This window comes from Oncorhynchus kisutch, linkage group LG24, assembly GCF_002021735.2.
Source record: "Oncorhynchus kisutch isolate 150728-3 linkage group LG24, Okis_V2, whole genome shotgun sequence".
Lineage (NCBI taxonomy): Eukaryota > Metazoa > Chordata > Actinopteri > Salmoniformes > Salmonidae > Oncorhynchus > Oncorhynchus kisutch.
In genome coordinates, this window is record NC_034197.2 from 13,752,211 (window position 1) to 13,896,389 (window position 144,179).

General features: G+C 43.4%; 2 protein-coding genes and 1 non-coding gene across 5 annotated transcripts; 1 reads left to right on the forward strand and 2 right to left on the reverse strand.

Moving 5' to 3' along the window:
* The first annotated feature begins 7,340 nt into the window (after positions 1-7,340).
* Positions 7,341-55,232, forward strand: rapgef3 (Rap guanine nucleotide exchange factor (GEF) 3). Of its 3 annotated transcripts, none has more exons than XM_020459301.2 (28): positions 7,341-7,442; positions 12,543-12,628; positions 24,851-24,895; positions 35,982-36,088; positions 36,207-36,328; positions 36,453-36,633; positions 36,837-36,921; positions 41,353-41,413; positions 41,911-41,987; positions 42,895-43,041; positions 44,234-44,337; positions 44,832-44,920; positions 46,587-46,665; positions 47,043-47,193; positions 48,093-48,175; positions 48,628-48,658; positions 48,936-49,014; positions 50,240-50,377; positions 50,694-50,791; positions 51,005-51,130; positions 52,103-52,284; positions 52,568-52,658; positions 52,795-52,845; positions 53,070-53,157; positions 53,279-53,343; positions 53,450-53,504; positions 53,598-53,669; positions 53,803-55,232. In XM_020459301.2, exons 1-28 carry the CDS (start codon positions 7,424-7,426, stop codon positions 53,919-53,921), a joined length of 2,631 nt encoding a protein of 876 aa, XP_020314890.1. In that variant the 5' UTR covers positions 7,341-7,423; the 3' UTR covers positions 53,922-55,232. The 3 variants fall into 3 exon arrangements, with proteins under 3 accessions (XP_020314890.1, XP_020314892.1, XP_020314891.1); XM_020459303.2 differs by having other exon boundaries at positions 52,199-52,284; XM_020459302.2 differs by lacking the exons at positions 7,341-7,442; positions 12,543-12,628 and adding an exon at positions 20,374-20,958.
* itga5 (integrin, alpha 5 (fibronectin receptor, alpha polypeptide)) lies at positions 55,178-106,815 on the reverse strand. The gene is made up of 30 exons (XM_020459501.2): positions 106,412-106,815; positions 88,657-88,787; positions 83,826-83,926; positions 83,325-83,448; positions 82,654-82,715; positions 82,523-82,568; positions 82,287-82,412; positions 81,939-81,983; positions 81,658-81,701; positions 81,376-81,432; positions 80,639-80,691; positions 80,036-80,241; positions 79,629-79,820; positions 75,691-75,736; positions 75,458-75,571; positions 73,907-73,962; positions 73,286-73,443; positions 73,058-73,195; positions 69,915-69,982; positions 67,760-67,910; positions 67,259-67,351; positions 65,825-65,904; positions 65,529-65,609; positions 65,269-65,374; positions 63,260-63,418; positions 62,218-62,325; positions 59,986-60,099; positions 58,978-59,079; positions 58,667-58,789; positions 55,178-58,410 (listed from the first exon to the last, which is right to left on the reverse strand). Exons 1-30 carry the CDS (start codon positions 106,606-106,608, stop codon positions 58,327-58,329), a joined length of 3,165 nt encoding a protein of 1,054 aa, XP_020315090.1. The 5' UTR covers positions 106,609-106,815; the 3' UTR covers positions 55,178-58,326.
* A 24,184-nt stretch (positions 106,816-130,999) lies between these two features.
* LOC116357039 (U7 small nuclear RNA) lies at positions 131,000-131,054 on the reverse strand. Its single transcript, XR_004205349.1, has one exon. It is a non-coding gene; the product is annotated as a U7 small nuclear RNA (small nuclear RNA).
* Between the last annotated feature and the right edge of the window lie 13,125 nt (positions 131,055-144,179).

Here is a 144,179-nt window from a genome sequence, read left to right on the forward strand (position 1 = left end):
CGGTTCCTACATTTTAATATAAAAATGGATTTTATCAAACAAAACTATGCTACATTTTATCTCTTGGACCCTCAGGATGACAAATCAGAGCAAGATTACTGAATGTAAGTACATTATTTACCTTCAGAGGTGAATGTATCAAACCAGTTGCCGTGATAAGTTTTTGTTGTTGTGCACTCTCCTCAAACAATAGCATGGTATTTTTTCACTGTAATAGCTACTGTAAATTGGACAGTGCAGTTAGATTAACGAGAATTAAAGTTGTCTGTCCATGTAAGACATGTCTATGTCCTAGAAAGTGTGCTGTTACTAACAACTGTCATGCTAATCACATTAGCGCACATTAGCTCAACGGTCCTGGTATAGGGACATCGATCCCGTAGAGGTTAAAACACATATATAGAGAGAGAGCCAGGGGCACATTCTAACACTCAGACATCCTCTACAAACAAAGCATTTGTGTTTGAGTGTCTGCCAGATCAAAGGCAGTAGGGGTGAGTGTGTGAATTTGACCATTTTCCTGTCCTGCTAAGCATTCAAAATGTAATGACTACTTTTGGGTATCAGAGAAAATGTATGGGAGTAAAAAGTACATATTTTCTTTCGGAATGTAGTGTAGTAAAAGTAAAAGTAGTCAAAAATAGAAATAGTAAAGTACAGACACCCCAAAAAACGACTTTAGTAGTACTTCAAAGTATTTTTTATTTTGTTACTTTACAACAACGATCACCGTAAATCAAATCATCAACATGCAGAAAAAAATCTATGGTATCATGGCAGTCCGCAAACGTTCATTGGAGATGCATGCCGGCACCTACTATACGGGTGGTAAACTAAAAACAAATAGCCATTGTATGAAAGGGCATCATGACATCATTAAAAAATAGAAACATAACAAACAGAACTCCCACTCTACAATTGCAGCATCTAACCTCTACTAGCGTTTGATACTCTTCCCGTCTGCATACACTTGACACAGGACCAAATATGTTGCATTGATTGCACTTAAGGGGCTTGTGCACGAAGGCTCTTACAGGGTATTTCACATAGCCCAACATGACATGAAAAGGGAGAGACCCCTTCATCAAAGAAGAAAATTATGAATCAAGTGAATGTCTTCACTCCATCTACCATACAGGTCAGCCTCAGGTACTACCTCTGCACACACTTTAAGTGCCACCCCAGTGATAACCCCCTTGATAGGTGCACTGTTTTGAAGATCCTACATTAAAGATTCCACAAATATATCTTCTTGAGGCACTTCCTGTCTTCGGACACACAAAAAAACTAAATAAGCACACTTCTTGTGACTTCCATTGACCCTACTTCACCCAATGCTTCCATTAGATTTATCAACACTTCAAACAGATCTCCCAGGTTTCATTGTTCCAAAACCCTCACTCCAACTAAAAATGAGTCCACCACAACTTTACTTCTCTTGTTTCCTTTCTTTTTCAACACTGTAAACCACTCCTTCTCACTCTCTGTGCTCTCATCTTCCCCCAACTCGCCAGCAGTTTAAAAAAAAACATCAGTTACTGCCATCTTCCCACTGCCAGACTCCTTCCGGACCCTGGCCCAGGAATGATCCAGACTGTGTGTTATGTTCTAGAGCCAATGCTGCAGTGTCTTTCCGTCTTCAGCCAAGAGTCAAATTCATTTTACTGGGCTTTCTAAAACAGGCTGTATTGTATGCATGGATATTGAAAAACATCCATCATGTCAAAACGTTTTTTTTGTCTGTATATACAAGTGAAGCAAATAAACAGATACATTTGAGAAGTTAACTATCTAGCAAACTATATTGGAAGATCTTTGCTTTGGCAGACCCAAACAGAGCCTCATGCAGCTTAGAGATAGGCTATATGCAGGCCTATAATTTTAAACAACACAAGGATATTGTGACTTGCTAGTGAAGCAGTATGTATGTAGTTACAGTATAATTGAAGCTTTCATGATGCTGGATGACTCAGATGAGTGCTGCTGCGGCTTGTTGGAGGAGGGCAGGAGCCGTACAGGTAGGCTAGCACAAGTAGAGCAGGATGCGGGAACGAGAATAGCCTGAAAGCTAAAACTTTGAATAACTTATATATGATGGCTAAGTAATAAAAACTAGTGTATTTCTGATAAATTTGATGTTATTTTAATGGACAAAAAAATGCTTTTCTTTCAAAAACAAGGACATTTTATTTCACCTAACTTTAATATTCTGTCATAAAGAGCACAGCTTCAACTTAATGAAAAACATGTTTTTCCCATCTCAAGAGGTTCAATATAAAAAAGGAATATAGTAAGTGCCTATTAAGTGCCAAATAAAGTTGACCGTAAGAGGGTTGGCTACTTCATCTTTAATCAGCCATAAATCTCCTTGTGACAGGGGGAATGGAAGCTTGTTGTGTGCAACCGGGAGGGGCAATTGCATGCGAGCTTCACAAAATAATGAAATTGTTCAAACATTTCTACTATGCCTGGTTAACAGGGTTGACGTGTTATACCCGACCCACTTCATTTCCCCCACAAAACACCAGAACATTTCCAAAAAAAGGCAAACCAGTCGACCTGCTTTTACACTGTAGTTTGGCTGTTAGACGTTAACAAAAAGAAGGGACTAGTTTCACCACCTTAAAATGAGACTTCAGTTCACATAAAAGGGTTGACCTTAAAAATGAGGGCAGACATACAGTATGTGAATCCCTAAATCACATGAAAGAAATAGTCATCTTCAGAAATGACTTAGTCAAGGCAAAAAAAATCAGAAATGTTGCTGTGGGTTAAACTCTTCCTAGAAGTCACAGAGGATGCACTTTAGCAAGTCTTTATTCACTTAAAAAATCGGATTTATTGAATTTTCCATGTGGTATATATTGGAGATGCACTACGCAGATATTATTCCGCCATTTTCTGGTTCCAAGAATTCGAATAGGCCGCTAAATTTCAGTTTATGTGACAAAACAAGCAAGTATAGTGTAAAAATCATTGCACCATCTAAACTGCTGTGAAATATATTTTCCATAACCAAAAATATTGTTTTCAGCTGATTGAAGATGGTGTACAAAAGTAAAAGAAGCAGAGCCCCACCTGTTTCGAGCCCCACATTTTTTGCAAATAAAAAAACAAGACAAAAAAAACATATTTTGTGGGGGGCTTGCCTGTTTTGCATGTTATTTTGGCATTAATACGTGTCACTTGTCAGTTTGCAAACAATGTAAAAAATATATATCATTGAGTTAATAAAGGCACATACAAACATGGTCTCTTTTCTGTTTTCTTTTTTAAGGCAGCTCCAAAGTGCAGGTGTTTTCAGCCTAGCTCAGTGCTTTCTGTGGTGGTGGGGAAAGCTAGCAGAAAATACGGAGTGTTGCGCCGTAATGGGCTCAGTGCTTTGTCACTCATGGGGACACTACATAACCGCAAAGTGTAAGGGGAAACCTCGAAAATTCTTGCCCTTTGGCTGCTGACGTAGAGTTACATTACATAGTCCATCTGTAAATAGCCCATCCAACTACCATCCAACTACCTCATCCTCATATCTCCATTTTTTGCTCCTATTTTTTGCTCCACATTCATCTTCTGCACATCTATCACTCCAGTGTTTAATTGCTCAATTGTAATTATTTCAACACTATGGACTATTTATTGCCTTTACCTCCCTTATCTTACCTCATTTGCACACACTGTATTTCAACTTTTTTTTCTCTATTGTGTTATTGACTGTATGTTTGTTTATTCCATATGTAACTCTGTTTTGTTGTTTGTGTCACACTGCTTTGCTTTATCTTGGCCAGGTCACAGTTGTAAATGAGAACTTGTTCTCAACTAGCCTACCTGAACAACAAATAAAAAAACGTTACAAGTGCCCAACAAACTTGTTAACAGAAATTGTTCTAACAATTGTTTACAGACAGATTATTCCACTTATAATTCACTGTATCACAATTCCTGTGGGTCAGAAGTTTACATACACTAAATTGACTGTGCCTTTAAACAACTTGGAAAATTACAGAAAATTATGTCATGGCTCCCAGAACAACAGCAAAGGACCTTGTGAAGATGCTGGAGGAAACAGGTACAAAAGTATCTATATCCACAGTAAAACGAGTCCTATATCGACATAACCCGAAAGGCCACTAAGCAAGGAAGAAGCCACTGCTCCAAAACCGCCATAAAAAAGCCAGACTACGGATTGCAACTGGGGACAAAGATCATACTTTTTGGAGAAATGTCCTCTGGTCTGATGAAACAACAATAGAACTGTTGGGTCATAATGACCATCGTTATGTTTGGAGGAAAAATGGGGAGGCTTGCAAGTCGAAGAACACCACCCCAACCGTGAAGAACGGGGGTGGCAGCATCATGTTGTGGGGGTGCTTTGCTGCAGGAGGGACTGGTGCACTTCACAAAATAGATGGCATAATGAGGAAGTAAAATTGTGTGGACATATTGAAGCAACATCTCAAGACATCAGTCAGGAAGGTCTTCCAAAATACAATGAGTTGGCTCAAGGACAACAATGGCTCAAGGACATCAATGGCTCAAGGACAACAAAGTCAAGGTATTGGAGTGGCCATCACAAAGCCCTGACCTCAATCATATAGAAAGTGTGGGCTGAACTGAAAAAGCGTGTGCGAGCAAGGAGGCTTACAAACCTGACTCAGTTACACCAGCTCTGTCAGGAGGAATGGGCCAAAATTCACCCAACTTATTGTGGGAAGCTTGTAGAAGGCTACCCGAAACGTTTGACCCAAGTTAAACAATTTAAAGGCAATGCTACCAAATACTAATTGAGTTTATGTAAACTTCTGACCCACTGGGAATGTGATAAAAGCTGAAATGAATCATTATCTCTACTATTATTCTGACATTTCACATTCTTAAAATAAAGTGGTGATCCTAACTGACCTAAGACAGGGAATTCTTACTAGGATTAAATGTCAGGAATTGTGAAAAACTGAGTTTAAATGGATTTGGCTAAGGTGTATGTAAACTTCTGACTTCAACTGTACATACTACCTCAATCAGCCTGACTAACCGGTGCCTGTATATAGCCCAGCTACTGTTATAGCCTCGCTACTGTATATAGCCTTGCTACTGTTATAGCCTCTCTACTGTATATAGCCCAGCTACTGTTATAACCTCGCTACTGTATATAGCCTCTCTACTGTTATTTTCCACAGTTTTTTTACTGTTGTTTTTATTTCTTTACTTATCTATTGTTCACCTAATACCTTTTTTTAACTTGAAAATTGTACTGTTGGTTAGGAAGCATTTCACTGTAAGATCTTACACCTGTTGTATTTTGGCGCACGTGACAAATAAACTTTGATTTGATTTGATCGTGTCAGACTGTGTAACCAATAGTTGGTATTACAGTCTGATGTAGAAGGTAGGGTAGAAGGTAGGGTAGAAGTTAGGGTAGCAGGTAGGGTAGAAGATAGGGTAAAATGTAGTCTAGCATGTAGAGTAGCAGGTAGGGTAGAAGGTAGGGTAGCAGGTAGGGTAGAAGGTAGAGTGGATGGTAGGGTAGAAGGTAGGGTAGCAGGTAGGGTAAAGGGTAGGGTAGCAGGTAGGGTAGCAGGTAGGGTTAAAATGTAGGGTTAGCATGTTAGGGTAGCAGGTAGGCTAAATGTAGGGTAGAAGGTAGGGTAGCAGGTGGGGTAACATAAATTAGATAGGGTAGCAGGTGGGTAGAAGGTAGGGTAGACGATCAGGTAGTGTAGAAGGTAGGGTGGCAGGTAGGGTAGAAAAATAGGGTAGAGGGGTATGCAGTGTAGGGAAGGTACGGGTAATGGTAGGGTAGCAGGTAGGGTTGAACAGTTGGGTAGGATTGGGTAGAAGAGTAGGGTACGCAGGTAGAAGTTAATGCAGGAGGGTGGAAGGTAGGGTAGAAGTAGGGCTTAAAGGTAGGGTTAAGTAGGGTAGAAGGTAGGTAAGGGTAGGGCTGAAGGTAGGGTTATGCAGGTAGGGTAGAAGGTAAGGTTAGATAGGTAGGGTAGAAGGTGGTAGAGGTAGGGTAGCAGGTAGGGTAGAAGGTAGGAGTAGAAGGTATAGAGTAGGAAGGTAGGGTAGAAAGTAGGGTAGCAGGTAGGGTAGAAGGTAGGGTAGCAGGTAGAGTAGAAGGCAGGGTAGAAGGTAGGGTGGCAGGGAGGGTAGCATGTAAGGTAGAAGGTAGGGTAGAAGGTAGGGTAGAGGGTTGGGTAGCAGGTAGGGTAGAAGTTTGGGTACGGGTTGGGTAGAAGGTAGGGTACAGGTAGCGTAGAAGGTATGGTAGAAGGTAGGGTAGCAGGTAGAGTAGAAGGTAGGGTAGATGTAGGGTAGAAAGTAAGGTAGCAGGTAGAGTAGAAGGTAGGGTAGAAGGTAGGGTAGAAGGTAGGGTACAGGTAGCGAAGAAAGTAGGGTAGAAGGTAGGGTAGCAGGTAGAGTAGAAGGTAGGGTAGAAGGTAGGGTAGAAGGTAAGGTAGCAGGTAGAGTAGAAGGTAGGGTAGAAGTGTGGGAACAAGTGTAGAGCACCTCAAACTAAAACAAACAACAACAACAAAATCATATATGTTAAAGTGATAAAGTCTAGTGCGGAACTGGATTATAACTAGGATTATATAGTTGAGAGAGTAAAATCATTTTTTTTAAATCCAAGTTGCAAACAGCAAGCAAACGAACAGTCATCTCTCGACCGTAAATCACGTTATATGTCATTGAATTTTAAATTGGTCCTGGCTAAATGAGAGCCGATAAATGTATCTTACTTCTACAGCATTCACAGCAAATGATGTGGTTTTATTAATTGACTATTACAAGTAGGATCGTGACAGACATAGCTTATCTTTCCAGGTTGGTTGTCATAGTGTGTACTCAACAGTCTTTCACAGAGGTAAACCACATCCTTGCTTTGCTTTAGCAATGACTGTTAGAATGCTGTAGAAGTGCAACATATTTTGGCTGCAGGGACACTGATTCATAGATGTATCTTGCCCCTGACTCATCACTATGGCCTCCATTCCAATGCATCATATCCAGGTGAGTACTACTGTAGTAAAGAAATATATAATAATATTAATAATATTGTCAAGTACACAGGATAGGTGCAGTGAAATGGGTAGTAGCCTACTTTGTTGGTGTAGCAGAGTAGGGGGCCATTATAGGACTGCCACAGCGTTGTCTACCTCCCCCTCTACCCGCCACTATGCTGACACCCCAAGCCCCTAGAGCACACTAGTCATATCCAATCAGACAGCCACAGGAAGCTGACACACACACACACACACACACACACACACACACACACACACACACACACACACACACACACACACACACACACACACACACACTGTGATGCACCATCAGTTGTCATATCAAAAGGACAGGAGAGGAGAGTGAAAGAGAAAGACAGATTTGGGCTCTCAGAACAGAACACGGAGGCTGAAACATGGCAGAAGAGGTATCAGGTAAAAAGATTTTAGTCTGTTATCACACATGTTAAAATTACAGAAATATCATGAGCTTTGGGCAAAATAAGTAATCATTTGTACTCATTGTGGTAATAATCGAGGATAAGTTAGTTTGGTACTTTTTTTGATGGGGGCACAATGTACTCAACATACACTTAAGGATGAATTTGATATTGATGTACATTTATGTGATACCAAACCAAGATTAAGATTATCAGGAGCAGATGGCCCCAATATCCCCATGTGCTGCTTCTCAGACACGGGACTTTCAAATGTTATCAGTCGTCTTTTAGAATGTGAAGGTGGACAACAGCAATAAGCATTTCAGTGAGGTATAAGGAGAGACCCAAATGAAAGAGAGACAAAGGGATACCCATGAAACAGGTAGCTATTAAACATTATAAACTGGGTGGTTTGAGCCATGAATGCTGATTGGCTGACAGACGTGGTAAATCAGACCATATACCACGGATATGACAAAACATTTATTTTTACTGCCCTAATTTTAATATCAATAAGTCACCTCGGGGGTTTGTGATATATGGCCAATATACCACGGCTAAGGCTGTTCTTAGGCACGATGCATATACCACAGCCCCTTGGGCCTTATTGCTTAATTGGCTGAAACAGCATTTCAGTCATGTGTATACCAGACAACATACCATGGCTCAAAAATACTTTACTGTTCTACTTATGTTGATAACGAGTTTATTATAGCAATAGGGCTCCTCTGGGTGTGTGGTATATGGCCGTACCATGGCTAAAGGCTGTATCCAGGCACTCCGCTTAGGCTTATTGCATATATGTCACTTTAACCATATCTACATGTACATACTACCTCAATCAGCCTGACTAACCGGTGTCTGTATGTAGCCTCGCTACTTTTATAGCCTCGCTACTGTATATAGCCTTTTTAGTCTGTATATAGCCTTTTTAGTCTGTATATAGCCTTTTTAGTCTGTATATAGCCTTTTAGTCTGTATATAGCCTTTTTAGTCTGTATATAGCCTTTTTAGTCTGTATATAGCCCCTCTACTGTATATAGCCTTTTTAGTCTGTATATAGCCTTTTTAGTCTGTATATAGCCTTTTTAGTCTGTATATAGCCCCTCTACTGTATATAGCCTGTCTTTTTACTGTTGTTTTATTTCTTTACTTACCTATTGTTCACCTAACACCTTTGTTGCACTATTGGTTAGAGCCTGTAAGTAAGCATTTCACTGTAAGGTCTACTACACCTGTTGTATTCGGTGCACGTGACAAATAAACTTAGATTGGATTTGATATTGCTTAATTATAGTCATCTCTCACATTACATCTGTTTCTAACACCTTCTCTCCATTTCTTATCACTATCACTTATCTACTCTATGAGCTTAGGGTTGGGTGAATAAATACTCTGCCATCCTCTCCCTACTTGCTAACTGGCCTAGGGAGACAATAGGAAGGAAAAGGTGAGAGGGAGGGTGGGAAAAGATCAAATAGCCTAAAACAGCAATACAATCGTACATACTATGTATGGTTCTGTAGGTACATGTTTCAAGGAAAAGGAAGAAGTCCCGTGGTATAAACATCTGGTGTTTTGCTCCCATGAGGTGCTTGTCCTCAAAAGTACTATACGTTTTTGTGTGTGTCTGTGCACATTTTAGAGACCGTTGTAACACTGACGCACAACAAAGACAGCATGCTAAGAGCACATTCCGAATGGGCGTAGATGCAGGAAATTCCACTCCCTTTCCCAAAGGAACTGCACACACACACACACACACACACACACACTTATCAATCTGATGAGCTGATGACAAGCTTGTTGTGGGGAAAGAACACCAGACCATGGGACTCTTTCTTTGTTAATTCAATCTGTAAATCAATGGTGATTAACAGTTTAGATACACAAGAAAAAAAAACTGTATTCCTAAATTGAAATTAACAAATGAACCTGTAATAAATGTGCAAATTGAATAACAAATGAGCAAATAATGTGTCTCCCCTCAAATATTTGTATTTTTAAAAAATCACTTGCTATAAATCCACAAGTAGATATGATTTGAGAAAGGTGACTCAGACCGTAGTGTGAGGGTGTATTCACTAGGTGGCAGCATTAAATTCCCAAAATGGAAGAAAGTCCAAATGAGGTAGGGGACATTTTGACAACATCCACAATGACTCAGACTGTGGCTGGTGGTGAAGTGGAGGGAAGGGACACACATTAACCCCAGAGGATGACAATATTTATTAAGGCAGTGCTTGATGATGCTCGCTGGTTACTGTTTGGCCATCTCTTAGGGCCTATACTATACAAGGCCCAGCGAGCAGTTCTGAGCTCACAATGTTTACTGGCTTTTGTTTCAATGTGTTGCAATCATTTGTTTAAAAGATTGAATTACCGTTATGCCCTCAGTCCTAACACGTGGTTTGAGATCAGCTGTGGGTCATTAAATAGGCGTGATGTATTTTTACCACACCAACCGTGTATCAGTAAAAGCCTTGTAAGTAGGCCTAAACCAGTCAACCAAAACTGTTGAACTACCGAGTTGAAACATAACAAACATTTGCAGCCCTCATGACACTGGACTGTGCACTGTGCAGTCGCTCTGTGAGATGCTATCTGATGGAGTCTAGCAGCTAGCTACAGCATGTGTTATTCCTTATCGAACAAACTGACGTGTTGACATTCCCCGAGGAGGTCATACAAATGAAAACTGGATTCCTTCTTCACGATGAGCATTCTTAAACTGGCATCTTGATGTCCCTGGAAGACAAACACTAGAGCCTCACTCAGCCTTCCTTAGCTTGTTCTGTGTATGTCTCTGCCAGAGACTCTACTTTTAGTTAATTTGTTTTTTATGTTTGGGAATTTTTGATCTTCTCTAATCAGGATCACAGATAGACAAAAAATTCTTCACAGTCCTCAGGAAGACATATTTGGTAAGAAATTGTTATTGCCTGCTTTTCAGGTGTATTGTTTTCGTCCGAACTACAGGGAGAGGTTTCTTAGCCCGCTTTGAAGGGTTGAGACATTTCACATAGACTACTGGTTTTTAATGGGTGCTATTTTAGGGTCAGATGTTTGTTGTACTAGGCAGCACACTGCGTTTTGTGACCACCCTAAATAACTTTCTCACCTACAGTCTAGGGAGAGGATGATGAGGAGAGGTGATATCAGAGAAATACAACAGAAAAACACTTTGAAGAAAAACAACAGGTGTCTGGGTCGAGATAAAGAAGCCGAGACACCCTGAGATATTCAGCCTTTCAGATAAACTCTATCTCTTCTCAAGGTCCAGGGTATATCTCCTCAGTGGCTATATAGAATGACACAAGACAGAGTAGTAACTAAAATCAAATAAAATCAAATGTATTTATATAGCCCTTCGTACATCAGCTGATATCTCAAAGTGCTGTACAGAAACCCAGCCTAAAACCCCAAACAGCAAGCAATGCAGGTGTAGAAGCACGGTGGCTAGGAAAAACTCCCTAGAAAGGCCAAAACCTAGGAAGAAACCTAGAGAGGAACCAGGCTATGTGTAACTGAGGCAGCTTAGTAACTAGAAAGGTGCGGAGAGCATGAGCTGTGACACCATCAGTGGGGTCAGCCCAGGAAGGGCATCTCTCTGCTGGAACAAGGGCTGGGATCTACTAACAAGCCTTATAATGTAACCATATCACAGATGAGAATCATGAAATGACCACATTACTTTGTGCTACTGTAGGTGGGATAGAGCAAGTGTGCATCTGAAATGGCACCCTATTTCCTGCATAGTGCCCTACTTTTGACCAGAGCCCTATGCCGGCCCTGGTCAAAAGTAGTGCACTGTATAAGGAATAGGGTGCCATTTAGGACGGAGACCAAGTCAAGGGTCTGTCCAGCCTGACATTATACTGATTTACACTTCCTTTCGAAAGTTTGGGGTCACTTAGAAATGTCGTTGTTTTCCATGAAAACATACACGAGATTAGTTGCAAAATGAATAGGAAATATAGTCAAGACGTTGACAAGTTTATAAATAATGATTTTTAATTGAAATAATAATTGTGTCCTTCAAACTCTGCTTTTGTCAAATAATTACAGCCTTGCAGACCTTTGTCATTCTAGTTGTCAATTTGTTGAGGTAATCTGAAGAGATTTCACTCCATAGTTCCAGCACCTCCCACAAGTTGGATTGGCTTGATGGGCACTTTTTACGTACCAATGGTCAAGCTTCTCCCACAACAGCTCAATAGGGTTGAGATCCGGTGACTGTGCTGGCCTTTCCTCTGTCCAGTGTCTGTGTATTTTTTGCGTGTCCTATTTAAGGAAGTTGCCAGTTGAGGACTTGTGAGGCGTCAGTTTCTCAAACTAGACACTCTAATGTATTTGTCCTCTTGCTCAGTTGTGCACCAGGGCCTCCCACTCCTCTTTCTATTCTGGTTAGCGACAGTTTGCGCTGTTTTGTGAAGGGAGTAGTACACAGTGTTGTACGAGATCTTCAGTTTCTTGGCAGTTTCTCGCATGGAATAGCCTTCATTTCTCAGAACAAGAATAGACTGACAAGTTTCAGAAGAAAGTTATTTGTTTCTGGCCATTTTGAGCCTGTAATCAAACCCACAAATGCTGATGCTCCAGATACTCAACTAGTCTAAGAAGGCCAGTTTTATTGTTTCTTTAATCAGAACAACAGTTTTCAGCTGTGCTAACATAATTACAAAAGGGTTTTCTAATGATCAATTAGCCTTTTAAAATTCTAAACTTGGATTAGCTAACACAACATGCCATTGGAACACAGGAGTGATGGTTGCTGATAATGGGCCTCTGTACGCCTATGTAGATATTCCATTAAAGATTCCATTTCCAGTAACAATAGTCATTTACAACATTAACAATGTCTACACTGTATTTCTGATCAATTTGAAGTTATTTATTAATTGACAAAGAAAAAAACAAGGAAATTGACCCCAAACTTTTGAACGGTACTGTACATCTCCTGAAACTGTCCCCCAGGCCAGGGCATGACAGAAAAACAGAACCAAACGTATTGTGTTTCCACAGAACATTACTCGAGGAAAATGTATAGGAAAATACATGAAATTATTTTTCCTCGCTCTTCTCTTTCACTTAGCAATGGCTTCAGCCATGTTCTCCATGGATACCTTCTTCAAATCTATCCTGTTGCCGTCCAGACGGATAACACCAGAGGAGGGGGAAGTAAGTTATCTGTTTATTACATCAGGTCACCAAGACAACCACGAGTTCTCCTTCTTCATAATACAAACATGAACATCTTTAAAAGAAGGATAGAGTGTTATCTGAATTGTGAGGAAAGAGTTGGAGTGTTGAATTCACTATAGCGAAATTTGCCACTTTTACAATTCAACTTTTTTGTTTGTTTAAATCAAGCATTAAATATCCAGAAAGAAACAGGACTTGGATACACTGTAATGTTTTACAGACACTGTATGATGACATGCATATTTGAATAGCATCACGCACTTAATAATTAGGCTACAGGTAATTCCGGTTCAACGGGTTGTGTGCTGGGTTTCAAGAAAGGTCTGTGAAACCCACATGACTAATCACATCAGACTTTGAAATAGTTCATAAGACTTCATAGCAGAGTTGTTCTATGTAGGGTGTATAGGGGGAGAATCACTCTTGCTGTCCGTCCTGTAACTATGTCATGCCTCCCCTGTTGTTTTTGTCTGTCCCTGGCCTGAGGCAGTTAATCTGTCTGTGTCCACGTGTCTGTGGCCTATTGCATGGTTAGACAGACAGCTGGGGCCACTCTGATAACTGTCCACACACCCCAATCCTACACACACGCGCAGGCAGACAGACACGCAGACATGCAGACACACACACACACACAGAAAGGGAGAGAGAGAGAGTGAGAAAGAGAGGGAGGGGGAGAGAGAGAGAGAAAGAGAGATAGATAGAGAGAGAGAGAGAGAGAGAGAGAGAGAGAGAGACTTGCCAGAGCAAATTTGTCAAAAATAACCCATAAATCAGTAGGAAACTACCACTATACACACACAAAAATGTGGGTTCCTCAAGGGTTCTTTGGGAAGGTGATGGATACTGACCCAAATAACCCTTTGAGCCCTTCAATGGTTCTTTGCAGTTAAAAAAAAAATTCTTTCCTCTTTTAGCGATAATTCAAATGTATGGCCGGTGGGTCATTCTAATATTTTGGGACGTGGTTTTCTCACAGCTCTTTTAGTGATAACTAAAATGTATGGCCGGTGGGTCATTCTAATATTTTGGGATGTGGTTTTCTCACAGCTCTTTTAGTGTAACCGGGAGTCATTCCAGTTGGTCTAATCTGTTGTGTTATGCTATTAGATGTTACATATGGCTATGGTCAGTGAAGGTGTCTTTTGAGAATGGTTAATTAAGTCAGTAGTTCTCAATTCTCTCCTCAGGAATCACCAGACGTACCAAAGCTAGCATTCCTGATAAAATTTGTTCATAAAAACAATAATAAAACCAATGGAATTATAACCATTTAATATGGCTATTAAACCAGAGTAAGAAACACTGTATGGTTCTAAAAAGAACCATTCATTTTTTTCCTATAATATAGCTCCGAAAAGGGTTCACTGTAAGACGTTTCTGTAATTTCAACAGTGAAATACGGTAGAATGCATAGTAGAATACCTTCAGTGTACCTTCATTGTATACCTTCATAACTAATTATGGTGCATTGTGGGAAGATGTTGTGGGCAAGGAAAGAGTTTCGGGCTCAAGAACATATTTGAAGGTGTGCCTTGTAAGAGGCTATATTTGCTGCACCCGTGAGAGGAAATGCTTTACCCTCACAGAATATAAACTCAGCAACAACAAAAAAACATCCCTTTTTCAGGACCCTGTCTTTCAAATATAATTTGAAAAATCCAAATAACTTCACAGATCTTCATTGTAAAGGGTTAAAACACAGTTTCCCATGCTTGTTCAATGAACCATAAACAATTAATGAACATGTACCTGTGGAACGGTCGTTAAGACACTAACAGCTTACAGATGGTAGGCGATTAAGGTCACAGTTATGAAAATGTAGGACACTAAAGAGGCCTTTTTACTGACTCTGAAAAACACACAAAAAAAGATGCCCAGGGTCCCTGCTCATCTGCATGAATGTGCCTTAGGTATGCTGCAAAGAGGCATGAGGACTGCAGATGTGGCCAGGGCAATAAATTCCAATGTCCTTATTGTGAGACGCCTAAGATAGAGCTACAGGGAGACAGGACGTACAGCTGGTCATCCACGCAGGGGTGTGTAACATGTGTAACGACACCTGCACAGGATCGGTAAATCCGAAAATCACCCCTAAGGGACAGGTATAGGATGGCAACAACAACTGCCCAAGTTACACCAGGAACGCACAATCCCTCCATCAGTGCTCAGACTTTCCGCAATAGGCTGAGAGAGGCTGGACTGAGGGCTTGTAGGCCTGTTGTAAGGCAGGTCCTCATCAGACATCCCCGACAACAACGTTGTCTATGGGCACAAACCCACCGTCGCTGGACCAGACAGAACTGGCAAAAAGTGCTCTTCACTGACGAGTCACGGTTTTGTCTCACCAGGAGTGATGGTCGGATTCGCGTTTATTGTGGAAGGAATGAACATTACACCGAGGCCTGTACTCTGGAGCGGGATCAATTTGGAGGTGGAGGATCAGTCATGGTCTGGGGTGCTGTGTCACAGCATCATCAAACTGAGCTTGTTGTCATTGCAGGCAATCTCAACGCTGTGCGTTACTGGGAAGACATCCTCCTCCCTCATGTGGTACCCTTCCTACAGGCTCATCCAGACATGACCCTCCAGCATGACAATGCTTGTTCTGTGCATGATTTCCTGCAATACAGGAATGTCCGTGTTCTGCCATGGCCAGCGAAGAGCCCGGATCTCAATCCCATTGAGCATGTCTGGGACCTGTTGGATCGGAGGGTGAGAGCTAGGGCCATTCCCCCCAGAAATGTCAGGGAACTTGGAGGGGCCTTGGTGGAAGAGTGGGGTAACATCTCACAGCAATAACTGGCAAATCTGGTGCAGTCCATGAGGAGGAGATGCACTGCAGTAATTAATGCAGCTGGTGGCCACACCAGATACTGACTGATACTTTTGATTTTGACCCCCTTTGTTCAGGGACACATTGTTCCATTTCTGTTAGTCACATGTCTGTGGAACTTGTTCAGATGTTGAATCTTGTTATGTTCATACAAATATTTACACGTTAAGTTTGCTGAAAATAAACGCAGTTGACAGTGCGAGGACGTTTATTTTTTTGCTAAGTTTAGTAATATACTATATTTTAAGAATTCTATAAACCTTATTCTGAAAATCTACAGTAATTTGCAGGCCAATTGCTGCCAGTAATTTACTCTAAATCAGTTCCATACTGCATTTTTGTAGTGCCAAAAACCTTTGCAAATCTAGTGGGTATGTGGTATTGCTGTTTCTGATTAACATATTTTGAGGTGTGTCTTGTAAGAGGCTATATTTGTTGCACCCGCTGTATGAATTTAACAGATATGTGGTAGTGGCTCCCTAACAATTGAATGTCTATAGAGGACAGATCAGAGTGACAGGAAGGTTTACACCTGTGTTGAGTGGCTAGCCATGTCTACAGAGGACAGATCAGAGTGACAGGAAGGTTTACACCTGTGTTGAGTGGCTAGCCATGTCTATAGAGGACAGATCAGTGACAGGAAGGTTTACACCTGTGTTGAGTGGCTAGCCATGTCTACAGAGGACAGATCAGAGTGACAGGAAGGTGTACACCTGTGTTGAGTGGCTAGCCATGTCTACAGAGGACAGATCAGAGTGACAGGAAGGTTTACACCTGTGTTGAGTGGCTAGCCATGTCTACAGAGGACAGATCAGAGTGACAGGAAGGTTTACACCTGTGTTGAGTGGCTAGCCATGTCTATAGAGGACAGATCAGAGTGACAGGAAGGTTTACACCTGTGTTGAGTGGCTAGCCATGTCTATAGAGGACAGATCAGAGTGACAGGAAGGTTTACACCTGTGTTGAGTGGCTAGCCATGTCTACAGAAGACAGATCAGAGTGACAGGAAGGTTTACACCTGTGTTGAGTGGCTAGCCATGTCTATAGAGGACAGATCAGAGTGACGGGAAGGTTTACACCTGTGTTGAGTGGCTAGCCATGTCTACAGAGGACAGATCAGAGTGACAGGAAGGTTTACACCTGTGTTGAGTGGCTAGCCATGTCTACAGAGGACAGATCAGAGTGACAGGAAGGTTTACACCTGTGTTGAGTGGCTAGCCATGTCTACAGAAGACAGATCAGAGTGACAGGAAGGTTTACACCTGTGTTGAGTGGCTAGCCATGTCTACAGAGGACAGATCAGAGTGACAGGAAGGTTTACACCTGTGTTGAGTGGCTAGCCATGTCTACAGAGGACAGATCAGAGTGACAGGAAGGTTTACACCTGTGTTGAGTGGCTAGCCATGTCTACAGAGGACAGATCAGAGTGACAGGAAGGTTTACACCTGTGTTGAGTGGCTAGCCATGTCTACAGAGGACAGATCAGAGTGACAGGAAGGTTTACACCTGTGTTGAGTGGCTAGCCATGTCTATAGAGGACAGATCAGTGACAGGAAGGTTTACACCTGTGTTGAGTGGCTAGCCATGTCTACAGAGGACAGATCAGAGTGACAGGAAGGTGTACACCTGTGTTGAGTGGCTAGCCATGTCTATAGAGGACAGATCAGAGTGACAGGAAGGTTTACACCTGTGTTGAGTGGCTAGCCATGTCTACAGAGGACAGATCAGAGTGACAGGAAGGTTAGCACCTGTGTTGAGTGGCTAGCCATGTCTATAGAGGACAGATCAGAGTGACAGGAAGGTTTACACCTGTGTTGAGTGGCTAGCCATGTCTACAGAGGACAGATCAGAGTGACAGGAAGGTTTACACCTGTGTTGAGTGGCTAGCCATGTCTACAGAGGACAGATCAGAGTGACAGGAAGGTTTACACCTGTGTTGAGTGGCTAGCCATGTCTATAGAGGACAGATAAGAGTGACAGGAAGGTTTACACCTGTGTTGAGTGGTTAGCCATGTCTACAGAGGACAGATCAGAGTGACAGGAAGGTTTACACCTGTGTTGAGTGGCTAGCCATGTCTACAGAGGACAGATCAGAGTGACAGGAAGGTTTACACCTGTGTTGAGTGGCTAGCCATGTCTATAGAGGACAGATAAGAGTGACAGGAAGGTTTACACCTGTGTTGAGTGGCTAGCCATGTCTACAGAGGACAGATCAGAGTGACAGGAAGGTTTACACCTGTGTTGAGTGGCTAGCCATGTCTATAGAGGACAGATCAGAGTGACAGGAAGGTTTAGACCTGTGTTGAGTGGCTAGCCATGTCTATAGAGGACAGATCAGTGACAGGAAGATTTACACCTGTGTTGAGTGGCTAGCCATGTCTATAGAGGACAGATCAGTGACAGGAAGGTTTACACCTGTGTTGAGTGGCTAGCCATGTCTATAGAGGACAGATCAGAGTGACAGGAAGGTTTACACCTGTGTTGAGTGGCTAGCCATGTCTATAGAGGACAGATCAGAGTGACAGGAAGGTTTACACCTGTGTTGAGTGGCTAGCCATGTCTATAGAGGACAGATCAGTGACAGGAAGATTTACACCTGTGTTGAGTGGCTAGCCATGTCTATAGAGGACAGATCAGTGACAGGAAGGTTTACACCTGTGTTGAGTGGCTAGCCATGTCTATAGAGGACAGATCAGTGACAGGAAGATTTACACCTGTGTTGAGTGGCTAGCCATGTCTACAGAGGACAGATCAGTGACAGGAAGGTTTACACCTGTGTTGAGTGGCTAGCCATGTCCTTTTGGTCTGTTTTTGCCCTCTAGTCACTGTTACTGTAGAAGCCTTTGTTAAGGCCTAAATTGCAAGTGATATAAAACACCAAATAGCAGTTGACATTCTGTCATATAGAAGGACTTATTCATTATTAGCAACTTCGTAAAAGTTTTTCAATACAATTCAACAATAAAGTGCTGTTTTGCTGTATATTTAATGCAGCGTACTGTAAATGATGGTGCATTGTGGAAAAATTTTCTGGGAGGGGAAGAATTTCAGGTGTGTCCTGTTCTATGTTTGTTGCACACGTTTGTGAGAGCCCTGTACCAATTTAAGTGATATGTGGTAGTAGTTCTCAACCAATGAAATGTCTATAGGGGACAAATGAGAGTGAAAGAGGGTCCTAAACCATTAATGGTTGACTATTTAATCATGTGCATTTGATCTGTTTTTCCCTGCAATCACGACCAGTTTTGAAGCCTTTGTTAAGGCCCCAAGAAGGGAAAGTGATATAAAACACCTAGTATTCAATAATATTCTGTAATATACAAATGCCTAGCAGCCAACCTGCATCCCTTGTAATTACAGTAAAATACTATAAAAATAACTTTCTTACATTTTATTAGTCATTACTTTGACGTTATAGTAATTTAGAGGAAGCAGATATCAAGGTACGGTGAATATCTCAGTAAGGTATTGTCACTATCAGAGCTAGTCAGAGCTATATCATAAGATACCTTGTTGTAATTACAATTATTTTGAAGACCAGTGTATCCTCAGGAGGCTGAAGAAATTTGGCTTGGCCCCTAAGACCCTCAGAAACTTTTACAGATGGACAATTTAGATCATCTTGTTGGGCTGTATCGTCGCCTGGTACGGAAACTGCACCGCCCGCAACCACAGGGCTCTCCAGAAGGTGGTACGGTCTGCCCAACGCATCACCGGGGGCATACTGCCTAACCTCCAGGACAACTACAGCATCCGATGTCACAGGAAGACCGAAAATGTGAAAATGAAAACTTGCAAAGAGCATTGGGTAATATGGGTAATTACAGTAATATGCTGTAATTGTCATTTGTACTGTAAATTAGATTACAGTAACTGACTTGGTACTGTAAATTAGATTTTGGTAACATTTGTGTAAAATGGATTACAGTGGGTGTACTGTAAATTAAATTACAGTAACTTACTGGCCAATTGCTGCTAGTAAGTTACTGTAAATTTTACAGGAGATGTTTTAGTGTTGTAACCATAGCGGAACCCTTTTTTTCTATTATATGTTGTAACCATAGCGGAACCCTTTTATCTATTATATAGAACCTTTGGATAGGGTTATTTTTAGCACCCTAGAGGTTCCATTTAGAACCTTTTGAGCATGACTCTTTATAGAACCTTAAAAAAAGGTTGCACACAGCACTAAAAAGGGTTCCGCTATGGTAGCAAGCCAAATAACCCTTATTTGGCACTATATAGAACCATTTGTTTTTAGTGTGTACCTCTACCCCTAATCAAAAGTGTTTTTGCACCAGTAACTCCTGATGTACAGGTGCTGCTATCTGGACAGGATCATTTTGTAGCCTGCCCACAGTACTGGCCTGGAACATTATGAACACTTATATTTGATATACTTATCGTTGACTCAATCTCTTCTACCAAACTCAGGCGAAATACAGAGTGCTGGGGCTGTTGGAGCTCCGATTCAACATCTTGTGGTGTGTTTTGGAATCAGATAGGCCTGCCCTACAAAATGTTAGAAAAATATATATATTTGTGACACATCCAACTGGGCACATATGTCAGTTCAACGTACATTTGGTTGTCAACTAACGTGAATTCAATGTGAAATCAACGCAAATGTTCTTCCTGTAATTGGATTTTGGTTAAAAGTTGGGTGGAAAAAAGACGAAATTCCGTTAAATATATGCATTTTTGCAAATCCCACAAAGTTTTCGGCGTTAATTCAATGTCATGTCATCACATTGTTTTGATTGAAATGACTTGGAAACAGACAGCGTTGATTCAACTACATAGTTGTTGTCCCGTGGGATAGGCCTACAGAAGTAGGATATACAAAAAGTTTAGAACAGCCATTGGAATGACTCCCAAAAGTGTCATCGCAACTGAATGTTGGGAACACGAACAAGAAACAGGCAATTTGCTGCAGTGAACAAGAGAATCAGATACTTCTGAAAAAGGCCGCCGATTTTAATGACTCCGAAATCACTTGGCAAGCAGCGGGGACTCATTTGAGAGCAAGTGTGCTTACGCAAAGCTACAATCATGCGCCTGTGCTGAGATAGAGCTGAGGCTGATTGAAAGTGGGTTGGAGTCTCGGTCGAGCAGAGGCAGCAGCCAGCAACGTCGTGCGAGGTGGCAGTGACAGCCGGGTTGAGTTTTGATGTAGGCACAGTAGCCTAACAGTCAGGTTGGAAACTTGGCTTTAGTGACACAAGAGCAACATGTGGCGATTCAGCTGGTCGTGCAATGTCCACTGTCGGTATGCTATGTTGTTGTAATGTGGGTCCGGTCTTTGTAACGGGTAGACAGACATGCTTGGTGCTCCCGTCTTCGACATGCGTAACCGTGAAAGTTGTTTTGTTTGACTTGAAAAAATATGCATCTGTTCCGGAGTTACAATTATCGAATTTTCCCGGATCATTATTCTGTGGAAACATCGACCATTCGAGGCATCAGTTGGGTATGTGATTATTCATGCCTATAATAGCATACCTTTATTTTTTATTTTATTTAACCTCTATTTAACTAGGCAAGTCAGTTAAGAACAAATTCTTATTTACAATGACGGCCTACAAAACCTACGGTTGCACAGGCTAATAGTATACTCATCTTGTAATGATGATAATCATCATCACTAGGCTACTTATCCTCATCATTATCTGTAACATCATTCCTTTTTTGTCCTTGCCTTGTGCTTATTGTTTAGCTTTGAGACGGTTTGATGATGATCTGACGATAGTGATGATGATTAATGATGATGATGATAATGATGGTAATGAGTGTTCACGGGTCATGATATAATTCTTCATAAAAACAACTTTTTTTCTTCAGAAAGTAAAGTATGACCTTGGCTGAAAATATTCTCAAAATAGTCACATCCATGGCAGTTTGAGACAGTGTTTTCGCAGCAAAAATAGGCCTTCAATAAATGATATAGCCCATCACGTGGACGTGTTTTGAGAGTGAGACTCACGTTCCAGGTAGAAATGAAGCACCACAGTACTTGATCAAAAAATAATGTGGTGGGAGGTAGAACATTCTCTACAGAAAGTCTGCCTTGTGGCTGCACGCATGTCACCGTCATGCTCTGTCTCTCTGCCTTTCGCACACACTGCACACTTCACCAATCAGTTACTATAGGCACTACAAGAGGAGGGAAGACAGGTCACACTTGAAAACACTGCAACACTTCAGCATAGAAGTTTACGTCATCGTATGTGATTGTGCCACTGCATTAGTGTCTGCGTGGTGAGATGTGTGGGTGGTGTTTCACTGCAGAGGTGGAGAGTGAATGGGGCTGGGGAGTCAGACAATGTGGTGATGGAAGAAGTGTGTGTGTGTGTGTGTGGGGGGGGGCAGAGGAGAGGAAGCTAATGGAGACCCAGACAGTTTACCTTTTTTTTTATTACTCTTGTTATTTATAGTGCATTGTTTATTGTTCACCTTGATCCCCCCCCATTCGGTTTACATGGTAGACAAGAATGTCTATTTTCTCCCAGCCACAGGAAGATTCCGAATAGTGCTCCTCGTGAAAGATCTACATTTGGCTTTTGACTTTGTTATTGAATTGCTCAGGATTATACAAATCTAGAGTTAATAACCTACAGACGTTGTGATTAGCTGAATCTGTGATGACCTGACTATAAAAAGGCATAGGTCTTATATATGATCAATAACAGCTTAACAAGCAAAGGTGTCGCCTGTCAGTGGACAGTCCATAATAAAATAAAAAATAAAAACATATATTTGGCAATGTCTATGGAGTAGCCGTAACATATTACTGTAGGTAGGACGTCAATGGAAATATTACTTAATAGCCTGATCTTGTGTTCACGAGTAACAACTGGATTGGCTGAGAACCAAAAAATTAAGATGGTTTAGGAAAGCTTCTAAATATCATATGCATAGTGAGTTTGTTTATTTGTTTATGTGTATATTGTTCTTCCTCAAGTAGCCTATAGGTGATTCATTAGGACACCCTATGGTGATGATGTTTTAGTCTAGCCCGTCTGCTTAATGTCCTTAAATCCACCTTGACCTAGTCCCTAGAGGTTCAACAACAACTACAACACCTCTAATAGATAAATAGATCAATGCTTGATCTTATTCATGTCAATAGCTGTGGGCGCATTGCAAAATATTAAAAGCCCTGTTTTTCGTTTGATATTCGTAAATACACTTATTACATTGATAATACAGTAGGATATGGAAATGTTAAATAATAGACTTAGACTGGAGATTGAGTTCAGTTGGCCTTATTTGAACCATGGTGCAGTGCTTCATGCCTTAGATGATAAGGCAAACATCATTATTCCTAAAGCATCTGCGGCTCCACCTCATCTTTGTGTCTGTTTGATGATGTGTCTGGAATGCAGAGGCGCCATGCAACAACATTAGACCCAATTAAACTGGCTTCACACTGGGCGCCAGCTAACTCTAGTTAATTAAGACACACATGGCACGCGTGGTCTGATACCACCACTAGTAGCAAATGCAGACAGAATCATTTTTCTAGAATGAATAGATGCAAATAAGGTCTGTAACCCAATGTCCATGCTTATTGCAATGCATACCAGTGCTGGGGTGGTGGTGATGACTCCTGGAGATAAACAGGACAAAATGACTCACATTGGTAGAGGTCCTCATAATAAGAGATACAGTGTCTTGCGAAAGTATTCGGCCCCCTTGAACTTTGCGACCTTTTGCCACATTTCAGGCTTTTAACATAAAGATATAAAACTGTAGTTTTTTGTGAAGAATCAACAACAAGTGGGACACAATCATGAAGTGGAACGACATTTATTGGATATTTCAAACTTTTTTAACAAATCAAAAACTGAAAAATTGGCCATGCAAAATTATTCAGCCCCCTTAAGTTAATACTTTGTAGCGCCACCTTTTGCTGCGATTACAGCTGTAAGTCGCTTGGGGTATGTCTCTATCAGTTTTGCACATCGAGAGACTGAAATTTCGCAAAGTTCAAGGGGGCCGAATACTTTCGCAAGGCACTGTACATAGCAAGAAGGGCACTTCTTGATAAGAGGGATGGGACATGGCATCTGGTATTTCCCACTGAATGCCCCATACTGCTGCCAGGCCTTCAACTTTGTTTCCTTGAGTTGTTTTCTAAGATGCAAGGGCTTCTCCAAGGGAACAAAAAAACTAAGTCACCATAGCCTACAGGTGTGTCTGTGCGGTGCTACACCAGGCAAGAAGTGACGCCTCTACAAGCATGGTTTTGCTGCTCTCAGCATGGCAGAGAGAGAGAGCAGAAGCGACAGAACACATGAGAGAGACTTAAGTCTATTTTATAGAGTTGGCTAACAGCTGAAAAGGGCAATGTGCAGTACCTCTGGTTGGGAGCATGTGACAGTGTTGGCAGTAGGACCGACCAGCACAGTTTACTCTGTCAACAGAAAGGAAGGGTGGAGAGGTCTCCACGCTAGGAGCCATTGAACACCCGACTTAAGAGAAGAAAAGCAATCTAGTACAAAAATAAGAAAAGGGGATAGAAGAAGAATACTGTATTATTAATTTTCTTGACTGCAAATGGAGCTGAGGGAAAAATGATGTGTTCAAACCATTTTCTTTTTTTAGCCTCATTTGATACCCAAGCCCAGCACAAGGCCATCAATAGCGCTCCCACACAAAGAGAGACGAGATGACAATAACTCGTCAGGTTCCATATTTCTATTTTTTATCATTTGAGCTGGCGATCCCACACCACGACACAGTGAAAACGTGAGGCCTGTGTCTTATATAATCCATTTTCTTGAGTGGCCCTCAAGGTAAGGCAGTAGCCAATCATGAGTTAACAAGACCTGGAAAGATAGAGGAGAGAATGACACCTCAGCCAGCGGAGTCCATCCATGTCACGCAACTTAGCAGCTGGCTTGAGAACACATTTAGAGAGGCTGTCAGTGGATCATAAAAGAAGAGTTATAGAACAACGAAAGAGGAAGTGGGAATTAGGCTACAGCATAGTGTTGATGAGTTGAGAGGAGGGTTTGCCCATATATCATCGGGTTTAGGACATATATTGCCTGAACCAGTAGACATATAGAAAACACTCACTGAAAACAAACTGAACACAACAGTATGTATCTCATTAGACATTAGAATATTTCACATTCAACCTATCTTTCTGGTCCCACCCAATGGTTTCTGAGAACAACCAGTTTAACCAGTTCTGTTGGAATGCCTATGAGTGGAAGCCATAATATATTATAGGCCTTATTATTCAGCAATGCCTTGATATTATAGCCTTTCTGGACTGGACGTGAACCTCTATGATGGAATAATTAAATGATGTAATAGTAGGTTATGTTTCTTTCTCTCCCACTTTCCCCTAGACCCCACTGCCAGAGGCCCTTGACACACAGGACACCATGAAGCAGGTACGTAGTATGCCAATCAGGGACAGTGCCACACACACACCAGGGTTGGGCTCAGTTTGAATTGAAGGCACATTGACTGCCTTCAATTCTAATTGATCCCAACCCCGACACACACAAACACACAGTGCAGTAGTACTTCACATCCCTACAGCTAGTCTTAGACCTTAATCAAACTGCTCTGGCTTCTGATTAATCTTTGATGAATCACAATCTTCATGAGAAGAGAACCAACAAGGTCATCGAGTTCACATGTAGGAACATTATTTATGTCGGACATTTTGACCTCACCCTCAAATCATCTGTTACACCATAGAAACACCACATCAGCATAGTAGAAATGGTGACTGGAAGCTCAAGTACAATAAATAGTAGTTCACCTCTTAAAGCTGTAGGTCCTTGGGGTTAAACATTTAGTGTTATTCACTTACGTCATATTACATCATATAATGCCCCACATTTTCTATAGTGTGCCATGTGAAATTCTAAGACTCGCAAGACCTTCAACATACACGTTGCCTCAATACGATGATCCAATGTATGAGCATAATGACATTCCTCAACGATTTTAGTCATCTCAATTAAATGTCAACCATTGTTGACATCGGACATTGGCCCGGCCTTCAGGCTGTAGCGAATTGTTTCTCCTGGGCCCTTTTAGCCACTGCGCCAGCCTTTGTTGTTGCAGCGTTGGCATCTTCTGTAACTGCTGAACCTGTTCTTTTTGAGTTCCTAATATCACTGCTTGAGCAGTGGAGGCTTTAAGAACACATTCCAATCCAGGCGAGCACTGCAGTCACAAGGAGTCTAAAGGACACTCCACGATCCCCCCCCCCCGCCTTCAGGCCCTCACTACCCGCCCTGCCTGACCAGAGCAGACCCAACCCTCTCTCTCCTTTATCTAACTGCTCCTTCAATAGCCCCCTCGCAGGAGAAATCAGCCTGATAACGGTGTTGAAATGGAAAGACAAACCTGGCTCCTGACTGGTATTATTTTACCCAATATACATAGACGCAGTCAGGCAGGCACACACACGCTCACACGTCTGAATACATACACACACACACACACACACACACACACACACACACACACACACACACACACACACACACACACACACACACACACAGCCGGTCTCACTTTGATGCATCCAGAATCTCCAGGAATAAAAACAGTGGAACAGTGTTCTCTTCTACTCCAGGAAGAATGAAAACACAGTAAAAGATCAATGCCAATAAATAGGCCTATACAACATTAAAGTTGAGTTCATGTCTATGTTTTTTTTCTGCACTGAACATATAGGGAGTATCTTTAATAAATATCCAGTCAGTCTTGGAATGTTCCTAACTTCCCAAGGGCTTTTTCTGTGTGAGTGCTGTGTGTATTTTGGAAAGGGGAGAGAGGATGCAGGTCTTATAGCTAATGGGAGAACAGTAGCGAGGCTACAGGGAGGTTTGCTTTGTTGGTGCTTTGTTTGGTAGTTGTTGTTCTTGTTTGTTATGTCTTTGGAGCATGTGTCAAACTCAAGGCCTGCGAGCCGATTCAATCTGACACAAGGGTGGTTTGAGTAAAAAAATAGTTTTTTAGTTTGACATTTTTTGGAAGGGGGAGGACGATTGTCAATTGACATTGAAATGACTAAAACCAAATAGAAACTGTAGAAATTATAATTGACCGAATGTTATAGTCTCTTTACTCTGTCCAGCTTGCTAACAGTAATCAAAACTTAAGATAGACAGTCAGGGAGCATTGAAAATTCAGAAAGTGATGGCTAGAGGTTAAACATTTTCATGGCAAGGAAATATACAGTGCAGTAGTATTCAGACCGCTTGACTTTTTCCACATTTTGTTATGTTACAGCCTATTCTAAAATGAATTCAATAACCCCCCCCCCCTCCCATCAATCTACACACAATGACAAAGCAAGAACAAGTTTTTAGAAATGTTTGCAAATGAAAAAGACAAAACATGAAATACCTTATTTACGTACATTAGTATTCAGATCCTTTGCTATGAGACTCGAAATTGAGCTCCGGTGCATCCTGTTCCCATTGATCATCCTTGAGATGTTTCTACAATTTGATTGGAGTCCACCTGTGGTAAATTCAATTGATTGGACATGATTTGGAAAGGCACACACCTGTCTATATAATGTCCCACAGTTGACAGTGCATGTCAGAGCAAAAACCAAGCCATCAGGTCAAAGGAATTGTCTGTAAGGCTCCGAGACAGGATTGTGTCGAGGTACAGATCTGGGGAAGGGTACCAAAACATTTCTGCAGCGTTGAAGGTCCCCAAGAACAAAGTGGCCTTCATCATTCTTAAATGGAAGAAGTTTGCAACCACCAAGACTCTTCCTAGAGCTGGCCACCTGGCCAAACTAAGCAATTGGGGGAGAATGGCCTTGGTCAGGGAGGTGACCAAGAACTCGAGGGTCACTCTGACAGAGCGCTAGAGTTTCACTGTGGAGATGGAGAACCTTCCAGAATGACAACCATCTCTGCAGCACTTTACCAATCAGGCCTTTATGGTAGAGTGGCCAGATGGAAGCCACTCCTCAGTAAAAGGTACATGACAGCCTGCTTGGAGTTCGCCAAAAGGCACCTAAAGGACTCCCAGACCATGAGAAACAGGATTCTTTGGTCTGGTGAAACCAACATTGAACTCTTTGGCCTGAATGCCAAGTATCACTTTTGGAGGAAACCTGGCACCATCCCTACGGTGATGCATGGTGATGGCAGCATCATGCTGTGGGGATGTTTTTCAGCAGCAAGGACTGGGAGACTAGTCAGGATCGAGAGAAAGATGAAAGGAGCAAAGTACAGAGAGATCCTTGATGAAAACCTGTTCCAGAGCGCTCAGGACCTCAGAATGGGGCGAAGGTTCCCCTTCCAACAGGACAACGACACTAAGCACACAACCAAGTCAACGCAGGAGTGGCTTCGGGACAAGTCTCTGGATGTCCTTGAATGGCCCAGCCAGAACCCGGACTTGAACCCGATCGAACATCTCTGGAGAGACCTGACTGTTAAAGGCCATCAGACTGTTAAATAGCCATCACTAGCCGGCTACCACCCGGTTACTCAACCGTGTACCTTAGAGGCTGCTGCCATATACATAGACTTGGAATCACTGGTCACTTTAATAACGAAACACTAGTCACTTTAATAATGTTTACATACGGCTTTACTCATTTCATATGTATATACTGTATTCTATTATACTGTATTTTAGTCAATGCCACTCTGACATTCCTCGTTCTAATGTTTATATATTTCTTAATTCCATCGTTTTACTTTCTATTTGTGTGTATTGTTGTGAATTGGTAGATATTACTGCACTGTTGGGGCTAGGAACACATGCATTTCGCTACATCTGCAATAACATCTGCTAAATATGTGTATGTGACCAATAGAATTTGATTTGATTTAATTTGAAAATAGCTGTGCAGCGACACTCCCCATCCAACCTGACAGAGCTTGAGAGGATCTGCAGAGAAGAATGGGAGAAGCTCCCCACATACAGGTGTGCCAAGCTTGTAGCGTCATATCCAAGAAGACTAGAGGCTATAATCACTGCAGGTTCTTCAACAAATTACTGACTAAAGGGTCTGAATACTTATGTAAATGTGATATTTCAGGTAAAAAATAAAAAAAAGATTAGCTAATATTTCAAAAAACTTGTTTTTGCTTTGTCATTATGGGTTGTTGTGTGTAGATTGATGAGGGAACAAAAACTATTTAATCCATTTTAGAATAAGGCTGTAAAAAAAATTTTTTAAGTCAAGTGGTCTGAATACTTTCCTACTGTAATTCATTTTAAGTTGGGCCCTCCGGACCTCTTTGAAGACTGAATTTTGCGAGCTGGGAAAATTAGTTTGAGACTCCTGGTTTAGAGATTTGAGATTGTTCTGTTAGTTATCTAATGATGATCAAGATGGTTATTGTGATTTGGGATTTGGTGCTACGTATATATTCACACAGGTATAAAAAAAAAACTTCTCATCAAGGCCTTTTTACCTAAATTGGCACTTCCTGTTTTGAATAAAGGAAGAAAAAAAATCCAGTGCTGTAGCTTGGTATTTCTGAAATGGGGGAAGAAGTGTACTTGTTGGAAACAATAACCCCTCAGAAGGTCTGAAGTGGTCTTATCTGTATAGAGAGTGGGATGTGAGATGCAGTTCCTACAGCTCCTCTGCCCACCGGCGTGGTGCTCCATCCCTCCCTCCAGGTACAGTCATGTTCCAGAGAGAACAGAGGAGAGAACAAAGCCCACCAAGGTCACAGCACAGAGGGAGACTGTAGACTCGCCCACAGAGGAAACTTCAGAACACTAGTAGAAATTTGACACTATTTAACACAGACTATGGGCACAAATATAGTAAGCCCACACACCACATTCAGTTATTGAAACAGTTACTGTCACTGAGCCAGAGAATGAAGGTAACAAAATGACTTTATTTACAGTGGGGAGAAGAAGTATTTGATACACTGCCGATTTTGAAGGTTTTCCCACTTACAAAGCATGTAGAGGTCTGTAATTTTTATCATAGGTACACTTCAACTGTGAGAGACAGAATCTAAAACAAAAATCCAGAAAATCACATTGTATATTTTAAAGTAATTAATTGGCATTTTATTGCATGACATAAGTATTTGATCACTTACCAACCAGTAAGAATTCCGGCTCTCACAGACCTGTTAGTTTTTCTTTAAGAAGCGCTCCTGTTCTCCACTCATTACCTGTATTAACTGCACCTGTTTGAACTCGTTACCTGTATAAAAGACACCTGTCCACACACTCAATCAAACAGACTCCAACCTCTCCACAATGGCCAAGACCAGAAAGCTGTGTAAGGACATCAGGGAGAAAATTGTAGACCTGCACAAGGCTGGGATGGGCCACAGGACAATAGGCAAGCAGCTTGGTGAGAAGGCAACAACTGTTGGCGCAATTATTAGAAAATGGAAGAAGTTCAAGTGACAGTCAATCACCCTCGGTCTGGGGCTCCATGCAAGATCTCACCTCGTGGGGCATCAATGATCATGAGGAAGGTGAGGGATCAGCCCAGAACTACACGGCAGGACCTGGTCAATGACCTCAAGAGAGCTGGGACCACAGTCTCAAAGAAAACCATTAGTAACACACTACGCCGTCATGGATTCAAATCCTGCAGCGCACGCAAGGTCCCCCCTGCTCAAGCCAACGCATGTCCAGAACCGTCTGAAGTTGCCAATGACCATCTGGATGATCCAGAGGAGGAATGGGAGAAGGTCATGTCGTCTGATGAGACAAAAATATAGCTTTTTGGTCTAAACTCCAATCGCCGTGTTTGGAGGAAGAAGAAGGATAAGTACAAACCCAAGAACACCATCCCAACCGTGAAGCATGGAGGTGGAAACATCATTCTTTGGGGATGCTTTTCTGCAAAGGGGACAGGACGACTGCACCGTATTGAGGGGAGGATGGATGGGGCCATGTATCGCGAGATCTTGGCCAACAACCTCCTTCCCTCAATAAGAGCATTGAATATGAGTTGTGGCTGGGTCTTCCAGCATGACAACGACCCGAAACACACAGCCAGGGCAACTAAGGAGCGGCTCCGTAAGAAGCATCTCAAGGTCCTGGAGTGGCCTAGCCAGTCTCCAGACCTGAACCCAATAGAAAATAATTGGAGGGAGCTGAAAGTCCGTATTGCCCAGCGACAGCCCCGAAACCTGAAGGATGTGGAGAAGGTCTATATGGAGTAGTGGGCCAAAATCCCTGCTGCAGTGTGTGCAAACCTGGTCAAGAACTACAGGAAACATATGATCTCTGTAATTGCAAACAAAGGTTTCTGTACCAAATATTAAGTTCTGTTTTTCTGATGTATCAAATACTTATGTCATGCAATAAAATGCAAATTAATTACTTAAAAATCATACAATGTGATTTTCTGGATTTTTGTTTTCCGTAGGTGAGGGCGGGATTCCGTCTCTCACAGTTGAAGTGTACCTATGATAAAAAATGACAGACCTCTGCATGCTTTGTAAGTAGGAAAAACCTGCAAAATCAGCAGTGTATCAAATACTTGTTCTCCCCACTGTAAGTGTTGTTATAAGAAGGGGGAAAAAAGTGTGGGTGGAAAGGCCATAACCACAGACCACATTAGCCATTATCAGACACAAACCAACCCACCCACAAATATAAAAAAACATTTTAACAGGCCCATGTTCCTTTTGTGATACTACACTATTCAAACACAGACATAACTTTCAAAGGCAGACTTTGACTTGGTCTCCATAAGAAAGTGTGTCATTAGTGTTTATCTAAAGCACATACTCAGCCTGTTCCGGACCTGAAACGTCAGAGAGAGCAGTGTGAGAGAGAAAGGGCCACTTCTACAGTACATACAGTATGCCATTCACCAGCACTGGCACACCTGAGGGAAAACGGTTTACTCTGCAACCTGATGCATAGGGGTCGGGAACAATCAGGGAGTTCCTCCTGCCTATACTACTAACACATGGGCTATAGTCCCTAAGATCAGTGCGTCCTTACCTTTTTTTGAACTACGGCACACCTTTACGGGATCCATTTTTAGCACCCCACCAAAAATGTCCCTGTTAATTTATTTAGTGGTAATGACCCCCATCTCATTTGATCCCAACTGCAAAATTCTCTATTTTCTGTGACAAACGTTTTTTAAAGATGAAATACAGTTTATTTAAACTATTTTCATAGTTCCTTACTCGTGGTGATTCATTTGTGTGTACCTCTGTAAGAGCGTCCCACGAATCCGTGCAATTTTTTTGTAAAAATAGGTCTTTGGTGTTTAACTGTTTGAACTAGAGACTTGTGGGTTTCTGCATTGTAAAGGTGCAACCACCGACACAAAGCCATACATGCTGTGTTTGTTGATATGGCAGAGGCTATCTCTAAATCTATAAAAGCCTATTTATTCTTCCTATGAAAATGTGGACGGAATGTGACGCATATTGCGGAGACTCTGGAGGCACGCAGAGGCCCAATTGAGCTCTCGACCATTTTTTAAATATAACTGAGCTCTGCATCGCTGTGCATCGCTCCATATTGCTCCCTCATTGACATTAATGGGTGACGGTAGGTGAGGGCGGGAGGTCCGGAATAAACACAAACTTACTTCCTTGACAGCAGCTCTGTGCTGCTAGGCGAAGTGTAAGAAGAATGAATGCCCTGACCTTGCCAATGCAGATTGACCATGTGGCGCCTTTAATCATATGTGCCTGTGCTAACTGTTCTCACAGGCGAAGTAAATTGATACAACCCACTGGGCAAAAACTTTTTGCATCAACGTTGTTTCCACATTATTTCAACCCAATAAATCATTGCGATGAGATTGGCTCAAATCAAATTGTGTTTGTCACATGCGCTGAATACAACAGGTGGAGACCTTACAGTTGTCACGGCCGTTAAAAGAACTGGACCAAGGCGCAGAGTGGTGAGCGTACATTTTCTCTTTTATTCTAAATGATGCCGACAAAACAATAAACAATACAAAACAAACTGTGAAGCTTAAGGCTATGTGCCATCAAGCAAAGTTAACTTCCCACAAACACAGGTGGGAAAAAGTGTACCTAAGTATGGTTCCCAATCAGAGACAATGATAGACAGCTGTCCCTGATTGAGAACCATACCCGGCCAAAACATAGAAATAGAAAATCATAGAAACACAAAACATAGAATGCCCTCCCCAACTCACGCCCTGACCAAACCAAAATAGAGACATGAAAAGGATCTCTAAGGTCAGGGCGTGACAACAGTGAAATGCTTACTTACAAGCCCTGAATCAAAACAATGCAGTTTAAAGAAAAATACCTAAAATAATTAAATAAAAGTAACAAATAATAATAAAATAACAATAACCAGGCTATATACAGGGGATACCGGTACAGAGTCAGTGTGCGGGGCACCGGCTAGTCGAGGTAATTGAGGTAATATGTATGTAGATAGAGTTATTAAAGTGACTATGCATAGATAATAACAGAGAGTAGCAGGAGCGTAAAGGGGGGGGGGGACAATGCAAATAGTCTGGGTAGCCATTTGATTAGATGTTCAGGGGTCTCATGGCTTGGAGGTAGAAGCTGTTTAGAAGCCTCTTGGACCTAGACTTGGCACTCCGGTATCACTTGCCGTGCGGTAGCAGAGAGAACCGTCTATGACTAGGGTGGCTGGGGTCTTTGACCATTTTTAGGGCCTTCCTCTGACACCGCCTGGTATAGAGGTCCTGGAGGGCAGGAAGCTTGGCACCGGTGATGAATCAACATAGAAAACTAAATGGATTTGCCAAAAAGTATCAACGTAACGCATTCCGTCTTTTTTTCACCTAACTTTGAACCTAAACCGAATGACATGGTGAAAGGTTTTGTTGACTTCACGTTGAATTCACAGTAGATGACAGCTCAACCAAATGTAAATCAAAACCAGACGTTGAACTGACGTCTGTGTCCAGTGCGAAAGGACTTTGCTCATGATGTGCGCCCCTCAACTGATAAAAATGCAACAACATGTCTGAGCAAACTGGATTTGTAGATACAGATGTGACCATGAGCTATTCAAGTTTCAATGTCAAATGCACAAGTACAGTGAAATGCCATTCTTGCCAGCGCTAAACCCAACAAAGCAGTAATCAATGTCAATGTAGTACTAAAAATAACACAAGGTAGAAGAAAAACACACAAGATATAAAAACAAGATAACTAAGAAGCTCTATACAGGGTCAGTTCCAATACCATATTTACAATGTGCAGTGATTCTGGAGTGATAGAGGTAGATATGTTTTAGGGTAAGGTGACTAGGCATCAGGATACAAGATAAACAATGTATTTATCTGTGTGGCAGTGGTGCTCCCAAGTCAAAATTGAATGTGCATTCCACAGGTCACATTTATAAGTGTGTTCAAAAAAAAGAATCAAGATTGGGGAAAGGTTTGCAGCACACCTGGACAGCTTCTCAAGGCACACCCGTTGAAAACCATTGCCCTAGAGTACATGCTTAGTAGATCTACATGTTCTCAAGTTGTTCATCACAGAGTTCACAGAGATTTAGAGCTTTTGTTCTTCCAGTATATACAGAACCGAACATATTGATGATGAGTGATTATGTCCTGTGTGTTTAGCTACTTAGTAGGTGGGGTGCTGTACCCAGGATGTGCTGTATGAAACATTCTGTTTTGGTCTGTTGTTATAAGAAAATGTGTTTAAGATTGCAAGCTGAACACAGTCACAGTAGAAATGCCAGCTTGTTTGCAATGATGAAGGGGGGATTTATGCATTTGGAGTTTATTATCTCAGTGTCAGAGGTCAGAGATGACCAGGCTGAGAACATGGTGGTAGCTAGTGGTCCCACGGGAACAGTCAGGGCACATGGGAATAGTGGTGACCTCCAGCCAGCACAGCCAGTAGAGCCAGTCTGCAGTCCCCTGGGACCGGTCTGGAGTCCCCTGGGAACAGTCTGCAGTCAGTGGAGAGGATGAAAGGTTCAGAATGATGCATACAGTCTGTAGACACTAGGTCTGGGAGCAGGACAGCCTGTGGGAAAACAGAGGTATGAAGAGGGGGGCTTGGGGGATGGGGAGCTTGGGGGACCCCTCAGTTAACTTCTCACACAGCAGGTGTGTCTCTTTGAACTTTAAAGTAGCATGCAGGTTTCCCCATTCTTTTGTACATGGTTCTGAAAAATGGATGAGAACCCCAGGTTCTGTCAGGTTGTGTTGTCTTTGACGAGGCCGGAGTCGGCAGATCAGTCACGGGTCAGGAGCCAATCATTTCATCCCGAGTGGCTTGGAGCCAGAGCCATTGGCCAGGGCAGGCTAGGAGCCTGGCTTTGGTGACAGGAAAGAGAGGGGAGAGGGCCTCACAGGCTGCCCCATCCACCACAACACCAGCCAGAGCAGGCTATGGGCTGAGGCCTGGCTAGGGGCCAGGTGTTTGGGAGAGGAGGCTAGGAAATCACCGTCCACCACAACACCACACCAAGTGGAGACAAAAGCTAAAGGAAATGGTCTTTGTTAAGTTCAATCTGAATCTCAAGACCACCACCTTGGACAAACAGAGCCCTGAAGGAAGCCCAATAACAAACAATCAACTGTGTGAGTCACTCGTGGAATCACAAGACTAGGACCAAGAACATATTGAGTGGAAGGGAGTGAAATGAAGACATTCTAGTTCATTAACAAACCAGTAAATGTTGATATTTAGCCATTTGTAATATTGGTTTTGTCATGGAGGTTGCGTATAAACAGGAAATGGTAGGAAATAGGCTGCACAGCAGCAGACCCAATGTGCTGTGAGTTACATAAGCTTTAGTCTGCATCAGTGGTTGATACAAATTTTACACTCGTTTTTTTCTTCTTCTCACATTCTGTTTGGGTGGTAGAGCATGGCAGAGAGGAGCGAGATAGGAGGGGGCAGGGAATGAAAAGAAAATGACTGGGAGGTGTATTAGAAATTATACTACTTAGAGAATCTGAGAGGAGGCAAAGTGAAAACTCTCAGAATGGCAAAGTTGTCAACGTAGCCAAGTGGCATCCACTCACTCTCTGACGAGGAGACAGTTATGTGTGTGGTGTGGGAGAGTTTAGCAGTGCAGTAACTCTCTCCAGAACACATTCTCACCAGCTCTCCTCCCACACGCGCACAATTAGGGACTCTAACACCCTGCAAAGCCAAACACTCCACTCACACCAGTGACGTATGTGACAACACACATGGTTCCTGTAATGCTTCTCACAGAATATATGCTTTCTGCCACTGCCACTTGCTTTTCACTTGTCATTCTAGCTCCTTGCATGTCTACACAGTGGGTCACTGTTGTCACTGTCTGTTGTCACAAGACCTTCTGTGTGACACTTCACATTTCCCGCTTCATTCATATGACCTCATGTCTTTATGACATCATGGAAATGACACAGAAGTAAAGGCATGTTGGTTGTGTGCATATGATACGCAGAGGAAGAGGTCCATTGTTCAATTACATTTTGATTTGCACATAGCCTACATTTGACTGTGTCATGTATTTGACCCAGTATTTCTCTCCCTCTCTCTCTCTTTCTCGCACACCTTGTAGTTTCTGTCGGATCGAATTCTGAAGGCAGCCAGGGTGGTGTACAGTGCCTTGATAGAGCGTAGCCCTGGCCTGATCAGAGACAGAAAGCATCACCTGAAGACCTACAGGTATGGGGCCTTGCTCCTGTCAATGATTGCAAATTCTACTATTACTTTGCCTGTTTGTCTTTCTGAAATGAAAATGCTAGATCGTTTCCTTGTAGAAATCTCACTCTTTCCCTTACAGACAATGTTGTTCGGGGAAAGAGCTTGTTGATTGGCTGATGAAGCTAAACGAATGCTTCCAATCAAGGAGCCAGGCAGTTGGCATGTGGCAAGTCCTGGTGGATGAAGGAATCATTGTTCATGGTAAGAGACTTTAATCAGAGTGAATGTATTATCATCATGTATTGTCAAATATGATCATTTGACAAGAATCAACCACTCCCTGCTGTGAGTGTAACCAAAGTCAATGTCTCCTATCACAATGTAGTGAAGCAGGAGTTAAACTTCCATGACAAAGACACTCAATTTTACCGCTTCCTGGATTTGGAGTTCGGACTGAACCACATGACCAATGAGAAGGACCAATTAGACAATGAGCTGCAGGAGGGTTTGTCGTTATTACTGCAGATTGGTCCAGATGCTCTTTTGACCATGATTTTACGTAAATGGTGAGTTCCATTTTATTATGTTGTGTGTTTGTATCAAGGTTGTTTTACTCTTCCAAGTCAAAGGGACATTTCCATCCTCAGATGGACAATAAACTTCTATTGTATTATATCTGCTCTCCTATCGTATCATATATCAATCATCCTATTCTAAGGCCTAACCTCTGACCCTATTGTAACCTGCGCGTATCCCGTCCTCTCTGCAGCCCCAGCCAGCGTAGTGCGGAGGACATGGAGGTGATCTATGAGGAGCTGCTTCATGTCAAGGCTGCTGCTCACCTCTCCACCTCAGTGAGTCTCAGCTTCCTGTCCTGTCTTTGGCCGCGTCCCAAGTGGAACCCTATTCCCTATGTATTGCATTACCATATGGCTCTGTCCAAAAGTAGTGAGCTGTCCAAAAGTAGTGAGCTCTACAGTGAATGTGGTGCTATTGAGGACACGTACAGCCTGAGTCTAGTCAGAAGATGTTCTGTAGAAACCGTGCTACACCGGTCCATGGCCCACATTCACAGTCTCAGAGTAGGACTACTAATAAAGCACCAGTTTTGCCGAGATCAGCGGTCTTCAACCTTTTCTTGCCCAGGGACCCCCTCCCAGGCAAACCGGCAACCCAGGGACCCCCATCATATGTTAGCTAAAACATTCAGGTGAATGATAATGGCAAGGATATATAGTCAAGAAAACTTACGAGGGGCCAGCAGCACTTGCCGCACTGGTAGCCTATTGGTGGGGGCTTTTTCAAAACCTATGAGTGTAATTGACTCTTAAGAGTGTAATTTGCTCAGTATTAGGATTTAAAAACTAAAGTTGTCATAATTTGAAATAAGATATTCTACTTTTTCTACTGTAAGTATGTAATTCAAAATGTGTTTATTCTGTCGTTGCTAGGGATATTCATAATAATCTTAATTTTTGTATCACTTTTATATATACAGTGCCTTCCGAAAGTATTCGGCCACCTTGAACTTTGTGACCTTTTGCCACATTTCAGGCTTCAAACATAAAGATATAAAACTGTATTTTTTTGTGAAGAATCAACAACAAGTGGGACACAATCATGAAGTGGAACGACATTTATTGGATATTTCAAACTTTTTTAACAAATCAAAAACTGAAAAATTGGGCGTGCAAAATTATTCAGCCCCCTTAAGTTAATACTTTGTAGCGCCACCTTTTGCTGCGATTACAGCTGTAAGTCGCTTGGGGTATGTCTCCATCAGTTTTTCACATCGAGAGACTGAATTTTTTCCCCATTCCTCCTTGCAAAACAGCTCGAGCTCAGTGAGGTTGGATGGAGAGCATTTGTGAACAGCAGTTTTCAGTTCTTTCCACAGATTCTCGATTGGATTCAGGTCTGGACTTTGACTTGGCCATTCTAACACCTGGATATGTTTATTTTTGAACCATTCCATTGTAGATTTTTCTTTATGTTTTGGATCATTGTCTTGTTGGAAGACAAATCTCCGTCCCAGTCTCAGGTCTTTTGCAGACTCCATCAGGTTTTCTTCCAAAATGGTCCTGTATTTGGCTCCATCCATCTTCCCATCAATTTTAACCATCTTCCCTGTCCCTGCTGAAGAAAAGCAGGCCCAAACCATGATGCTGCCACCACCATGTTTGACAGTGGGGATGGTGTGTTCAGGGTGATGAGCTGTGTTGCTTTTACGCCAAACATAACGTTTTGCATTGTTGCCAATAAGTTCAATTTTGGTTTCATCTGACCAGAGCACCTTCTTCCACATGTTTGGTGTGTCTCCCAGGTGGCTTGTGGCAAACTTTAAACAACACTTTTTATGGATATCTTTAAGAAATGGCTTTCTTCTTGCCACTCTTCCATGAAGGCCAGATTTGTGCAATATACGACTGATTGTTGTCCTATGGACAGAGTCTCCCACCTCAGCTGTAGATCTCTGCAGTTCATCCAGAGTGATCATGGGCCTCTTGGCTGCATCTCTGATCAGTCTTCTCCTTGTATGAGCTGAAAGTTTAGAGGGACGGCCAGGTCTTGGTAGATTTGCAGTGGTCTGATACTCCTTCCATTTCAATATTATCGCTTGCACAGTGCTCCTTGGGATGTTTAAAGCTTGGGAAATCTTTTCGTATCCAAATCCGGCTTTAACCTTCTTCACAACAGTATCTCGGACCTGCCTGGTGTGTTCCTTGTTCTTCATGATGCTCTCTGCGCTTTTAACGGACCTCTGAGACTATCACAGTGCAGGTGCATTTATACGGAGACTTGATTACACACAGGTGGATTGTATTTATCATCATTAGTCATTTAGGTCAACATTGGATCATTCAGAGATCCTCACTGAACATCTGGAGAGAGTTTGCTGCACTGAAAGTAAAGGGGCTGAATAATTTTGCACGCCCAATTTTTCAGTTTTTGATTTGTTAAAAAAGTTTGAAATATCCAATAATTGTCGTTCCACTTCATGATTGTGTCCCACTTGTTGTTGATTCTTCACAAAAAAATACAGTTTTATATCTTTATGTTTGAAGCCTGAAATGTGGCAAAAGGTCGCAAAGTTCAAGGGGGCCGAATACTTTCGCAAGGCACTGTATATAGAGTACCATTCAAACGTTTGGACACACCTACTCATTCAAGTGTTTTTCTTAATTTTTAACCATTTTCTACATTGTAGAATAATAGTGAAAACATCAAAACTATGAAATAGCACATAAGGGATCATGTAGTAACCAAAAAAGTGTTACAAATATTCTTCAAAGTAGCCACCCGTTGCCTTGATGACAGTTTTACAAACTTGGCATTCACTCAATCAGCTTCATGAGGTAGTCACCTGGAAGGCTTATCCAACAATCTTGAAGGAGTTCCCACATATGCTGAGCACTTGTTAGCTGATTTTCCTTCACTCTGCGGTCCAACTCATCCCAAACAATCTCAATTGGGTTGAGGTCGGGGGATTATGGAAGCCAGGTCATCTGATGCTGCACTCCATCACTCTCCTTGGTCAGATAGCCCTTACACAGCTTGGATGTGTGTTTTGGGTCATTGTCCTGTTGAAAAACAAATGATAATCCCACTGAGCGCAAACCAGATGGGATGGCGTATCGCTTCAGAATGCTGTGGTAGCCATGTGCCTTGAATTCTAAACAGTGTCAGACAGTGTCACCAGCAAAGCATCCCCACACCATCACACCTCCTCCTCCATGCTTCACGGTGGAAACCACACATGTGGAGACCATCCGTTCACCTACTCTGCATCTCACAAAGACACAGTGCTCGAAACCAAATATCTCAAATTTGGACTCATCAGACCAAAGGACAGATTTCCACCAGTCTAATGTCCATTGCTCGTGTTTCTTGACCAAGCAAGTCTCTTCTTATTATTGGTGTCCTTATGTAGTGGTTTATTTGCAGCAATTCGACAATGAAGGCCTGATTCACCCTGTCTCCTCTGAACAGTTGATTTTGAGATGTGTCTGTTACTTGAACTCTGTGAAGCATCTATTTGGGCTGAAATTTCTGAGGCTGGTAACTCTAATGAACTTATTCTCTTCAGCAGAGGTAACTCTGGGTCTTCTTTTTCTGTGGTGGTCCTCATGAGAGGCAGTTTCATCATAGCGCTTGATGGTTTTTGCAAATGTACTTGAAGAAAGTTTTTGACATTTTCCAGATTGACTGACCTTCATGTCTTAAAGTAATGATGAACTGTTCTTTCTCTTTGCTTATTTGAGCTGTTCTTGCCATAATATGGACTTGGTCTTTTGCCAAATAGGGCTATCTTCTGTATTTCACTCCTACCTTGTCACAACACAGCTGATTGGCTCAAATGCATTAAGAAGGAAAGAAATTCCACAAAGGCGCACCTGTTAATTGAAATTCATTCCAGGTGACTACCTCATGAAGCTGGTTGAGAGAACGCCAAGATTGTGCAAATTTGTCATCAAGGCAAAGGGTGGCTACTTTGAAGAATCTCAAATATAAAATATATTTTGATTTGTTTAACACTTTTTTGGTTGTTACATGATTCCATATGTGTTATTTCATAGTTTTGATGTCTTCACTATTATTCTACAATATAGAAAATAGTCAAAATAAAGAAAAACCCTGGAATGAGTAGGTGTGTCCAAACTTTTGATATATATATATTTACTCTCTCTATATATATATTTGTTTATTTATTTTTAAACATTGCTGAACCCCTGCAGTACCGCCGCGGACCCCCAGTTGAATACCCCTGGCCTAGATCATAGATCACAAAGAATGCGATTATGTGGATGTGGGGGACCTGATCCTACATCAGTACTCCTACTCTGAGATGCTTTGTGAATTGAAATTGGGGCCCAGTTCTTAGAAAGTGAATTTAATATGGGCCCAGTTCTTAGAAAGGGAATTGAATATGGGCCCAGTTCTTAGAGTATGAATTGAATATGGGCCCAGTTCTTAGAAAGGGAATTGAATATGGGGGCAAGTTCTTAGAAAGGGAATTGAGCCTCCAGTGGACTAGAAAATCTGCACACGATGAGCGGTTTTCCCAGACCCAGATGAAGTCAAACCTGGTCTGCAAAAGCAATGCTCAATCGAGTTTTGAAAGTGATTTGAAATGATTTTTAGTCCAGGAATAGGTTCAATCTGGGTCCAAGAGGAGAAAGCAGCCCTACTGTATGTCCTGTAGCGCTAAGGCTTTACACTGACCCTCCCTCTGACCTCTCCCTGTTTAATCCTGTCTCGTTCCCTTTCCTTGTTTCTTCCTGTAGGTCCGTAAGGAGTTGGCAGCAGTGCTGATGTTTGAGTCCCATGCCAAGGCAGGCACAGTCTGTGAGTGTCATAGTCCTCTGTGATGTTTTTTTTAAACTCTGGTGGGCGAGGGAGAGAAAGAGAGCCTCACCGGGCCCACATCACCACCACAGGTGCTAGAGATACTCTGTCTCTGTTACCATCCTCCCCCTCAGTGCAGTATACAACAAACCTGTCCATCAGTAGCAGAACAAATTATTTCTGCCACGGATGTAAAACCTACTGAAACCCACTTGAATATTTCAAAATCTTTATCTTGGACAATCAGTCCATTAGATTGTCAGAGAAATCTGTCTGTCGGCAAAGCTGACTGAAACACTGAAATGTCAACCCGAAAATGCCATGTGCACCTTTGTGAACATAGGAAAAAAATACAAATCATCAGCACTTTGCCTCCCGGCCTTTAGTTTTTATTGGACTTACCTGTGAAGCACTGTGCCTACATCCTTGTCTGGTAGAGCTGGCTGACTGTTGAGACTGATGTGAATCCTACATCTCGGTCTCTTTGTGTTTCTCAGTGTTCAGTCAGGGAGACAAAGGCACTTCCTGGTACATCATCTGGAAGGGCTCTGTCAATGTCATCACACATGGAAAGGTAAGGTCTTTAGCCCAGTTATCTAAATTGTGTACAATTCTTTAGGATACATACTATAGTTTGGATATAGAGAATTTGAATTGTATTCACACTGCTCTTACAGTTAATCAAATCAAGTTAATCAAATTGTTGGTCACATGTGCCAAATGCAACAGGTGTAGACTTTACAGTGAAATACTTACTTACGAGCCCATTCTCAACAGTGCAGAGTTAAAAAGTAAGACAAATATTTTCTAAATATAATTGGAAATAGTAACACAATAAAAATAGTAATGAGGCGGTATACAAGGAGTGCCAGTACTGATTCAATGTGCAGAGGTACGAGGTACTTCAGGTAATACAGTATGTACATGTGGGTGGGGTAAAAGTGACTTGGCAATCAGGATATATAATAAACAGAGTACCAGCAGGGTATTTTAAGTGTGAAAGTGTCTCTATTTGTGAGTGTGTGTGGCGTCAATATTCATGCATGTGTTTTGTGCGTGTGAGCGTATGCAGTCTCTGTGTTGGAGTGTCAATGTAGTATGTGTGAGTGTGTGGGTAGAGTCTAGTACATGTGCACATAGAGCCAGTGCAAGAGAGTTAGTGCAAAACAATAAAGAAAGAAATCATTGAGGGGGTCAATGTACATTTGTCCAGGTAGCCATTTCATTAACTGTTCAGCAGTCTTATGGCTTGGGGGTAGAAGTTGTTAAGGAGCCTTTTGGTCACACTTACATAGTTGTACTGTGTGTGTGTGTGTGTGTGTGTGTGTGTGTGTGTGTGTGTGTGTGTGTGTGTGTGTGTGTGTGTGTGTGTGTGTGTGTGTGTGTGTGTGTGTGTGTGTGTGTGTGTGTGTGTGTGTGTGTGTGTGTGTGTGTGTGTGTGTGTGTGTGTGTGTGTGTGTGTGTGTGTGTGTGTGATGCAGGGCCTGGTGACGACGTTACATGAGGGAGAAGACTTTGGGCAGCTGGCCCTGGTGAACGATGCTCCCAGAGCAGCCACCATCATCCTGAGAGAGGACAACTGCCACTTCCTACGAGTCGACAAACAGGACTTCATACGCATCCTCAAGGTAAGTTTGGTTACAAACTGAAGATGGGTGCATATCGTATTCATACTGATGTGTGTGTACTGTATGTAAAGTAGATACACGTTCTCTTTGATCACAACCTGCTTTTGTGTACAGTACATACTCTATTCAAATCAATAGGGGCGTGTGGGTAAAATCACTGGGGAAGCCAAGCCAGTAAAAAAGGTCATACTACAACCTATGTTGTGATAATTGCGTTGTTTGCTCTATACCCATTAGTTCATACACCACCGTGATATACAATAAGACAGTGACAACAAGAAGACAACAGTCACACAGTGGTGGAATAAATTCAACTACACATACGTTTGTTTCCTCACAAAACCCGAGAGCAACATCTGTCCGGTGAAGTCCACAAAGCAAATATTGCATGTAAAAAAAAATCAACTTAAACATGTAAACATCATCAAATCAACAAGGCTATAAATCAACTTAAACATGTAAACATCATCAAATCAACAAGGCTATAAATCAACTTAAACATGTAAACATCATCAAATCAACAAGGCTATAAATCAACTTAAACATGTAAACATCATCAAATCAACAAGGCTATATATGCTTAGTTTAATACACTGAAAGCAAACTTAAAAATACCAAAAACTATTTAGTCCAACCAATGCTGCTAAATATCATGTGGCTGTCCATGGCACAATTAGATTATCCTTAGAATGTTTATCCTTAGAATGTGATTTGATTGGTGTGAAGCCAAATCCAAAACTGGCCTCCCTTGGGGGAGCGTTTTGCTGCACCAGGACAACCCACAGTTGAGCTCAGCTCAACACTGATTGGCTCATTCTTTTTTCTTTTTCTTTTTTTTATCAAGACAGGCAAAATGCTTGCTGGCATTGATCAATCAAATGCTACAGCGGCAAAATGCAGCATCAGATACGTGTGCTACACATACTGAGACAGAGGGGCGCTGTTTCTTTCGCTCTGAAGATTTCTCCTGTGAGATTCAGCCACTTGCGAATTGACTCAAATGTCATATTTGACACAAAAATGTGTCAAATATTTTGGGAAGCCTGGCTTCCCTTGGCATCCATGAATACACACCAATGATTCAAATATGCCTATTGCATATGCTAAAAGGTGTATGTATCCATGTGTACCATGTATAGTGTGAACTGCATGTAAAGTGTGTGCATGACTGTGTGTTTACATTGTGTTTCAGGATGTGGAAGCTAACACCATGCGTCTGGAGGAACATGGTAAAGCTGTGCTGGTACTGGAGAAGGCTGAGTCAACCAATCCTGGAGGGGCAGGAAACAGCAGCAAGTAAGACACTCCCACCTTTCATATATTATACTGTATAACAACAACCAGTCAAACAAGCACTTATACATTAATCAAGACCTAAATGAACACACTCCTCTAAGGCATTTTTAGACCAACACAGATGTTTACTGTAGAATATTAAATGTGCAAGAAACAAGCACTGTTTTAGTTAACCGTGTTGTTAATTGTGGCAGTTAGCTGCCTGCCTATTGTTGATTCAACACAGAAATAGACCTGAACCCTGTTCAGTTGAATAGACTGTGCTTTGTTATCTCACTTCAAGTGTTTTAGCAAACGTTGAGTTTAATCAATGTGATGCTCAAATGGCTGCCTCTTTATACTGTTATCCAATGTGTCCACCTGTGGCTCTTTCCACACTACACACATACTGACACTCTCTCCCCCTCCCCTCGGCTCTCCCTCTTTTTCTCCCTCTCCCTCTGTTATTTCCTCCTCTCCCTCTCCCTCTCCCTCCCCCTCCCCTACACACTCAGGTATACAGTGATGGCTGGAACTCCAGAGAAGATCCTAGAACACCTGCTTGAGACAGTGAAGCTGGATACTAATGGCAGTGATGCTATAGGTAGGTAACCTGTATGGCTTGCCTTGTATGGGTCCAAACGTTTCTCTACTGTAGTGGCTGGACCCCTCTATGTCGCTGGACCACTGACATATTCCCACTGTTTTATGTTCAAAGAACAGGAGTTCCTCTTTTAAAACAATCTAGGTAGAAGCAGGAATTCTCCAGGGTAGCTGTTTAGGCCCCTTGCTTTTTTTTCAATCTTTACTAATGAAATGCCACTGGCTTTGAGTAAGGCCCATGTTTCTATGTATGCAGATGACGCAACACAATACACGTCAGCTACTACAGCGACTCAAATGACTGCAACACTTAACAAAGAGCTGCAGTTAGTTTCGGAAAGGGTAGCAAGGAATAAGTTAGTCATAAATATTTCCAAAACTAAAAGCATTGAATTTGGGACAAATCATTCACTAAACCCTAAACCTCAATTACATCTCATAATGAATAATGTGGAAATTGAGCAAGTTGAGGTGACTAAACTGCCTGGAGTTACCCTGGATTGTAAACTGTCAAAACATATTGATACAACAGTAGCTAAGATGGGGAGAAGTCTGTCCATAATAAAGCGCTGCTCTGCCTTCTTAACAACACTATCAACAAGGCAGGTCCTACAGGCCCTGGTTTTGTCACACCTGGACTACTGTTAAGTAGTATGGCCAGGTGCCACAAATATGTACTTGGGAAAATTGCAGTTGGCTCAGAACAGGGCAGCACGGCTGGCCCTTAAAAGTACACCGACAGCTAACATTAATGACATGCATGTCAATCTCTCATAGCTCAAAGTGGAAGAGAGATTGACATCATCATTATCATCATAATCATCATCATTGCTTTCGTAAGAGGTGTTGACAAGCTGAAGGTACCGAGCTGTCTGTTTAAAATACTAGCACACAGCTCGAACACCCATGCATACCCCACAAGACATGCCACCAGAGGTCTCTTCACAGTCCCCAAGTTCAGAACAGACTATGAGAGGCTCACAGTACTACATAGAGCCATGACTACATGAAACTCTATTCCACATAAGGTGACTGATGCAAGCAGTAAAATCAGATTTAAAAAGCAGATAAAAATACACCTTATGGAACAGCGGGGACTGTGAAGCAACACAAACATAGGCACAGACACATGCATACACACACATGATAACATACTATACACACTTACACATGGATTCTGTGTTGTAGGTGTGTGTTAGTGGAGTATGGGCCTGAGGGCACACACTCAGTGTGTTGTTAATTCTGTAATTAATGTATTGTAATGCTTTTGAAATTGTATAAATCCCTTAAAATTGCCGGACCCCAGGAAGAGTGGGGATCCATAATAATAAATACAAATACAAAACACACTATACTGTACCAGGATGACCATACAGTAGCTTCACATCTGAATCCTCAGCCAAACTTTAAAGATCGTTTCTGGTTTCATGGGAACGGTTTGTTTTGGTCACTCACATGAAACAGCCAACAAAGACAGAAAAGAACAGGCAGAATCAGGCCAGGCACATTCCTGGAAATTTATTTTATATCCGCTCACTAAAGGCCATCAGATGACTCATTGCGCCTGTGTTTTTCAGGGAGGAAGTGGATGGGACACAAAGTGGAGGGACACAGAGTGCCATTAGTCCTTGTTAGTGAGTTATGTGTTGTTCTGTCTGTGCCCACAGATCCCTGTGTGAGCGACTTCCTACTAACCCACAGGGTCTTCATGCCCTCCAGCCAGCTTTGCCCGGCCCTGCAACACCAATATCCTTTGATGATTATGATGATGGTGGTGATGATGATGACGGTGGTGGTAGTGGTTGTGTGATGATGATGATGTCCTAAGCTGTGTCTATTTCTATTTACTTACACTTAGTCTCTAAGAGGATCACATACCCAACATTTGTGGGAGTATTTTGAATCTGTGTACCCGAAAAACAAATGAAACGTTTAAATGTTATTAAATGAAATAAATAAAACAAATGAACATAATTCAACCAAAGCATCCAGCTTCTCCAGCTGAAGAGACAGACTAGTGTCTCTTCAAGTCGAAAGCAGCTCAGACCGTGGTCTAGGTCTAGAATAGCTGTGTTAAGTTGTTCTTCAGGTGTGTTGGTTCTCTTCCTTATCTCTGAGTGCACCTACCATGCTGAGCCTTCTGAGGGCTCAGATCTGGAGAAGGCAGCCTATGCCCTCAACACCAAGCAGAAGATAGTGAAGTTGATTTGCCAGTGGGTGGCGCTGTTCGGCCAGCTGCTCAAAGATGACCCCATCGCTGTAGAATTCCTGGAGGTGAGTGAAGGGGTAGTGGGATTCTCCATAACCAAACAAATCAAAATCAAATCAAATCAATTTATATAGCCCTTCGTACATCAGCTGATATCTCAAAGTGCTGTACAGAAACCCAGCCTAAAAAAGCTAGCTGTGCCACCAGAGACCCTGGGTTCGCAGCCGGCCGCGACCGGGAGGTCCATGGGGCGGCACACAATTGGCCTAGCATCGGCCGGGTTAGGGAGGGTTTGTCCAGTAGGGATATCCTTGTCTCATCGCGCACTAGCGACTCCTGTGGCAGGCCGGGCGCAGTGCACGCTGACCAGGTCGCTAGGTGTACGGTGTTTCCTCCGACACATTGGTGCGGCTGGCTTCCAGGTTGGATGCGTGTGTAACAGTATAGACTTTACGCCCATCCCCTCGACCCGACCTGGGCGTGAACCAGGGACGCTCTGCACACGTCAACAGTCACCCTCGAAGCATCGTTACCCATCGCTCCACAAAAGCCGCGGCCCTTGCAGAGCAAGGGGAACCACTACTTCAAGGTCTCAGAGCAAGTGACGTCACCGATTGAAACGCCACTAGCGCGCACCACCGCTAACTAGCTAGCAATTTCACATCGGCTACACTCGCTGTGTTAAGAAGCAGTGCGGCTTGGTTGAGTTGTGTTTCGGAGGACGCTACCCTCTCGACTCTTGTCTACTAACAATTGGATACCATGAAAAAGGGGGGTAAAAATAATAAATAATAATAATAAAAATAGCAGAGCCTTATATCAATGTTATCCAAATATCACACGCTCTGAAAAATCTGTTATACAGTAAATTGTGCAGTATATTGTATTGAATCATAGCCTGTGTGTTGTGACCATAATAATATACATTCAGTGTTGATACATTGAGTGTTTCTATGCATGACAGACGCTGGGGGAGGAGGTGGCAGGTGACTCCCGTCTGTCCAGTATGCTGAGGGAGCAGCTCAGAGACAGGAGGAGAACCAGAATGTGAGTAGTAACACATTTTTATTTATTTTACCTTTATTTAACTAGGCAAGTCAGTTAAGAAAAAAATATGTATTATTTTCAATGGCGGCCTAGTTAACTGGCTTGTTCGGGGGCAGAATGACAGATTTGGGGATTCAATATTTCAGTTACAAGTCCAACGCTCTAACCACTAGGCTACCTGCCACCCCTTTCGCCAGAGTGTATCTGAAATGTACAACTTTTGGGCCCATAGGGTGAATAATGAAGGTCAAAGTTCAATATAGTATGGTATGGATATAAGCCTTGTGCTCACAGGAATGTGAAACAAAAGCAAAAGTCATGTTCTTTCCTTTACAGTCATATTGATAACATTATGTAGTATCGTAACCAAGCCAATAAGAGTGTTTCTGGAATCTAGATTTGAGATTTGAATTAGGTTACTATCATGTTTGTATTTTTCAATATCTTTCCAGGCTTGAGAATGAACTCGGGTCATTGACAAGGGTAAGTTGAACCACATTAATAAAGGCTTATAAAGGTCATTCTTGCGCACACAAAATACATCTGCATCTCTGTTTATTACCACATGCCATGTTCTCTTTACTTAGACAGATTGGGAGATAGCAGAAGAGACAATACAACTCCAACCTTTATAACACAGCGTGTTAGTCTTCAGAGCTGCTGGAGCTAAAAGATTAAAGATTAAAAGCATAAAAAACATAGAGAAATTAAAAGTCACACTTGTGGCTGACTTACTCTGTCTATTGTTTGTTTCCATTAGCTTAACCATCAGTTTGACTGGTTTTCCAGTTGTGAGGAGCCAGTGGGGAAGTGTCTGCCAATCAGATCAAAGGACAAAGGTCAGTGAGACTACTACTACCATAGCATGGTAATAACTATGTCGTGAATAGCATGGTAATGCCTTTTCTATAATGACACAAAATGCACAATTTGCCTTTTTTTCTGTTTATTAACTATTGTATAACCATTGGCAGCCCACTGTAACCATGAAATGCACTTACAGATGGATCAATGTAAATGTGTCACAACTTCCGCCGAAGTCGGTTCCTCTCCTTGTTCGTTCGGCGTTCGGCGTCGCCGGTCTTCTAGCCATCATTGATTCATTTTCCATTTGTTTTGTCTTGTCTTCCCACACACCTGGTTTCAATTCCATCATTACATGTTGAGTATTTAACCCTCCGTTCCCCCCATGTCCTTGTCCGGAATGTTTATTGTAAGTGCTTGTGCACGTATTTCTGTATGGGGTGCGTACTGGCGGCAGAGGAGTCAGGCGCAGGAGAGCAAAAACTGTGTTACAACGGTGCAGTTTAATAATAAAATCACAGTAAACAGAACAATCAATACAATGGGTACAAAACCCGTCGCACACCAGAAATACGTGCACAAGCACTTACAATAAACAATTCCGGACAAGGACATGGGGGGGAACAGAGGGTTAAATACACAACATGTAATGGTGGAATTGAAACCAGGTGTGTGGGAAGACAAGACAAAACAAATGAAAAATGGTTCAATGATGGCTAGAAGACCGGCGACACCGACCGCCGCCCGAACAAGGAGAGGAACCAACTTTGGCGGAAGTCGTGACAAAATGGTTGTTGCTATACTTTGTTTAAAATATCCAATGCAGCTGTTTGTTTTTTAAAATCTCAATGTTAAATCATTTCTGAGAAAAAATGAAGTACCTTATTGTGATTGTTTAAAATTATTAGAATTGTCAAAGAACAATTTCTGGGTGTGGGGAGAGGAAAACTGAAAACTAGCTGTTATTGATAGAGAGGTTTGGAACACTCTTTCTTATTGGTCTATTAACTCATTTACAACCTGAGGATTTCACCAGGCAGGCTAAAACGCCATCCCACCAAAACAGGCTGAAATTTCAGGTGGTCTTTTAAAACAGCTCTTACACTAAAATGGCATTATCATCATTTTCACAATTTACAGTATTATTCCAACCTCATAGTGTGGAAATATATATAAAACACAGGACAATCCCATGTTTTGACTGCACTGGGCCTTTAATGCTTAACTTCCTTTCCCGTGTCTCTGTGTTTTCTCTCCTAGTATTGTATGAGATCTTCCGGCCAGACCATACGTCAATCACTCTGATGCTGCCAGTGAACACCTCTGTTCAGGAAATGATGTCATCGCTGGTAAATCCAGGAGGAGACCACGTCCTGGTCAAAATGAACTCCATGGGAGGTGCGTGGCTATTCTTTCTTTTTCCATGTCATCTGGAAGCAATATGAAGCCCTTTTCTAAGATACAGAGGACATTCATTTTTTTTCCCTTTCAGTTTGTACACTTGGTACAATACTCCCTCCTTCAGGCAAGAGCAGCTATATTCATAACTTTACAATTTGGTATAGGTGCATGTTAATGTCTTGTGACATGTCATTTGAGATGATGGTAAGTTTTATTGAGAGAGTGTGTAACTGTCAGTGAGTGTTGATGTTAAGTCGGGATGTGTGTCTCTGAGGTATTGTGTGTTAAAGGGCTTGTCTTTGTCGTATCATAGACAGGGCTCAGCTGAAGCTGGACGCCACAGCAGTCTACACCTCCCTGGGGCTGAATGAGAGACTGTTCCTCTGCACTGCCACCCAGGTGGAACAACTTGTGAGTCCTAACCTCACCTACAATCTACGCCTACTCTATAGTCTCTCATGGGTGCTGAGATGACCATATATAACTTATCTATAACTTAATAACTACACTGCATGGGGAATCAGAGAAAAACATCCCCAGACTGTCATCATCGCATACCGTTCATAGATATTTGTGTGATTTCATGGCATTATTTATGGTGTTTGTTCTCTGGCATCTTGACAGATGCCCCTGAAGGAGCAGCAGGGGCCTGATCAGAGCACCATTGACACTTTGGAGCAGATGTGTTCCAAGGACATCGCCAGCCAGCTCACCAACTACGACTGGGAACTGTTTACCGCCATGCATGAGGTAAGGAAGGAAATGAGGTGAGCCCATGCCAGAGCTTTGCCAGTGTTATGGAGCGGAAGTTATGGATCTGAGACCAGCAGGATAAGAGTTCAAAGAGGAGAAACTGTGACGTATGCTCGCAATAGGCGCTTGAGTGGGATCATTTGCTACCCAGCTTTAAATACCGAGTATCACCAGTATGCCCCATTTCCCTGAAAAAAGGGCTTAGTTAATAAGAATGAGGTAGAAAAGTTTGAAAATGTATGCAGTCACTACTACTGTAAGTCGCTCTGGATAACAGTATCTGCTAAATGACTCGAATGTACAGGTCTATTAAGGGTATGACATCTATCTCACATGTGGGTATGCACCGTGGTGGGGAGCTGGTTTGACAAGGCCTGGTGACTCAGATGTGAGCTGTCTCAGTCTGTCTCAGAACAACAATAGCCCTGATAATACTCTAACGTGCATCATTCGTCCAGATCTTGTCTTGATCTTGTCTGTTTACACTTGTAAGATCTGATCACAATCGGTTAACAAAATGTATTTGTATCGTCTACACTTGTCTGAAAAAGTGGGCACAGGTCACATTTTAGCATCAGGTATAAACAGGCCTAAAGGATTCGCTATCTGTCACTCAGGCATGTGTCTGAGGCATCCTCTCTCTGGTAACTGTTACTGCAGCATCACATCAGTCATCAGGTCGACTCCTCACCTGACACACTACTACCCTGTATTAGCCACGTGCTCATCTGACACACACACTTCTGTTTATGCAAGTTTATTTAACCAGGTTGTCCCACTGAGGTCAAAATACCTCTTTGACAAGGAAATCAAGTTCAAGTCAAGTTCAAATGTTATGCCAAATTGAAGGTTTAGTCCATTGGATGGTTGCTTGATATACCTGTATTTGGGTACATACAAATACTTTGGATCTGTGTTTAATGTGCCACAGTACATACGGATGGTAAATGAATGTGTCTCTCCCACCAGGTGGAACTAGTGTACTATATATTTGGGCGACATAAATTCCAAGGCGCCACCACAGCTAACCTGGAGCGTTTTGTGCATCGCTTCAACGAGGTGCAGTACTGGGTGGTGACGGAGGTGTGTCTGTGTGCTGACCTGATGAAGAGAGCCATGCTGCTGAAGAAGTTCATCAAGATGGCCGCCATGTGAGTCTCACTTAAATTAAGACATAGTTTACCTTGTAACTTGCAGATTAATGACTATGTTATCTTCGGGGTAAATATCCCTACAGATCAGTATACTATATTGGTGATTTTGTACAATAACACTCTATATACAAAAAATATTCAACATACCAGCAGAAATCATGTTTTCATATCCAGATAAAATGTTGGTAATGTCTGTAGACACTGTTGCTCTAATAACCATTTTGGTAATGTATATGTTTAGTCTTCCCACAGCTGTTACTGGCTGTGTTTCCTGTTTCAGGTTGAAGGAGCAGAAAAACCTCAATTCATTCTTTGCTGTGATGTTTGGTCTAAGCAACAGTGCTGTACAGAGACTTTACAAGACCTGGGAGGTGAGGCCTGCTGGGGACAATGAACTACGTTTTTAGGATCGCTTATAATAACAATGTATTTTATTTATAACATATGTGAAATGGATATCAGAGGAGTAACAGTTGTTGTTGTTGTTGTTGTTGTTGTTGTTGAAAGAGAGTGCCGAGTAAGACGAAAAGGGTCTATTGTGCCTACGAGAGGTTAATGGTGAGTGAGTTAATGTGTACAAGCTTCAAAACAAAGTGTTCTATTAAATGTCATAGATAACAACAGGTGACATCACAGGCCACTTGTCAATCCCTCCCCCTCATTTCCACTGTGTGTATGAATCATGTTTTCCTTCCTTTGTGATATGTGCGTTGTTTATGGCCTATATTTCCTTTATAACTAGAGCTAATGGAGAAGTGTGTGTGTTTCTCTTAATGTGTCAGGATCCATCACGTAATCACAGAGCCTACAGACTGGCTGTGGCAAAGCTCAGTCCTCCCTACATCCCCTTCATGCCCCTGCTACTAAAAGGTAGTAGTAATACGTTGTTAGAAACCTGTTGTGGTAGATGTAGCATTCAATACCTGAGTAAAGTCTACATGGCCCTACACTGAGCCAGTATGTTGTTCTGTTTCGCCATCGGTTCCTCTAGACATGACATTCATCCACGAGGGAAACAAGAACTACACTGAAAAACTGGTCAATTTTGAGAAAATGGTGAGTTTGTCGAGCCTAAATATCAAATTCTTACATCTGCCCTTACCCAACTTATGTCTTCTCAACTATTGGCTAAATAAGCCGCCTTGTCTTTTCACTGTTTCAGCGCATGATTGCCAAGACAGTGAAGATCGTTCGAGGGTGCAGAAGCACGCCTTACGGTAAGACAACAAAATGAAAAAGTTGTAGGAAAGAATGGAATAAGGACAATGTTGGGGCATGGTGTTCACACTCAACGGCTCTTTGTCCCGCAGTGCCTTCCTCGCCTCAGAAGGGGCTCGCAGACAGAATGTTTCTGGAGGCGCCTTCCATTCGGGTGTCCACGTGTAAGCTATGCCACGTAGCTATGCCTCAATGCTTAACTCATTTTCCACTCAGAGCTTCAAATGAGATTAAGTAAATGTAGCTCTTCAGTGTTTAGGTGTTAAGAAACAATCTCCCTCTTTGTCGCTTGTCCAGATTCGGAGCAGTCCCTCCCTCTCCGGAATCCCAGCAACATCCGCCACTATGTTCAGAACTTTGAAGTGATCGACAACCAGCGCAAACTGACACAACTGTCCAGGGGAATGGAGCGCTGAGTGCTGAACCAGACCAGTGTATAAGTACTGTATCTACATATCTCTGTGTATAAAGACGGTCTATAAGACAGCCTGTGAATAAGAGGTTGGCAGGGGAATACATGGTCATACTAATCCACATGCAAGCTCTTCTATAGACTCGTGTGCATGTCCGGTGTCAAGAATGGAGGACTGTGGATGTTTCTGGGCTGTTCATTATCACAGAGCGCAGTCAAGAGAAGCAGCTGTTTGGACTGCTAATCAAGTGACTAGGACCTGAGGAGGGATCCGACTGGCAGTTTCTAGTGACCCCTAGTGCCTTACCAGAGATGTTGCTGGTTCTGTGACTGCTGTTTCTGATACCACTACACTCCGGAGGAAGAAGTGCATATTTTTGGCATTAGTCATTATTTATACGATCATATGTATAGCAGACTATTTGTATGATAATCGTATGGTTTCACAAGTGCCATATACGGGTTGGGGCAAACGAGACGGTGTTGGCTGAGATTGTTGACAACATGTAAACTATATTTAGTCTCCAATTTTTGTTTTTAAACAAATGCATTTGCACAATGAGCACTTCTCTCAAATACATCGTTACAGTTGTTGGTTAGCTAGCTAGCGATTTATTTTTGCTATATTAGCATAGATGTGACATCAGTCAAAACACCTCAAAACAAGACATGGTATCAAGAACAAGATAAAAACTAGTTGAAACGAGCCACCTACGATTCCCCACTGGCAGCTTTTTGTCATTGTTGCTAGCTATCTGGCCATCCTGAATCACAACACAGACTTCTGCCCATTGATGCGAGTGCGTCGTTTTCATGACGTTGTTAGCTAACGCCTTGATCACACCGATAGTGTTTTGCACAAAATAGGACGCAGCATCATCTGGATGTGTGCAACAAAGTTCAACATTCATCTTCTGCTACCATTTCTGTCAAGCCGTCAACGCATACAGTTTGGCGCTACGTTCGACAAATCCAACGTATGTACCACACAGAACGCACTACAACTGCAACGCAATGCTGCAAGGCAAACGCAGCGTTCCATTTGAAATAAATGTACTTTCGGTGTACCAAATTGCCAAACAATGTTGGTGTGATCGATGTGTAACCCGTCTACATAAGCATACAGCAGAGCAGATATATGCTATAGCATGCAGTTATGGAGTGTTTGTTTGGACCTTTTTCCACTTTGTAATACAACTGTGTACAATAAATAGTTTAGCAATCAGCTATGTTGCCAGAACGCATAACACAAACGTGTAAAACATTTCATACCATGTACGTTTATTTTTTTCTAAATAAATTATTTTCCGAATGATGTGTATTCAATCAAAGCATGAGTTTGTAAAAAAAAATGTATTTTTTTTTATTGGAAATGCAAACCATAAAATAAGATACAAATGATCACTGAAAGACTAACACCCCCCCAATATGAGGAGAGTACATTTCACAACAAGCAATTATTTTTTATTGGATCTAAAAACATTCTCCTTGTCAGAAATATATTTACAACTTTTGGTAAAAAGGAGAAAAAAATGATTAAAAAGAGGCTAGGATAAACCCAGTGTAGTCTCCTGCTTTTAACCACAGAGGATTAGGTTTAAAACATCCTCAACATATAAATAACCCTAGGTTGAAATGTTCAGTCTGGACACTAACGTCATACAAATACTGTTCAAAACAATGTTATATGTGTAAAATGAATCCACTGAGAGGCATGAGCAGTCTTTGCACCACGAGTCTGGATAAAGCTCTCTCGTGAAAAGCCTAATCGCAGAATGAAATCACCAATATCATCCAGGGGGTATAGCAGATCAAAACAGATGTGTAACACTATGGCTGTGTTTAGATAGCAGATACAATTGAACTGCACATACATTATCACACAAGTAACATAGGCCAACTCGAGTTCAACTCAGAGGTTTGATGGAGGTCGTTATATATATATATATATTTTTTTTTTTTTTACCACTGATATGTAAAATATCGATACTAAAGATTGGCTAGTTATAATGATGGAGCAAAATGTAAGTGGTCAAAAATGGGAAAGACCTAGAGAGAAAAAATCTGACCATAACGCTCCGACCACGAGAAGCGTTTATGTATGGTTGATATCTCACACTCATCACCAGATGGTAGATACAATGGGTTTAGCGCAACTCCTCCGGAACAAAACCAAAGAAAATAACAAAAACTGCAACAACAAAAAAAGAAAACGATATTAACCAGAGTAAATAATATTGCACGTACAAACAAGATGAGTTTTGTTCCCAATGCCCAGTTGCTATTCCTTTACAAGAGGCACAAACTGATTTTACAGTACAGACATGTACATGCTCTCTATTGCATTAAATGAATAGCTACTCTGGTCCTAGCTGTCCTGAACAGCAGTCTCATCCTATCCTGAGCACAAATTGTAGTGGCGCGATGATCAGCATTACTGCTGGACAAGTCTACCCTTCTCTAGTGATGCAAGGGAGGAAGGAGCGGACTTAGCAATGGGAAAGATCTCTCTGATTGACACGAAAAACATACACAGACAGGAGCATGCACACATGAAGTCACACGCAGTCCAACACACACACACACACACACACACACACACACACACACACACACACACACACACACACACACACACACACACACACACACACACACACACACACACACACACACACACACACACACACACACACACACCACACACACACACACACACACACACACACACACACACACACACACACACACACACACACACACACACACACACACACACACACACACACACACACACACAGACTATTTATTTACATGAAAACATGACAAATAAATGAACCCCGCATATTTTCAGTCCCTGGGTGAAGCTGCAGCATTGTGGAGTGCATTTGGTACTCATAGTCAGTTCTCTTTATCCATAAGGGCATCAAATAAAAATAAAAATATCAACCAAAGTGAAGATGCTCGCAGCACACTAAGATCGAGGCCAAATGTGTAGGGACTGGACATTTGGCTGTTTCCCTGACACTCAACATGGAATGAGCCCTGACCTGCTAGCAACCCACTCAGAATGTACTGCAACTTCCCTGATCTCTGTTGGCAACACACACGATAGGTATATATTGACTTTCAAGACATCATTACACACCAAGGCTGAGGATATACCTGGATGGCCTTTGCTTCAACCCAATTTCCATACTGCCTCTTGCAGCACAGGCAAAGTCTGGAAACCTTGCTTACAAGTCACCAGCCAGAGTTCTGGCAAAGCACCACACTGTTTCAAGCTGTTAGTGAGATCTATCTCACAGGCCCATGGTGGTGGATCCAGTCAAGTCCCAGACGACTTTGAGGCAATGCTTTCATTTTGTCACAACGAACATGGATCAACACGACGTGATCGGGAAGAGTTCATGTCAAACTCGTGGGAAGATCAGTCGGTCAGTATCCTGTCTGTTTTTGGCATCTTGTTAGTCATCAGTAGATTTCCTTTGTGTGCAAAACAACTGAACCAAGCACTGCATGTCCACCACTCAGAAGCGGGCAGAAGCCATGTAGATAGTTTTAGATAAAACAGAGGAGCCTGACAAACATTACTGGAGCACTTGGGCTGCACTTACATCTTACATAAAACATTAACAGACAAGACTGTAAAAAATCTTTGGTAGAAATGTTCATAGGTAAAAAAAAGTCAAAGTGTAGAGAGTTTGGCAACATGATACAGACACAATCATCTGTCTCTGGGTAGAAACCCTGATCATGCAGTTTCCAGGTCTTTGGTGGGGAAAGTATCAGCTGTGATTCTTTAATGCTACGAAAAGGAAGAGAGAGGTATTCACTCCCCTCGACACCAGAAGAAAGATGTGGCCATCCCGTTTGAAGCACTGAGCACATTTGTACTTTTTAGCACCAAAATGAAGGCAATTAAAAAGACTTAAACATTATTATCTTTCACAAGGATCCAAGATAATTAAAAGCTATTTTAAAAGATGTGGAGGGAGAAACCAAACGTCTTCCTCCATCCTGGGCTTATCAAGGGCTCCCATTCTCCATCTTCTGTAGTCACTAGTCTTGGACTTAGGATAGGATCAGTAAGTCTCAGGCCTGTTTGTCTGACTGTGACACTGAAGCTCATCTTGGTGATCGACCCCAACCCCAACGAGGACAAACAAAACGACACATATTAAATTAAAAACATTCATTTGGTTTGGAGTTCTTAGGGTTTTCTTCCTCTAGTGCAGTACAGTGGAGTTCCAGTGGTCTTTTCTCCTCCTCTTCCTCACTCTTCAACTGCAGTCTGATCCTCTCTGGACATTTAAATGAACCACGTTTCTCTGTTGCAATCATGTGGGTATTTAGGTTTCTTTGGTTCTTTGACAACAAAGTAGCTTGTTTTAATCCTTCTGTGGTGTTTAGGCCTCAGACGTAGCATGGGGCTTGAGTTGGGCCTTCTCCATAGCCGTACCGTAGGGTAGCGACCTCTTGAAGAAGCCAAGCTGGGAGGGAGAAAGAAAAAAACAGAAAAAGTTTGAACTGAATATAACATCATCTCAAATCTTCATATGTCAATGAGGTTCTCGTCTCTTCAGACAGCCTTACATTTAGGCCTGCAGAAGGCTGAGCTAAGAGCAAGATGGAGTTTGGCCTGAGACTAATAAGTCTTAGTTATAAAGGCAAATACGGGACGTTCTGAAGAGATGGAAACCGCCCACTCTGCCTGATGTTAACATCAGCACCATCCTGACCACTCACTTTGTACAGGACGTAAATCACCAGTGCCAGCAGAAGAAGTCCAGCTAGTATGGCCAAGATGATGATCCACATTGGCACAGAGTACTGACTGTCCGGCTTGTTCCACACCACCGGGGTCACCACCTGAGGAGGGGGCAGAGAATTAGTCATGACCACCACTTATACTATAATAGCCTCGATTCCAGGCTTCCTGCGGTTTCCCAACAGTGGAGTGTTGTACAAAACTTTGACATACTGTATGGTAATGCATGACTAACAAAACAGTAACATAGAGAGGTTTGGTAACATGGGTGTATTGCACATAGATCTACCTTTTTAGATCCACTTGGTAGCTCCTTGGGTAAGATGGCATAGGGCATCTTGATTACACTGAATCTTGCCAGGCACTCAAGCACATACCCTTTGTATGCTCTCTGAGGATGGAAGCAAAACAACAGGAACTGGATCAGATTGGATATTCATTGTGATTCTGCAAATAATTAGTGAAGGAGTACTGGGAAATTGCAGCTTGTATATGTGTTAGCGAGGCTAGTGTGGACTGGTAATGGGTGCACTTTGTATTGTATCCAGTAGGTGGTGGTCGTGTGCTGCCCAGAGATGCAACTCTATTTCCAGACCGGCTGTCTCTCACAAAACCCCTCTGACATTCCAATCCTATGAGAAGCCACGACCACCAGCTAATGAATTTTCAATGCACTCACACATAGGCTTTGTGTGTAAGGTCTCTCACAACTGCTTCTGTGGACATATAGCATCCAGCTCTAACTAGAACACCATAACACTACAGACACACACACACATACGACTATTATAATTCGATTTGAATTATACTCTCTGTTAGCTACAACTTTCCCTTCATTTGGGCCAACTATTTGAGACAGTACACACTGGCAGAGTTTAGCTCTGAGCTAGCATTAATACTGACATCTAGTCAATACAATCACATGTGTGAGTGACTGGACATTCATCTTTCACAGTCTTGAATTTGAGGTTTTGAGTGTTGATTTTTTCTTTGTAAGATGCTTAAGGGAATCATTCTGCTTATACTCAGCCAAACCTTGACATGAGAAAATACACAGACGACAACGTGAACGGAGACAGTCCGTCTCATGCAATCAGTGCCAATGTCATCTGGCAGAAACATGCATCTACATGTGCAGTGGGTTTGAGAGGAGGCCAGTAGTTCTGTCGGGTTGGTTTTAATCTCTGCATCTAAACGTGACCAAGATCCACTCTTCAATCGCAATTTTAAAAAGGTATGTAGGGGAGCAATTGTATGCAGAGTGGTTGGTTTCATCTCCAGTCCCTACGGTACGTACCTCGATGAAGGTCTCAGCCCAGATGCGTGAGCGCACTTTGAGGATGGCGCTGGTCCCCTTCTCCAGAAGACCAACGTCACACTGCAGCGTCCAGCATTCTACATTAGAGCAGGACTAGAGGGAGAGAGGGAGGGAGGAAGAGAGAGAGGGAGAAGGAGGGAGGGAGGAAGAGAGAGAGAGAGAGAGAGAAGGAGGGAGGAGGAGAGAGAGTGGGTTAAGGCTTAACAAATTACATAAAATATGCCATCATTTGAGATATGCCATGCAATAACTGCTGTCCTCAGCAAGGAAAACCAAACAGCTACAAAACAAACTTCATTTGACATTCGGTCAGGCTTAACTTAACAGTAATTACTGTAAGTGCGTGAATTAAAAACTGACGTGAAGGTCAGTAGACAGGGAGGCGGTGGGTGGGAAGAGCAGTAAGGGCAATGTTAACTCTGCAGGCCAAATAAATAGAACAAAGAGGTCAATGTTATGATCCAATGCAGGGCTGCTTCCAATTAGAAAGATTGAGTGAATGTCATGAGACTGTAAAAATCCAGCATGCAGTCGACACTCAACATTATTGCCCAACCACCAGCTCCCTTTTCACAAGACTGTTAGAATACACAATCTTAATTAAATCCTCATAATGGTAGCTGGGCGCTTTGCATTGTAAACCTCCACAAACTGACTTTTAATGCTGGCGTGTTAGACAGACCACCCCGGCCGGATTGGGCGGTTTTGGTGGGCTTCCTGCGGGAGCGAATTAGTTTGCCTATTAAGCCAAGAGCCAAGGAGGGCAAACGAACGTAGGAGGAGAGGGTGTAGTACACAACCCAGTACCTACCCTACTGCCTGTAACCTCCCTCAGGGCCTTACAGTTAAGACAGGCTTAATAACGGCATTACAGTTACAGACAGGCAGACAGACAGACAGACAATTGTTTCCAAAATATTACACTTGATTAAAACTGGAGGCTAACTGAGGCTGGGGGAGGCTAAGGGATTCTGGTAGGCCTGGGGAAATGGTCCATTTGGATATGGTAGAGCGCCAGATCCTCCCTAGTGGGGTGGCCGAGGTCAGGGGCAGGAGCTGGGAGGGAAGCTTCTGTTCCCACAATGAGTAGAACAGCAGTGACTGGCTATATAATAGACCTGCAGTGTGTGTGTGTGTTGAAGTGTACAATGGCAGCTACTGTGTGACATGAATGTAAACAATAATTCAATCTACATTTTCCTAGATTGTTCTAAAAGCCATTTAGAGACTAAGCTCACAGTGCTACTTAATTTACAGGTTTTCTAGGACAAGGCCAGACATAGCGAGGGGTCTCTCTCATTTACCAGTCCCCTACTACAACCAGATTCAATCAAGGGCCTATACAACGGCATTATGCACAGCTCTGACCACTAACACACTTTCTCTTGAAACTTATTTTTTTAACAGAGACGTCTGTTCTTAGTTCCAACTCAGCATAGAAACTGAAGTGCTAAGAGTGAAACAAAGAATGGCGGCCTTTATAGAAACGTGTCATCGAGCAGGCTTGATAAACGAGGGGAGGTTAAGAGCGACAGGCGGGGGGGGGGGGGGGGGGGGGGGACAAAGACCTCTTTCACCACTCTGGGTAGTGACAGACCAATGAGGGGGAGAACAGAGGGAGAGCTACCTGTTCCCGGTGCTGGTTGGATCAATAGGGCCAGTGTGTGCCAGGGGCATTGGTACTCACACTAACAACACCACGGAGTGGAAAATTAGAGGGCGGTCTGTGAACTAACCAGCGCATCATGCCCCTGGTCCCACAGATCTCCCTATTTCCATGTCCCTACTGCCCCAGCTCCACCCTCCCAGTCTCCCTGCAGCCCTTTAATGTTAATCACCACAGTGGGACCACCACCACCCCACGCCCTCTGACCCCTTCCTCTCAATTACCTTATAACCTCATTAGTCAATCCCAGGAGGCTTTCCAAGAGCAGGGCCAGAGCCACTGTCCCAGATCAATACATGCCATGGCTTCAGGCAACTCAGAGGAGCAGAGAGGCAGAGGTTCAACCCTCCAGCTCAGCTCTATTCCAAAGGAAAGTCTCTAGTCACTTCCATCTACTTGTCCTGTTTTGAACTATTTGAACTATTTGACAACATGAAATACAACCAGAGGCAACAACAAGGTCTACTCATCACTCAAAAAGCCAGTTGCATTAATAGCACACTGTTCCAATAACTCTCGCCATCTGTCCTTGCTAAGGGCCTCACCAGGTTAGTGTGCTCAGCCAACTGGTCTCTGTGGACGTCTCTCCTCTCGATGTGGTGATCCTGGCCGGGCACAAGTAGGGGAGGCTGCTCTGTGGACGACTGCTGGAGCTGAGGAGACCGAGGGAAAGAACATACACCACCCATTAGGACAGAGACCTCACCCATGAGAGACGAGGAGACCACCCATTAGGTCAATACATTACAGACAGAAACCTCACACATGGGAGACGAGCACACCACCCTTTCTGTCAATATAGGGAGTGAAGTTAGTGACCCATCATTATCCTTGTTATTAATCTAGTGAATGTGAGGTCTCATTCACATGGTTTCCCATAGAAACACACTGTAGTGTGCAAAGAAAATCAGATCACAGCTAAATGGGAAACCTCTCCGGCCTCATCTCAGCATCTGGCCATTTAGAAGTTTGAAGCGGAAACAAGCGACTACCCAAGAGTCATCGGTTCCCATGAAAACCTGAGGCTTAAACCCTGCAGAAGGGGACCTAATGTTAGAAGTTGAGGGAGTGTATCAGTACAGAAGAGGTTCGTCAAGCTGTGCTGAGCTGAGGGAAGTACTGAGAGATCAAAGTGTTAGTGGGGATGGTGTCCTGGGTGGGGCTGTTTAGGGCTGGCTGGGCAGGGAGGGTGGAGGTGGGTGTAGAGACTGTTAATCACACACTGAATTAGAACCTGTGGGACATCTTCACAGTGCCCGTCTCTCTGAAGTGTTCTAGCCTCACACAGATGTCTGTCAGCCTCATGTGACCCTGAGAAGGGTGTGTGTGTGTGTGTGTGTGTGTGTGTGTGTGTGTGTGTGTGTGTGTGTGTGTGTGTGTGTGTGTGTGTGTGTGTGTGTGTGTGTGTGTGTGTGTGTGTGTGTGTGTGTGTGTGTTGACCGAGCGAGACAATGAGTTCAAGACTTGCCGTACTCTTGCAAATGTGTAAACAACTTTTTGCAAACAAGTGTTAACATAAACATTAAAACATTCAAATAACTTTCCCCCGTCATACATCAAAATACATTCCAATGATTGATTGCTCACCTTGAGCTGCATGTAGTTAATGGAGTGGTTGGTGGTGCAGTTGAGGGGTCCCTCAGTAGAGATCTCCAGAGGGTAGAGGAGACCCTGGCCCTGAACACTGAGAGGACAACTGAGCTGAAGCACTGTGTGGCTAATACCACTGGGGCCTTTGTTCACCAGCTGACAGACAGGGGAAAGAACGAGAGAGAAAGGGAGAGAGAAGGAAGGAAAGACAGAAAAGGAGAGCAATTAGTTAAAAGAATATTACAAGCATATAACAACCCCCCCCCCAGCTAGTCTTTGCTAAAAATTAACCCGACCCAGACTGACCCAGACTTCCAGGAAATGGCATGTGGGTGTGATGTCATCTAAACTTGAGCACTGTTTTTCTGTGAACTGTGAAAGGTGGTCCGGTGTGATGTCTATCACAGGAGACTAGGTTGCCCTTACAAATGGAGTTAGACCTGTAATGATGTGAAGCTCAAAACAAATCCCTGTGCTTCCTGGAATGTGTCTCTTCTCTTTCTTCTTTCTCCTTTGACTTGTCTGCAGCCCCAGGAAGTAGTGTCTGGTCTGCTTCTACACAAAGGTTAGTGTCTGGTCTGGTCTGCTTCTACACAAAGGTTAGTGTCTGGTCTGGTCTGCTTCTACACAAAGGTTAGTGTCTGGTCTGGTCTGCTTCTACACAAAGGTTCGTGTCTGGTCTGGTCTGCTTCTACACAAAGGTTAGTGTCTGGTCTGGTCTGCTTCTACACAAAGGTTAGTGTCTGGTCTGGTCTGCTTCTACACAAAGGTTAGTGTCTGGTCTGGTCTGCTTCTACACAAAGGTTAGTGTCTGGTCTGGTCTGCTTCTACACAAAGGTTAGTGTCTGGTCTGGTCTGCTTCTACACAAAGGTTAGTGTCTGGTCTGGTCTGCTTCTACACAAAGGTTAGTGTCTGGTCTGGTCTGCTTCTACACAAAGGTTAGTGTCTGGTCTGGTCTGCTTCTACAGAAAAAGGTTAGTGTCTGTGAAGTACTGCCTGCTGCTACAGACCTGCTTAAGGCCAGAGTCTGCTGTATAGAACTCTCTGCCATACTACATCCCGATGAGTCTGCTGTATAGAACTCTCTGCCATACTACATCCTGATGAGTCTGCTGTATAGAACTCTGCCATACTACATCCTGATGAGTCTGCTGGATAGAACTCTGCCATACTACATCCTGATGAGTCTGCTGTATAGAACTCTGCCATACTACATCCTGATGAGTCTGCTGTATAGAACTCTGCCATACTACATCCTGATGAGTCTGCTGTATAGAACTCTGCCATACTACATCCTGATGAGTCTGCTGTATAGAACTCTCTGCCATACTACATCCTGATGAGTCTGCTGTATAGAACTCTCTGCCATACTACATCCTGATGAGTCTGCTGTATAGAACTCTGCCATACTACATCCTGATGAGTCTGCTGTATAGAACTCTCTGCCATACTACATCCTGATGAGTCTGCTGTATAGAACTCTGCCATACTACATCCTGATGAGTCTGCTGTATAGAACTCTCTGCCATACTACATCCTGATGAGTCTGCTGTATAGAACTCTCTGCCATACTACATCCTGATGAGTCTGCTGTATAGAACTCTCTGCCATACTACATCCTGATGAGTCTGCTGTATAGAACTCTGCCATACTACATCCTGATGAGTCTGCTGTATAGAACTCTCTGCCATACTACATCCTGATGAGTCTGCTGTATAGAACTCTCTGCCATACTACATCCTGATGAGTCTGCTGTATAGAACTCTGCCATACTACATCCTGATGAGTCTGCTGTATAGAACTCTCTGCCATACTACATCCTGATGAGTCTGCTGTATACAACTCTCTGCCATACTACAACCTGATGAGTCTGCTGTCATAGAAACATGTCCACTCACAGTTTGGCTGCATTCACCTTTGTCTATGCACTGAATGTCCCATTGGATCTTCCCAACCTAACCTTAATCCTAATCCTAATCCTAACCCCAACCCTTTGACTCCTTACCTCATAGACGTGTTGGACTGCAGGCCCGATGTCCTGCTCCACCTGGGGGCTCTTGGACACCTTCCAGTTGGGGGGAGGGAAGAAGACCTTGTCTGGCCGGGAGACTCTTCAAAAGAGAGGGAAAGGAAAGCATGAGACTGTGTGGGGAAAAAAAATAAAACAACTTTTCTGGAGTTGCAAAGGGTTTTTGCTCTGATGGGGGAAATCTAACAGAGATTCCTCCCACCCCTGGACTTCTCTCTGACTTCCTCTGGACTCACCCTTGTAAAATAACATCGGCCTGGACAACCACCTCCAACCTGTAGGGAACCACCTCGCTGTGGGAATTATTCTCATTTTTACTGTGGAGGGAAAGCGAGAGAGGAAGAGAGGGTGATGAATCAGAGACAACACACCTCTGCAGCTATATCGTGATATTGGAGTACTGCGGTATGTTTGATGGTCTGTGTCCTACGAGTTTAGCCTTGAATTAATTTTGTCAGTGACACATAACACGTGTCCAGTTATAGGCCCGGCTCAAACGTATGCCTAGAGAGGCGATGGAACGGAGTCATACCTGCGGATCTGCAGCTCAAACTGAACCGTCTTGCGCGTGTCCTTCAGTCGCGGCACAGTGAAGCGCAGACCTGCCCACAGCTGCAGACGAGGAGAAGCAATGTGATCAGGGACAAGGGGTCGATGTCAACATGATGTGAGGCGAGAGAGTTCCAAATGTCTAAGGGGGATGATGCAACCAACATATCTAAAGCTAACCTTGTAAGGGCATTAGGAAACATGTGCACTATTTTTGATACTATTTTGACACATACAGTACAGCGACGGTGAGTAGACTCTCTGTTATACAATCATAACAGCATAGCGGAGGCCAGAGTCCCCGAAAGGATAACAGTCCTGTCCTTTCGCTCTCCTCCCAACTGTTCTGTTGTCTTCAGGGGTCAATCGGGCAGCCAGTCGGTACTCCCTGTCTGCCTGGCTGGCACATACACAGCTGTAATACACCTGGGCCTGCAGATCCAGACAGTCTGGGACTTCCTGCTTACAGTGTTCTGTTTTGCTGCCCTTTATTTCAACTGGGATTTCATGCCCCTTTTGTTTTCCAGCGAGTTTAGAGCTTTTGCTGTTTAACTGTGTAGTGTGAGTGTGTATGGAACTGCAGATGTGCACTGTAAAAACAATTAGAACACTGCTCATAAACATTCTATGCCATTATGAATTATAACTAACGCGATGTACAATACCCTCAGCACATTGGGTACTACAATGGCGGGATCTGTACCATATGTTTGTTGCACACTAAAGTTTTTACATTTTTGTTTACACTTTGAATACAACCATTCTATCAGAAAACCTTCTTAACCTCTCCACCAATGTCCACTTTACAGTCTTCCTCTGCAGTCAGACACATTAGGAGGGAACCTCTGCTCGGAGCAGAGACGTAGACCAGCTTCTTGAGACTCGGACAGGAACTTCCTCTCTGGACACTGCTGTGACATGAAAAGAGAGCTTTTCCTCTCCAGTTCAGTTCTCTACCGCTCAACCCCTGGACGACACACAATCCCTTCCTTCCCACACTAGGAAACATTGATTTTGTGCTAGCCTCAATTACTTTTCTACCACTAAACAGATCTCAGAGGGCTAGACGAGCTATTCCACCAGCCATCAACACTCATCAGAACCAATGAAGAGTATTGCTTACGAGTAGGGCCAGGACCATGTGACCTAACCAGAAAAAACTGCTCGCCCCATTCATAACCATGTTCTTCAGAAAGGTCTTGGAGTAGAACCAGGCCCAAAGTTTATTTTTATGTCATGTGACCTCATTCTCATTCTGATGGAGACCAAGATGGCCGAAACAAACATCAATGATTTTTCACGCCAAGAGCCAGAGCTGCTCCTGTTTTCCACCCATGTGACCTAACCAGGAAATACTCCTGACCCTTCTCATGAACAATCTTCAGAAGGGCAAACAGAACATGAATCCTTGACTTACGCTGGTGCCAGACTTCATAGGGTTGCCCAGGTCACAGCTGAGGTAGCGGGTCTGGTTCTCTGTCTCGTAGCTACAAGTTAGCTGGGTCAGGCTCTGGGGGGGAGAGAGAGAGAGAGAGAGAGAGAGAGAGAGAGAGAGAGAGAGAGAGACAGAGAGACAGAGAGACAGAGAGACAGACAGAGACAGAGACAGACAGAGAGAGACAGAGAGAGACAGAGAGAGAGAGCAAGGAGAAAGAGTGCTGGTTTAGAACCATATACATTCATATGTGTTTATCATTGCTTAGAACACAACAAAGAAGAATCATAGATACAGGTCTACAGATCAAACACCAAGAACAAACATTTAGTTCCATTTTGTGATTTCATAACTTCCATAACAGCCCTGTTCCTTATAGATCTATCATCACAAGTCTTATGAGCCAATAGACTGTGACTCTTATATTACTTCACATCTAATAGTAGTGTTGGGTTCAGGTGAATGTTTAGTAGTTCCTCTCACCTCGTTATTGCGGGCTATACCGCTGTAGTCCGCTTCAGGAGGCAGCACCACGTACAGCTCAGCCTCGTAGGCCCCTCCTTCACCCTCGTTCCGAGCGTTGAAAGTCAAGGTCAGTGAGTTGTCGTCACCTAGGTACGCTTCCTTCCGGTCCCTGAGGGCCCCAAAAACACAGAAATTGATTACTAATTGGGTCAGACGTCAGGTCAAGAGGTGTCGGGTCTCCGTGTGTAAATAAGACTCGGGAGAGGTGTGGGGGTGCCATTATACTAGAGACAACTGTGAAGGATGTGTGCACAGTGTATACAGTATAAAGCAGTGTCAGGTCACTAACATACTTGCATGTTCTGTTGCTATAGCCTGATATCCGTGCTTCATCTCTCTCGAAATGGGACACAGCCCAAAACACATCACTTAGATTCATGTCAGGAAATTCCCTCTCCCCTCCCCTCCCCTTCCCCTGCATCCCCCTCACACACAACTTTTCAAATGTAGCAACAAAGTCATACATGCGTTAGAGCACAGAATAGGAATGTAAAACACCTCCCCCTTCCACTCCCTCCCTTTCTCCCTCCCCACATTTCTTCCTCCATCTCTCGCTCTCTTTCTGAACACAATGAGAGAGGAATTCCACACGAGGGCCACACAGACGCTTCTAATTAGAGCTGGACTCGTAAAACCAGGCAGAGAGAGAAAGCAACATGGACCATATTTCAAACACTGATCTTCTATTGGCCAACCAGTCAGCCAGCCTAGTCAGACTCCAACAGCCATCACGCTCTTTAAAGAAAACAAAAGGGATACATTGGAAGAACCCACAAAAACCTAAAACCTCTCCTAAGGGGCATTGGTGGTACAGGTTGTGTGCTTTGGCAGGAAAACAGAAGAAATATTTTGATGGTTACAATGCTGGGAATTTCATGATTGACCCCTTGCCCCAAGCTACTATTAAACAAAGCATTTAAATGAATCATCACTATAGTCTGACTGCCAGAGGCAAGTAGTTCATGCATTATGATTTTCCTCAACTGAAATCCCTTATTTCATCCTGCTTGAATGCCCTTACAGACAAATGTACAAACACCTTCCTAATATTAAGTTGCACACCCTCCCTTCCATTTTGCCCTCAGAACAGCCTCAATTCGTCGGGGTATGGACTCTACAAGGTGTCCAAAGCATTCCACAGGGATGCTGGCCCATGTTGACTCCAATGCTTGACACAGTTTTGTCAAGTTGTCCGGATGTCCTTTGGGTGGTGGACCATTCTTGATACACATGGGAAACTGTTAAGCATGAAAAACGCAGCAGAGTACCATACCTCGTCCAAAGGCACTTAAATATTTTGCCTTGCCCGTTCACCCTCTGAATGGAACACACACACACACACACACACACACACACACACACACACACACACACACACACACACACACACACACACACACTCCATGTCTCAAATCATCTCAAGGCTTAAAAATCCTTCTTTAACCTGTCTCCTCCAGTTCATCTACACTGATTGAAGTGGGTTTAATAAGTGACATCAATAAGGGATCATAACTTTCACCTGGATTCATCTGGTCAGTCTATGTCAGGGAAAGAGCAGGTGTTCATAATCTTTTGTACACTCAGGGTACGTGATAGACTTTTACAATAGAGAAATGGAATTAGCGCACAAACAAATATGAACATGAGAGGGCAGAAAGAGAGCAAGGGGGCATGTTATTTTGGAGAAAAATGCCCACAGATTTCTCAAATCGAAGTATGGAGATGCTGTGAATACTACTTCAACAGAAGCTGATAGAAGGAGGCTAGAACTGGTTGGCACACACACACACACACACACACCTCCCTCTCCATATGTTCAAAACAAATCCCTTTCATCTCTCATGTCTCTTTCCCCGAGCTGCCTGACAACCAATCCTTGCACCTAGACCAGGGACCAGCGCTTCTTCCTGTTTCCAAAGCAGAATAGTATCTTCTGTGAGTGGAGCATTGTGGGTGTAATAACAGACTGGTCTGCTCTGCAAGCTAAACTAAACAAGTGGGTGGAGCACGACACAGCTTTATTTATCCATCAGATCAGAACGACAACAAGGCCGACTCATCTGTATAGTTGGGTGAATAGTTCAACCGTTCATGGGTGTTTGGAATAACTCACCCGTGCACCGCCAGCTTTAAGTCAGGAACACAAATGTTGTCTTCTCCACAGTCCAGCAGAATCTGGGCCTAGAGGAGGAAAGAGGAGGAGAGGAATAAGTTAAAGAGTGACAGAGCTTACACAGGATCCACAGTTCCCATTAAAATGAGGCCTACACTTCTTTCAGTTAGACTTAACATACAGAATTAGACACTTTGCTTTGGTGGTGAACATACAATGGAGTAATTGCAACGGGATAGGACATGTCGTGCAGACCAGAATGACTAATACATTCCAGTCCAATCCCCAACCACCCACCGCCCCCTGAGCAAAGTGTCATCACTACAGACCAAACACCTGTAATAATAACCCTGTTACATGCTCTTATCTTCTGGGGGAGGTTAGTGACTATAACCGTGTGTGATGACACAAACAACCCTAATTCAGCCCTGTGTCTGACTTCACGTCCTTTCAGAGAGAAATGGGTCGATAAGAAGGCAGGAGAAGCCGTCCGACTGTGTGTAGGGTGACAAAACCCCCTCCATCATAGAGTGTCCGACTTCCTCTTCAGGAGAGGGGACGGAGGGACCAGCAGGCAGGAGCAGCGCCACAACGCAGCCCAGAGACAGGAGGACAAGAAGGAGAAGCGGTACGCCAGGAGGGCCTCTCTGGGGAGGCCAGCAGCTCTCTGTCCACGCATCCACCAGCGCCGCACACTGACGCCCACACCACTAGCGCTCTGTAGCGGACCACAAGCTAGCCACACGCGACGCCACCCAGCGCTCCGCATGCAGGACCGTACATGAACCAGGGGGAGGGAGGGGGGGGGGGGGGGGGGTAATCTAGAGGGCTAGAGGCTATGGTGGAAATACTAGAAAGACATGAGCTAAGCAGTAAAGGGCACCCAGCAACCACTGAACGTGTTTGTGTAGCAGGGAAAAGCCCAGGCTTGACGTAGGTAATAGTTGCCCCATGCGATTCCATCACAGTGTGATGATCATGATGACGACGAAGATAATAAATAGAAGTAGATTAGAAAGAGAGCACACTGCCTCCCCTGTCATTACACAGCCGGGCTTTCTAATTTAAGACACTGGGGTAACCATAGTAACCACCAGCTCACTCACTCGGCCCCTTCAGCGTGTGCTGGCCTATATACAGACTCAGTCAATCAGGGTAAAAGCTATTTAGATTCCTATCCTGGCTGCTGTTAAACAACAACTGGCAGAGGGAAGCCAGATGAATAGCGTGCAGTCAGTGTATTGAGGGTACCGTGTGTAGTATAAAGTTTCACTCAATAACTGTGTCAATATCAGCGAAAATAAATCACGGCCCCTGTGTGTGGAATGTATCAGGCATTCACCCATGGGAGCTTCCAGCTTCACTCTCAGAGTGGCGTTTTGTGGATCCATTTTTATTATGTTCCCATTGCTCTGGCTTCACGGCAACATGTGGAGCACATTATAGAGAAACGATTAAACTATGCAGAGAGGCTTCGGTGATCTCTCACTCTCACTCAGCAACCAGAGGGTGTGAGAACTGGGGTGAGCCAGCAGGTATATGTAACTGCCAAAATAATGGAAACACTTGAGTAAATGCGAGATACAAAGTATATTGAAAGTAGGTTCTTCCACGCAGGTGTGGTTCCTGAGTTAATTAAGCAATTAACATCCCATCATGCTTAGGGTGACATGTAAAAATGCTGGGCAGGGCATTATTTTAGTTACCTTGGCTATACCCCCATAGGATGACAACGCCCCCATCCACAGGGTGGATGAGTGGTCACTGAATGGTTTGATGATCATAAAACGATGTAAACCATATGCCATGGCCGTCTCAGTCACTAGATCTCAACCCAATTTAACACATATTGGTGATTCTGGAGTGGCGCCTGAAATGGCGTTTCCTCCACCATCAACAAAACACCAGATGATGGAATTTCGTGTAGAAGAATGGTGTCGCATTCCTCCAATAGAGTTCCATACAGATGTAGAATCCATGCCAAGGTGCATTGAAGCTGTTCTAACTCGTGGTGACCCAACTTCCTATTAAGACACTTTATGCTGGTGTTTCCTTTATTTTGGTAGTTACCTGTATGTAGCCTATGCTGCAAAAGCCAGCCCAGTACAAACGATGCCATACGGAGGAATCCATAATAAGGTATCATGTATCTGATTAAATCCAGGCTGTAGTGAGTAGACATCCCCTACATTCACACTGGGTATCAATGATTAATGAAATATGTTATCTGAAGTTCAGTTTCGGTACTACAACAACATAGCTTTATCAGGGTTCAGTATTTAGCTCTTGGTTGGAGTGTAAGTACAATACACCACATCTGATGAATCCCCAGCAGCTTTGATACGACAAGTGAACACCAATGACAGGGTTCAGTACTGCCCTGCTCCGAGAGAGAAGAGAGAAATACTGAGAAAAAGATGGAGGGGGGGGGGGGGTCAAACTGCAAACTCGGCCAGGGCCTTTCCCAAAACACTCCAATCCAATCCAGCGGTTATTGTTGAGCTCACATAGGGTGCAGCACGCCACAGCTGAAGGCAGGCAGCCCACATGCTGAGTCCTGCTCACGTCTCTCGCTCCCTGCCAGGATAAAATTGGCAAATCTACACCAGATGGCACATGGCCTGTGTGCTGCGAGCAAAGGGCCCCAGAGGCCCCACCCAAAAATATCCATTAACCCTGTGTGTCGGGGTCTTACTGTGCACCTCTCGGTCGGAACACGACTCCTGTGATCCGTTACACAGCCCAGCCAGGCTGAAAGCAGCTATTCCTGGTGGGGTAGTCAAACACTCTCCAACTCCATCTCCACTGTACCATGCACACGCCTCACATTTCTCTTGTTGAAAACTGCTTTCCAGACCCTCTGGACCCCTTCCCAGCAGAGCGGTTTGGAAATCAACAAGGAGAGCAGCCTGAGTCGTTCTGAGGGGGTGGAGGTCTGGTCAAGGAGAAAACATTACCATCAGCTCTGAGTGAGTGAATGGATTTCCAGCCAGGTCTTTCACTGCGTCTTGTTCATTAAAACGTGTGCAGTGCTCCACCTCAGTAGATATACGGGGCCTGTTAACGTCGAGTCAGTCTTCAGGGTTAGGAGTGCAGTGCTGGGGGGGGGCAGAGTCAGACAGGGGGGGAGGGTATTGAAGTACCTTCTGCTCGATGAGCTCGGTGGACTGGTAGTTGAGGATGGGTCTGAGGCCGTGGGAGTCGAAAGCTGCCTGAGGATCCAGACTGAAGTTGAGGGAGATGTAGATGGGGGAGAGCTTATCTCTGAACTCCTTATCATCCTGGAGTCAAATAGAGAGAGACAGGGTTCATTAAAAAGAGTGTGAGTGTGCGCACGCGTGTGTGTGTGAGTGTGTGTGTGTGAGAATTACCCTCAGATAGATCTTGGTGTCATGACACACACGCTCTCTGTTCCGCACCCTCACACTCCTCGTGAGCACTGTCTGCTGGGAGTCTACAAACAGAGCCCTCTTCACCCCTCCCTTCTGCTTGTGCTTCAGACGGTCCAACTGCACCTCTACCTGGAAGTCTGGAACACACACACAAAGGAACACACACACACACAGGAACACACACACACACACAGGACACAACCATGAATGTGCCATTGTTTTATACACCATCAATCAGACATTAAAACACACTTGCACACTCTCAAGCAAATAAAGAATCCAGACTATGTAGTTCGTTTACCATATGCTACAAATAGCAGAGTAGCCATATGCATAGAGGGGTAATTAGTGGAATAATTGCTGAGGTTGCGTAAGAGGAGCCTTGTGCTTTGATTGGAACTCATTAAAAGTGGATCGGGGAAGATATGGGGATTCTGGAACCCAGACTCTGCTCTTAATCTCTTTGTCACGATACAATACAGAGCAACAACAAAGTCATTCAACATACACGCAACAACTTGTCATATAAATTGATATTTGTGTGCAATTGAAAGTATGGTATTGTACGTCATCTGGACCAGATGTGGACAGTTGGCTCACCTAGGTTGTCTGGGAGGTACTTCCCATTGGCCGAGAGGCAGAAACTCAGGTTGACACTGTTTCGAACAGAGGAGAACATAACAAAGACATGATGATGAGGGAAGCATATGCATTCATGGCAAAAAGTCAACATACACGCACAGACACCGCACTCATTCCCTCTCTTCCTCTTCTCTTTGGCTAAACTCTAACTCTTCAGTTTTCTTACTTTACAAGACAAGCGGCATAATGGGTATCACTGTATAATATGGCGCAATGGGTAATGTTGGGAAAGGCATCTGCCTGCTATAGCCAGCCAAGCTAATAACATGGTGTGTGTCCCCCAGCCCAAGCCCCATCCCCGGAGTTTAAGAGGATGAAATTGAGCGTCAATCTCATGTAGCCCCACAGGCAGGACAGTCAATCAGTGTCTGTATCTATATGGGCCGGGGGCTCTTGCTCTCTCCCATGACATGAGCCACAGCTTCCAAGAGTCAGCAACCCAAACCCCAAGCCCGACAACCAAACTCACACTGACGGGAAAAGAAAGAGGGAAGGAGAGAGGGAGCGAGGGAAAGGGATCAAGGGAACAAGAGAAAAAGAGGGAGCGAAACCAACTAGTATAGACAGAACAAAAGAAGGAACATATTTGAAAGAGAATGAAAGAGCCAGAAAGAGGATGTCTATATCTAGGATATATATCCATTATATATTGTGCTCCTGTGTCTCTAGGTTTTTTAGTGTTTGAGTGTGTGCATGCGCACGAGTCTCCACATCCTGATGTTTCCCAGCTGTGTTCCACCACCAAACAATATCTCATTCAAAAGCCACTGCCAAACCTCCTGACCCCTCACTCGCCCTCCTTCCCTCCACCTACATCCCTCCCCATCACCAGGCAACGCAGTGTAATCAAGACGTGTATACAACAGTTTCCTTTATGGATCTGGGGACTAGAGAGGGGGGGGGGCAGCACAGCCAGAGATTAGAGGAGCCCTGTTCTCTTTCCTCTCCCATTGGATGGGGAATACCATGCAGCACATTCAAACGGAAGGGGAAAATAGCTGCCAGCCACAATGCCCTTATTCAGCATTTTATTTGACTTTTTCTCCTTTCGAAGAAATATCATCTGTTATGAAGTTGCTGTGATAACAGGTCACCACCACCAGATAAGACTGACTGTTTCCCAAGTAAATATGTTCTCAATGGGTCTTCCTGTCTAAGTACAACTGCGTGCCAGTGTTGAGGATCTCCTTCCTGTTGGTGTTGTGCCAAGTGTGAAACGCGTTCAGCAAATTAAGTCTGGCCCTTACTTATAAAGAGTTTCAGGGTATGAGTGCTGATCTAGGACCAGTTTAGCCTTTTAGATCATAATGTATAAGAGACAGCACATCGAAAGGGGGGGACCTGATCCTAGATCAGCACTCATGCTCCGAGATGCTTCACATACAGGCCCAGAATAAAGGCCCAGGAGACTAGACAAGTACTCAACAGGAGACAGGTATGCTGCAGTACTTACCAGGAGACACGTATGCTGAAATACGTACCAGGAGGCGGGTACACTGCAGAACTTACCAGGAGACAGGGATGGTGGTGTTGCCGTTGTTGACTGAACAACTCTTCTCCTCAGGGTTGATCATGGTGGGGTAGACAGTCAGGGAGGCACTGGTGTTGACGATGGGCCGGGATCTGTGGTACAATACATGGGAACAGAAGCCAGGTTAACACACGATAGAGGCCTCTTAACTAAACTTATATTAAACATCACTCAATAGATTGACGGATAGGAGACTATGAGAGAGTGTTACCTGTACAGAACTGTCTTGTCAACTCCAAAAGCACCAACAATAAGATCTGTCAAGAAAATACATTTCATCAAGTTCATGGACTACAGGTAAACAACAAGACCAAAATTGTTTAAAGACAATTGTGATAAATAAAGTATACCAGATTCATTTAAGGACCAAACAGCTGTGCAACGTAGGTGCCATATAGATTGCAAAATAGTGGGAATAGATTTCTGACGCACGGATTCCATGGCACATTGATTTTCTACCCTTATTTTACCAGGTAAGTTGACCGAGAAAACAATCTTCATTTACACCAACGACCTGGGGAATAGTTACAGGGGAGAGGAGGGGAGATTGTAAACTGGGGATAATTAGGTGGCCATGATAGTATGAGGGCCAGATTGGGAATTTAGCCAGGACACCAGGGTTAACACCCCTACTCTTACAATAAGTGCCATGGGATCTTTAGTTACCACAGAGAGTCAGGACACCCATTTAACTTCCCATCCCAAAGACAGCACCCTAAACAGGGCAATGTCCCCAATCACTGCCCTGGGACATTGGGATTTTTTTTTTGACCAGAGTGAAGAGTACCTCCTACTGGCCCTCCAACACCACTTCCAGCAGCATCTGGTCTCCCATCTAGCGATCAACCAGGACCAACCCTGCTTAGCTTCAGAAACAAGCCAGCAGTGGGATGCAGGGTGGTTTGCTGCTGGCAAAATTGTTTATGAACTGATATGCAAAACAACACCAGATTCAAAACTAATTGCAGTCACAAAAACCATCAAGCGCTATGATAAAACTGGTTCACATGAGCACCGCCACAGGAAAGGAAGACCCAGAGTTACCTCTGCTGCAGAGGATAAGTTCATTAGAGTTACCAGACTCAGAAATTGCAGCCCAAATAAATACTTCAGAGTTCAAGTAACAGACACATCTCAACATCAACTGTTCAGAGGAAACCGTGTGAATCAGGCCTTCATGGTCGAATTTCTGCAAAAAGAAACACTACTAAAGGACACCAATAAGAAGAAGAGGCTTGTTTGGGACAAGAAACACGAGCAATGGACATTAGACTGGTGGAAATCTGTATTTTGGTCTGTTGAGTCCAAATTTGAGATTTTTGCTTTCAACCACTGTGTCTTTGTGAGATGCAGAGTAGGTGAACAGATGAGCTCCATATGTGTGGTTCCCACCGTGAAGCATGGAGGAGGTGGTGTGATGATGCTTTGCTGGTGACACTGTCTGACTTACTTAGAATTCAAGGTACACTTAACCAGCATGGCTACCACAGCATTCTGTAGCAATACGCCATCTCATCTGGTTTGCGCTTAGTGGGACTATAATTTGTTTTTCAACAGGACAATGACCCAAAACACCTCCAGGCTGTGTAAGGGCTATTTGACCAAGAAGGAGAGTGATGGAGTGCTACATCAGATGACCTGGCCTCCACAATCACACGACCTCAACCCAATTGAGATGGTTTGGGATGAGTTGGACCGCAGAGTGAAGGAAAAGCAGCCAACAAGTGCTAAGCATATGTGGGAACTTCTTCACGACTGTTGGAAAAGCATTCCAGGTGAAGGGGTTGAGAGAATGCAAATAGTGTGCAAAGCTGTCATCCAGGTAAATGGTGGCTACTTTGAAGAATATAAAATATAAAATATATTTTGATTTGTTTAAGACTTTTTTGGTTACTACATGATTGTTATATCATATCTTTGATGTATTCACTATTATTCTACAATGTAGAAAATAGTCATAATAAAGAAAAACCCTTGAATGAGTAGGTGTGTCCAAGCTTTTGAATGGTACTGTACATGCAGTGCATTCGGAAAGTATTCAAGACCCCTTGACATTTTGTTACATCACAGCCTCATTCTAAAATGTATTACATTATCAACCTATACCCAATACTACATAATGAAAATGCAAAAACAGGATTTTAGAAAAAAAACATAAATAACTTATTTACGTAAGTATTCAGACCCTTTGCTATGAAACTCGAAATTGAGCTCAGTTGCATCCTGTTTCCATTGATGATCCTTGAGATGTTTCTACAACTTGGAGTCCACCTGTAGTAAATTCAATTGATTGGACATGATTTGGAAAGGCACACACCTGTCTATATAACGTCCCACAGTTGACAGCGCATGTCAGAGCAAAAACCAAGTCATGAGGTCGACGGAATTGTCCGTAGAGCACCGAGACAGGATTGTGTTGATGTCCATATCTGGGGAAGGGTACCAAAACATTTCTGCAGCATTGAAGGTCCCCAAGAACACAGTGGCCTCCGTCATTCTTAAATGGAAGAAGTTTGGAACCATCAAGACTCTTCCTAGAGCTGGCCACCTGGCCAAACTGAGCAATTGGGGGAGAAGGACCTTGATCAGGGAGGTGACCAAGAACCCAATGGTCACATTGACAGAGCTCCAGAGTTCCTCTGTGGAGATGGGAAAACCTTACAGAAGGACAACCATCTCTGCAGCACTCCACCAATCAGGCCTTTATGGTAGAGTTGCCAGACAGAAGCCTCTCCTCTGTAAAATGCACATGACAGCCCACTTGGAGTTTGCCAAGAGGCACCTAAAGGACTCTCAGACCATGAGAAACAAGATTATCTGATGAAACCAAGATTCAACTCTTTGGCCTGAATGCCAAGTGTCACGTCTGGAGGAAACCTGGCACCATTCCTACGGTGAATCATGGTGTTGGCAGCATCATGCTGTGGGGATGCTTTGCAGCGATAGGGACTAGTAGACTAGTCAGGATCAAGGGAAAGATGAAAGGAGCAAAGTACAGAGAGATCCTTGATGAAAATCTGCTCCAGAGCGCTCAGGACCTCAGACCGGGGAGAAGGTTCACCTTCCAACATGACAACAACCCTAAGCATACATCCAAGACAACACAGGAGTGGCTTCGGGATAAGTCTCTGAATGTCCTTGAGTGGCCCAGCCAGAGCCTGGACTTGAACCCAATCGAACATCTCTGGAGAGACCTGAAAATAGCTGTGCAGTGACACTCCCCATCCAATCTGACAGAGATTGAGAGGATCTGCAGAGAAGAATGGGAGAACCCCCACCCCCAATACAGGTGTGCCAAGCTTGTAGCATCATACCCAAAAAGACTCGAGGCTGCAATCGCTGCCAAAGGTGCTTCAACAAAGTACTGAGTGAAAGGTCTGAATACTTATGTAAATCAGTTTTTGCTTTGTCATTATGGGGTATTGTGTGTAGATTGATTAACTTAACAAAATGTGGAAAAAGTAAAGTGGTCTGAATATTTCCGAATGCTCTGTCTGTCTGTCTGTCTGTCTGTCTGTCTGTCTGTCTGTCTGTCTGTCTGTCTGTCTGTCTGTCTGTCTGTCTGTCTGTCTGTCTGTCAAAAAATACATATGGTGGATTGGAAATTATGCATACAATTATATTGATGGAAGCTACAATCTATCTGCAATATTAAAGTTGATCTACCCCTGTCACACCCTGACCATAGTTTGCTTTGTATGTTTCTATGTTTTGTTTGGTCAGGGTGTGATCTGAGTGGGCATTCTATCGTATATGTCTAGTTTGTCTATTTCTATGTTTGGCCTGATATGGTTCTCAATCAGAGGCAGGTGTTAGTCATTGTCTCTGATTGGGAACCATATTTAGGTAGCCTGGTTTGTGTTGGGTTTTGTGGGTGGTAGTCTCCTGTGTCAGTGTTTGTACCACACAGGACTGTTTCGCGGTTTCTTGTTTTGTAGTTTATTCATGTATAGTTTCGTTATTAAAGAACCATGAATTATAACCACGCTGCGTTTTGGTCCGCATCTCTTTCCCAGGAAGAATCCCGTTACAACCCCCTAATTATTATTATTATTTTTCTAAATATATATATTTTTAAGTATTAAGTTGATAATATGCTAAAATCAGCAGCATGAGAGGTCTTCAAAACAAATTAATTTTGTCACTCACCTGGGTAACCATTCATGTCCAGGTCTTTAGCCCCTCGGAGGGCAAATCCAAAGCTTGCGGGCACAGTGCCTGAAGCCCATTGGCCAGCTATGACCTGAGAGGGCGTGTCCCTGAGCCCCCCAACAAATCCGTTGTAGATGAGAACCAATCCCTGCTTGTCATCTCCACCGAATGGACAGCTGATGGCCACATCTACCAATCAGAGAAGAGGAGAGAGCAGGAGAAGACCGTGAGATCACTCAGAACTTTACAGTCTACTAGGACTTTGAATGAACTGCATGAGACTAACAAAACTACATGCAGTAGACTCTCAAAACCAAGATTGTGAAACACGAAAAAAATGCTTGTGAAACATCCTTTTCTTCTCCCCGTTAAACTCCCATTACTACCACTCCCCCGTCTCTCACCATTGTATCCGTCCTGGTTGAGATCTCCCAGAGCGGCGATGGTGCTACCAAACCTCCCGAACACCTGGGTTCCGGTCAGGTTGAGGGTTGGCTCCAGGTTCAGGGGTCCACGTTGCAGATAGACGTACACACGGCCCACCTCCTCCAGGCGACTGTCTGACCCCCGGGTCATATACATGGGAGCTCCCACCAACAGGTCAACCATGCTGAGGGGAGGGAGGTACACACACGGTTACAGACATACCTGTATATAGTGTACAGACTAGGGTGGCAAAATGCTGTATACTTTCCAGAAATCCTGGTTGGAAAAACTTGGAAATGTATTTAAGTTTCCAGGTGCCTTTTTGACATCGATGACTGGAGTTTCCCATAAAAATGTGTCATTGGTCAAGTCCAAGACAATGTCGTCACCACCGAGCACATAAAAAATGGGTGTGAACCTATGGTTGAGAATGCTATGTGAGAACTGACTCCTACTCACCCTTCATTACTGATTAAAAAAAAGAATGTCCTGTAACATTACTGGACAAATCCAATTTGCCACCACCACCCAACTCATGGGTGAGAATATATGGTGAGAATGTCCTGTTAGACTGTACTTACCCGTCGTTATTGATGTCAGCTGTGGCCACAGCATACCCAAAATAGGAGCCCATCTGAGAAAACATCAGAGAGCATCATCGTCACAACTCGAGAACATCACCATGAATCTGGGTTCAAAAAGGCTCAAAATAGAAACGCTGCTTTTAAGCAAAAAGGGATTTCTAACATCCAGTGAATCTACTTGAATAAAAATATCCAGTAGAAGAAACTCCTGGGAGAGAGAAGAAATGGTCAATGAAAAGGGATGGTTCTTGCTTGGTCTGACTTGAAGCTGTCCTGTCTGTAAAACACATCTGAAGCAACAAACGGACAGAAACAGCTTGATTCCCAGACTCCCAGGGTTAGCAAACACACTCTTATGATTGGATTTATTCAGCTGAACCAATCAGCACCGTTAAAAAAGGGTCTCACGCTACCTCCATTCCATTCACGGGAAGAATCATGCTTCTCATTTGGGGGAAAATTGCTTCTGCACTTTCACTTCAATAATGATTTTTTTTTGTTACAGAAAACCACAGTGGGCTTGAAACCCAGTTAACAGAAACTTGTAAAGGAAATTATTTTGCTTATATCATCAGTGTTCCAGTACACAGACTCGAGAGATTAAGAGTTGCCATGAGAAACAGCAAGTTATGGAACCACAGTCTGTGTGGAAAAACCACACTTGAGTTAAAAACCAATGGGTCATGTGTGTTCTAACCCTAATGAGTCAGAGCCGGGGAGGTTTGAATGCTCACCTGTTCACCAGTGTAGTCGAGCATAGACTTCAGATCGGTGCCATTGAAAACAGACACCTGCGGAGCACAGACGCACACACACAGAACATATGGTCAAAATCCCTGAGGTCCAACATACTGTATGTATAGAGTAGGCCAGTGATATGGTATTCATCGCCTCTACTTTCACTAAACACAGCTACTTTCGTTATCTCAGGCTCCATTTCTCCCCCAAGCCTATATAGCCCTCCCTTTCAAAATCAATCTCCTCTCAAAATTAGCAGGGTGATGAGGTTTTCTTACCAAACCGTATAGCATGACTCCTTTTGGGACCCCAGCCACAAAATCTGAGAGGTGCACAGACAGGGGGAAAAACAGAAAAGGGGAAGATTAAGGAAGGGAAATATCACAAAGGTCACAGCTGTCGAACTCTGAGAATTCCTGAGATTGCAGTTTTTCAGCTCAGTAGGGGGACAGAATCTGCTGAGTTGAATTGTGTTTACTTCAGGTATAGTAAACATTCTATATCTTTAATGGCGCTCTGTTGTGCAGGCCTGTGAAGGTGTGTGGTACAGATCTCTTACCTTCCACCTCATCTCCACTGAATTCCCCGACCGCAACAGAGTAACCTGCAAGACCACAAGAAAGCAGACATTAGTCATTTGATATGAAGCGTTCGGAGCCCTTGCACTTCCATTTCTCTTGATGAGTAATCTAGGGATTAAGGCATGTACTTTGAACAAATATACATCAGTCCACCTTTTATCAGAGGTCAGAAGGTTAGAAGAATCGTGGTGATTGGAAAACGATTTGATTTAGAAGACTTGTGGTGACGTTTCCCAATCTTAGTTCTGACTCAAGTAGCCTGCACAGGAAACCAGCATGTGTGGAAAGTAAGGGGAGTGGTAGAATTATGAGAGGAAAAATCTTACCGCGGTAGCTGTCGTCATATTTGAGCTGAGCCTGTCTGGTCTGGATCTGTCCCTCTACAGACTGCATGAAGTACCCTGGGTAGTAAGCCTTGATGATCTCTTCTTTGGCTGCTGAGATCACCTGACCTGAGAAGACACAGGAAGCAGGGAGTGAATGGAAATATCCTCTCAGGTTTCACACAAATAACTTCAGAATACTACAACTTGTTGTCTGAAGGGGTTGTTGAGATGTGTACCTTGCCAGAAGAAGCTGCCTGGTCCTCCAAGCACCACTTTCCCATCCTGAGAGAGAGGCAGAATCAGATCATGTGATTCTAGTCCATATTAGTTGATAAAGCTCTGGTACTGAACTGAGAGGAAGTGTTACCTTGGTGAAATCAGCACTGAATCCCCCCTGACAGTAGCCCTGGCCCCCCTCGTTAATGAATTCTGAAATAAAACAGAGGTTCATAAATCAGTCATTTTTCCGACTTGAAAAAGCAACTTGAAAGATCCATAAATTCTACCTTACTTTAGAATGTTGAATTTTGTATTACTTTAGAAACTGTGGAGTTCAATGACTCAGCTGGGCATCCTGAACAGAACCAAGCCAGCCAGTCACTACCACAGCAGTAGGGACAGACTAGTCAATATGGGGCTAACATGATGGATTGCATCGAAGGGGGGTAAATTCTTTCTCCACAGCTAGCGTGTGATGTCTCTGGAAGTGGTTACTCGGTATTGTTACTTGAGACTCTAAACATCCCGTCTGTTGTGGCCCTCGGGCACTCCACTTAACCCCTCTCTAATAGCCTGCTGTGTGGACAGCTGCCGTGTCAGAGGTAGGCCACAGGAGTCACCTGTAGTGTGGGGTGGTGGGGTAGTTGGCTGGCAGAGAGATCAGCATTAGAAAGATGGGTGCTGATGTAAAAGGAATACCTAAGTTATTTATGGAGTGGTACTCTTAACCAGGAGCGCTACAGGAAGGTGGATGGAACGTTCTTTTGGGGTTATGTTGTGTCTTTATGGAAAACGTATCACATCACAGAAAATAATTACCTGTGCGACAGGGAGCATATTCCACAAACTTAGTGAAGTTCTTGACAGAGAGGTAGCAGGTTCCTGTGGTATCTGACTGGGGCATGTCTTCTTTGGTCCTCCAGGAGTACAGAGGGGCGCAGGCCTATAGGAGGGGGGAGGTAGAGGGGGGAGTTTTTTTTGTCGGTTACAGCAATGTTACATCTGGAGCAAAGTAACCATGTAACTAAATCCAGGTTACGTCCCAAACAATCAGCAGAAAATACAGGCATCTCAAATTTGAAGTCACAGGAGCGCAAAACACTTCTCCTCAGAGAGAGACTGGAGGTGAAAATTGGAACAGTCACAACAAACCGATAGACGCAGACCTTTAAGACAAACTTTGAACAGTGAACATATACAACCCCTTGACATGAACGCCAGTCATCATAACAGTTGAGGTACTCTGAGCTGTAGAGACCAAAGTTGAAAGTAAACTGACTTTCTCTGCCCCTGTCCCTGAGTCAGTGAGGGTCATCTTACCAGAATGGTGTCGTCGTGGGAACGGACGGTGGCGCCGAACCACTGGTGGGACTTGACTTCAGCCTGGTAGTCTGTGTTGTTGAGTGTGACTGTTCGGTCCCCTGGGAGGAACAGAAAAATAACCGAGTGAATGAGTGATGAGTATCAAAAAAGTCCCTAATGAATCATTGTAGTTCTCCTCCAGACAACGTCATCCAAACATCTAGTCATCTGGCACAACAGAACTTACATACTGCATCATTAAACACACACCAAGTTTCTCATGAAGAACATTCCAGAGACGAACATAGCGGAAGAAATTGAAAGTATTTGGTACTCAATGTTCAGGGGCTGAATGTATCTAGGATCTAGAGGAAAACCTTGGTGTTCACCAGAGCCTTATGCTGCAATATAGCTCCTGTCCTCACTGTTCAAATGTCAACTCGAGACAATTCTCTGGCGTGACTTCACTGACCCTGGATCTTTTTGGCCACCTGGCCTGTAACCCAGAGCGTTACCAAATGGAACACGTTTTCCTATATAGTGCACTACCTTTGACCAGAGTAGTGCACTATGTGGGGAATAGGGTGCCATTTAGGACACTGCCTCTCTGACAGGACAGGAGCAGGTGACAAGACAGATGGCCTGTGGAGTCAGGTTCAAACAGGATGTTTTATTGGCAGGACTGATGCAACATCTGTGTTGCTATGGTGAGAAACAAAACCCAAACACAAATTGGTTTATACAGTTCACATACCATGAAACATCCTGTAACAAGTTGTCTAAACGCTTGGAATTCGGACAAGACGTATCCAGTGGAACTTGTACCAAACAAATTTCATTTGGATTCTGAACCACTAACCCCAGCAGCTCAGCAAGCGCACCCCAGCCTACTTCTCTTTTCCCCATCACTATTCTCTACAGTTAAACCAGAAGCGTGTTGCAATAGAGCCATATCCATCTGTCGGGAAGGGGGCCTGGTGGTGAGAGCCAGAGATTGTGACCTGTGGACGTGAGGAAAGTAGACCGTGCGTCAGCCTCCTCCTCCACCCTGGCCCCAGCCAGCTCTGAGGTCTCTGGATCTGGGTGAGGGCCTGCTCTGCTCTGTGTCTTGGTGGAAAGACAGAAAGGGGGGGGGGGGCTGTGTCCAAGGAAAACAAACGCTCTGGCTCCGTTTCCTCCTAGCAACCTCAGTCATCCCTGCTCAGGCACACTCTTTCTCTAATAGTCTCTCTCCTGTCTACTCTCTCCCACTATTTCGCTTTATTTCTCTGTCTCCCTCTTTCTCACTCCCTCCCTCCTCTCTTTATCCCTCTCTCAGGGAGTTTGATCTCCCCCTGCCCTGCTGGGAAAGAAGTGGGGATTAGGGCCCTTTAATAACATCACAGTAGATTTACTGTATCACCAGGCTTTCTCTCCAGCATTACTCATGGGGACGCAGCACCCCTGTTCCCTACCGGGATACACGTGTGCCACTCCTTCACGTGTGGAAAGACACAATTTAGCGATACAACAAATAACATGCCTAACACATTAAAAGATCTAAGAGACGTGTTTCTTCGACTGCACTGCAATAATCTGCGCTACACATGTCAGAGTCCCTCTCCCTGAAGCATACTTTCCTCCTCTTTTCATAACTCAGGGGCCTCTGTTTTGATGAAGTGAAGGGGGTGACACTGAGGAGACATGCAAGCCAAACAGGCATGTGTGTTTGGGACACACTACCCTGGCAACCATGAGTATGAGCAGGGAAATACATTTTATTCACATTTCAGACCAATATAGTAGTCGGGCTCTTCTAAAGCAACTGGTCATGGTAAAACAGAAAATAATTACATGCCATCTCTACAGTTATGTCAGTGACTTCATCCCTACGTTCAAAGTGCAAGACTGTCAGCCGCGAGGCAAAATTGGCAACAACAAAAAAAACATGCAGGGTTTTGGGGTGTTCTCTAACTACACTGGGCGGCTGTGACGTGAGCTCAGAGTCTGTCACTGCTCTTATTGTCCATGTCAGAGACGGTACATTGGTGTTCATACAGTGTGACAGATGGAGAGATGAAAAGATCAGTTGGTTAAGAGGCTCTTGCGTGGCTGCAGGCCAGACAAGTCAGCCTGAGTCATGCAAAAATGCCCAAAGCCTAACACGGGTTGATACAAACAAGATCTGAAGAAAAAGCTAGCAGACACATGTCGCAATAACATGTGATGTATTGTTATTTCAGTGAACTTGGGTAGACGTGGGTAGAAGTGGGTAGACGTGGGTAGACGTGGGTAGACATGGGTAGAAGTGCTGCAGTGACTGGTGTCTCTCTACCCCTCTCTCTCCTGGGACAGGACAGCAGAGGGGTGGATGGGATAGGGTGAGGTCTGGAGTGTGTCCACAGACACTCCCCCCTTTGAACTGTGCGAGAGGAGACCCATTAGAGGAGTTTAGAGCCTGTATCTTGGGTTAGAGTGCAGGGCGGATGGGGTCAAAGAAAAATGGCAGAATTCACTCATCACATCAGCTGTCCCTGGGGGAGTTACTGGCCAGAGTAAGAGGGTCAGATTGAGAGATGGAGAGACAGGGCTCTGGTTTCCTCCCTCTTTCTCTCCTTCAGATCCCTGGGCAGTTTTTCCTTATCTTAGTGGAAGGGGAAGTGGAGAGGTAGGCGAGGAGGGGTGGAGGAGGCCCTCCCATGACCACTTTGACCCAATTAGGAGGCTCTAATTAAGTGGGCCTGTACCCTCGGTCAGGCTCAAGGAAGACCTCACCCACACTTAGGGAAGAACCTGAATAATGTCACACAAATAGACACACCTCTCATAAAAAGCATCAATACTAATATATTAGCAGTATAATATATACCACAGTCAGCTGAGCTCTAGCCATGTCATAAGAAAATAAAGGAAAACATATCTCCTATGTCATACAGACAGGGGTGCTATGTTCTTGTATGCCGGTCCAGGTGGCTGAATTTGCTCTTCCACACAAATCAAATGTGTGCTTTCAAAGCCCATTAAGTAAAACGAAGTACACACTGTCTAAAACCCTAAGGGACTATCCTTCACCCCAACGCCCTGCTGCTCGCCTGCCTGCTGCACATTACATCACTGTGACGATCATGGCCCTCGGCCAGCATCCAAGGATGTGCAACACATTTTCTAATCTGTTTCTAGAGAAAAGGGAAGGAAAACACCAGAAGAAAGAGGCGACCTGCAGTTGGATTCCTTCAAATCAACTGTTAAACGGGGCTTGTGAAAACAGAAATCTGCTGCAGGGGAATATTTCTCCCCTAATGTGCCTTATGGCCAGTAAATCAGTCTTGGCTCTCAGCACTCTTCTCTTTGATTTCCCAAGAAGCAAGCCAACAGTCCCCCGCTGCACTGACTGGGGAGCGCACACACACCCACACACCACTATCCATGTGTAACACATGCAATAAGACAGTGGTGTGTGTGTGTGTGTGTGTGTGTGTGTGTGTGTGTGTGTGTGTGTGTGTGTGTGTGTGTGTGTGTGTGTGTGTGTGTGTGTGTGTGTGTGTGTGTGTGTGTGTGTGTGTGCGCGCGTCAGAGAAAGGGTGATCTAATTTATGCAATACACAGCAGATTTCTCTCCGATAGCTCTGTCACTCTTTAACTTACCCTTTACTCATTCCTCTAAAGGCAAACGGCTCCTTCAAATGTCCAGTCACTGGAACATTGCTCTACCTCTCTGAATAGCGCATGATCGTTGACCCATCAACCAGGGACCCTTACTGTCGTTCTACCTTTTTATACATTCAGGTTCAAATGAAGCTTGTTGGCAATATCCGCTAGACCAAATACACAGAGTGTACAAAACATTAGGAACGGCTCTTTCCATGACATAGACTAGGTAGTTGGATGGGCTATTTACAGATGGACTGTGTACAGCTGCAGCGATCGGTAAGCTGCTCAGATAGCTGATGTTTAAAATTAGTGAGGGAGATATAAGTCTCCAAGGATGATCAATGGAAATAGGATGTACCGGAGCTCAATTTTGAGTCTCATAGCAAAGGGTCTGAATACTTATGTAAATAAGGTATTTCTGTTTTTAATTTTGAATACATTTGCAAAAAATGTTTTTTTAAATGTCACCGTCATAATGGGATATTGTGTGTAGATTGATGATTTTAGAATAAGGCTGTAACGTAACAAAATGCGGAAAAAGGGAAGGGGTCTGAATACTTTCCGAATGCACTGTATCGTCGTTGGATGTAGTGACATTTCTTTTGTTTCAACTGTTTATTTACTGTTTATTTCCCTACAGCACCTGGGGTTGGGACATAATTGTATCTAGCCTAGAGGGAAGATACCCTTGTCTAAAACACTCTGTTATTCTTTCCGTCCCAAAAAGAAAGACACTAATGACATGCTCAAATGGATCATCTAGTTTCCAGGAACCAAAGTGTCAAACAAAGGAGTATCAGTGGAGTAGAACAGTGACAGATGATCACCTGCCGGGCCACCAAAGCATGGTGGCCATGGACCAGTGGCTTTAAGAAGTGCTTTGAGTGGCTAGAGCGGCTTAACTGTGTGTAACCATCCTCTAAAATCTCCAGCTCACAACAGTCGCAAGAGCCTCAAGCTCTCGAGTCACCAGGACTCATGAGGAGATACGTGGTGTGTGTTACAGGAACTGAAGGACAGCTGTCATTATGCTATGGAATCATCAAATCTGCTGGAACACCATGTCTTCACGGGTCAATGTACATTTGTGATTAAGTAAGTCTATGTAATTTATCATCTTAAAATCTAATTCAAATCAAGTTCAGACAGTGAGGAGGTATGTTCAGGACCTAAAGTAGTGAAGTCACACTGATCGTAGTCTGCCAATGACTGGGTTTACCTTGATTGTCAAACTCAATGTTGTGGCACTCTGATTGGCCGAGACTCCATGGGCAGTAGTACACGGACCCGCCCTCTGTGATGTTGCGCTGGCTGGTATTGGCCTTGGGAGCACCGATCACCACACTGACACTGTTAGGAGAGAGAAGAAACATTCGATCATTCAAATGTCCCTATGTCACCTCGACCTAACCTGCTACCTCCCTCAGCAACATAATAGCTGAGGTATGGCAACCAGTGGGATTGGTTCGCTAATGCTATCTTTTATGTCATTGTAATTGGTTAAGATCTACTCTTGGTCTGGTATGAATTTTAAAATGCCTTCCACACCTCCCAGTCAACAGTTTTAGCCTGATGCAGAGCCGGTACACAAGTTTTACTGCTCACAAAGCTATACCCCTACTTCAAAAACATTTGAACAGGTTCCAAAGACAGTACTGTTACATAATATTCTAACCATGTGTAATTGTTGCTGAAACATGTGTGCATGTGACATTCTCTCCCGCTCTCTCCATCAAACACACACACACAACGGAGAGATCCCCGTGGGGCAAATTGGATGTGAAAACAAGAAAGCAAACAGCCTAAGTGGAGTCACACTGTTGTTTCCACAGCTGTATGGCCCTGTTCCTCTAGACAGACATCTAGCTAAACCATCTAACCCTGCAGTAAGCTAAACGTAAAGCCAGGTCTGGGACAGACATCTAGCTAACCCATCTAACCCTGCAGTAAGCTAAATGTAAAGCCAGGTCTGGGACAGACATCTAGCTAACCCATCTAACCCTGCAGTAAGCTAAATGTAAAGCCAGGTCTGGGACAGACATCTAGCTAACCCATCTAACCCTGCAGTAAGCTAAATGTAAAGCCAGGTCTGGGACAGACATCTAGCTAACCCATCTAACCCTGCAGTAAGCTAAATGTAAAGCCAGGTCTGGGACAGACATCTAGCTAACCCATCTAACCCTGCAGTAAGCTAAACGTAAAGCCAGGTCTGGGACAGACATCTAGCTAACCCATCTAACCCTGCAGTAAGCTAACCGTAAAGCCAGGTCTGGGACAGACATCTAGCTAACCCATCTAACCCTGCAGTAAGCTAACCGTAAAGCCAGGTCTGGGACAGACATCTAGCTGCTGTAACCCTGTGGTAAACGTAAAGACCGGTCTGGGACAGACATCTAGCTGCTGTAACCCTGTGGTAAATGTAAAGACAGGTCTGGGACAGACATCTAGCTGCTGTAACCCTGTGGTAAACGTAAAGCCAGAGCAAAGAACCCCTTCACCAGATTCACCAGCAACATGATAAGTGCTATTCGAGATCCTTGGAACGTTCCTACCCTAAACCCTAACCATAATCCCTACCCTAACCATAACCATAACCCTTACCTAACCCTTACCTTCACCATTTTAAATGTCAACTTCAATGGGGGTATGGACATCCCAAGGATCTCGGATAGCATGATCCCAAGCAACACGTGGTCTTACAGGTGAGTCTGAGGACCAGCCAACCAGGCTAAAGATCACAAGTACAGAATATTCAATGACGGAGAAACAAAGACAGCCACGGAATCAAGTAACATTTTATTGGTCACATACACATATTTAGCAGATGTTATTGCGGGTGTAGCGAAATGCTTGTGAATGAGAACTTTGATACGAACCACTGAACCAGGACTAAGAGCCATGGCTAAATTGACAGACATTTTTTCCAGTAGACAGTCTGGCTGAACCAGCACAGTGTAGCCATTACCTCATTGCGGCTCCAATTATCCTATCACCACTGGCATGGTGCTGGACAGTGAAGTGGGCAGAAGACAGAGGGAAGAGAAGAGGGCAATGAGTGGAGTAGAGCCTGAGGGGTCTTCCTAAAACACAGGAAGAGCCCACCCTTTCCTGCTCCAGGTCAGTCACCCAATGATGTGAGGTAGTTTACGGTACCGCTATGTTTAACATCTTCCCTCAGGGGACAACTACCCAGCAGGGTCCAGACAGAGTCCAGAGGAGCCACCCTGGACTCTGAAACCAGCTTTAGTCAAACATCTTTGGTCATCCTTGCCAGTGTCATCTTAGTTAGGATTTAGACATTGGCCATGACTTTAATACTTTCTACATAGAATCAAGGTTTGTAGGAGACTACACTGAGAGCCTGGAAGGAGTAGGTGCCAGCTAAACCTTATGGTGTTGAAAACATACTGAGGCCTAACACAGGGCAAGGTCATGAATCTGAGGATATGGATTTAATGTCACACTATTAGCAGTGGTATTCTGACTGGTCGCATTATCTCTAATGAGATACAGAGCAACCCAACCAAAACGAAGGGCAGAAATCCATAGTTTTTTTTATTTTTGAAGAGGGAACTAAAAACATGGCCATCTGGCTCAAAGAGAGAGAGAGAGAGTTTACCGGTTTCCGGCCCTTGTGTGTGTGTGTACTGATGGGGGAAGCTCCCTGAAGAGCAGCTAAAGGTGCTCCACCTGTAGAATAATGGAAATCCCAGAGAACCTTCGCCGTCACGGATTGATTCCCTCGTCACATTTCTAAACACACAGAGAAGTTTGGCAAAAATCTGTTCATATGAACTCCATAGCATATTCTTTGGTTCATCATTTGTTGATGAATAGACCACAATGCTGTGGGGATCTGATTTGGCCATTCATATTTCAGTGCTAGTTATGACAGGAAGAGATGACTCCGACGCAAACATTCAAATCCACAGAGAAAAAGTCACCTTTCGCTTTCTTCAACTCCTAGAAGATAAACACATATGTTTTGGCTGAACTTTTGAGTAAGACACTTTCAACAAATGTTATTCAATATTGCATAATTTGAAGATGTAAAACTTAGCATGAGTACAGTTAAATAGTATTATTTATTTATTTTTTACAAATCCTTGTCCAGTGTAAATTCAAAAGACAGTAAGAGGGGGAAAAAAACAAGCCAAAGAAAGTAGGCTTACTACATCTATTGAGAATCTGATCTGAATACAGGCCAACAGTATTCAGTGAGAATATCATTTCAAAGGGGAAAAAACTAACGGAAACAACAAAACGAGGGGAAAAGGCTTTCATCAGCAAACTGGAAACAGGGGTGTGTTTTCACTACCTCACCACCCACACACCCACTGACACCTTGATAGTGATCTGAAAGTATTGTAAATAAGGAACAATTAGCATTTAATGGGCCTTTATCTGGCAGGGGATCAGTCTAGCTAGCATTAGCATTTTCATAAAGGCCTAAGTGTAGTTGGCTGATTGCTGGATTTAGAAACGGCTTTATGTGTATATGGAGGGAGGAGACCGTCTGGCCCTCTGAAGATTAAGACAGAGCAGAGGGGAGGTGTAGTGGAAAGGGGCAGTCATTTCGGATGCTTCATGCATACACCAAGCACTTTCAAATCTACAGGGAATGTCGTTGACTGTTTTAGGGGGACATCATTACAATATCTACATCAGAATTTGAATGAGTGATCTCAGAGATTCAGAAAAGAAGTAAGAGTTCCACATTATATGTAGAGGTTTAATATGCCAAGCAGGGGCAGATTGGCCTTCTGCCAACTGCTAGATGGGCTGCTCGAAATTGACAGAAAAATATATATATATTTACATATACAAATAAAACAATGAAAAGGGGTGACATGGCTGACACGGCCCATGTGCCTGTTAAGATTCTAGGATTTTGGCAATATTTTTCTATTATACTAATCTATAATGAGCCTTTGGACTGATCAGTGGGCAACGTCCAGCCCTGTTTTCTGATAGGCTGAGCTGCGGTCATGCAAACTCACATTCAAAGTCAAACCCGGCATCCGCAAAGAGACCTACTTCACCTGTCATCAGTTAGACAGCCAAGATCATGGATCTTAAAAAACTAAAAGGGTGCCTATAAATGTGGACTACTCAACTACTCAAAAGCACATTCTACATAGTCACCTCACTCAAAACTTCCTATTTATTGTGCGGCAAAAAACATGATTTGGTCAAACATTATCCTCATGATTCCTGTAATTTTTTACTTAACAGCAACTATTTTACAACCACGATATTTGATATGGCTTTGAGATATAGATGTGCAACAGCCATTGCGAGGGCATGGGACAATGGGCCTCATGGGTCATAGCCTACAACTGCAAAAAAATTATTGGGGACATTATATTTACTGTTGGATGAATACATGGCTAGCAGTGGGTATTATATTTAGAGTAAGCAATCTAGTTCATGTGTTTGAGTTTACACTTCCTCAGGTGTTGAACCCCACATGAATTAGCCTATGATATTAGTTAGTGCACATAAAGATGTATTTATTTTTTCAATAGAAATGAATTGCATACATCTGTAAATCCTGGAGTAAAACATAACAACTTATGGTCTAATTGTCAACCTAGAATTCATGACTATCACTGGATTGGGTTTAACAAAATAGCTTGAATCCTGCATTCCTGCATGGATGTGTTAGATGAAACAACTTATTTCTTGAATACCTCAGTAGTCGATGTATTAAGATGGAGCCGACAGATTTGCAGTATTTATTTATGTTTTTGTGTGTGTTATTTCATACATTATTAGCTGAGAATTGTTTTGTGTTATTACATACGTAGGAAATAACTTTTGGATATCAGAGCGGTGGTAACTCACCAGCATTACGACCAGGAATACAACTTTCCCGAATTGGATCCTTTGTTCGTACCCACCAGGGCAATTTAATTTATTCCAGAGGCTGCTCCAAAAAACTGCAGGTGGAGAAGAGGTATTCAGAGGGGACTTCTAATCCGACTCAGGAGGAGGCATACTATCCACCACTTCCGAGTATATTACTCGTTAATGATCAGTCTCCGGATAATAAAGTAGACAAGCTCAGGGCGAGGAACTCCTTCCAGAGAGACATCAGGGATTGTAACATACTCAGTTTCACGGAAACATGTCTCTCTCGGGATATACTGTCCCGGTCCAGTCAGCCATCTGGGTTCTTAGTACATCGCGCAGAGAGGAATAAAGAACTCTCCAGGAAGAAGAAAGGCGGGGGTGTATGTTTCTGATTAACCACTCATGGTATGATTGTGATGACGTACAGGAACTCAAGTCCTTTTATTCACCCGACCTAGAATACCTCACAATCAAATGCCGACCGCATTACCTCCTGAGAAAATTATCTTAGATTATAGTCATAACCGTGTATATTCCCCCTCAAGCCGATACCAGCCCTCAGAGAACTACACTGGACTTTATGCAAACTGGAAACCACTTATCCTGGGGTTGCATTTATTGTAGCTGGGGATATTAATAAAGCAAATTTGAGGAAAACGCTACAGAAGTTCTACCAACACATTGACTGTAGTACTCGCACTGATAAGACATTGGACAACTGCTACTCAACTTTTCAAAAGGTTTACGCCCTCCCCCACCCTCATGCCGGAAAATCTGATCATGATTCCATTTTGCTCCTCCCTTCCTATAGGCAGAAATTCAAACAGGAAGTACCCATGCTAAGTTCTATTCAGCGCTGGTCTGATCAATCGAAATCCATGTTTCAAGACTGTTTTGATCACGCGGACTGGGATTTGTTCCAGGTATTCTCTGAGAATAACATAGACGAATACACGGATACGGTGACTGAGTACATCAGGAAGTGCATAGGGGATGTTGTTCCTACTGTGACTATTAAAACCTACCCAAACCAGAAACCGTGGATAGATGGCAGAAATACCCATGGAAAGGTGACAGGGAAATGGCTGAATACAAACAGTGTAGTTATTCCCTCTGTAAGGCAATCAAACAGGCAAAATGTCAGTACAGAGACAAAGTGGAGTCGCAATTCAATGGCTCAGACACGAGATGTATGCGGCAGGACAATCACGGACTACAAAGGGAAAACCAGCCATGTCGCGGACACCGACGTCTTGCTTCCAGCCAAGCTAAACACCTTCTTCGCCCGCTTTGAGGATAACACAGGGCCAGTGGCCCGCTCCTAAGGACTGTGGGCTCTCCTTCTCTGTGGCGGAAGTGAGTAAGACATTTAAGCGTGTTAACCCTCGCAAGGCTGCCGGCTCAGACTGCATTCCTTGACAGATCCTCAGAGCATGCGCAGACCAGCTGTCTGGAGTGTTTACGTACATATTCAATCTCTCCCTATCCCAGTCTGCTTTCCCCACTTCAAGATGTCCACTATTGTTCCCGTACCCAAGAAAGCAAAGGTAGCTGAACTAAATGACTATCGTCTCATAGCACTCACTTCTGTCATCATGAAGTGCTTTGAGAGGCTAGTTTAGGATATCACCTCTACCTTACATGACACCCTAGACCCACTTCAATTTGCTTAGATCCACAGACGATGCAATCGCCATCGCACTGCCCTGATGCACAACTGAGCAAGAGGACAAGTACATTAGAGTGTCTAGTTTGAGAAACAGATGCCTCACAAGTCCTCAACTGGCAGCTTCATTAAATAGTACCCGCAAAACACCAGTCTCAACGTCAACAGCCTCTTCACATAGTGATGCGGGCTGGTGTGGATAAAATGCCAGGGACGAATTCTAGTCCCAGTCTGCCCCTGGGTTCTAGAATGGCCAACAGAAACATGCTGGTAGAGGTTTGGTTTAGGGTCAGACTAGAGGTCGACCGATTAATCGGAATGGACGATTAATTAGGGCCAATTTCAAGTTTTCATAACAATCGGTAATCTACATTTTTGGACACCGATCATGGCCGATTACATTGCACTCCACGAGGAGACTGCGTGGCAGCCTGACTACCTGTTTTGCGAGTGCAGCAAGGAGCCAAGGTAAGGTGCTAGCTAGCATTAAACGTATCTTATAAAAAAGGGGATGACTTAACAAAAGTGCATTTGCAGAAAAAAAGCACAATCGTTGCACAAATGTACCTAACCATAAACATCAACGCCTTTCTTAAAATCAATACACAGAGGTATATTTTTTTAAACCTGCATATTTAGTTAAAAGAAATCCAGGTTAGCAGGCAATATTAAACTAGGGAAATTGTGTCACTTCTCTTTGTCACGCCCTGACCTTAGTTATCTTTGTTTTCTTTATTATTTTGGTTAGGTCAGGGTGTGACGACGGTGGTATGTGTGTTTTTGGCTTGTCTAGTTTTTTTTGTATATCTATGGGGTTTTGGTATTGTCTAGGTAAATGTAGGTCTATGGTGGCCTGAATTGGTTCCCAATCAGAGACAACTGTTTATTGTTGTGAAAATATGTCCAGATTAGGCTGGTGTAACCAATGTGAAATGGCTAGCTAGTTAGCGGGGTGCGCGCTAATAGCGTTTCAAACGTCACTCGCTCTGAGACTAGGAGTAGTTGTTCCCCGTGCTCTGCTTTTGTGGAGCGATGGTTAACGATGCTTCGAGGGTGGCTGTTGTCGATGTGTTCCTGGTTCGAGCCCAGGTAGGGATGAGGAGAGGGACGGAAGCTATACTGTTACACTGGCAATACTAAAGTGCCTATAAGAACATCCAATAGTCAAAGGTATATGAAATACAAATGGTATTTAGAGAAATAGTCCTATAATAACTACGACCTAAAACTTCTTACCTGGGAATATTGAAGACTCATGTTAAAAGGAACCACCAGCTTTCAGATTTTCTCATGTTCTGAGCAAGGAACTTAAACGTTCGCTTTTTTACATGGCACATATTGCACTTTTACATTCTTCTCCAACACTTTGTTTTTGCATTATTTAAACCAAATTGAACATGTTTCATTATTTATTTGAGGCTAAATTGATTTTATTTATGTATTATATTAAGCTAAAATAAAAGTGTTCATTCAGTATTGTTGTAATTGTCATTATTATAGATAAATAAATAATCAGATTAATCGGTATCGGCTTTTTTTGGTCCACCAATAATCGGTATCGGCGTTGAAAAATCATAGTCGGTCGACCTCTAGGTCTGACAGCGCATCTCAGCCAAGCCAAGAAACACACAGTAGTGCCATCATAGGAAGGGTGCTTTTCAGTGAACAGTTTGGACATATTTTCAGAAACAAATATATTATTTTTTGGCAGCATGTTTTCATGTTGCAATAAATAAAATAAAACTACAGCATAGCCAACGGTTTAATAAGGAGACCTTGAGCAATCTACGGCTGGGAATATTGTTGGGAATGAGTGTAGGTGGAAGCAAGAAAAACGGTTGTGGCTTCTCTTCATCTCCCAAAGCGATACCCACCTACGCCATCAGAAACACACAAACGACCCCAATCGACCTCAATCTGATGGTTCCAGCATTAAATTCATTGGTGTAGGCTGCTAGTGTTGAGACCAGAAACACAGTCCTCAGTATAAATGATTGCTTCTGCAATCAGCAGAAATGTTAAACAATACATAAGCGAGGCAATAATTCCACTGGTTGCTGCCACTATTTATACAGGGTTGACAAATTAAGGGGTAATATATAATGATGGAAACGGCTAATCTTCCACTGATCTTCCCAGGCTTAACACAATGGAGTTTCTGATGAGGTTAGAGAGAGGCAGTCAGAAGCCAAATTCCTCTCGCCCCCTTGCCACCCAAACACAGCTTTTTACCCATTCCACAGTGAATGGTCTTCCTCCCAGCTGCAGAGCTTATGTCACTTGAACACTATTATAATTGCTTTAAGCCAGCCGGGGAAAAAACACATTCATATTTTCTTGGCATCCCAGCGGCAGGCCGGATGGCTGCAGTCAGCATCTGCAGTCATTAACCCTGGATGCCATGGGAATGGTATGGCACAGACAGATGCCCAGGGGGCTGGTAGGCCTACATATGATGTAAATATTGGAAAAAAGGGCAGGAGGACTGGAGCCATTAAATTAAGAAGGCACGAATCCCCTGGAATAGAGTCATGAAAACTGCCCTGGGCAGCGGTCTAAGGCACTGCATCTCAGTGCTTGAGGCGTCACTACAGACACCCTGTTTAGAGTCCAGGCTGTATCACAACCACCCGTGATTGGGGAGTTCCATAGTGCGGCGCACAATTGGCCCAGCGTCGTCCAGGTATGGCCGGTGTAGGCCGTCATTGTAAATAAGAATTTGTTCTTAACTGACTTGCCTTGTTAAATAAAGGTTTTTAAAAACTGGAAAGAAGGAAATAAAGAAAACTGCCAACAGAAGAGTTAGCTCAAGATGCACTGTTAGCATGTGGAAACAGTGCCAGGGAAACTATACCCAAGCATGGATGCTGTCATACCTTGTCCATAGACTGCTTGCAGGGTAAGGAAACCAATATGTCATTTTGTAATTTGGGTGAAATATCTAAGTAACCCACTCTCTATCTGTAATTGAAATGCACTGTATACAAAATTGTGCACTGGACACAACTTTTTTTGTGCAGTTATTATGCTAAATTTCCTACAAGTATTTTGTGTCTATTTCACAATAATCTGTGATAGTGGCTTGGTTGAGGCCCTCTGCTCCACAAACAGTTACAAATAATAAGTAGAACAGCCTTCAAAAGCATTGGTCCAACCCTCAGCTTGGGATGGGACTATCTGAACAAAATCACAAACATGCAGTCACTCAACTAACTCTTCAAAAGAATCTCCTCACAACAAGGGGAAACCGAACTAACTCAAGTACAGTGACTCAAACTGAATCTGTGGGTGGGTGGATCTCTCTCTCTCAGCAGATATTGAGATCTGGCCTGTGCCCAAACACAACGAGTAAACCGTTACAGCAGTTTTCCTCTTCCACTTTGAGGAACCGGGTGTCGCACAGCGTTGGCGGACTGACACAAATACACTTAAGATAATGCATTACTCTACAAGAGGAGGGTCTTCAGTCAGCAATGCCAACAAACTGTCAAATGGGATCGTCACAAGAACACCAAATATGACATTGTCACATTATCACTAGACCAAATTACTGGAGCTATTTATGACTCACTGTGTCACTGTGGAGGGGAATACCAGTTAAATGTGCTGTACTATAATAACGACTTATTTTGGACCATGTAGAGCCATGACACACGGCCTTAAGTCTGACACATGTTCTTCGGTTCGGTCCAAGCCAAGGCCAGACCAGGAGACGGACTGTCTCCCAACTGCTATTCTGTCAGGTCACCCATTCAGGTTACACACACACACACACACACACACACACACACACACACACACACACACACACACACACACACACACACACACACACACACACACACACACACACACACACACACACACACACACACACACACACACACACACACACACACACACACACAAACTGCTGTCCAGGACCTTCTTACTCCTCTGGGCCAGACACAGAGGGAGATGATGAGAGTAGCAGTGTCTGCTGGGATGGCTAATGCTGAAAGAGAGAACACTGTACAGAACACTCATGCATAGGCTGCATCCCAAATGGTACTAATATAGCCATACAGTCAGCTGCTACAGTCGGAACCTAATAACTGTAAATGAGGTAGGAACCTGTTCTGAAAATTCTTATTTTGAAGGTATAGAAGAGTTCCAATCTCATTATGGTTTCCTTTCTATTAATTTACCCAAAATTTCCAAAACCAAACTGCCCAGCGACCAGGTTAAAACCTTGTTTGTCTCACACTCCCATTTTGAGTACTGTACTTCAACAGCAGCAGTTACAACAAAAACTACCCACCCACCAATGTTGATCTGATAAACATTGCCCCTCTCCAGAACCGGATCTTAATGTCACTGCAAAAACATTTCCTCCCAAAGGACGTTAGTTCAGTACAGCAGGAGACCTGCAAGTCAACAGCAGATTCAGATTCCGTGTTTAATAGTCACATATACAGGGTTGCAGGTGTGACTGCAGGGTACAGTGTTTAACAGTCACATGTACAGGGTTGCAGGTGTGACTGCAGGGTACAGTGTTTAACAGTCACATGTACAGGGTTGCAGGTGTGACTGCAGGGTACAGTGTTTAATAGTCACATGTACAGGGTTGCAGGTGTGACTGCAGGGTACAGTGTTTAACAGTCACATGTACAGGGTTGCAGGTGTGACTGCAGGGTACAGTGTTTAACAGTCACATGTACAGGGTTGCAGGTGTGATTGCAGGGTACAGTGTTTAATAGTCACATGTACAGGGTTGCAGGTGTGATTGCAGGGTACAGTGTTTAACAGTCACATGTACAGGGTTGCAGGTGTGATTGCAGGGTACAGTGTTTAACAGTCACATGTACAGGGTTGCAGGTGTGATTGCAGGGTACAGTGTTTAACAGTCACATGTACAGGGTTGCAGGTGTGATTGCAGGGTACAGTGTTTAACAGTCACATGTACAGGGTTGCAGGTGTGATTGCAGGGTACAGTGAAAATCTTAGGCTTCGAGCTCCAACCTGCAGGTCTAAGTGAAATAAAATAATGAAAATGGCAATAAAAACAACAATAGAAATAGCTCTATAAACATAATAACAACAGTAGCAGGGATGAATAAATACATGTCAATTGGGGTGGAGGCAGAGTAAAGACTGTTTAGGGGGTGGGGGATGACCATAAGGGGAGAAGCATGACCAGAGGTGGTGTGGGGACCAAATGAAATAAAAAACAATACAAATATTTATTTTAAAAAGTAATAATATACATATTAACAACTGCACCAGTGATGAATGCCGTGGGGAGTGGGGGGGGAGAATGTCAATAGGGGGAGCAGCAGGTAAGGTAAGTGATCATTGAGGGTGGGGAATGTCCAGGGGAGCAGCAGGGGGCCAGGGTGGAGTCGGTCGCTGACTAGTGGTGGCTATTCAGCAGCCTGATGTCCCAGGTGCAGAGAGCTAACTACACTACACTGCTGTTTAGTATTCGTGACAGGGAGAAAGCAGCACTGGTGAATACATTTTACCTTTATATTTTGGTAATTTAGCAGATGCTCTTATCCAGAGTGACTTAGTCAGTGCAGTCTGCCAGTCCTCTGTACTCTAACATACAGTGACACTGATGTTTGAAATATGGGTGGATTTTCCCATTCGTCTTCATGTATTCCGTGGCTCTGATACAGGGTAGTTAACGATGAACAGGGATTCAGATACCCTCAGTTCCATTGTAAAACAAATACATCTGTGGTTTGGATTGCTTTAGACTTGATTGATTTGTGATTATGGGCTCAATATTAATGGGGCGGCAGGTGGCCTAGTGGTTAGAGCGTTGGACTAGTAACTGAAAGGTTGCAAGATTGAATCCCCGAGCTGACAAGGTAAAAATCTGTCATTCTGCCCCTGAACAAGGCTGTTAACCCACTGTCCCTAGGCTGTCATTGAAAATAAGAATTTGTTCTTAACTGACTTGCCTAGTTATGTAAAGGTCTAAAAAAAATCTCAATGAATCATCCTCATATTATGTAGGTGTTCCATGCTAGTGAGGATCTTAGAGACGTAGCTCTTTCTAAGCACTGTGGCTCATTCAGCAAAACCACCAGCAATGTAATTTCACTGCAGCAAGGGTTTCACAAGTGGCAAGTTGGTCATTTCAAACATGGAGCTGAGGTTAGAGAGACTATATTTTCCTGATGCCAAATTGCAACCCACCCCCAGCCCGGGAAAAAAAAATATCCCCAAACCCCTAGTCACAGACCCCAAAAACACAATGAGGGATGTTTTTAACACCAGGTCATTCACACCTCTCCACAGTGACCACCAAGGGGGGGGTCCAGTTCTTTATACCTCTAAAGGGAAAGACACTGGGGCTGACGGAAGGAGAGTCACACAGCCATCCCTCTGATCCCCTCTCATTCACCACAGCTGTCTGGACACAAACTGTCTCTGTTGTCTCCCTTGTGCAAACATTAACCGTGAGAGTAGCAGCATTGTGGTCAATTCCATTTCACACACACACACACACACACACACACACACACACACACACGCTCTACAAACACACAAGCATTGTATCATTTTAATATTGTAAATATTATATTAAAGTTGTAATAGAGTAATAATGTAATTTGTTTATGATGTAGACTGTTGTTTTAATGTAATTGTTGTCTTCCTGTGTGGACCCCAGGAAGAGTAATGGGAATCCTAATAAATACTAAAATTGTCATTCAAGATTTGAATCTGAACTGGAATGATGGCAATAGCTCTATTTTGATTCCAATGTTTGGTCTGGCTAGATCCATTTCCCCCAAAAGGAGTGTGCCATTACAAGTCTGTACAATGAATGGAGTCCCTTTTTGACCCTAATAGGGCAAAAGAAACCAGGACTGCTGTCAGTTAAAGATTCCTGGGGTGTTTCAGGGCCCCGGTCAGCAGGCTAAGCATGTCCCCATTAACCTTTAAAACAACACACTGGGCCAGCAGGTAGCCTTGAGGTTAGAGCGTTGAGCCAGAAAACCGAAAGTTTGCTGGTTTGAATAGCAGGGCTGACAAGGTGAAAAATATATAAATGTCACTGTGCCCTTGAGCAAGGCATTCCCTGGCGGAGTTGGGATATGCAAAAATATGCATTTTTATTACACACTTGTGTGTAACAGGACAAATATAAGCACCCCCAAATTATTATTATTATTATAATACAGAATGACCAGACCAACCTCACAGGCCCGAAGCGAGAACAGAGAAAGACTCAAATATGCCTTTTAAAAAGGGAATAAATAAATAAAGAACATGGGAGTCACATGGAAAGTTTCTCAGATGGAAAACAGCAAACCTTCACACAAAGAGCCCCATTGTCCAACACAGAGGGCCATGAAAAGCAGCTAATCGCAGAGCAGAGAACCTGAGTGAAGAATACCTTGGCAACCCAAATATACAGGCCCAATTTAAACAACGTCTACCCCTTACACGAACTGTGATTTATAAACAGCAACTCACAAAAGAAAATAGCAAAAATGAAAACAATACCAGAAATCTGCTTGATCATATGGTGAGGGAGACAGTGCAGACACAGAAAATATTTCTGTTTTAGCAGCTAACACAGCCCCTGGTCCAGTATTAATATTGGTTGAGCACAAACCTTATTTAAGTGGGTAAACTCCAGGAAAGTGACCAACATGAACGATGACCTGACCTCGATCTGGGTACGACACAGTTAAAGCATCCATGATCTAATGGAGAACACCACCAAGCCCATCTCAACCACGTGGTATCCATGACTAAATATCTCCTTATGACTGCCTTCCAATGCAATCTGTACATACACTACACCAGACCCACAAGAAAGACAGAGACAGACAGACCCCATTCTGCTCAGCCCACAACATTTGTGATTCCCAGAGGATTTATTTATTTGGATCACCATTAGCTTTTTGCAGATGCTACTCTTCCTAGGGTTCACATTATCTCACTTCATCCAAGTTAAAATTGTCTCTTGACATATCGCCCTTTCTCGACGGACAGGACTACCTGCTGTTATTGGAGTAAATAACATAAATATACGGCCCAGAAGCAGACATCGATCAGTCCAGACAGAGACACTCCCGGACAGCCAGGCCTGTCATCTATAGTCTGACCTCTGACCTCAGCCATGTTAACAGTCCACACCCTGAATCCCTGTCTGGCTCCAGAAACAGGGAAGGAGGAATGTGCTTCTGCTGCTGCTGGATGGACGGAGAGGTATTAAGCAGTTCTCCTTCTCAGCCCGGTGGATCTGCTGTGGCCTTGCTGAGATTCATAGAGCCAAGTCAGGTTGAGGAGGAGACCTGTCCTGACAAGGCCCCATACTGTGCTGCTACTTCTCTCTGTAGACTCTACATACAGGGGACCATAAATAAAGTCTCGCTGGTGTCTAACTGACAGGGGCCCTCACACACAGTTCATGAACCCTATTCTCAGGCAGTCTACCACGGTGGCCTCAGTGCAGAGCTAGTGTCCTCTCTGTCCGCTAGCTTATTTCATTCTATTAGACCAGGCCAGGGGGCATGACAGGAATCCGACACACATACACTCATGGAGCCACGCTATCAGTGACAGAGAAAGTCTGTCTGTGTGTAGTAGGGTGGGAGATGAATGTATGAGTACGCTCTGTCTCGCCCTTTCTCACTTTTGTTTGTTTCCGTAGGCCTATGCTACTGTTGAGGCTCCTAAATAAAACAGAGAGAGAGAGAGACGATAGAGAAAGGAGTCTTCAAACAGCTGGCCGTGAGAGGAGTCTTTGGCACGTGCTTTATGTTTTCCAGAGAAGAATTTATCCTACAGGTACAGGTCAGAGGTGCTGTGTGTGCATCTTGCATCAGGCACAGAGAACATCCTCCCCCATCCCAGACAGAGACTGACCTCACCCATGGATTCCAGCTACTCCTGTACTAGCCACAACATGGGCGACAGTCTGATAACTAATAAAACTTCACGGAGAAGAAGACGAGTGACAACTGGAAACGTATGTTTCTGTTTCCTGCTGGATTATGTTTCTGACGTGTGAAATGTGGGGGAAAAATTCAATGATTTAGTCAAAGACCAGATTTAAACTTTGCTCTCATCCCGTGTCTAGTTTGGCAAGCATCTGAACAGTAGCATTAGTGAGAGTACAAGACAGTGGGTAGATATATGCTAAATTTAGTATCCCCCTCATGCAGACATTTTCTTCACCAACCCATTGTCTTAGCTCTCCTCCCCCTAGCCATGACGTCTCCGCTGTTAAAAGTTCAGATGAAGTCATCGACCAGAGAAATGACTGCTGCTCTAGCTGCTGCTGTGACTTCATTCACGGGACGGGGGGTGGGGGGGGGGTAAATGAAAGAAAAGACCCTGCAGAATTACATCAGACCCGAGGAAGGGGGCAAAGAGGGAGGTATAGGAGATTTAATACACTCTTGACACAGACTGCCAGCCTCACGTCCTAAATCATAGTGTTCCTAGACGTAGAGCCCCTGCCTGTTAGAAAGATATAGACCAATGGCAGCAGCCCCTTAAAGGAGTGAGTGAGGAGGAGAATCCCACCCTGTCTGTGTCTGAACTGTAGTCGAAGGAACTAGTGAAGTGGGGAGGAGAAACTGGAGCCACTGGCGGCCCACTCGGCACAAAGCCCCTCTCCTAAACCCCTGGCTGGCTGGCGAGACAGTAAAAAAACACAGCCAGCCAGGATGTCTGATTGCGTCTGGCCACAGTGGCCCGGCTAGCCGCTAGCTTCACTTTGGATAATGATTATTACAATTACAGGGCAGACAACTAGGTCCAGGCTGAGTCGCTGACACTGCATACTGATGAGTGGTGGTCGACTCAGTCAAAGCAATCTTATTCTGACACACATAGCCCCAGGATGGCAGCGACACAGCTGTGAATCTGCCAGCATGTCATTTACTTCCCTCATGCTGCATTCCTACTGATATAAGAGCTGTTGTTGCTATGGTTATTGATACAAAGACCAGATGTTGTCATTTGCTGGATGTCATTGTGGCCGTCCGGGCACCTTCATCAACTATGTCTGTCTTCAGACTATCTATCAGTCCATTTACCTGACCACATATCAACTGTGCTGCTCCAGTAGTCTGTTTACCCCGTAATAAGTCTGGACTAAGCTCTAAGCCCTTCTTAATGAGTGATCTCAGCAGCAATATAGACAGGACTGATGTGATGGAGCCACTGCATGCCAGGATGCTGAGATAATAGTCACAGCATGTTTGTGACACAGACACAGAGATCACATTCCCATAATGCCAAGCGGCATAACACTAAATTGCACAGGAGCATTTCAGAGTAAGACCAATAAGTCTGGTATGGAGGAAGAGGTGGATGGTGATCACATCAAAAGAACAGAGTTGGGGTAAAGCTGCTTCTAATTGGCTCTTTGTTTGACATTTAGAGCCAATGAGAGATTAGAGGTCAGAATGAAATCCAATTTTAGGACAATGAGATTACAGTTTAAAGACTATTATATGAAAAGGTTTTCCCAAATATGGCACAAATGTCATCTTTATTGAGTTTAATCTCAGCTTGATGTTCACTTTTGATCCTATATGTTTATATTCTATAGCATTCTAATAGAGTACCCATAGAATTATCACAGATTACTAATGTTACCTAAATTATAGAGACCAGCTTTCCAACTAAAGGCTTCAGGCTCTCCGGCTTGCAGAACACACTTTTTTTTAGGTGTAATTTGTGTAAATGAGGTTATAAAGAAAATCTGCCTGTTAAACCCAAAATCTTCAGTTTTACCTTAGACAAAACACACACACTGGATACCTCACAGACGCCGACTGGTTTAAAGGGGTTGACACAGGTAGACCCATGCAACAGAGTGATCTTGAAATCTCAACGGCTGAGACGAACTAAAATGGAAGATGCCCTGACGGTTTTCTAATAAAACTGATGGGTGTGCGCGCTGAAGTCTTAATGAGGTATGATAACAAGTGTACATCTCAGCAAAATTGTTGTTTTTTGAGGCCATTTAGTTACAATTGAAGCTGTATTTAATTGCCACTGACATATAAAGGAAATAATGTGGCCAACCCACTGACTAAAACACTTTTTCTAATAGGAAAGTTTGCGCTTTATACAGGGGCACGGGCCATTCCGAATTCTAATATAGGGTGGTCACTCACTGGTCAAGTCATTAGATAAGGACCTTTCTTCAGTGCGCGTGAAGAAAGGATGGATTTCTAACCAAAATCAAAGAGAACATCTAATTCTATGTGCAATTACCATATATATTAATTGGATTTATGAAATGTAGGCTATTGTAAAATATTTTGTTGATAGGCTATTTGCATGAACCCGAGAATAAACACTCTAAACTCCTTGGATCATATTTGCCACTTGGAGCCTATAATGAAATGTACCAACAAATGCCTAATTTGTCCCACTATGTTTGCAGTAACTTGCCAAATGACTTCCAAGTTAGAAAGAAAAAACCTACCTTGAAGAATTGGTCAAGTAAAATTCCACGGAATATCCAAAGTAGCTCCCATTAGGTCCGCTGTAGACCGTGGGGTTTTCCACGTCCAAGTTGAACGCAGCACACAACTGTAGGATAATTATCAGACAAACCCCAATGCAGCAGAATGGGTAGTTCACTTCTCCCGGCTTCTCAGAACGGTATCTTCTGGAACCCATTCTATTTCTAAATGAATCCACTAAAATGTGTTTTGTTTTAATCAACACCTGAGTTGCTCTAATGTTTTCAGATCCGTAGAGCTTGTGGAGTGGTTGTTGTACCTATTTATCTAAACTGCATGCCTTGAAACTAAAACTCGCTGTATATATCTCCTAAATGCTCAGTCAGCTTCTTCCTTCGGCGTCCTCGCCGCTCGCTGTCCCTCACTACGCTCGCTCTGCAACTAATTGAGGGAACATTGAAAGGAGGTAGTTCCTCGACTCGTGACAACTTTAGGAGAGGTGGAGCTCTTGATTCACAAAAAGACAGACAGAAGAGAAAACTAGTGTATAACTTCAGTGGGCTACACTCAGAACCGATTCATCTGCATGTTACAGCATCCTAGAAGATTCCGGAGAAATTTTCCCGACCTGGGTGTTCTGATTGTTTCATTCTCACCATGGCGCGCTGCCATCATTTGCATTCAATCGTTCCGAATGAGGGGTTTAGTCTGATAAAGACATGGTTGCGTGCCTGTCTGACCTAAACCGTTTCTACCTGGGTCGTACTGAGAAACAGAGAGAGAGAGAGCAAGACAGGTCGATGATAACCAGATATATTATTAACTGGCTGAACAGTGGACACAGAGTAACATCAAAGGTCCTTATGATCCAATAGTATCTTATATCTCTCTGGGCTGTGACCTATTCCTGATAGGCCTTGGAATTAAGTGACAATAGTGGTTATTTACCAAGACCCGTTTCTTGAGGTACAAAGGCATTTGATGGTTATTTGTGGCAGCTAGGAATGCAGATTGCTTACATTATTTCAAAACGGAACCATTACAGATCAAGGTTGTAGAGAAAGCTGTGATTCTAGGCCCTGATGATCATAATAGCCATCTCCATGTATCAGTCTCTTTTAACATGAGTGGTATCACAAAGTCTGGGCTGCATATGTTTTCTATTAGTTGAATTGTGTTATGTGATCAGCGTGAGGTTCTCTCCCAGGGTGTGGGAACTATGGTAACATTTCCTATTTCTGTTTCTGAGTCACACCAAAGGAGACCCACACCGTTGGAATGTGGTTACGCTGCAAGTCAGAAGCAGCCACCTGACTGAAATTAGACATTTGATAAAGCCACTCGCCTGGCTGGAAATAGTGACTGTTGGTTTATCTGAATCACCCAGCTAAGTAAGATTGGGACTGAGGGGCCACATTTAGCAGGGTGGCACTAAGTACTGAGGACTGTCCCCTCAAGGCTCATTCATATTTAGAACTACACTACCAGAAGAAATGGTTTTAATGCTCTTTTGAACCAACATGGGTTCATTGGGTGGCTTCATATGGCTCTCAAGAACGTTAGCCATAGAACTACTAAGCACCCTTATTTTAAGCAGTATAGTATAGTCTCTGCCGAGGGGGAAGAGGGTCCAGTCGTGGAGCTGTTGGGAAAAATGCTGATCGTCAGTGGGGCGATTCACAGCTGTCGGGGGCAACGTGCCGGTTCACAGCCCTAATCCTGCTAGTGCTCCCGTTCCGTCTCTCTCACTCCCTTTTTAGACCCACATGATGAGCTTGCAGACGGATGGAAGTGAAACCCTCTGTGTATGACAGGGGTTTACTGTTCCAACCAGACCATATCACTGTTTCTGATGACAAAATTCTGTCGTTTTTTAATGGCGCAGTGATTTGCGAGTGATTTGCCATTGACCCTTACACTTATGAACACACCCTCATTGGCTTAATCGGTTAATTCGGGGAGACGAGCGAGGTAAAGAAATACTTCAGGGACAGATAAAAGAGCTGTGTACTCCAAGTCAGTTATTATCGTGGCTGATCATTCCACCAGGCAATATGTTATCTATTATCCCACTAAACTGCAAGGGACAAGAATGTACCCTCAAACAAGCTGAGGTGTTTGACGTGGATTTCAAAAACCTGTCCGGTAACACTTAAACCTGTGTGGTAACACTAGTAACAACATTGTACTAACATGTTAGAATACAGTGACTGTTCCTTATTCCACATGTGTAAATAACAAACACAGTTCAACTCCATTACCGTAAACGCACAGCAAGTCCTATGTAGGCCTAATTGCTGTAGTAATTTACAGTGTTACTACACAGGTATAAGCACACATTTAATGACATTTTGCAGTTCTGCTTAGAACTCGATTTCAGTACAGTGATTCTTACAGAATACGTGTCATACTTCGTAAGCTCTCAGAACAGGAAGGGTATCCAACGTTGGTACTGTACAGATAATGTGAAGGTAAAACAGCAGGAAAACAGCAGGTAATGCAGTTGGATTTAGGTCAAGGTTGTTTTCTAGGAGTGCTCCCATTTCATCCAGAAGGTCATGTTCAATATGCTAGGAACAGACCAACAGAGAACAGGAAGGAGAGCATTGAAAATGCGTAACACTTGATCTATACTCTGACTGAGAGTCAGCCCATCCACATGGAACTGAAAACACCCTGTTCTGTTCTTTCCAACGTCGTCTTGAGATCACGCAACTGAACCGTGTTTTTTTTTTTTTCATATTTTTCTCTGTGTATTTGCTTGAAATTCCCTCTCACAAGAGATTTTTCACGAAAAAACGGGGTGCGGATATCCCCGTGCCTCCACTGTGACATCCCCACTGGGTTGTCAAGGCAACATATTAGAAGCACAACAAAACACTTATAGTACATCATTGCAGCACTCCAAACAAGAGATTTCTCACAAAAAGGGGTGCGGATATCCCCGTGCCTCCACTGTGACATCCCCACTGGGTTGTCAAGGCAACATATTAGAAGCACAACAAAACACTTATAGTACATCATTGCAGCACTCCAAACAGCTGGTGAGAAATCTCTTATAAATATCACTCTCTCTCTCTCTCTCTCTCTTTCTTACAGGCAACTGGACATGTGTCTTTCCGTACATTGGGGTAAGGTATTAATAGCAGCTCCACAAGGCCAGTCAACTTTTTGATCCTGACACAAAAAAATGTCTAAGGTTGAAACTTGCTCTTCATTTACAACTGCCTTTGAACCGGTATCGTGATTCATTTGAACTGTTGCACTAACTGTTACACTGACTGTTACACTGGCTGTTACACTGGCTGTTACACTGACTGTTACACTGGCTGTTACACTGACTGTTACACTGACTGTTACACTAACTGTTACACTGACTGTTACACTGACTGTTACACTGGCTGTTACACTGACTGTTACACTGGCTGTTACGCTGACTGTTACACTGGCTGTTACACTGACTGTTACACTAACTGTTACACTGACTGTTACACTGGCTGTTACACTGACTGTTACACTGGCTGTTACACTGACTGTTACACTGGCTGTTACACTGACTGTTACACTGACTGTTACACTGGCTGTTACACTGACTGTTACACTGACTGTTACACTAACTGTTACACTGACTGTTACACTGACTGTTACACTGGCTGTTACACTGACTGTTACGCTGGCTGTTACGCTGACTGTTATACGCTGACTGTTACACTGGCTGTTACACTGACTGTTACACTGACTGTTACACTGACTGTTACACTGGCTGTTACACTGACTGTTACACTGGCTGTTACACTGACTGTTACACTGGCTGTTACACTGACTGTTACACTGACTGTTACACTGACTGTTACGCTGGCTGTTACACTGGCTGTTTCACTGGCTGTTACACTGACTGTTACACTAACTGTTACGCTAACTGTTACGCTGACTGTTACGCTGGCTGTTACACTGGCTGTTACACTGAAGTCCTGTTACATTTGCTATGCGGCACAGTGGAATGGGCCAGAGAGCGAAAAAAAGCTTAGTACTGTGAATTATTTGGTCTCCAAATATCAGTAGATCTTCAACTCTCATGTATTTCATACTAAGAATAATAAAGACCAAGACCAAGACCTGTATTGACTGTTTTTACTCTGTTTCCCCCCAAAGCTAGAACATTCACACATTCAGAGATGAATGCTTATGCAGCAACTAATGGCAAGTGCATCTGATATTCAAACCCCCACTATTCACTGAGCCCCTGTCCTACCCTCATTTCTCTCTGTAAGACAAACAGTTGTCTGACAGATACGGACACAGTGGGGGTTGGTTTGGAGTGCCACTCCAATGGCTGTTATAAGGCAACCCCATCCCCCTTTGAACTGCAGACCACCTGCTCTGATTCTCCACACCTCAGCACACATGCACTCACTCACGCACACACCCACACAGACATACACACACACACACACACATACACACACACACACACACACACACACACACACACACACACACACACACACACACACACACACACACACACACACACACACACACACACACACACATCCACTCTCTCTCACACACACACACACACACACACACACACACACACACACACACACACACACACACACACACACACACACACACACACACACACACACAGTACCAGTCAAAAGTTTGGACACACCTACTCATTCAAGAGTTTTTATTTATTTATTTTTTTACTCTGTTATTGTAGAATAACAGCGAAGACATCAAAACTATGAAATAACACATATGGAATCATGTAGTAACCAAAAAAGTGTTAAACAAATCAAAAATATTCTTCAAAGTAGCCACCCTTTGCCTTGATGACAGCTTTGCACACTATTGGCATTCTCTCAACCAGCTTCCTTAGGAATGCTTTTCCAACAGTCTTGAAGGAGTTCCCACACATGCTGAGCACTTGTTGGCTGCGTTTCCTTCACTCTGCGTTCCAACTCATCCCAAACCATCTCAATTTGGTTGAAGTTGGGTGATTGTGGAGGCCAGGTTATCTGATGCAGCACTCCATCACTCTCCTTGGTCAAATAGCCTTTACACAGCCTGGAGGTGTGTTTTGGATTATTGTCCCACTAAGCGCAAACCAGATGGGATGGTGTATCGCTGCAGAATGCTGTGGTAGTCATACTGGTTAAGTGTGCCTTGAATTCTAAATAAATCACAGACAGTGTCACCAGCAAAGCACCCCCACATCATCACACCTCCTCCACCATGCTTCAATGTGGGAACCACACATGCGGAGATCATCCATTCACCTACTCTGCGTCTCACAAAGACATGGCAGTTGGAACCAAAAATCTCAAATTTGGACTCATCAGACCAAAGGACAGATTTCCACCGGTCTAATGTCCATTGCTCGTGTTTCTTGGCCTAAGTAAGTCTCTTCTTCTTATTGGTGTCCTTTAGTAGTGGTTTCTTTGCAGAAATTTGACCATGAAGTCCTGATTCACACAGTCTGCTCTGAACAGTTGATGTTGAGATGTGTCTGTTACTTGAACTCTGTGAGGTGCAATCTGAGGTGCAGTTAATTGCCGATTTCTGAGGCTGGTAACTCTAATTAACTTATCCTCTACAGGAGAGGTAACTCTGGGTCTCCTTTCCTGTTGTGGTCCTTTTGCGGATTGACTAACCTTCATGTCTTAAAGTAATGATGGACTGTCATTTCTCTTTGCTTATTTGAGCTGTTCTTGCCATAATATAGACTTGGTCTTTTACCAAATAGGGCTATCTTCTGTATTCCACCCCTACCTTGTCACAACACAACTGATTGGCTCAAACGCATTAAGAAGGAAAGAAATTCCTCAAATGAACTTTTAATAAGGCACACATGTTAATTGAAATGGATTCCAGGTGACTACCTCATGAAGCTGGTTGAGCGAATGCCAAGAGTGTGCAAAGCTGTCATCAAGTCAAAGGGTGGCTACTTTGAAGAACCTCAAATATATTTGGATTGGTTCAACACATTTTTGGTTAATACATGATTCCATATGTGTTATTTCTTAGTTTTGATGTCTTCATCATTATTATACAATGTAGAAAATAGTTTTAAAACATAAAGAAAAACCCTGGAATGAGTAGGTGTGTTCAAACTTTTGACTGGTACTGTACATTCATGCGACACACACATCACATCTGCTGCGACCAGACTGTTCTGGATTTGGGGACTGTGAAAAGTCTCCTGGTGGAGTGAGTGTGTGTGTGTCAGTGCTGTGTGTAAGTTGACTATGTAAACTATTTGGATTTTTTAACACAAAGTTTCTTATAAAAACAAGAAGTGACGCAGTCAGTCTCTCCTTTACCTTTAGCTAAGAGAGACTGGCATGCATAGTATTGATATTAACGCCCTGATTACAGTGACGAACAAGACGTGCAGCTGCAGTTTTTCTAGGTTCTTCTTTGTGGCACCTGACCATATGACTGTGCAGTAATCAAGATAAGAGAAAACTACAGCCTGCAGGACTTGCTTTGTGGAGTGCGGTGTCAAAAGGCAGTATCCCATACGTACGACTAATAAAACTTGAAACATTTAAGTCCTAATGCTAGCACCGCTTTACCGCACTACAGACAGCAAACAAGGGTCACAACAGGTTACACGGGATGTGCACACACACAAGTAAAGCCACTGCAAGCAACAGCAGGAGTTGTAACCTGTTTGTTCTTTTGCTTGTTGGCAAAGCTCTTTATTTGACATCTTGTTTTGTGATTTGTTTACCTAAGGGTAAATGCTGTGTCTAAGAAGGAAATTGGAGGCAATAATGACAGATTTTATTGTTATTCAGTTATTATAAAGGCTTGGTTTGCAAATGGAAAAGAGAGCTGGCACTTAGCGACGTGTGAGTTAAACAAGGGGTATTACTGTAGTCTCCAAATCCCAAAGGACTGGCCTTAATCTAAACCTTAAGTCTTAAACCGAAAATACCTTTAACACACACACACACACACACAACTCAGCCCCTCCTCTGTATTCCCTCCTTGCCCCCTATCTCTCCTCTACTGTAATGATACAGTGCCTTGCGAAAGTATTCGGCCCCCTTGAACTTTGCGACCTTTTGCCACATTTCAGGCTTCAAACATAAAGATATAAAACTGTATTTTTTTGTGAAGAATCAACAACAAGTGGGACACAATCATGAAGTGGAACAACATTTATTGGATATTTCAAACTTTTTTAACAAATCAAAAACTGAAAAATTGGGCGTGCAAAATTATTCAGCTCCTTTACTTTCAGTGCAGCAAACTCTCTCCAGAAGTTCAGTGAGGATCTCTGAATGATCCAATTTTGACCTAAATGACTAATGATGATAAATACAATCCACCTGTGTGTAATCAAGTCTCCGTATAAATGCACCTGCACTGTGATAGTCTCAGAGGTCCGTTAAAAGCGCAGAGAGCATCATGAAGAACAAGGAACACACCAGGCAGGTCCGAGATTCTGTTTTGAAGAAGTTTAAAGCCGGATTTGGATACAAAAAGATTTCCCAAGCTTTAAACATCCCAAGGAGCACTGTGCAAGCGATAATATTGAAATGGAAGGAGTATCAGACCACTGCAAATCTACCAAGACCTGGCCGTCCCTCTAAACTTTCAGCTCATACAAGGAGAAGACTGATCAGAGATGCAGCCAAGAGGCCCATGATCACTCTGGATGAACTGCAGAGATCTACAGCTGAGGTGGGAGACTCTGTCCATAGGACAACAATCAGTCGTATATTGCACAAATCTGGCCTTTATGGAAGAGTGGCAAGAAGAAAGCCATTTCTTAAAGATATCCATAAAAAGTGTTGTTTAAAGTTTGCCACAAGCCACCTGGGAGACACACCAAACATGTGGAAGAAGGTGCTCTGGTCAGATGAAACCAAAATTGAACCTTTTGGCAACAATGCAAAAAGTTATGTTTGGCATAAAAGCAACACAGCTCATCACCCTGAACACACCATCCCCACTGTCAAACATGGTGGTGGCAGCATCATGGTTTGGGCCTGCTTTTCTTCAGCAGGGACAGGGAAGATGGTTAAAATTGATGGGAAGATGGATGGAGCCAAATACAGGACCATTCTGGAAGAAAACCTGATGGAGTCTGCAAAAGACCTGAGACTGGGACGGAGATTTGTCTTCCAACAAGACAATGATCCAAAACATAAAGCAAAATCTACAATGGAATGGTTCAAAAATAAACATATCCAGGTGTTAGAATGGCCAAGTCAAAGTCCAGACCTGAATCCAATCGAGAATCTGTGGAAAGAACTGAAAACTGCTGTTCACAAATGCTCTCCATCCAACCTCACAGAGCTCGAGCTGTTTTGCAAGGAGGAATGGGAAAAAATTTCAGTCTCTCATTTCAGTCTCTCGATGTGCAAAACTGATAGAGACATACCCCAAGCGACTTACAGCTGTAATCGCAGCAAAAGGTGGCGCTACAAAGTATTAACTTAAGGGGGCTGAATAATTTTGCACGCCCAATTTGGTGAACAGGGAGGACAGGAGGGGACAGTGCACGCACCCCTGAGAGACTCCAGTGTTGAGGATCAGCGTGGCAGATGTGTTGCTACCTACCCTCACCACCTGGGGGCGGCACGCCAGGAAGTCCACTTGCAGAGGGAGGTGTTTAGTCCCAGGATGCTTAGCTTAGTGATGAGCTTTGAGAGTACTATGGTGTTGAATGCTGAGCTGTAGTCAATGAATAGCATTCTCACATAGGTGTTCCTTTTGTCCAGGTGGGAAAGGGCAGTGCAATAGAGATGGCATAATCTGTGGATCTGTTTGGGCGGCATGCAAATTGGAGTGGGTCTAGCGTTTCTGGGATAATGATGTTGATGTGAGCCATTACCAGCCTTTCAAAGCACTACAGACTTGAGTGCTACGGGTCTACAGTTATTTAGGCAGGTTGCCTTAGTGTTCTTGGGCACAGGGACTATGGTGGTCTGCTTGAAACATGTTAGTATTACAGACTCAATCAGGGACATGTTGAAAATGTCAGTGAAGACACCTGCCAGTTGGTCAGCACATGCCCGGAGCACACGTCCTGGTAATCCGTCTGGTCCCGCGGCCTTATGAATGTTGACATTTTTAAAGGTCTTACTCACGTCGGCTACGGAGAGCGTGATTACACAGTCGTCCGGAACAGCTGATGCTCTCATGCATGCCTCAGTGTTGCTTGCCTCAAAGCGAGCATAGAAGTGATTTAGCTCGTCTGGTAGGCTCGTGTCACTGGGAAGCTCGCGGCTGTGCTTCCCTTTGTAGTCTGTAATAGTTTGCAAGCCCTGCCACATAAGACGAGCGCCAGAGCCAGTGTAGTATGATTCAATCTTAGCCCTGTATTGGTGCTTTGCCTGTTTGATGGTTCGCAGGGCATAACAGGATTTCTTATAAGCTTCTGGGCACCTTGAAAGTGGCAGCTCTACCCTTTAGCTCAGTGCGAATGTTGCCTGTAATCCATGGCTTCTGGTTGGGGTATGTACGTACAGTCACTGTGGGGACGACGTCCTCAATGCACTTATTGATAAAGCCAGTGACTGACGTGGTGTACTCCTCAATGCCATCGGAAGAATCCCTGAACATGTTCCAGTCTGTGATAGCAAAATAGTCCTGTGTACTGTAGTCCTGTAGTGTACTGTACTGTAGCATCTGCTTCATCTGACCACTTTTTTATAGACCAAGTCACTGGTGCTTCCTGCTTAAATTTTTTCTTGTTAGCAGGAATCAGAAGGATAGAATTGTGGTCAGATTTACCAAATGGATGACGAGGGAGAGCTTTGTACGCGTTTCTGTGTGTGGAGTACAGGTGATCTAGAATTTTTTTCACTCTGCACTTCCCATTTCTACGTTGTTCACTCACACACACACACACACACACACACACACACACACACACACACACACACACACACACACACACACACACACACACACACACACACACACACACACACACACACACTTGAATTCCTCCTCTTTTTCTTTTCAAACTTTCCATTTACAGGACGAATATAAGCACCCGATAGATTTGTCATGAAGGAGTGGGACTTGGCTATTCAGACAGAGTTGTTAAAAATGATTGTCTGTCGTTTTACATGCTGACTCCTGGAAACATTGGCCAGGCTGAATCATAGTATTGCTTTCCTCTAAAACTCCCACAGGTCCTGAATCTTTTTTAATTTGACCTTCTTCTCCAAGTGTGTTTTTTACTGTGGGCCCCCGCCAACTGAGACAATGTGTGTGGTGGGGAAAGACGATCCTAAAGTGTGCATGCATTTCCGCTTACCTGGTTTAAATAGCACTTATGTGTAAGGACAGATGCTGGGAGACGAGAAGCAAGTGCAGGGAGTGAACATTTAGTGAATAACGGACATGAAACAAAACAAAGACAGCATCTGGACAAGGGAAACATAACGACAGTAATGCTAACACAGGGATCAAAATGAGGAAGTGACAGATATTGGGAAGGCAATCAATAAGGTAATAGAGTCCAGGTGAGTCCCATAAAGCGCTGATGCGCGTAACGATGGTGACAGTTGTGTGTAATGATGGAACGCCTAGAGGGGGAGTGGGAGCAGGCGTGACACTTATGTTTTTATGTACATCCGCTAATCAGCCTCAGAAGCAGTAAAGCAGCGGCACACGTAATGACTGGGGACACCAGGCCTCTCTATGGCCCTGCCTGCCTCTCATGGCCCTGCCTACCTCTCTATGGCCCTGCCTGCCTCTCATGGCCCTGCCTGCCTCTCATGGCCCTGCCTGCCTCTCATGGCCCTGCCTGCCTCTCTATGGCCCTGCCTGCCTCTCATGGCCCTGCTTGCCTCTCTATGGCCCTGCCTGCCTCTCATGGCCCTGCCTGCCTCTCTATGGCCCTGCCTGCCTCTCATGGCCCTGCCTGCCTCTCATGGCCCTGCCTGCCTCTCATGGCCCTGCCTGCCTCTCATGGCCCTGCCTGCCTCTCTATGGCCCTGCCTGCCTCTAATGGCCCTGCCTGCCTCTCATGGCACTGCCCGCCTCTCTATGGCCCTGCCTGCCTCTCTATGGCCCTGCCTGCCTCTCATGGCCCTGCCTGCCTCTCTATTGCCCTGCCTACCTCTCATGGTCCTGCCTGCCTCTCATGGCCCTGCCTACCTCTCATGGCCCTACCCAGCCCTCACTTTACACATGTATGCCCGAAAACACACCTTTAAAAGCTTTGCATAAAATCAAATCAAATGTATTTATATAGCCCTTCTTACATCAGCTGATTTCTCAAAGTGATGTACAGAAACCCAGCCTAAAACCCCAAACAGCAAGCAAAGCAGATGTAGAAGCACGGTGGCTAGGAAAAACTCCATAGAAAGGCCAAAACCTAGGAAGAAATCTAGAGAGGAACCATGCTATGAGGGGTGGACAGTCCTCTTCTGGCTGTGCCGGGTGGAGATTATAACAGAATATGGCCAAGATGTTCAAATGTTCATAAATAACGAGCATGGTCAAATAATAGTAATCACAGTGAACAGGTCAGGGTTCCATAGCCGCAGGCAGAACAATTGAAACTGGAGCAGCAGCATGGCCAGGTGGACTGGGGACAACAAGGAGTCATCATGCCAGGTAGTCCCGAGGCATGGTCCTAGGGCTCAGGTCCTCCGAGAGAGAGAAAGAAAGAATTAGAGAGAGCATACTTAAATTCACACAGGACATCGGATAAGACAGGAGGAATACTCCAGATATAACAGACTGACCCTAGCCCCGACACATAAACTACTGCAGCATAAATACTGGAGGCTGAGACAGAAGGGGTCAGGAGACACTGTGTCCCCATCCGATGATACCCCCAGGGCCAAACAGGCAGGATCTAACCCCACCCACTTTGCCAAAGCACAGCCCCCACACCACAAGAGGGATATCTTCAACCACCAACTTACCATCCTGAGACAAGGCCGAGTATAGCCCACAAAGATCTCCGCCATTACACAACCCAAGGGGGGGGGGGGCAGCCCAGACAGGAAGACCACGTCAGTGACTCAACCCACTCAAGTGACGCATGGAAGAGGACCAGTAAGCCAGTGACTCAGCCCCTGTAATAGGGTTAGAGGCAGAGAATCCAGACTACACTCAATCACAGGACCTACTGAAGAGATGAGTCTTCAATAAAGACTTAAAGGTTGAGACCGAGTCTGCGTCTCTCACATGGGTAGGCAGACCATTCCGTAAAAATAAAGCTCTATAGGAGAAAGCACCGCCTCCAGCTGTTTGCTTAGAAATTCTAGGGACAATTGGGAGGCCTGCGTCTTGTGACCGTAGCGTACGTGTAGGTATGTACGGAAGGACCAAATCTGAGAGAAAGGTAGGAGCAAGCCCATGTAATGCTTTGTAGGTTAGCAGTAAAACCTTGAAATCAGCCCTTGCCTTAACAGGAAGCCAGTGTAGGTAGGCTAGCACTGGAGTAATATGATCAAATCTTTTGGTTCTAGTCAGGATTCTAGCAGCCGTATTTAGCACCAACTGACGTTTATTTAGTGCTTTATCATGGTAGCTGGAAAGTAGAGCATTACAGTAGTCTAATCTAGAAGTAACAAAAGCATGGATTCATTTCTATGCATCATTTTTGGCCAGAAAATGTCTGATTTTTGCAATGGAAAAGCTGTCCTTGAAACAATCTTGATATGTTCGTCAAAAGAGAGATCAGGGTCCAGAGTAACGCCAAGGTCCTTCACAGTTTTATTTGAGACGACTGTACAACCATCAAGATTAATTGTCAGATTTTAACAGAAGATCTTTTTGTTTCTTGGGACCTAGAACAAGCATCTCTGTTTTGTCTGAGTTTAAGAGTAAAAAGTTTGCAGCCATCCACTTCCTTATGTCTGAAACACATGCTTCCAGGGAGGGCAATTTTGGGGCTTCACCATGTTTAATTGAAATGTACAGCTGTGTGTCATCTGCAAAGCAGTGAAAGTTAACATTATGTTTTTGAATGACATCCCCAAGAGGTAAAATATATAGTGAAAACAATAGTGGTCCTAAAACGGAACCTTGAGGAACACAGAAATTTACAGTTGATTTGTCAGAGGACAAACCATTGACAGAGACAAACTGATATCTTTCCGACAGATAAGATCTAAACCAGGCCAGAACTTGTCCGTGTAGACCAATTTGGGTTTCCAATCTCTCCAAAAGAATGTGGTGATCAATGGTATCAAAAGCAGCACTAAGGTCTAGGAGCACGAGGACAGATGCAGAGCCTTGGTCTGACGCCATTAAAAGGTAATTTGCCACCTTCACAAGTGCAGTCTCAGTGCTATGATGGGGTCTAAAACCAGACTGAAGCATTTTGTATACATTGTTTGTCTTCAGGAAGGCAGTGAGTTGCTGCGCAAAAGCTTTTTCAAATATTTTTGAGCGGAATGGCAGACTCAATATAGGCCGATAGTTTTTTATATTTTCTGGGTCAAGGTTTGGCTTTTACAAGAGGCTTTATTACTGCCACTTTTAGTGAGTTTGGTACACATCCGGTGGATAGAGAGCGGTTTATTATGTTCAACATAGGAGGGCCAAGCACAGGAAGCAGCTCTTTCAGTAGTTTAGTTTTCATCAAGGATCTCTCTGTACTATGCACCATTCATCTTTGCCTCGATCCTGACTAGTTTCCCAGTCACTGCCGCTGAAAAACACATGATGCTGCCACCACCATGCTTCAACGTAGTTATGGTGCCAGATTTCCTGCAGACGTGACATTTGGGATTCAGGCCAAAGAGTTGAAATTTGTTTCATCAGACCAGAGAATCTTGTTTCTCATGGTCTAAGAGTCTTCAAGCGGGCTGTCATGTGCCTTTTACTGAGGAGTGGCTTCTGTCTGGCAGCTCTACCATAAAGACCTGATTGGTGGAGTGCTGCAGAGACCGTTGTCCTTCTGGAAGGTTCTCCCAACTCCACAGAGGAACACTGGAGGTCTGCCAGAGTGACCATCGGTTTCTTGGTCACCTCCCGGACCAAGGTCCTTCTCCCCCAAATGCTCAATCTGTCCGGGCGGCCAGATCTAGGAAGAGTTTGGTACCCTTCCACAGATCTGTGCCGCAACACAATCCTGTCTTGGAGCTCTACGGACAATTCCTTTGACTTCATGGCTTGGTTTATGCTCTGACATGGCCTGTCAACTGTGGGACCTTATATAGACAGGTGGGTGCCTTTCCAAATCATGTCCAATCAATTGAATTTACCACAGGTTGACTCCAATCAAGTTGTAGAAACATCTTAGGATGATCAATGGAAACAGGATGCACCTGAGCTCAATTTCGAGCCTCATAACAAAGGGTCTGACTACTTATGTAAATAATACATTTGCAAAATGTTTGGACACACCTACTCATTTTTCTATTTACTACATTGTAGAATAATAATGAAGACATCAACACTATGAAATAACAAATATGGAATCATGTAGTAACCAAAGTGTTAAACAAACCAAAACATATTTTATATTTGGGATTCTTCAAGGTAGCCAGCCTTTGCCTTGATGACAGCTTTGCACACTCTTGGCATTCTCTCAACCAGCTTCATGAGATTGTCACCTGGAATGCATTTCAATTAACAGTTGTTACAGCCTTGTTAAAAAGTACATTTGTGGAATTTCTTTCCTTCTTAATGCATTTAAGCCAATCATTTGTGTTGTGACTAGGTAGGGGTGGTATACAGAAGATAGCCCTATTTGGTAAAATACCATCATCTTTCATTTAAAACATGAAGTTCAGTCAATGCGGAACATTTCAAGAACTTTGAACTTTTCTTCAAGTGCAGTCTCAAAAACCTATGTGCTATGATGAAACTGGCTCTCATGAGGACCACCACAGGAAGGGAAGACCCAGAGTTACCTCTGCTGCAGAGGATTTGTTCATTAGAGTTACCAGCCTCAGAAATTGCAGCCCAAATAAATGCTTCACAGAGTTAAAGTAACAGACACATGTCAACATCAACTGTTCAGAGGAGACTGTGTCAATCAGGCCTTCATGGTCAAATTGCTGCAAAAAACACAAATAAAAGACACCAATAAGAAGAGGAAACTTGCGTGAGAAAATGAGCTTTATCTTAAAAATGAGCAGCATTCTACAGCAGCATTCTAGAATTCTATTGGGGTCTAAAGGGTTAAACAGGTTAACGTTCACAAGGCCGCAGGGCCAGACAGATTACCAGGAAGCATGCTCAGAGCAAGCGTTGACCAGCTGGCAAGTATCTTCACTGACATTTTCAACCTCTCCCTGACCAGATTGTTTCTCAGTTCATTGTGTGCAGATGTACATGTATGTCAGACTGATGGATAATCAGACAGGATAGAGTACACAAAAAGACATTCATGAATATGTTCATAGATGAGGCATATTATAACCATGAAGGCTATATAGGTTACACACACAGAACCATGGCCAGATTACTTTTCGTAGATGGTATGAAGTCAAAGTATGGTTTACACAATGGTTTACAGATTCAACACATAAAATAAACTATTGTTTGTTTATTTAGGATGTTGAAAGCAAAAGATTACAAAAATGAAATTATGTGCAATTTAGCCAAACAGGCTTAGAATCTATTTCGATGGGCATAGTTAGCTGGTTGTCTTTGTAGGGAGGCAGTGAGACGATCAAGTGACAGCGTCGCGAGTGGAGCATAATGTCTCCTCCAACTCTCGTTTTCTTGCCTGACAGACTAACTATAGAGTTTGCCAATGTAATCTGATTATTTACAAAACTGGGATAGTTTACAAAGGAATTGCATCGGTAGGATCAGGACCAAACAAGCGAGTTGTTAGCTGGCTATGTAAACAAATATCACTGCAACTCAATATCATATGAGCTCCACTGCGCAGGCATCTGCCTTAACATGACAGCTAAACTGTCTTATAGTAAAACAAATGAGGCAAAGTATAGCCTATGAATATATGTGCCAAGCAAACATGACAAACCATGACCAAACCAAACCAAACCAACTCTAATTTTCATTTTGCTAGCTAGTTATCTCTTTGTCTGTATGGCTAGCTAGTTATCTCTTTGTCTGTATGGCTAGCTAGTTATCTCTTTGTCTGTATGGCTAGCTAGTTATCTCTTTGTCTGTATGGCTAGCTAGTGAAAGTGACAGCTGAGGTAGACGCGTCGCGAGCACAGCCCAAATTTACCAATATACACAACTTTTCTTGCATGAAGGACTGGCTAGCTAGCTATAGCAATTAAGCTTGGGCCGTTTTCATATGAATTACATCAGTAGAAACAAGACCACAACAACCAACTAGTTAGCTGACTATACACAGCTAAACACTGAAACTATTTCCATGAGACAGAGCGCAATCAGTTGAGATCCTGCACCACCGTTGATGCCAAGTGATGATGACAGGATTTGCTAATCTGAGAGCTATTCCCCAGGTTTCACAGCATTAAACATCCACAACACCGTACATATACAGTTGAAGTCGAAAGTTTACATACACTTAGGTTGGAGTCATTAAAACTCGTTTTTCAACCCCTCCACACATTTCTTGTTAACAAACTATAGTTTTGGCAAGTCAGTTAGGACATCTACTTTGGGCATGACACAAGTCATTTTTCCAACAATTGTTTACAGACAGATTATTTCACTTATAATGCAATGCATCGCAATTCCAGTGGGTCAGAAGTTTACAAACACTAAGTTGACTGTGCCTTTAAACAGCTTGGAAAATTCCAGAAAATAATGCCATGGCTTTAGAAGCTTCTGATAGGCTAATTCACATCATTTGAGTCAATTGGAGGTGTACCTGTGGATGTATTTCAAGGCCTCCCTTCAAACTCAGTGCCTCTTTGCTTGACATCATAGGAAAATCTAAAGAAATCAGCCAAGACCTCAGAAAATAAAACTGTAGACCTCCACAAGTCTGGTTCATCCTTGGGAGCAATTTCCAAACGCCTGAAGGTACCACGTTCATCTGTACCAACAATAGTATGCAAGTATCAACACCATGGGACCACACAGCCGTCATACCGCTCAGGAAGGAGACGCGTTCTGTCTCCTAGAGATGAATGTACTTTGGTGTGAAAAGTGCAAATCAATCCCAGAATAACAGCAAAGGACCTTGTGAAGATGCTGGAGGAAACAGGTACAAAAGTATCTATATCCACAGTAAAATGAGTCCTATATCGACATAACCTGAAAGGCCACTCAGCAAGGAAGAAGCCACTGCTCCAAAACCGCCATAAAAAAGCCAGACAATGGTTTGCAACTGCACATGGGGACAAAGATCGTACTTTTTGGAGAAATGTCCTCTGGTCTGATGAAACCAAAATAAAACTGTTTGGCCATAATGACCATCGATAAGTTTAGAGGAAAAAGGGGGAGGCTTGTAACCTGAAGAATACCATCCCAACCGTGAAGCACGGGGGTGGCAGCATCATGCTGTGGGGGTGCTTTGCTGCAGGAGGGACTGGTGCACTTCACAAAATAGATGGCATCACGAGGGAGGAAAATTAGGTGGATATATTCAAGCAACAGCTCAAGACATTAGTCAGGAAATTAAAGCTTGGTCGCAAATGGGTCTTCCAAATGGACAATGACCCCAAGCATACTTCCAAAGTTGTGGCAAAATGGCTTAAGGACAACAAAGTCAAGGTATTGGAGTGGCCATCCAAAGCCCTGACCTCAATCCTATAGAACATTTGTGGGCAGAACTGAAAAAGTGTGTGCGAGCAAGGAGGCCTACAAACCTGACTCAGTTACACCAGCTCTGTCAGGAGGAATGGGCCAAAATTCACCCAACTTAGTGGGAAGCTTTTGGAAGGCTACCCGAAACATTTGACCCAAGTTAAACAATTTAAAGGCAGTGCTACCAAATACTAATTGAGTGTATGTAAACTTCTGACCCACTAGGAATGTGATGAAAGAAATAAAAGCTGAAATAAATCATTCTCTCTACTATTATTCTGACATTTCACATTCTTAAAATAAAGGGGTGTTCCTAACTGACCTAAGACAGGGAATTTTTACTAGGATTAAATGTCAGGAAGTGTTTAAATGTAATTTAATGTAATTTAAATGTATTTGGGTATATCTAAACCCCCGACTTCAACTGTATCTGTATCTTCAACTGTATCTGCTGTTAACTTATTTCACTCACCTCTACATCCTCGTTTTCAAAGTGCAAGGATGTGTCTGAATCTGTACCACCAGCCAACATAGATACAGCCTCTTCCACAGTAAAGAATTGTGGCCGCTTGAGCGCCATCATTTTGAGTAATTGAGCGATATTTTTTTTTAAGTCAAATGACAGCATACCCTGTTTCCGTCTGGTTGATGACAACAGCCACGCGAATACGACAATAGGTTGTTAGCAAGTACATTTTGCAATATTGACACAGATATTATTGTTAGAAAATCAAGGCCGTTCTCGGCCGCTTTAGTCATTTTTTAAAAGGCCATTGACGGCCGCTATGGGTTCACACAGTCACACGGTCATCCGGAACGGCTGGTGCTCTAATGCATGGATCAGTGTTGCTTGACGCGAAGCGAGCATAGAAGGCAATTAGTTTGTCTGGTAGGCTCGCGTCACTGGGCAGTTTGCAGCTGGGTTTCCCTTTGTAATCTGTCATAGTTTGCAAGCCCTGCCACATCCAGCGAGTGTCAGGATTCGAGTAGGATCCTGACACTCGTAGTAGGATTCGATCATAGTCCTGTATTGACGCTTTGCCTGTTCGATGGCTCGCTGGAGGCTAATTTCTTATAAGGGTCTTGATTAGTGTCCCTCTCCTTGAAAGCAGCAGCTCTAGTCTTTAGCTCAGTGTGGATTAAGAATGTGCCGAGTAGTCAGACAAAATGAGTATCATAATGGATATGGGCAATTTTCTGGATACGATTATAATCCGAGTACTTTTTGTAAATATCCGTGATCCAAAAATGTATTCAATTGGGTGCCAGCCAGCATCTTTCTTGTGTCAGTCAGTCACATAGTTTCTAAACCATACTGTAATGTCTTTGAGTCAGTAATGTTCAAGGTTTTATGTAGTCTAAATAATTCAAATGGCAAGTTTGCCTGTCTGTAAAATGAATGGCGGCCTGTACGTTGATCCTGCTGCTCTGAATGGACACAAAGAAAGTGTATTTCTCTGTCCACTCGCCTCAAAATTTCACCCGATCACTTTTCCTTGCATATTTTCGGCCTGATCATTTAGATTGCTGCTGACTGCTACCATGATAAATCACATGACGAGGACATTTGCTATCAAGCTATTAATGTGCATAATATCTCATTAACGGGGCAAGGATAGGGAAAAATATGAAATGCTAAATTCTAAATTCTGACAGCAAACGTCACTGAGGACACACAAATACAAATACACAGACACAAACCCCTCTCCGCGCGCTGCTCCTAATCAGCATTTATTTTGCAGTGAGATTTTTTAAAACATTTCTAAAAAACTAAAACAGAAATACCTTTTTTACATAAGTATCCCTTTGCTATGAGACTTGAAATTGAGCTCCGGGGTATCCTGTTTCCATTGATCATCCTTGAGATGTTTCTACAACTTGAATGGTGTCCAACTGTGGTAAATTAATTTGATTGGACATGATTTGGAAAAGCACACACCTGTCTATATAACGTCCCACAGTTGAAAGGGCATGTCAGAAAAAAAAAACAAGCCCTGAGGTTGAAGTAATTGTCTGTAGAGCTCCGAGACAGGATTGTGTCGAGGCACAGATCTGGGGAAGGGTATCAAAACATTTCTGCAGCGTTGAAGGTCCCCAATAACACAGTGGCCTCCATCATTCTTAAATGTAAGAAGTGTGGAACCACCAAGACTCTTCCTAGAGCTGGCCGCCTGGCCAGATTGAGTAATTGGAGGAGAAGGGCCTTGGTCAGGGAGGTAACCAAGAACCCAATGGCCACTCTGACAGAGCTCCAGAGTTCCTCTTTGGAGATGGGAGAAACTTCCAGAAAAACAACTATCTCTGCAGCACTCCACCAATCAGGCCTTTATGGTAGAGTGGCCAGACGGAAGCCACTCCTCAGGAAAAAGGTGCATGACAGCCCGCTGGAGTTTGCCAAAAGGCACCTAAAGCACTCTCAGACCATGAGAAACAAGATTCTCTGGTCTGATGAAACCAAGATTCAACACTTTGGCCTGAATGCCAAGCTTCGCATCTGGAGGATACCTGGCACCATCCCTACGGTGAAGCATGGTGGGGGCAGCATTATTCTGTGGGGATGTTTTTCAGCAGCAGGGACTGGGAGTTTAGTCAGGATGAGGAAAAGATGAATGGATTAAAGTACAGATAGATCCTTGATGAAAACGTGCTCCAGAGCTCTCAGGACCTCAGACTAAGGCAAAGGTTCACCTTCCAACAGGACAACGACCCTAAGCACACATCCAAGACAACGCAGGAGTGGCTTCGGGACAAGTCTCTGAATTTGCTTTTTGTAGCGCATCCAAAGCCTAGATTTGAACGCAATCTAACGTATTTAGAGAGACCTGAAAATAGCTGTGCAGCGACGCTTCCCATCCAACCTGACAGAGCTTGAGAGGATCTACAGAGAAGAATGGGAGAAACTCCCCAAATACAGGTGTGCCAAGCTTGTAGCGTCATACCCAAGAAGACTCAAGGCTGTAATCACTGCCAAAGGTGTTTCAACAAAGTACTGAGTAAAGGGTCTGAATACTTATGTAAATGTGATATTTCAGTTTTTTATTGCTTTGTCATTATGGAGTACTGTGTGTAGATTGATGAGGGGAATTTAAAAAATTATATTTTAGAATAAGGCTGTAACGTAACAAAATGTGTAAAAAGTCTGAATACTTTCCGAATGCATTGCAGGTATATTAAAAATGTCATTTTTATCCGTTCACGAGTATCATCCTATCCTATCCGACCATCAACTGTCAATTTACGGCTACAATTACAAATACGAGTATGGCCATGTCGGCATACCCCTAGTGCGGACGTTGACCGTAAAACAGTACATGGCTTCTGATTGGGATACGGTCACAAATTAAGATAAAACCTTTATCTGCCGATTGAGATGGGTCTAATTGTGGTTAAAAAAAAGTCTGATCTCTATTTGACTACAGATGTCAAAAGCCTTGTATTAGTGAAAACATACAGTATATGCAGGAACGTTTGTAGAAGGTTTGAATTGATAGACAAAAGACACTGAACCAAGTGTTTGCCCCATCTACCACTGTTGTCCTCCGTTGCATTCAGAACCTCAAACTCTGTTTAGGGTGTCATGTTTTATTTGCATGGCCTATTTGTCTCTCAGAATAATGAGCACACTGTGACCCCTTACTGTTTTCTTATTTGGCCAGGCGTGCTGTGGGACCGGCGTGCTGTGGGACCGGGCTGGCCGTGAGGCCCTGCAGTGAAGGAATGTGGCTCTAGAGTAGTGGATGGATCTGGGGGTAGTGGGGATACAGGGAGGGAACTGAGCAGAGCAGTGAATCAGTGACCACTGGGGAGCTAGCTAGAGGGGAATTATTTTTCTTTCACACACACGTACACACGCGCACACACGCACACACACACACACACACACAGGATAAACCCCCTCTGGTACTGCTGTGGCTGACACGTAGCCTAGCGGTTAGAACATTGGCCCAATAACTGAAGGATTGCTAGTTCAAATCCCAGAGCCAACTAGTTGTAAAATCTGCTTATCTTCCCACTAAACCCTAATTGCAAAAAAACATTTCACACCACAACCTTGTACAGGTTGCACACTGTGTGAAACAGGATATATATAAGCACCCCTGGTTTGATTTGACCTTTAACATGGCCTTAGCCAAAAACACAGTCACACTAGGCATCACAACAAAATGTATAACATTGAGACATTTCACATACAGTACCAGTCAAAAGTTTAGACACACCTACTAATTTATTTGTACTATTTCTGTATTTGTACTATTTCCTACATTGTAGAATAATATGAAATAACTCATATGGAATCATGTAGTAATCAAAAAACTGTTAGCAAATCAAAAAATATTATATTTTTTGAGATTCTTCAAAGTAGCCATCCTTTGCCTTACTACGTTTGAACCAATCAGATGTGTTGTGACTAGGTAGGGGTGGTATACAGAAGATAGCCCTATTTGGTAAAAGACCATGTCCATATTATGGCAAGAGCTGCTCAAATAAGCAAAGAGAAATGACAGTATTCACTACTTTGAGACGTGAAGGTCAGTCATTAAGGAAAATGTCAAGGACTTTGAAAGTTTCTTCAAGTGCAGTCGCAAAACCCATCAAGTGCTATGATGAAACTGGCTCTCATGAGGACCGCTACAGGAAAGGAAGGCCCAGAGTTACCTCTGCTGCAGAGGATAAGTTCATTAGAGTTACCAGCCTCAGAAATGGCAGCCCAAATAAATGCTCACAGAGTTAAACTAACAGACACATCTCAACATCAATTGTTCAGAGGAGACTGCGTGAATCATGCCTTCATGGTCAAATTGCTGCAAAGAAACCACTACTAAAGGACACCATGAACAAAAGACTTGCTTGGGCCAAGAGACACAAGCAATGGACCGTAGACCAGAGGAAATCTGTCCTTTGGTCTGAGATATTTTGGGTTCCAACCGCCGTGTCTTTGTGAGACGCAGAGTAGGTGATCTCCGAGTGTGTGGTTCCCACTGCGAAGCATAGAGGAGGAGGTGTGATAGAGTGGAAGTGCTTTGCATTCCAGGTGAAGCTAGTTGAGGGAATGTGTGCAAAGCAGTCATCAAGGCAAAGGATGGCTACTTTGAAGAATCTAATATCTGAAATCTATTTGAATTTGTTTAACACTTTTTTGTTTCTACTTGATTCCCTTTGTGTTATTTTATAGTTTTGATGTCTTCACTATGATTCTACAAAGTAGAAAATAGTTTAAAAAATAAAGAAAAACCCTTGAACGAGTAGGTGTGTCCAAACTTTTGTTTCTATATATATATATATATATGTAAACATTACTATTGACAGAATACATGGAAACATATGTTTTAGTCACATTTTCACAGAATATGTGTTTGTTATTCTTCTAATCTGACAAACCATTGGCATTTCTCTAGATTGTTAGATTTCTTTTAAGCCTAACAGGCATGGGAACAGGGTTTTCATTAAACCCTCAACAGCCCTCTACAGCTCTCTTTCCTTTTTAGGGTAATTGCCATGTCACCTTCTAACAAATGGCTAATGGCACCAGTAAAGCAAACAGTGTTGTGAGGAGTTGGACTCTCGTCACCTCAGTACCTGCCTTATACATTTCTTACTCTGACAGTGAACCTTGTGGATAAGATTGATTGGGCCAGAACAAAATCTAAACAACATGCCCTCGCGAGATCTCCCACCTCAGATCCACAGGAAAAACAACACAGATCTTTGTATTAAAACTATTGACCTCATGCACATTAGAGACTTGTAGTGCTGAAAAGTGCAAATATTTTAACACTCACACATTTTTGGGGACATTACACATACTGCACCATCTTGCACCATCCATCCATACTGGTCTCTAACAGAGATTTGACACACACAAAAATACTATAGTGGGGAAAGGGGGATTTCTAGTCAGTTGTACAACTGAACGCATTAAACTGGGGCAGCAGGGTAGCCTAGTGGTTAGAGCAAAAGGTTGTAAGTTCAAATCCCCGAGCTGACAAGGTACAAATCTGTCGTTCTGCCCCTGAACAGGCAGTTAACCCACTGTTCCTAGGCTGTCATTGAAAATAAGAATGTGTTCTTAACTGACTTGCCTAGTAAAATAAAGGTCAAATAAATAAAAACTGAAATGTGTATTCTGTATTTAACCCTCTGAATCAGAGAGGTGTGGGGGGCTGCCATAATCAACATTCATGTCTTTGGTGCCTGGGGAACAGTGCCCCTGAACACTGCCTTGCTCAGGGGCAGAATGACAGATTTTGACCTTGCCAGCCCAGGGATTCAATCCAGCAACCTTTCGGTTACTGGCCCAAGGCTCTAACCTCTAGGCTGGTATAAAAACTATAGTATTCACTGTAGTGTTTTTGCAGACTTTACTGTAATATTCACTGTAGTGTTTTTGTGGACTGTCTGCAAAATAACTACTTTTTTTCAATTTAACTAGGCAAGTCAGTTAAGAAACAACTCTTATTAACAATGACAACCTACTGGGGATCAGAACAACAGATGTTTACCTTGTCACCTCAGGGATTTGATCCAGCAACCTTTTGGTTACTGGCCCAACTCTTTAACCACTAGGCAACCTGTAGTATACTGAAGTAAATACATATTTGTATATACTATAGCACTTACTGCTGTGTTTTTGTGGACTGTGGTATTTACTGTCGTGTTTTTTCAGATGTTACTGTAGTATTGGTAGCCTAGTGGTTAGAGTATTGGGCCAGTAACTGAAAGGTTACTGGATCAAATCCCTGAGCTGACAAGGTAAACATCTGTTGTTCTGCCCCTGAGCAAAGCAGTTAACCCACTGGGTGCTGTTGATTAAGGCAGCTCCCTGCACCTCTCTGATTTAGAGGGGTTGGGTTAAATGCAAAAGACACATTTCAGTTGAATTTGTTCAGTTGGACAACGGACTAGGTATCCCCATTGATTTACTAAAGTGTTTTCTGTTTCATTATCTCTGACATAGAAATGAGGGCCTCCTCCTTGAGAAAACCTACTGGAGAAATACTAAAAGAGACAATTTTCCATAACTTGTGGCTATAGGTAGGAAGGACTTGCGTCTGAACGGATAGACAAAATATGGTCTGTACTTGGCATGAATGTTTCTCATTTATGGATGACACAAATTTAGCTATGGAGGAAGGAAATTGGCAGGGTGTATGCAAATTAAATACTATAGTATTACTATAGTTTTAAAAAAACTGTTGTGGACTGTAGTGTTGTTGCAGAAATTTACTACAGTGTTTTTTTGTTGTATTCTACAATATACCATAAAATTATGTACTAAATACTACACATGATCGAGGGATACTACAGTGTGTAGAATAGTATTCTAGTGTTTTTGCTGAAATTACTGTAGTATTTACTATAGTGCTTTTTTGGAAACAAATACTGTAGTATTTACTACAGTATACAACAAAATTATTTAGTAAATACTACACTTGAGGAATACTATCGAGGGATACTACAGTTTGTAGTATAGTATTCTACAATATACTACAGTTTACAACAGAATTCTAGAGTAAGTACTGCAGTATTCTGTAGTATTTTTCATGTGGGCTCATTGCTTCCTTCCTGTTCATGTAGCCATGTTTATCAAGCTGTTCAATCAGCTCTGGGGTTAAATCTGTCATTCAGTGGAAGTGTGTTTTATCAACCTGTTCCATCTGCTCTGAGGCTACATCTGTCATTCAGAGGAAGTGTTTGTGCATCACGGTAGATGCATCTACTTTGGCAGACCTTTGCAGATCTATTTACAGTGCCTTTGGAAAGTATTCAGACCCTTTGACTTCTTCCACATTGTTATTCTAAAATTGATAAAATTGTTTTTTTCCTCATCAATATACACACAATACCCCATAAGTTCATTAGAGTTATCAGCCAATGAAATGGCAGCCCAAATAAATGCCTCTCAAGCAACAGACACATCTCAACATCAACTGTTCAGAGGAGACTGCGTGAATCAGGCCTTCATGGTCAAATTGCTGCAAAGAAACCACTACTAAAGGACACCAATGAGAAGAAGAGACTTGCTTGGGACAAGCAACTGCCGTGTCTTTGTGAGAAGCAGAGTAGGTGAACAGATGATCTCTGCGTGTGTGGTTCCCACTGTCAAGCATGGAAGAGGAGCTGTGATAGTGTGGAGGTGCTTTGCTGGTGACACTGTCTGTGATTTATTTCGAATTCAAGGAACACTTAACCAGCATGGCTACCACAGCATTCTGCAGCGATACGCCATCCCATCTGGTTTGCACTTAGTGGGACTAACATTTGTTTTTCAACAGGACAATGACCCAACACACCTCCAGGCAGTGTAAGGATCATTAGACCAGGAAGGAGAGTGATGGAGTGCTGCATCAGATGACCTGGCCTCCACAATCACCTGACCACAACCCAATTGAGTGGATATGGGATAAGTTGGAGTGCATAGTGAATGGAAAAGCATCCAACAAGTGCTCAGCATGTGTGGGAACTCCTTCAGGACTGTTGTAAAAGGATTCCAGGTGAAGCTGGTTGAGAGAATGTGTGCAAAGCTGTCATCAAGGCAAGAACCTAAGGCCAAGAACCTTGAAGAACCTAAAATCTAAAAAAAATATTTTTATTTGTTTAACACTTTTTTGGTTACTACATGATTCCATATGTGTTGTTTTATAGTTTTAATGTCTTCACTACTATTCTACAAAGTAGAAAATAGTTTTTTTAAATAAAGAAAAGGCCTTGAATGAGTGTGTGTGTACAAACTTTTGCCTGGTATTGTATGTACAGTTGAAGTCGGAGGTTTACGTACACCTTAGCCAAATACATTTAAACTCAGTTTTTCACAATTCCTGACATTTAATCCTAGTAAATATTCCCTGTTTTAGGTCAGTTAGGATCCCCACTTTATTTTAAGAATGTGAAATGTCAGCATAATAGTAGAGAGATTGATTTATTTCAGCTTTTATTTCTTTCATCACACTCCCAGTGGGTGAGAAGTTTACATACTCAATATAGTATTTGGTAGCATTGCCTTTAAATTGTTTAACTTGGGTCAAACGTTTTGGGAAGCCTTCCACAAGCTTCCCACAATAAGTTGGGTGAATTTTGGCCCATTCCTCCTGACAGAGCTGGTGTAACTGAGTCAGGTTTGTAAGCCTCCTTGCTCGCACACGCTTTTTCAGTTCTGCCCACAATTGTTCTATAGGATTGAGGTCAGAGCTTTGTGATGGCCACTCCAATACCTTGACTTTGTTGTCCTTAAGCCATTTTTCCACAACTTTGGAAGTATGCTTTGAGTCATTGTCCATTTGGAAGAGACATTTGTGATCAAACTTTAACTTCCTGACTGATGTCTTGAGATGTTGCTTCAATATATCCACCTAATTTTCCTCTCTCATGATGCCATCTATTTTGTGAAGCGCACCAGTCCCTCCTGCAGCAAAGCACCCCCACAAAATGATGCTGCCACCCCTGTGCATCACGGTTGGGATGGTTTTCTTCGGCTTGCAAGCCTCCCCCTTTTTCCTCCAAACTTAACGATGGTCATTATGACCAAACAGTTTTATTGTTGTTTCATCAGACCAGAGGACATTTCTCCAAAAAGTACGATCTTTGTCCCCAGGTGCAGTTGCAAACGGTAATCTCTCTTTTTTATGGCGGTTTTGGAGCAGTGGCTTCTTCCTTGCTGAGTGGACATTCAGGTTATGTCGATATAGGACTCATTTTACTGTGGATATAGATACTTTTGTACCTGTTTCCTCCAGCATCTTCACAAGGTCCTTTGATGTTGTTCTGGGATTGATTTGCACTTTTCGCACCAAAGAACGTTCATCTCTAGGAGACAGAACGCGTCTCCAATCTGAGCAGTATGACGGCTGCGTGGTCCCATGGTGTTGATACTTTCATACTATTGTTTGTACAGATGAACGTGGTGCCTTCAGGCGTTTGGAAATTGCTCCCAAGGATGAACCAGACTTGTGGAGGTCTACAATTTTTTTTCTGAGGTCTTGGCTGATTTCTTTTGATTTCCCCATGATGTCAAGCAAAGAGGCACTGAGTTTGAAGATATGCCTTGAAATACATCCACAGGTACACCTCCAATTGACTCAAATGATGTCAATTAGCCTATCGGAAGCTTCTAAAGCCATGACATCATTTTCTGGAATTTTCCAAGTTGTTTAAAGGCACAGTCAACTTAGTGTTTCTGTCCAACTGGAATTGTGATGCAGGCATGGGAACAGGGTTTTCATTAAACCCTCAACAGCCCTCTACAGCTCTCTTTCCTTTTTAGGGTAATTGCCATGTCACCTTCTAACAAATGGCTAATGGCACCAGTAAAGCAAACAGTGTTGTGAGGAGTTGGACTCTCGTCACCTCAGTACCTGCCTTATACATTTCTTACTCTGACAGTGAACCTTGTGGATAAGATTGATTGGGCCAGAACAATATCTAAGCAACATGCCCTCGCGAGATCTCCCACCTCAGATCCACAGGAAAAACAACACAGATCTTTGTATTAAAACTATTGACCTCATGCTCATATAAGGAGACACATTAGAGACTTGTAGTGCTGAAAAGTGCAAATATTTTAACACTCACACATTTTTGGGGACGTTACACATACTGCACCATCTTGCACCATCCATCCATACTGGCCTCTAACAGAGATTTGACACACAAAAACATACTATAGTAGGGAAAGGGGGATTTCTAGTCAGTTTTACAACTGAACGCGTTCAACTGAAATGTGTCTTTTGCATTTAACCCGACCCCTCTGAATCAGAGAGGTGGGGGGGGGGGCTGCCATAATGGACATCCACGTCTTCGGCGCCCGGGGAACAGTGCCTTGCTCAGGGGCAGAACGACAGATTTTTACCTTGTCAGCCCAGGGATTCAATCCAGCAACCTTTCGGTTACTGGCCCAAGGCTCTAACCTCTAGGCTGGTATAAAAACTATAGTATTCACTGTAGTGTTTTTGCAGACTTTACTGTAATATTCACTGTAGTGTTTTTGTGGACTGTCTGCAAAATAACAACTTTTTTCAATTTAACTATGCAAGTCAGTTAAGAAACAACTCTTATTAACAATGACAACCTACTGGGGATCAGAACAACAGATGTTTACCTTGTCACCTCAGGGATTTGATCCAGCAACCTTTTGGTTACTGGCCCAACACTAACCACTAGGCAACCTGTAGTATACTGAAGTAAATACATTTTTGTATATACTATAGTACTTACTGCAGTGTTTTTGTGGACTGTAGTATACTGTAGTATTTACTGTCGTGTTTTTGCAGATGTTACTGTAGTATTGGTAGCCTAGGGATTAGAGCATTGGGCCAGTAACTGAAAGGTTACTGGGTCAAATCCCAGAGCTGACAAGATAAACATCTGTTGTTCTGCCCCTGAGCAAAGCAGTTAACCCACTGGGTGCTGTTGATTAAGGCAGCTCCCTGCACCTCTCTGATTTAGAGGGGTTGGGTTAAATGCAAAAGACACATTTCAGTTCAATTCATTCAGTTGGACAACTGACTAGGTATCCCCATTGATTTACTATAGTGTTTTCTGTTTCATTATCTCTGACATAGAAATGAGGGTAGTTTTTACTACAGTGTTTTTGTTGTTGTTGCGGATAACACTCGAAGTTAATATAGTATTCTACAATATACCATAAAATGATATAGTAAATAATACATATTATTGAGGGATACTACAGTGTGTAGTATAGTATTCTAGTGTTTTTGCAGAAATTACTGTAGTATTTACTATAGTGCTGTTTTGCGTAAAATACTGTAGTATTTACTACAGTATACTACAAAATGATATAGTAAATACTACACATGAGGAATACTATCGGGGGATACTACAGTTTGTAGTATAGTATTCTACAGTGTACTATAGTTTTCAACAGAATTAAATATTAAGTACTGTAGTATTCTATAGTAAACTGTAGTATTTTTCCATGTAGGCTCTCGGTGCTTCCTTCCTGTTCATGTAGCCATGTTTATCAAGCTGTTAAATCAGCTCTGGGGTTAAATCTGTCATTCAGTGGAAGTGTGTTTTATCAACCTGTTCTATCTGCTCTGAGGCTACATCTGTCATTCAGAGGAAGTGTTTGTACATCACTTACGGTAGATGCATCTACTTTGGCAGACCTTTGCAGATCTATTTACAGTGCCTTTGGAAAGTATTGGAAAGACCTGTGAACGGGTATCGTCTTCTGAAGAGGAGGAATCGGACCAAAGCGCAGCGTGGTAAATGTTCATGACTTTTTATTAAACAGAACACTAAAACAAAAATGACAAAGTAAATAAACAAAACCTAAACAGTCCTGTCAGGTGCAAAACACTAAACAGAAAACAACTACCATCAAAAACAATGTGGGAAAAAGCTACCTAAGTATGGTTCCCAATCAGAGACAACGATAGACGAACCCCTTCAGACTAAATCAATTGGCCGGCTGATGTTCCCGTACAGCAGTAGCCCGAATGAGAGCCCTTCTGGACCTCAGTGTGATGAGGTAGGCTATCTTGGGGCGATCTGGGGGGAAGGAGGAGGGCTGAAGCTCGAAGATGAGGGCACACTGAGCTAGAAACGCCGGACAGGTGCTCGGCTCTCTATTGTAGCGTTCCGGGGGAGGCAAGCGGGGCTCCTGAGAAAGTGGAGTGACCAATAAGATGGCACTGCTAACAGCTGAGTCACTGAGGGGCTGTGGTTTTACTACCGTGTTAGGCTGCCTCCCAGACAACCCAACTTTTATCGCCAATTTATCCGGGGTTACAGCACCCTGGTTTCCCCCCTGTCTGCACTCACCTCTCCCAAGGTTCCATTCATGTGGTCCTCTGCTGCTGACGGGGCATTCCGGGACGTCAAATATCGCTTCACCACTGCTCCCATCTTGGTTCATCCTGATCCTTCCCGCCAGTTCGTGGTGGAGGCCGATGCTTCTGATGTAGGAGTGGGGGCGGTGCTGTCCCAGCGTGCTGTGCTGGACATGAAGCTACATCCCTGCGCCTTTGTCTCCCACTGCCTCAACCGCACGGAGAAAAACTATGATTTGGGGAATCGTGCGCTTCTCGCATTGAAGATGACGTTGGAGGAATGGAAGCATTGGCTGGAAGGGGCAGAACATCCATTCATTGTATGGACCGACAACAAAAACCTGGAGTATTTCTGCACCGCCAAACGCCTCAACTCCAGGCAAGCTAGATGGGCCCTGCAGTTCACATGGTTCAACTTCTCCCTCTCATATCGGCCGGGATCCAGCAACGTCAAGCCAGATGCACTGTCTCGCTGCTATAGCCCCACGGCTATTACCCCGGAGCCCGAGACCATCCTGCCCACCTCGTGCCTGGCGGCGGCACTCAGCTGGGGTATAGGGACACATTCCCGGGAGGCACAGCCTTCCCAGTTGAACCCAGATAACCAGATGTTTGTGCCTGACACTCCTCCAGACTGGCCTGCCACCCGGGCACCTGTTGGGCTCTGACTTTTGCGCGACAACGCTTTTGGTGGCCTACCATGGTCCCCAACGTCTCTGCATTCATCGCTGCTTGCACGGTTTGTGCACAAAACAAGACTCCTCGACAAGCTCCGAGCTGGTCTCCTAGAACCTCTGCCGTCCCTCACTGTCCCTGATCTCACATCTCCCTGGACTTTGTCACAGGTCTTTCCCCGTCTGATGGCAACACTGCCATCATGACGGTGGTGGATCGGTTTTCCAAAGCCGCACACTTCCCAAACTAACCTCTACCCAGCTCATGGTGCAGCACGTCTTCCGGATACATGGACTACCTAGTCAACATGGTCTCTGACCGGGGCCCTCAGTTCTCGTCCCGGTTCTGGAAGGCATTCTGCACCCTCGTTGGGCCGTCGGCCAGCCTTTCCTCCAGGCCAGTTGAAGCGAGCCAACCAGGACCTCAAGACTACTCTGCACTGCCTGGTCTCCGGCAACCCCACCACCTGGAGCCAGCAGCTGGTGTGGGTTGAATATGCCTGCCACCCCCTTTCCTGCTCTGCCTCGGGACTATCTCCTTTTGAGTGTCCCCTGGGGTATCAGCCCCTGCTCTTCCCTGAGCAGGTTGAAGAGGTCAACATACCTTCTGCCCAGATGTTTGTCCGCCGCTGTCGTTGTACCTGGAGGAAAGCCCGGTCGGCCCTCCTCAAGACCACCTATCGACGACAAGCGGATCGTCGCCGGACCCTGGCTCCCAGATATCGTCTCAAACAGAAGGTATGGCTGTCCACTCGGGATCTGCCCCTCTGGGTGGAATCCCGCAAACTCTCCCCCCGGTTTATCGGCCCATCTCTAAAATGATGAACCCCTCTGCTATTCGTCTTCTGTTTCCCCGTACCCTTCGTATACACCCCACCTTTCATGTGTCCAGAGTTAAACCCATGTCTCACAGACCTTTGTCTCCTGGGGGGGGGGGGGGGTCTGTTACACATATCTTTGTGATTGTCTCCCCCCCTTCCAGGTGTCGCCCATCTTCCCCATTATCCCCTGTGTATTTTTACCTGTGTTCTCTGTTTGTCTATACCTTTGCCCCACTAATCTGGATTAACGACCTCTGCCTGACGTGACCCTGAGCCTGCCCGCCGTCCTGTACCTTTGTCTGCCCGTGTTCAATTTAATAAACTTTTGTTACTTCGACACTGTATGCACCTGGGTCTTATCTTCAAACCTGTTAACACCTATACTTGGGGAGTTTGGCAGCGATTACATCCTCGAGTCTTCTTGGGTATGATGCTACAAGCTTGGCACACCTGTATTTGAGGAGTTTCTCCCATTCTTCTCTGCAGATCCTCTCAAGCTCTGTCAGGTTGGATGGGGAGCGTTGCTGCACAGCTATTCTCAGGTCTCTCCATAGATGTTGGATCGGGTTCAAGTCCGGGCTATGACTGTGCCACTCAAGGACATTCAGAGACTTGTCCTGAAGCCACTCCTGCATTGTCTTGGCTGTGTGCTTAGGGTCATTGTCCTGTTGGAAGGTGAACCTTCGCCCCGGTCTGAGGTCCTGAGCGCTCTGGAGCAGGTTTTCATCATGAATCTCTCTGTGCTTTGCTCTGCTCATCTTTGCCTCGATGCTGACTGTTCTCCCAGTCCCTACCTCTGAAAAATATCCCCACAGCATGATGCTGCCACCCACATGCTTCACCGTAGGGATGGTGCCAGGTTTCCTTCAGACGTGACGCTTGGCATTCAGGCCAAAGAGTTCAATATTGGTTTCATCAGACCAGAGAATATTGTTTATGGTCTGAGAGTTGTTAAGTGCCTTTTGGAAAACACCAAGTGGGCTGTCATGTGCCTTTTACAGAGTTGTGGCTTCCATCAGGTCACTCTACCATAAAGGCCTGCTTGGTGGAGTGCTGCAGAGATGATTGTCCTTCTGGAAGGTTCTCCCATCTCCACAGAGGAATTCTGGAGCTCTGTCAGAGTGACCATCGGGTTCTTGGTCACCTTCCTGACCAAGACCCTTCTCCCTGCTTAGTTTGGCCGAGCGTCCAGCTCTAGTAAGAGTCTTGGTGGTCCACAACTTCTTCCATTTAAAAATGATGATCTTGGGGACCTTCAATGCTGCAGACATTATTTGGTACCTTTCCCCAGATCTGTGCCTCGACACAATCCTGTCCCGGAGCTCAACAGACAATACTTTCGATGTCACGTCATGGCTTCTTCACTGTTGATGTTGTGACTGTTGTTTTGCAGGTACTATTTCATGAAGCTGCCAGTTGAGGACTTGTGAGGTGTCTGTTTCTCAAACTAGACACTCTAATGTACTTCTCCTCTTGCTCAGTTGTACAGCGGGGCCTCCCATTCCTCTTTCCATTCTGGTTAGGGCCAGTTTGCGCTGTTCTGTAAAGGGAGTAGTACACAGCCTTGTACAAGATCTTCAGTTTCTTGGCAATTTCTCGCATGGAATAGCCTTCATTTCTCAGAACAAGAATAGACTGATGAGTTTCGGAAGAAAGTTATTTGTTTCTGGCCATTTTGAGCCTGTAATCGAACCCACATATGCTGATGCTCTAGATACTAGTTTAAAATAAAGAAGGCCAGTTTGTTGCTTCTTTAAATCAGAACAACCGTTTTCAGCTATGCTAACATAATTGCAAAATGGTTTTCTAATGATCACTTATCCTTTTAAAATTATAATCTTGGATTATCTAATGCAGCAAGCCATTGGTAGTGATGGTAGTGATGGTTGCTGATAATGGGCCTCTGTAGTTATTCCATTACAAATCTGCTGTTTCCAGCTACAATAGTCATTCACAACATTAACAATGTCTACACTGTATTTCTGATCAATTTGATGTTATTTTAATGGACAAAAAATGTGCTTATCTTTCAAAAACAAGGACATTTCTAAGTGACACCAAACTTTTGAACGGTAGTGTATGTAAACAAGGTATTTCTGTTTTTTATTTTTAATACATTTGCAAAAATGTCTTTGTCATACTTTGTCATTATGGGCTATTGTGTGTAGATTGCTGAGTATTTTTTAAATAACATGTAATCCATTTTAGAATAAAGCTGTAACGTAACAAAATGTGGAAAAAGTCAAAGGGTCTGAATAGTTTCCGAAGTCAATGTGTCTACATTCAGCTGAGTGTGTGATGTCATCCACAGATTTACACTGCTAAATGTATGTATACCCAGTAGGTTTGGGAGCAGTCTTTTAATGTTTTCTGTGCATGATGAACAGTGGTTACAGATACAATTGCTGCCATTTTTACATTGATACAATAAAAAAATCATGACAAATCATGACATTTGTCACCTGTAGCCCTAGTTCCCTGAACAGAACACGACCCTAATGTCTTTGACAAAAGTCTTCTGATTGCTCAAACCTCTATCCTATCACACATCTAACCGTTTTCTGCAGCATTGTTTTCTACATCCTGTACAGACTGTGTTTACCCCTAGCTGATGGACGACTGCGTGGCTAGAAGAATGTTCCAGGATGAAGAACGCATGTTTTTCTTCTTCTAAGAATGTACTCAATCATCATAGTCCACACGCGTCACAATGACTATGTCCCCAGCACTCGAAGTGAAAAACAATATTTAGGATGGTGAGTCATGATACTTCCCATTAACACAAGGTTACATGTCCCACCTCTAATCACAGCAACTGGCTCCTCCTTATAAGCCAATGTTGATGTTCATGCTCCCCAGACCACCAAGGTGTCACACTGAGCCACACAGCCTTATATAGAAGACATATTGAATGCTTTTTCTGCAATCGGTGCATTAGGGTAACTAACACTGTGAGGGTAAAGGCTAGCTAGCTGTCTGTATGAGCTTAAATAGAGAGTGGCTGGTGAATTCAGTTCAATCATCTTGTCTGAGTGTGCCTGAGACTAATGCTGGAGTCACTGGAGGATCTGAAAAGTTTAGAAACTGATAGCCTTTAGTGTGAGTGTCTTTCGATTCCCATAAAGCCACGACAGGGGGGCATGAATGATGGACGTTGTAATATCAGTTTGTGGGATGCAGGGGTAGAGGACAGGGAACTTTACACGTCCCATGTTCTGTCTGAAAGTAGAGTTACCTATCAAACAACCTGGTGCATTGTTTCACAAGGAAACAGCAGAGGGGTTGAAGCCTCTGTTTTAATAAAGAGGGAGAGAGTCGGCAGGTCTATTATGGTTCAAGTCATAAAGAGGGAGAGAGTCGGCAGGTCTATTATGGTTCAAGTCATAAAGAGGGAGAGAGTCGGCAGGTCTATTATGGTTCAAGTCATAAAGAGGGAGAGAGTCGGCAGGTCTATTATGGTTCAAGTCATAAAGAGGGAGAGAGTCGGCAGGTCTATTATGGTTCAAGTCATAAAGAGGGAGAGAGTCGGCAGGTCTATTATGGTTCAAGTCATAAAGAGGGAGAGAGTCGGCAGGTCTATTATGGTTCAAGTCATAAAGAGGGAGAGAGTCGGCAGGTCTATTATGGTTCAAGTCATAAAGAGGGAGAGAGTCGGTAGGTCTATTATGGTTCAAGTCATAAAGAGGGAAAGAGTCGGCAGGTCTATTATGGTTCAAGTCATAAAGAGGGAGAGGGACATGTTTGTGGAAAATGTTTTGCTAGGCCTGTTGGACAATACTTAATGCTGAAATGGTGACAGCTGGTCATACCTCCCTGCTGGCTTTCAGAACGCCATAATTCAAACAGCCTGTTCCAAACTAAAAACATTCAATCACTCTTTTTTATGAAACAATATATTTTTTCTCAGGAAAGACAGGTTCCCGTATCCCCTCTCAAGTGACAACAACATTAAGGAAAAAGTTAGTGAATTTAACATTAACAGATGCATGTTGTATAGACAGACACACGCACATAGAAAAGACAGACGAGATGTTGCAAACAGACGCAGTAAATCTATAACACCATTGTTGCCAGATAGTTTTGGTCACCTGTTTAAGAACTTGGCATCACAGTTTGTTGAATATGACTATCCCTCTCCAACAGGAAGAACACCGAGTCCAAAGCATACCCCTTCTGCACAGATGCCCCTTGATTGAATAACTTTATCATGTGATAATGGGGTAGATCAACACATAAAATGGGAGTGTGCCATGTCTTCTCAGCCAAGGCATTGTGGTCTGTAAGTTATCACGTGAGGCAGGCAAACAAGGCCTTTCTTCCTGCCTTTGTCCCTTTGGAATGCCGTGTGTTTCAGCCTGGCCTCAGAGCCATACGAAATATACTTGACGTATTTCTGAGCACCTCCAAGCCGTATGATATCTACAAATGGTCTAGTTACTTTAGACAGAAACAAAGGTAATAATCTTAACCCAATTCACCTAACCTGTTACGTAAATTCTCCTAACCTTTGTCATTTTAGTTCTCCTAACATTTGTCGTTAGTTCTCCTAAACCGCCGAAGTAAATTCTCCCAGTAATTATCCTTTGTTGTTACAGCGCAACAAGCAACCTGGTCTCAGATAAAGACGTGTAATACTGTACGTCCTCTAAGATGTATAATAAGTTACTCCATCCAATGCTATTTTATGACCTGGTGAGACATATAATACTATACGTCCTCTAATTCGTATGATAATTGTTATGACCGCTATTCCATTCATAATGTAACCTTATGTAATGTAACATATCATTGTGTGATACGTACAGAATAGTACGAATTGCCCTCAGACCACAGTGCGTGTTTTTGTTCATGTGTTACTGGTACTGCATCGCCAGCCCTCTGAGAGACAGAGAGAGTGAGAGAGCATTGTTTCACAGCTGACTTACTGGCACTTGTTATTGAGACAACTGTGTTGACAACTTTGAAGCCGACACGACACGCTTGTGTGGTGCGGAAGGAAGTGTGCTGGTTGGAGTCCATGCCATGTGGCTGCTTTAGAATCAATGATGAAAAATGTGTAGTTGGCTATGTTTGAATGCTCTTTTGTGGGTTAGGAAAATTTGTATTATCCCACACAAGATCTATTGTACTTTCTCTCTGCCTCTCAGGTCGTTTCATGGAGACGGATGCCAAATGCGGGAATATCAAATGGGAATAGGATTTCTTTAACCTATTTTTGCCCTCACAGGCAGATCCCTTTGCTCACCTGTTACCACCGTCTTGCACCGGTCACTCAAACAATACCACTATGAGGAAGATAAGCATAATGGTGTACTGGCTTACGTTAGGAGCTGAAGGACCACCTGGACACTGGTGGAACAGTTGTAAGAGGAGCGCACCGTGTCTACCCAATGAGAGACAGCTCTTCTTTCAGCAGGTGTTCTTAAAGCACACACTTTGGACCAATCCGACCTCATCTGTTCCTTTTCTAATGATTGAGACGCAGTGGAACGCCCTGGTAGAAAACTGCTAGAGCTAATCATGAAACCACCACAGGGAGTAAAGGAGGGGTCAGCCACACATCTATTACTGGTTCTAAGGAGACAAGGACACAGATGGTTCCTCACTGAAGCCAGGGGATGTGTGTTCACCTGTCTTCATCCTGAATCCTAATGGCCAAATCCCCCTCCCTTTTGATTGTGTCCAGTCTGCTATGACCTAGCTGTTTCTGACTGAAATGATAAACAACAATGTTCTTCCCAATTTCAGTATAGGTGAATAATTTTTGTTTAGACAAATTGTGTAAATTGTTAGTACCTTTTCCTCAGACTGGTGCGTTGCTGAGTGGACCTTCAGGAAGTGATACAGCTCGCTGTG

Excerpts from the sequence above, each read along its gene's own strand:
- itga5 (XM_020459501.2), bottom strand. The coding sequence starts at position 106,608 with ATGGGTTCCAGAAGATACCGTTCTGAGAAGCCGGGAGAAGTGAACTAC. Across the intron at positions 81,984-82,286 it reads ATATGACGACAGCTACCGCG|GTTACTCTGTTGCGGTCGGG; the intron begins GTAAGATTTTTC and ends GTGGTCTTGCAG. Across the intron at positions 81,702-81,938 it reads CAGTGGAGATGAGGTGGAAG|ATTTTGTGGCTGGGGTCCCA; the intron begins GTAAGAGATCTG and ends TGCACCTCTCAG.
- rapgef3 (XM_020459301.2), top strand. Across the intron at positions 48,176-48,627 it reads GACAGGAGGAGAACCAGAAT|GCTTGAGAATGAACTCGGGT; the intron begins GTGAGTAGTAAC and ends ATATCTTTCCAG. Across the intron at positions 53,344-53,449 it reads TGGTCAATTTTGAGAAAATG|CGCATGATTGCCAAGACAGT; the intron begins GTGAGTTTGTCG and ends TCACTGTTTCAG.